This window comes from Ambystoma mexicanum, chromosome 4q (genome assembly GCF_040938575.1).
Source record: "Ambystoma mexicanum isolate Mex_15411 chromosome 4q, UKY_AmexF1_1, whole genome shotgun sequence".
Lineage (NCBI taxonomy): Eukaryota > Metazoa > Chordata > Amphibia > Caudata > Ambystomatidae > Ambystoma > Ambystoma mexicanum.
Genome location: NC_090928.1, coordinates 507,714,977 through 507,859,155, shown reverse-complemented (window position 1 = coordinate 507,859,155; position 144,179 = coordinate 507,714,977).

The following is a 144,179-nucleotide window of genomic DNA, read 5'->3' as shown; positions in this document are numbered from 1 at the left end:
AGCGGGGGGTGGGGGTAACATGAGAGAGACACGGGGCATGAGCAGGGGTGGCTGCAACAGGAGAGAGACACGGGGCATGAGCAGGGGTAACAGGGGAGAGACACGGGCATGAGCGGTGGGTGGGGGGCAACAGCAGGGAGACACGGGGCATGAGCTGGGGGTGAGGGGCACAGCAGGGAGACACAGGGCATGAGCGGGGGGGCATCAGGAGAGAGACACGGGGGATGAGCGTGGGGGTGGGGGGTAACAGGAGAGAGACACGTGCATGAGCTGGGGGTGGGTGGTAACAGGAGAGAGACACGTGGCATGAGCGAGGGGTGGGTGCAACAGCAGGGAGACACGGGGCATGACCGGGGGTGGGGGGCAACAGGAGAGTGACACAGGGCATGATAGGGGGGTGGGGGGTAACAGGAGAGAGACACGGGCATGAGAGGGGGCTGGGGGGGTAACATGAGAGAGACACGGGGCATGAGCAGGGGGTGGGGGAAACAGCAGGGAGACACGGGGCATGAGCAGAGGGTGGGGGGCATCAGCAGGGAGACACCCGGGCATGAGCGGGGGGTGGGGGGAAACACAAGGGAGACACAGGGAATGAGCGGGGGTGGGTGGTAACAGGAAAGAGACACGGGGCATGAGCGGGGGGTGGGGGCTACAGCAGGGAGACACGGGGCATGAGCGGGGGTGGGGGGAAACAGGAGAGAGACATGGCGCATGAGCGGTGAATGGGGGCAACAGCAGGGAGACACGGGGCATGAGCGGGGTGAGGGGAACACGAGGGAGACACGGGGCATAAGAGGGGGGTGGGGGGTAACAGGAGAAAGACACAGGGCATGAGCGGGGGTGGGCGGCAACAGCAGGGAGACACAGGGCATGACCGGGGGGTGGGGGGCAACAGAAGGGAGACACGGGGCATGACCGGGGGGTGGGGGGCAACAGAAGAGAGACACGGGGCATGAGAGGGGGTGTGAGTAACAGGATAGAGACACAGGGCATGAGAGGGGGTGGGGGTAACAGGAGAGAGACAGGGGGCATGAGTGGGTGGTGGGGGGCCACAGCAGGGAGACACAGGGGCATGACCAGGGGGTGGGGGGCAACAGGAGAGAGACACGGGGCATGAGAGTTGGTGGGGATAACAGGAGAGAGACACGGGCCATGAGCGGGGGTTGGGGGTAACAGGAGAGAACACGGGGCATGATGAGGGGGTGGGGGGCAACAGCAGGGAGACACAGGGCATGAGCGGGGGATGTGGGGAACAAGAGAGAGACACGGGGCATGAGCGGGGGTGGGGGGGACACGAGGGAGACACGGGGCATGAGCAGGGGGTGGGGGGCAACAAGAGGGACACAAGGGGCATGAGCGGGTGTGGGGGTAACAGGAGAGAGACACAGGGCATGAGCCGGGGGTGGAGGGCAACAGGAGGGAGACATGGGGCATGATAGGGGTGTTGGGGGGAAACAGGAGAGAGACAAGGGGCATGAGAGGGGGTTGGGGGGCAACAGCAGGGAGACACCGGGCATGAGCGGAGGCGGGGAGAACACAAGGGTGACACAGGGCAAGAGCGGGGGTGGGGGGTAACAGGAGAGAGACATGGGCATGAGCGGGGGGTGGGGGCAACAGCATGGGAGACACGGGGCATGAGCGGGGTGTGGGGGGCAACAGAAGAGAGACATGGCACATGAGCGGCGGGTGGGGGGCAACAGCAGGGAGACACGGGGCATGACCGGGGGTGGGGGGCAACAGCAGGGAGACACGGGGCATGACCGGGTGGTGGGGGGCAACAGCAGGGAGACACGGGGGATGAGAGGGGGGTGGAAGGTAACAGGAGAGAGACACAGGGCATGAGCGGGGGTTGGGGGCAACAGGAGAGAGACACGGGGCATGAGCGGGGGGTGGGGGTAACAGGAGAGAGACACGGGGCATGAGTGGGGGGCGAGGGGCAACAGCAGGGAGACACGGGGCATGAGCGGGGGGCATCAGGAGAGAGACACAGGGGATGAGCGTGGGGGGGGTAACAGGAGAGAGACGTGGGTCATGAGCTGGGGGTGGGGGTTAACAGCAGGGAGACACAGGGCATGAGCGGGAGGTGGGGGGCAACAGCAGGGAGACACGGGGCATGAGCGGAGGGTGGGGGCAACAGCAGGGAGCCACGGGACATGAGAGGGGGTCGAGGGTAACAGGAGAGATACACAGGCATGAGCGTGGGGTGGGGCAACAGGAGAGAGACACAGGTCATGAGAGGGGGTGGGGGGTAACAGGAGAGAGACACAGGGCATCAGCGGGGGTTGGGGGTAACAGGAGAGAGACACAGGGCATGAGCGGGGGGCAACAGGAGAGAGACACGGGGCATGAGCGGGGGGTGGGGGGTAACAGGAGAGAGACACGGGGCATGAGCGGAGGGTGGGGGGCAACAGCAGGGAGACACGGGGCATGAGCGGGATGTGAGGGGCAACAGCAGGGAGACACGGGGCATGAGTGGGGGGGCATCAGGAGAGAGACACGGGGAATGAGCGTGGGGTGGGGGTAACAGGAGAGAGACACGGGGCATGAGCTGGGGGTGGGGGGTAACAGGAGAGAGACACGGGGCATGAGCGAGGGGTGGGGGAAACAGCAGGGAGACACGGGGCATGATCGGGGGTGGGGGGCAACAGGAGAGAGGCATGGGGCATGATAGGGGTGTGGGGGGAAACAGGAGAGAGACAAGGGGCATGAGAGGGGGTTGGGGGGCAACAGCAGGGAGACACCGGGCATGAGCGGGGGGCGGGGAGAACACAAGGGTGACACAGGGCAAGAGCGGGGGTGGGGGGTAACAGGAGAGAGACATGGGGCATGAGCGGGGGGTGGGGGCAACAGCATGGAGACACGGGGCATGAGCGGGGTGTGGGGGGCAACAGAAGAGAGACATGGCACATGAGCGGCGGGTGGGGGGCAACAGCAGGGAGACACGGGGCATGACCGGGGGTGGGGGGCAACAGCAGGGAGACACGGGGCATGACCGGGTGGTGGGGGGCAACAGCAGGGAGACACGGGGGGCATGAGAGGGGGGTGCAAGGTAACAGGAGAGAGACACAGGGCATGAGCGGGGGTTGGGGGCAACAGGAGAGAGACACGGGGCATGAGCGGGGGGTGGGGGTAACAGGAGAGAGACACGGGGCATGAGTGGGGGGTGGGGGACAAATAGAAAGAGACACGGGGCATGAGCAGAGGGTGGGGGGCAACAGCAGGGAGACACGGGGCATGAGCCAGAGGTGAGGGGCCACAGCAGGGAGAAACGGGGCATGAGCCGGGGGGCATCAGGAGAGAGACACGGGGGATGAGCGTGGGGTGGGGGGGATCAGGAGAGAGACACGGGGCATGAGCTGGGGGTGGGGGGTAACAGGAGAGAGACACGGGGCATGAGCGAGGGGTGAGGGCAACAGCAGGGAGACACGGGGTATGACCGGGGGTGGGGGGCGACAGGAGAGAGACACGGGGCATGATAGGGGGGTGGGCGGTAACCGGAGAGAGACACGGGGCATGAGAGGGGGGTGGGGGGTAACAGGAGAGAGACACGGGGCATGAGCAGGGGGTGGGGGGCAACAGCAGGGAGACACGGGGCATGAGCAGAGGGTGGGGGGCAAGAGCAGGGAGACACCTGGCATGAGCGGGGGTGGGGGGAACACAAGGGAGACACGGGGCATGAGCGGAGGTGGGGGGTAACAGGAAAGAGACACGGGGCATGAGCGGAGGGTGGGGGGCAACAGCAGGGAGACATGGGGCATGACCGGGGTGGGGGACAACAGCAGGGAGACACGGGCATGACCGGGTGGTGGGGGGCAACAGGAGGGAGACACGGGGCATGAGCGGGGGGTGTGGGCAACAGCAGGGAGACATGGGGCATGAGCGGTGGGTGGGGGGCAACAGCAGGGAGACATGGGGCATGAGAGGGGGGTGGGGGGTAACAGGAGAGAGACACAGGGCATGAGTGGGGGGTGGGGGCAACAGGAGAGAGACACGGGGCATGAGAGGGGGGTGGGGGGTAACTGGAGAGAGAGACAGGACATGAGAGGGGGGGTGTGGGGGTAACAGGAGAGAGAACCGGGGCATGAGCAAGGGGTGGCGAGCAACAGCAGGGAGACACGGGGCAGGAGCGGAGGGTGGGGGGGAAAGGGGAGACACGGGCATGAGCAGGGGGTAGGGACAACAGCAGGGAAACACGGGGCATGACTGTGGGGTGGAGGGCAACAGGAAAGAGACACGGGGCATGGGAGTGGGTTGGGGGTAACAGGAGAGAGACACGGGGCATGGGGGGGTGGGGGGCAACAGCAGGGAGACACGGGGCATGAGCGGAGGGTGGGGGGCAACAGCAGGGAGACACAGGGCATGAGAGGGGGTAGGGGCTAACAGGAGAGAGCCACGGCGCATGAGTGGGGGGTGGGGGCAACAGGAGAGAGACACGGGGCATGAGCGGGGTTGGGGGTTAACAGGAGAGAGAAACGGGGCATGAGCGGGGGCAACAGGAGAGAGACACGGGGCATGAGCGGGGGGTGGGGGGTAACAGGAGAGAGACACGGGGCATTAGCGGGGGATGGGGGGCAACAGCAGGGAGACACGGGCATGAGCAGAGGGTGAGGGGCAACAGCAGGGAGACACAGGGCATGACCGGGGTGTGGGGGGAACAGGAGAGAGACACAGGGCATGAGCGGGGGGTGGAGGCCAACAGCAGGGAGACACGGGGCATTACCGGGGGGTGGGGGCAACAGGAGAGAGACACGGGGCATGAGCGGAGGGTGGGGGGCAACAGCAGGGAGGCACGGGCATGACCGGGAGGTGGGAAGCAACAGGAGAGAGACACGGGGCATGAGAGGGGGGTGGGGGGAAACAGGAGAGAGACACGGGGCATGAGTGGGGGGTGGGGGATAACAGCAGGGAGACACGGGGCATGACTGGGGGGTGGGGGAACAGGAGAGAGACACCGGGCATGAGCGGGGGTTGGGGGACAAGCAGGGAGACATGGGGCGTGACCGGGGGGTGGGGGGCAACAGGAGAGAGACACGGGGCAGGAGAGGGGGGTGGGGGATAACAGGAGAGAGACACAGGGTATGAGCGGGGGTTGAGGACAACAGCAGGGAGACACGGGGCATGACCCGGGGTGGGAGGCAACAGGAGAGAGACACGGGGCATGAGAGGGGGGTGGGGGGTAACAGGAGAGAGACACGGGATATGAGCGGGGGTTGGGGGGAACACGAGGGAGACACGGGGCATGAGAGGGGGTGGGGGGTAATAGGAAAGAGACACAGTGCATGAGCGGGGGCTGGGGGGCAACAGCAGGGAGACAGGGGGCATGAGCGGGGGGTCGGGGGCAACAGCAGCGGACACGGGGCATGACCGGGGTGGAGGCAACAGCAGGTAGACACGGGGCATGGGTGGGCATAACAGGAGAGAGACACGGGGCATGAGTGGGGGTTTGGGGCAACAGCAGGAAGACACGGGGCATGACCGTTGGTGGGGGGAAACAGGAAAGAGACACAGGGCATGAGAGGGGGGTGAGGGGTAACAAGAGAGAGACACAGGGCATGAGAGGGGGTGGGGGGCAACAGCAGGGAGACACAGGGCATGAGCGGGAGGTGGGGGGCAACAGCAAGGAGACACGGGGCATGAGGGGGGCATCAGGAGAGAGACACGGGGGATGAGCGTGGGGTGGGGGGCAACAGCATTGAGCCACGGGGCATGAGCGGGGGGTGGGGGGTAACAGGAGAGAGACACGGGGCATGAGCGGAGGGTGGGGGGCAACAGCAGGGAGACACAGGGCATGAGCGGGGCGTGAGGGGCAACAGCAGGGAGACACGGGGCATGAGCGGGGGGGCATCAGGAGAGAGACACGGGGGATGAGCGTGGGGTGGGGGTAACAGGAGAAAGACGTGGGTCATGAGCTGGGGGTGGGGGTAACAGGAGAGAGACACGGGGCATGAGCGAGGGGTGGGGGCAACAGCAGGGAGAAACGGGGCATGATCGGGGGTGGGGGGCAACAGGAGAGAGGCACGGGGCATGATAGGGGGGAGGGGGGTAACAGGAGAGAGACACGGGCATGAGAGGGGGTTGGGGGGGTAACAGGAGGGAGACACGGGGCATGAGCGGGGGGTGGGGGGCAACAGCAGGGAGACACGGGGCATGATCAAAGGGTGGGGGCAACAGCAGGGAGACACCGGGCATGAGCAGGGGGTGGGGGGAACACAAGGGAGACACAGGGCATGAGCGGGGGTGGGGGGTAACAGGAGAGAGACACAGGGCATGAGTGGGTGGTGGGGGCAACAGCAGGGAGACACGGGACATGAGCAGACAGGGGGGCAACAGGAGAGAGACATGGCGCATGAGCGGTGGGTGGGGAGCAACAGCAGGGAGACACGGGGCATGACCGGGGGTGGGGGCAACAGCAGGGAGACACGGGGCATGACCGGGTGGTGGGGGGCAACAGCAGGGAGACACGGGGCATGAGAGGGGGGTGGAAGGTAACAGGAGAGAGTGACATGGCATGAGCGGGGTTTGGGGGCAACAGGAGAGAGACACAGGGCATGAGCGGGGTTGGGGGTTAACAGGAGAGAGAAACGGGGCATGAGCGGGGGCAACAGGAGAGAGACACGGGGCATGAGCGGGGGGTGGGGGGTAACAGGAGAGAGACACGGGGCATTAGCGGGGGATGGGGGGCAACAGCAGGGAGACACGGGCATGAGCAGAGGGTGAGGGGCAGCAGCAGGGAGACACAGGGCATGACCGGGGTGTGGGGGGAACAGGAGAGAGACACAGGGCATGAGCGGGGGGTGGAGGGCAACAGCAGGGAGACACGGGGCATTACCGGGGGGTGGGGGCAACAGGAGAGAGACACGGGGCATGAGCGGAGGGTGGGGGGCAACAGCAGGGAGGCACGGGCATGACCGGGAGGTGGGAAGCAACAGGAGAGAGACACGGGGCATGAGAGGGGGGTGGGGGGAAACAGGAGAGAGACACGGGGCATGAGTGGGGGGTGGGGGATAACAGCAGGGAGACACGGGGCATGACTGGGGGGTGGGGGAACAGGAGAGAGACACCGGGCATGAGCGGGGGTTGGGGGACAAGCAGGGAGACATGGGGCGTGACCGGGGGGTGGGGGGCAACAGGAGAGAGACACGGGGCAGGAGAGGGGGGTGGGGGATAACAGGAGAGAGACACAGGGTATGAGCGGGGGTTGAGGACAACAGCAGGGAGACACGGGGCATGACCCGGGGTGGGAGGCAACAGGAGAGAGACACGGGGCATGAGAGGGGGTGGGGGGTAACAGGAGAGAGACACGGGACATGAGCGGGGGTTGGGGGGAACACGAGGGAGACACGGGGATGAGAGGGGGGTGGGGGGTAACAGGAAAGAGACACAGTGCATGAGCGGGGGCTGGGGGGCAACAGCAGGGAGACAGGGGGCATGAGCGGGGGGTCGGGGGCAACAGCAGCGGACACGGGGCATGACCGGGGTGGAGGCAACAGCAGGTAGACACGGGGCATGGGTGGGCATAACAGGAGAGAGACACGGGGCATGAGTGGGGGTTTGGGGCAACAGCAGGAAGACACGGGGCATGACCGTTGGTGGGGGGAAACAGGAAAGAGACACAGGGCATGAGAGGGGGGTGAGGGGTAACAAGAGAGAGACACAGGGCATGAGAGGGGGTGGGGGGCAACAGCAGGGAGACACAGGGCATGAGCGGGAGGTGGGGGGCAACAGCAAGGAGACACGGGGCATGAGGGGGGCATCAGGAGAGAGACACGGGGGATGAGCGTGGGGTGGGGGGCAACAGCATTGAGCCACGGGGCATGAGCGGGGGTGGGGGGTAACAGGAGAGAGACACGGGGCATGAGCGGAGGGTGGGGGGCAACAGCAGGGAGACACAGGGCATGAGCGGGGCGTGAGGGGCAACAGCAGGGAGACACGGGGCATGAGCGGGGGGGCATCAGGAGAGAGACACGGGGGATGAGCGTGGGGTGGGGGTAACAGGAGAAAGACGTGGGTCATGAGCTGGGGGTGGGGGGTAACAGGAGAGAGACACGGGGCATGAGCGAGGGGTGGGGGCAACAGCAGGGAGACACGGGGCATGATCGGGGGTGGGGGGCAACAGGAGAGAGGCACGGGGCATGATAGGGGGGAGGGGGGTAACAGGAGAGAGACACGGGCATGAGAGGGGGTTGGGGGGGTAACAGGAGGGAGACACGGGGCATGAGCGGGGGGTGGGGGGCAACAGCAGGGAGACACGGGGTATGATCAAAGGGTGGGGGCAACAGCAGGGAGACACCGGGCATGAGCAGGGGGTGGGGGGAACACAAGGGAGACACAGGGCATGAGCGGGGGTGGGGGGTAACAGGAGAGAGACACGGGGCATGAGTGGGTGGTGGGGGCAACAGCAGGGAGACACGGGACATGAGCAGACAGGGGGGCAACAGGAGAGAGACATGGCGCATGAGCGGTGGGTGGGGAGCAACAGCAGGGAGACACGGGGCATGACCGGGGGTGGGGGCAACAGCAGGGAGACACGGGGCATGACCGGGTGGTGGGGGGCAACAGCAGGGAGACACGGGGCATGAGAGGGGGGTGGAAGGTAACAGGAGAGAGTGACATAGCATGAGCGGGGTTTGGGGGCAACAGGAGAGAGACACAGGGCATGAGCGGGGGGTGGGGGTAACATGAGAGAGACACGGGGCATGAGCAGGGGTGGCTGCAACAGGAGAGAGACACGGGGCATGAGCAGGGGTAACAGGGGAGAGACACGGGCATGAGCGGTGGGTGGGGGGCAACAGCAGGGAGACACGGGGCATGAGCTGGGGGTGAGGGGCAACAGCAGGGAGACACAGGGCATGAGCGGGGGGGCATCAGGAGAGAGACACGGGGGATGAGCGTGGGGTGGGGGGTAACAGGAGAGAGACACGTGCATGAGCTGGGGGTGGGTGGTAACAGGAGAGAGACACGTGGCATGAGCGAGGGGTGGGTGCAACAGCAGGGAGACACGGGGCATGACCGGGGGTGGGGGGCAACAGGAGAGTGACACAGGGCATGATAGGGGGGTGGGGGGTAACAGGAGAGAGACACGGGCATGAGAGGGGGCTGGGGGGGTAACAGGAGAGAGACACGGGGCATGAGCAGGGGGTGGGGGGAAACAGCAGGGAGACACGGGGCATGAGCAGAGGGTGGGGGGCATCAGCAGGGAGACACCGGGCATGAGCGGGGGGTGGGGGGAAACACAAGGGAGACACAGGGAATGAGCGGGGGTGGGTGGTAACAGGAAAGAGACACGGGGCATGAGCGGGGGGTGGGGGCTACAGCAGGGAGACACGGGGCATGAGCGGGGGGTGGGGGGCAACAGGAGAGAGACATGGCGCATGAGCGGTGAATGGGGGCAACAGCAGGGAGACACGGGGCATGAGCGGGGTGAGGGGGAACACGAGGGAGACACGGGGCATAAGAGGGGGGTGGGGGGTAACAGGAGAAAGACACAGGGCATGAGCGGGGGTGGGCGGCAACAGCAGGGAGACACAGGGCATGACCGGGGGGTGGGGGGCAACAGAAGGGAGACACGGGGCATGACCGGGTGGTGGGGGGCAACAGAAGAGAGACACGGGGCATGAGAGGGGGGTGTGAGTAACAGGATAGAGACACAGGGCATGAGAGGGGGTGGGGGGTAACAGGAGAGAGACAGGGGGCATGAGTGGGTGGTGGGGGGCCACAGCAGGGAGACACAGGGCATGACCAGGGGGTGGGGGGCAACAGGAGAGAGACACGGGGCATGAGAGTTGGTGGGGGATAACAGGAGAGAGACACGGGCCATGAGCGGGGGTTGGGGGTAACAGGAGAGAGACACGGGGCATGATGAGGGGGTGGGGGGCAACAGCAGGGAGACACAGGGCATGAGCGGGGGATGTGGGGAACAAGAGAGAGAAACGGGGCATGAGCGGGGGTGGGGGGGGACACGAGGGAGACACGGGGCATGAGCAGGGGGTGGGGGGCAACAAGAGGGACACAAGGGGCATGAGCGGGTGTGGGGGTAACAGGAGAGAGACACAGGGCATGAGCCGGGGGTGGAGGGCAACAGGAGGGAGACATGGGGCATGAGCGGGGGGTGGGGGGAACACGAGGGAGACACAGGGCATGAGCAGGGTGTGGGGGGTAACAGCAGGGAGACACGGGGCATGAGCGGGGGGTGGGGGGAACACGAGGGAGACACGCGGCATGACCAGGTGGTGGGGGTAACAGCAGGGAGACACGGGGCATGACCGGGAGGTGGAGGGCTACAGCAGGGAGACATGGGGCATGACCCAGACAGCTGCGGTCTCCACCAACGTAATGCGTAGTGCTGAGAATACTGTCTGGACTGGCCCGCCTAATCTCGTCTGCTTGATCCGTAGAAGTATTCTCCTGCAAGTGGAGAAAGGGATTTAGACACCCGTGGATTTTAGTGATGGCCCCCTCCCATTGTTCTCGTTCTCCCCACTTGTCACATCCGATATCCCCTTTTAGTAACCTCACCTTATGTTTTTAAATGATGAGCTCTCCATCCGGTATGGCATGCAGGGGCGCGTAGATACAGTTACTTCACTGGTTTGAAGGTACTGGAGGAGTTCCGGAGGAATATTGACTCCGGGGTTTATAAAGTTCAAAGGGTTCAATATGTCCGATGTTCACTCTTGTTCCATTCCCTTGTTGAATTGCAGCTGGTTCAAAAGAATGTTGCCTGGAGGTAGCTAATGGCATTCAGGTAAGAGTCTGTATTACCCAACACTGTCCGGTAAAAGTTGCATGAGTTTAACTTGTTGTTTTCTCTCCCTTTATAGGTGTGGCATATGAAGATGAGGCGTATTAAAGGGTCATGCCTCCGGTGGTAAATCAGGTAAGCCTATGATGGTAAGAGATTGTATTTGTCGGCTCTCTTGGTTCACCTTGTTGTTTCTTTTGTTTTCCCGCAGGTGCTGGAGTTCGACGAAGAAAATGATGGAGGCAGCGCCGAGTCGGAAGATGCTGTGGACTGGTGAGTATAACGTGGCGCTGCTGCTGGCGATGCGACGCGTGCTGGAATAATGTCCTTTCCAGGCTTGGAGACGTGCTGGATCCGGAATCAGGTAAGGAATTATTATAATGTCAGTGATCTAACCTTTTCTTCCTTTTTCCCCTTTTTCTAGGAGCTCCGGATTCGAGGCGGGCGTGGCAGAAGACTGGATGCTGACTTGCAGGCACGGTGAGCGTTACGCTACAGGATGCAGAATAACCCGAAGCGTGTGCTGCTGTTCGGGCGTGGTTTAAATAGCCTCCAAAGTAGTTCCAGGTAAGAAGTTCCCCAGAACCACACCCGACTAAAAAATAGTCCCTGTAACAAAATAGTCCCATCCAGGCCTCACGTTGGCTTGGATTCATTTGCAGCATAGTCTGCATGAGGTAAGTAATGTCTATGAGCCTGGCGCCTATGGCGCCAGGACTGGTTTCTAAGATGAGCCTGGCGCCTAAGGCGCCAGGATTGAACCCAAACAGCCCCCAGCTGGGGCTGCTGGGGTTTTAACAAGTATCTGGATGCCTGCTCCCGGGGCTGATGGACTGGATCCGGATGCCCGGGGGTAGGCATCATGACAGCACTTACCCCCAAGGCCCCTCCTAAAATTTTTCTTTCCCTTGGTCCAGGCTTGTCTGGGAAGTTCCGATGGAACTTTTTCACCAATCGAGGAGCAATAACGTGGTCACTAGGTTCCCATGACCTTTCTTGTGGTCCGTAACCTTTCCAGCCGATTAACAAAAAAAGTCTTGATTTAACCCTTTTAGAGTCCAGGATGTTTTTTACCTCGAATTCTGGTTCTCCATCTATCAAGATGGGGTCAGGTGGTTTGGTTAATATTGTCCAGGGTTGAACTGGTTTTAGAAGTGAAACATGAAAGACAGGATGAATTCGCATATTAGAGGGTAATTCTAATTTGATGGCCACTGGGTTGATAATGGCCTTAATGGTGTAAGGTCCCAAATATCTAGGATTAAAAGTCTGAGTTCCGTTTAGAGGTATGTGTCTTGTAGCCAGCCAAACTTGATCTCCAGTCTGTCATGCTGGTCAAGTGGCACAGCGAGTAGAGCGCTCGCTTTGACATGCAGAGCCTGCTAACGCAGGTTTGAATCCCAGCGGGGCCAAACTCAGCCTTTCATCCTTCCGAGGTCAATAAATGAGCACCACACACCGTGGGTAATAATAAGCAGCGCTCAGATAACTGAGGGTTTGTAGCGCTATATAAATGCCAAATTATTATTATTATTTATATGGTGGAGTCTCACTTTTATGTTGATCAGCATTTTTCTTGTATTTTTCTTTTGCCTGTTTCAAATGTTCTGTTGCCTCCTTAAAGGCTTGTGTAACAGTAGAGTGCAGATGGGTCACTGCCGGCATTTCTAAGTGCTGGGGTGAATCGAGTTCTGAGGTTCGAGGATGATGTCCATATATGGTATAAAAGGGGCTTTGTCCGGTTCCTGAATGTACAGAGATATTATATGCATATTCAGAAATCCATAAAATATCCTTCCAATTACCTTCGGTTTGATGAAGCATACAACGTAGTTATTGTTATTGTTATTGTTCAAGAGTCTGGTTGGTCCTCTCCGTCTGACCATCGGTTTGGGGATGGTGACTGGTTGATAACCTTACGTCGATTTGGGCCAATTGACAACATTTCTTCCAAAATTGCAAAATAAACTGACTACCTCGGTCAGAAATTAATACGGAAGGAAATCCATGTATTCGAACAATGTTTTTGAGAAATTCCTTGGCCAAAATTGAAGCGGAAGGTAATTCTTTCAAAGCAATGAAGTGGGCATTTTTGGAAAAAAGATCCACAATAACTAGAATGGTGTTGAATCCATTACATGGCGGTAAATCTGTAATAAAGTCTAAAGACAAAGTGTGCCATGGTGTGGGTGGAATATCTAAAGGTTGTAAAAGACCAGCTGTTTTTTTCTTCTGACTTTTGTTTTGGGCGCAGATGCCACAAGACAGTACAAATGACTTTACGTCTTTCCGCCAGGTGGGCCACCAGAATTGTCTTTTAATTTTACCTTCAGTCTTTGCAATACCTGGGTACCCTTCCATCAGAGCATCATGGTAATTGGAGATGACTAGTTCTTGTAGTTCCTTCTGTGGTAGAAATAGAGGCCCTTGATAGTAAGGTAAGTCATTGATGACTGAATAATCTTGGCCCTTTTTCACCCAGTCCTGCAGGGCTGCTGAATTGAAAAGTTGGTGGATTTTTAAATGAATATCTTCTAAGGTCTGTAGAGTAGTTATGCCAAGAATTCTTTGTTCTGGAATTATAGGCACCGGTTCTGGGTTCGAATATGCTTCTCCCATCCCTATTCGGGATAAGGCATCTGCCTTACCATTCTTACAACCTGGTCGATAAGTGATCACGAAATCGAATTCGGCAAGGAATAATGTCCATCGAAGTTGACGCAATGATTGGGCCTTGGCTGTTTTTAAATACTGCAAGTTCCTGTGATCAGTGATTATAGTAATGTTGTGCCTGGCACCGAGAAGATAATGCTGCCAAGCCTTGAATGCGATTTGATGGCTAACAACTCTTTATCGGTAACCGCATAGTTTCACTCGGGGGCCGAGAACTTTCTGGACCAAAAGGCTCGTGGATGAAGTTGACCGGTTTCAGGATCCTTTTGGGACAGGACAGCCCCCATGGCTAAACTGGATGCATCGGTTTCAAAAATGTATGGGAGCTTAGGGCGTGGATACTTTAAGAGAGGTGTCAACGTGAATTTCAATTTCAGCTCTTGGAAGGCCTTTTCAGCCTCTTCGGTCCACAAGAAGCGTTTGTTTTTTCGCAAAAGTGCTGTGATGGGGTGTACAACATGTGAGAAGTCAGGAATAAATCTGCGGTAGAAATTAGCAAGTCCAAGCATGCTTTGTACCCCTTTAACTGAACTGGGTGATGGCCACTTGAGACTTGCGTCCACCTTTCGAGAGTCCATTCGGACTCCTTTTGGAGTCAGGATAAATCCAAGGAATTCAACTTCGGTATCATGAAAAACACATTTTTTGCATTAAACTTGTGCTGGCGTAGTTTCTCGAAGACTGCACGAACGTGCTTAACATGGTCTGATTCTGAGGAGGAGTACACTAGAATATCGTCTATGTATACGACAACACAGAGGTCAATGAGTTCACAAAGGACACCGTTCATAAAATACTGGAAGGCTGCTAGTGCATTGCACAACCCGAAGGGCATCACCTGATATTCAAATAATCCGTACTTGGTGCAAAAGGCAGTCTTCCATGCGTTGCCTTTCTTGACACGTACCAGATGATATGCCCCTTGGAGATCTAATTTAGTGTAGATGCAAGCGTCCTTTCCTTGGTCTAGTAATTCGGGGATCAGAGGCAATGGGTATCGCTTCTTCTCCGTGATCTGATTTAATGCGCGGTAGTCTATGCACGTTCTGAGGTCACCTTCCTTTTTAGGCACGAAGAACAAAGCTGAGGATGCAGGGGACTTGGATGGACGAATGAAGCCATTAGCAAGGTATTGGTCCAAGTATTGTCATAGGTGAAGGTTTTCGGGTTCCGTAAGGGCGTAGATCCTACTACATGGAGGTTGTGCACCGGGTATGAGGTCGATTTGACAATCGTATGATCTGTGAGGTGGTAAGGTGTTTGCCTGTTCATTTTGGAAAACATCCTGGAATTCTTGATATTCCTGAGGTAACTGCATGACTGGATTAGCGACTGTGGCCAGGCCTTTGTTCAAGGTTTTTTCCGGGTAACAGGTGTGTGCACAATCCGGGAAGGTTATTCTCTTCTCTCGTCAATCAATACAAGGATTATGTGTTTCCAACCAAGGTATCACCAGTATTATTTGAAACTGTGGGGCTTTGATTAAATCAAACACAATAGTCTCTCGATGCCCATCCTGACCCAACAGTGTCATCTCTGCAGTGGAATGAGTTACAGGCCCAGAGGCAATTTCAGTTCCATCGACTGTGGTGATGACATCTGAAGTAATCTTTATGCAGAGAGGTAGATTCACCCTAGAAGCCAATTCGTGGTCCATATAGTTTCCTACGGCCCTGCTATCAATTTATGCCCTTACTGCGTGCATACGTGATGGCTGCCTTGGATCAATAAGGACCATTGGTATGATTAGGTGCGAGGTCTGAGTATCCTTCTTCAAGCTCGGCAAGCGGACCTCTATGGTCGTTTCACGAATCAGGCTCTGTTTGATTTCTATCAGCAACTCCGACTACTTTCTTGGATGGTTTTATAGGGCAATCTCATAGAAAATGTCCTGACGCCCCACAGTACAGACACAATTGCATCTGCCGTCTCCTTTCTCTCTCCTTTTGAGTTAAGGGTCCCTTAACCCCCCCGATCTGCATCGGTTCTGATGCATCTGTTCCTCTGGGGGTAACATTGGGTTTAACCAATACCCGATTCTCGAACTTAGCTCGATCAGCCTTTCTATTCTGAAGTCGGTGGTCTAACTGGACCACTAAGTCTATATATTCTGCGCAATCCTGAGGTGGGGTCACAACTTGGGCCAAAACATCTTTGAGTTCACCCCGAATTCCACGATGAAATAATGTAATTCGTTTTACCTCTGGCCATCCGGTTTCCACCACCAACCTATTGAAGGTTGCGAAATAGGTTAGTAGATCCTGGTTACCTTGTCATAAGGATAAAAGTTTGTTATCCAGGGCCTGTCCCTGTGAATGACTGGCGAATAGTCTTTGCTCAATTGAAAACCCTGAAAATCCCGAAGAAGAGGGTCTTCCTGGTTGACCAGTGGAATTGACCAATCAGCTGCGCTGCCACTAAGGTATGATAGTACAAAGGCTACTTTGGCTTGGTCGTTTGGAAAAGCTCCAGGTCTGCATAAAAAGTGCAAGCGGCATTGGTTCATAAACACAGTGAAATTTTTCGGGTCCCCAACAAAACGTTTGGGTGGAGCTAAAGGAATGCTCCCTGGTAGAACCACTTGCACAAGATTGCTCGATGAAACGGGAGTTCGATCCCCCCCCCCCCGAGTCCAGGTAGTGGTGTTTGCCCAGCTTGGTTTTGCAGCAATTGTCTAGCAAGATCATCAGTGCGCTCCTTTGACACAATCAGTTCTCTCCTGAGGGCATTAGTTTCTTGGCGTGCGTAATGCACTTCTGCCCTAAATTCCCCTAACAATAAGGCTAGTTGGTCGGTTTCTGAGGTTTCCATTACGCCCGGGTGGGGATTTGTAGATTGGCTTCGTGTTCTGTTACGCTCACCTGGTTCCCACAGGGGCGTCGATCGGACCCAGACAGCTGCGGTCTCCGCCAACGTAATGCATATTGCCGAGATGACTGTCTGGACTGGCCGGCCTAATCTCGTCTGCTTGATCCGTAGAAGTATTCTCCTGCCAGCGGAGAAAGGGATTTAGCCACCTGTGGATTTTAGTGATGGCCCCCTCCCACTGTTCTCGTTCTCCCCACTTGTCACCTCCGATATCCCCTTTTAGTAACCTCAACTTATGTTTTTAAATGATGAGCTCTCCATCCTGCGTGGCATGCAGGGGCGCATAGATACCAGTTACTTCACTGGTTTGAAGGTACTGGAGGAGTTCCGGAGGAATATTGACTCCGGGGTTTATAACGTTCAAAGAGTTCAATATGTCCGATGTTCACTCTTGTTCCATTCCCTTGTTGAATTGCAGCTGGTTCAAAAGAATGTTGCCTGGAGGCAGCTGATGGCGTTCAGGTAAGAGTCTGTATTACCCAACACTGTCCGGTAAAAGGTGCATGAGTTTAACTTGTTGTTTTCTCTCCCTTCATAGGTGCGGCATATGAAGATGAGTCGTATTAAATGGTAATGCCTCCGGTGGTAAATCAGGTAAGCCTATGGTGGTAAGAGATTGTATTTGTCGGCTCTCTTGGCTCACCTTGTTGTTTCTTTTGTTTTCCCCCAGGTGCTGGAGTTTGATGAAAAAATGATGGAGGCAGCGCCGAATTCGAAAGATGCTGTGGACTGGTGAGTATAACGCGGCGCTGCTGCTGGCGATGCGATGCGTGCTGGAATAATGTCCTTTCCAGGCTCGGAGACGTGCTGGATCCGGAATCAGGTAAGGAATTAAAATAATGTCCGTTATCTAACCTTTTCTTCCTTTTTCCCCTTTTTCTAGGAGCTCCGGATTCGAGGCGGGCGTGGCAGAAGACTGGATGCTGACTTGCAGGCACGGTGAGTGTTACGCTGCACGATGCAGAATAACGCGAAGCGTGTGCTGCTGTTCGGGCGTGGTTTAAATAGCCTCCAAAGTAGTTCCAGGTAAGAAGTTCCCCAGAAACACACCCGAGTAAAAAATAGTCCCTGTAACAAAATAGTCCCATCCAGGCCTCACGTTGGCTTGGATTCATTTGCAGCATGTTCTGCATGAGGTATGTAATGTCAATGAGCCTGGCGCCTGTGGCGCCAGGACTGGTTTCTAAGATGAGCCTGGCGCCTAAGGCTCCAGGACTGAACCCAAACAGCTACCAGCCGGGGCTGCTGGGGTTTTAACAAGTATCTAGATGCCTGCTCCCTGGGCTGATGGACTCGATCCGGATGCCCGGGGGTAGGCATCATGACAGGTGGGGGGCAACAGGAGAGAAACACGGGGCATGAGCAGGGGGTGGGGGCAACAGCAGGGAGACACAGGGCATGAGCGGGGGTGGGGGAACACGAGGGAGACACGGGGCATGAGCGGGGGGTGGAGGGCAACAAGAGGGAGACACGGGGCATGAGCGAGGGGCGGGGGGAACACGAGGGAGACATGGGGCATGAGCAGGGGGTGGGGGGCAACAGGAGGGAGACACGGGGCATGAACGGGGGTGGGGGGAACAGGAGGGAGACACGGGGCATGAAAGGGGGATGGGGGGAACAGGGGAGACACGGGGCATGAGCAGGGGGTGGGGGAACAGGAGGGAGACACTGGGCATGAGCGGGGGTGTGGGGAAACAAGAGAGAGACACGGGCATGAGCAGGGGGTGGGGGGTACAGGAGGAAGACACGGGTAATGAGTGGGGGGTGGGGGGTACTGGAAGGAGATACGGGTAATGAGCAGGGGGTGGGGGTACAGGAGAGAGATACGGGTAATGAGCGAGGGTGGGGGGAACGGGATATCCGCTCCTCGTTCCTCTGCAGACCACCGTGTACCGATGGTGTGTCTCCTGCAAGTCTGCAGCAGCCTGGGATGTTCAGGAAGTGTAATCCACATGAACCTCACACAGCCCCATTGGAGGCCCCGCTGTCCTCTGATCTTATCGCATCGGAATTTTCGCTTGTTACGTTGTGATAATCACTGTGAAGTCTGAAGTCACTGGAGAGCTTGCCACAGATGCCAATATACGAACGATAAACTAAGATGGCGGGTGTCTCTGAAAATAAGACGCACTGCACGCTTTACTGCAGCCAATGGGAGAGCCCGTCAGATGTCTGCGGACATCACGCAAGTCGCTTGCCCAATCCCTGTCCTGTCCGCGGGGCGAACAGGGAAGTGCGTCCGCGAAGCGGACACAGATATCACTAATTTTTTTCACTTACATTTTTGTCTTTTTTAAAAAAAACTACTGGACTGATTTACACCAAATTAAAAGAAGCACTCTTTCGGGACCAAGCCGCCGCTCCTGCTGCAAATTTGGTGTAAATCCGTCCAGCGGTTTGGGCTGTAAGCGTGAGCAAAGTTTTTTCCCATTATGTCTATGGGAAAAAAAAAAGTTTTGGGACCCTCCCTATAACTTTGCCCCCCCTGGACCTAACCTCACCAAACTTTGCAGAGTGGGCCATATATTTTTTTGCAAAGTTTGGTGAGGATTCGTCCAGGGGGAGCGAAGTTATGAGCTGCCCAAAAAATTGCTCTTCCTATGGAAACAGCAACTTAACCATAACTACATGGCAACTACCGTGGCCATGTAATAACATATATATATATATATATATATATATCAGGGAGTCATTTACTTGGTGTTATTGTACAAATGAATAAAATAACAAAAATGTGTTTTATGAAATGGAAATATCATGCTATAACTGTATGTTGTTGTTGTTGTAAACTTTATAAAGATCTTCCCAGGGAAAAATGTGTGTAAAAAGTACTGAAACTATTTTTCTATCTTTTATTACAGAACAAACCTTCTTAACTTCCAGCCAGGAGGTGAGAGTGGAGTCTGGTGAGAACCCCAGGGACCTGGAAAGGAAGGAAGAAAGGGGGTGCCATGCCCTCCAGCCCAAAGATGGGAGGGGAGGCTGGAATGTCCTCTCCCAAAAGAAGGAAGAAAAGGGGTTGCCATGCCATACCTCCAACCCAGAGATGGAAGGGGAGACTGGGGTGCCCACTCCCTGATGAAGGAAATAAAGCATAATGAAACCCTACTCTGCCCTGATCTTTCCCAAAAAAGACTAATGGAAGAACAGGTGGGGCGGCAAGTGTGGTGCATTTAAAGGCCCCAAACAGAAATCCCTTTCACATGAATAGCAAGATTTTGAACACTGAAACAAAAACGGCCCGGCATTTGTTTTTGTTTTTCAAGTAAAATTAGAATGCTATGTGGAAAACCTGTCATTACCAATGGATAAGCAGCATTTTAATTTACAAAAGTAGGAGGAATCAAAGATCCCTAGCACATGGAAAACAGGATTTTTAAACATTGAAAACAAAAACGGCCTGCACATGTGTGTGCAAATAAAAACGATTTTTGAAAAAGTCAAAATGAGAAAAATATCACTGCTCACAGAAAAATGTCAGGAAAACAAAACATGATGTGTGGGTTGACAAAGAGCAATGTATATTATGTTTCACCCACAAACCTCCAGTGATATTTTAAGAGCCACTTTGTCTTCATGAAACAATGTCAGCCCAAGGCAGACCCTTTTGCTGGCTGTGGACAAAACTTCGCAAGGACTTCTCCCGCTTCCAGCCTGGATGTCACATCTCCCATCTAATGATCAACTGCAATGCAAATGTCCTGCTAATGACATCAAAATTCAGTGTTCTCCAGACTTGCTAGCTCTGAAAGCAGGGACTTCAAGAAAAGTCATCCTTGGCTAGATAACGACCAATATGTTTGAAAATGGGGGCACCCACTTCAAAGAGCAAGCTTACATCACAAAGGGGACTAATAAAAGTACAGGCTGACCCAGTGAAAACAAATGGCCAGAGCAGTACCATTTGTCCCACACGAACATTCACAATTCATTTAAAAATCCAATTATCATTTAGGCCTTTTTCTCAACAATCATAAGGTGCATGGATTTCATCTATGTACCATTTTATGTGTAATTTCCAGGCGATTTGGGGGATGTAAAATTCATCTTCCTGTGACTCTGGGACTGTAATGGGCAGTTAAACTAGGTTTCTGGCTGATCTGAACATGATCTAAATGTGAGAGTTGGTGAGCGGGTGGAAATTGGAATTGGAGATATGCTTGATAACTACATATTCATTACTGTTGTGCTTTTTATGGAGATGGCAGACAGGTGCCACATGGGCGTGCTACATGATACAGATTTGGTGATTGGCTTATCTAATTCCCCATGATTAGTGGAGACAGAAAATATGTTTAGTGTGGCAGTTGCTAGTAAAATTATGAAGTTGTGATACATGACTAGTTTTTGCCAAAAAGTTGAAAGGAGAACAAAGGATGATAACAAATGGGAATTGCCATATGTTGCTCCAAACAGTTAAACCAATCCTGACTTAGAGGCTGGGTTTGAGAGGGGAGATAAGGTTAACTGTCCAATCCTAGTGGCAGGGATTATTGCAGGGTACTTCCCCAAGATTGTAAAATTGGGGGTGTCATCACTGCTATAAAAGGGGGATTAGACTAGGACAGACACACAGAAAAAGGAGAAAGACAAAAGCAGACAGACGAGAGACAACCCATCAGGAAGGCTGCTGAAACTTACCATCTGACATCTGTACGGAGACACCAGAGGAGATTGCTGAGAGTGCTTCCGGATGGAGCTGTCTTTTTCGAGGAAGGCCTCAAAGCTGACTGGGTCCTATGCGGCAGAGCGGGAGGCAATCTTTGAGAGTGGCGTGACCAGTCCCCTGCCCTATCTTTCCAGAGTGTCCTGGAATGCTATTGGCTTTCCTGAACCTTAAACAGAGGTTTGCTTTTTAAGTAGAACGGAGCCCTGGGAAACCAAACGGTGGGGGAGTTTGCTTGCCTTGAATCCCTTCCCTTTATGGTGGGCAGGAGGGCAACTGTGTAGATCCTTAGCCCATTTAACCAGAAATATCAATTTAATTAATTCCCCATTTGGCAGAACACTAGAGGGTGAATTCTGTTAAAATTTGAAATTAACAAAGCTCACTTCGCACTGTGCGCTGAAAACTATATCCTATACATTAATTGGGTAATCCTTGTTGTCCAGCAGACCCCAACTTCTTAAGGAAGAGGGGTGTCTTTGTTCTTTAATCAATCCAACCTTTTTATCCCGCTTCCCCAACACAGGCCTTTCAGCAAGGGGGGGGTCTGAAATCCAAAATTTCCCAAAGCATTCCATTTTTTCTATCTGACTTCCCAACATAGACCAAAGCAAGGCAAGGGGAGGTCTGAAAAACAAACCGATAAATCACCCTTTGTTTATTTTAAACCAGGGGTGCACAACTGATTTTAACAGTGGGCCGAAAGTACCTTACATGATGGCTATAGTGGGCCGAAAAGTAAATGTGAGTGGGGCGGTAGGCGTGGCGGGGCTTGGCAGGAGGATTTTTTAACCCCCAATTTTTATTAGACACATGGAAAAAGAATACGTTTTTGAGGTGTAACGATTTTTATTTGTATTTCAAACTTACATTTTGCACTACATATTTTCCATTGTTATTATTTATTTCTATTTAGTCATTGCATATCATCTGTTTAATTAAATTATATATATTTTATTGACCCTTGATTGGACATTCCGTTATTTTGGACTGCTATACTTTGCTGTTTGAGTTGCCCAAGTGGAGTATGGCCTTCTTTGAGTCAGGTTTCCACAAAAAGCAAAGGATGTACATCTCCTAACTGTACCTGTTTGTGCTTTATTATTGGGTTCACTCTTGGAGTGCGACACTATGCCCCATCGCCCCTACCCCCCAACCAAACACTATGCCCCATGGCCCCCCACACCTCAAGCAAACAATATGCCCCATGGCCCCCACCCCTCAAGCAAAGAATATGACCCATGGTCCCCAGCCCCTAACCAAACACTATGCCCCAGGGCCCGCACCCCCCAACCAAACACTATACCCCATGGCCCCCAAGCTAACCAAACCCCTCAACCAAACACTATGCCCCATGACACCCACCCCCAACCAAACACTATGCCCCATGGCCCCCACCCCAACCAAACACTATGCCCCATGACACCTACCCCCTCAAGCAAACACTATGCCCCATGACACCCACCCCTCAACCAAACACTATGCCCCATGGCCCCCACCCCCAACCAAACACTATGTCCCATGGCCCCCATCCCCCAACCAAACACTATTCCCCATGGCCCCCACCCCAACCAAACACTATGCCCCATGGCACCCACCCTAACCAAACCCCTCAACCAAACACTATGCCCCATGGCCCCCACCCCCAACCAAACACTATGTCCCATGGCCCCCATCCCCCAACCAAACACTATTCCCCATGGCCCCCACCCCAACCAAACACTATGCCCCATGACACCCACCCCCAACCAATCACTATGGCCATGACACCCAACCCTAACCAAACACTAGGCCCCATGGCCCCCACCCTCCCACAAGCAAACACTATGCCCCATGGCTCCCACCCCTCAAGCAAACACTATGCCCCATGGCTCCCACCCCTCAATCAAACACTGTACCCCATCACACCCACCCCTCAACCAAACACTATGCCGATCACACCCACCCCTCAAGCAAACACTATGCCCCATGGCTCCCACCCCTCAAGCAAACACTATTTTATTTTTTATTTTATTTTACATTTATATAGCGCTCACACAGCCCGCAGGCATCGAGGCGCTGTTACAGGAATTAGTTGCGTAATTGTGGTTTTTTTTTTTTTTTTTTTTGTCTTAGTTACGTATTTATAACGCGCTTAAACACCCAGAGGTTTTTTTAAGCGCGGACCCGGGGATCGAACTTTGTTGCTTCGTGTCGTCTTGCTTCCAAGACGCGCACGCTGCCGCTGAGCTATCCTCCCGGGACATGTCCCATGGCCCCACCCCCCAACTAAACACTATGCCCCATGATACCCACCCCCAAGCAAACACTATGCCCCATGGCTCCCACCCCTCAAGCAAACACTATGCCCCATGGCTCCCACCCCTCAAGCAAACACTATGCCCGATTGATCCCACCCCTCCACCAAACACTATGCCCCATGGCTTCCACCCCTCAAGCAAACACCGTGTCCCATGGCCCACACCCCCCAATCAAACACTATGCCCCATGGCTCCCACCCCAAACAAACCCCTCAACCAAACAGTATGCCCCATGCCACCCACCCCCAACCAAACACTATGCCCCATGACACCCACCCCCCAACCAAACAATATGCCCCATGGCCCCCACTCCCCAACCAAACACTATTCCCCATGACACCCACCCCCCAAGCAAACACTATGCCCCATGGCTCCCACCCCTCAAGCAAACGCTATGCCCCATGGCTTCCACCCCTCAAGCCAACACTATGCCCCACGACACCCACCCCCCAACCAAACACTATGCCCCATGCCACCAAGCATGCACCTTGCATACATACTCATATAGACCACAACCCCCTCACCCCCACCCCTGCATACAGACTAACAAGCATACACCATGCACCCATATAAACCCGAGCCCCAAACTCAGCACACAGACTCACAAGCATACACCATGCACCCATACAGACCCAAACCTTCCACCCTCAACTCAGCACACAAACTTACACGCATACACCAATACACCATACACCCATACAGACACTATGCACCCATACACCCTTGAACCCTCCACCCCAACTCAGCACACAAACCTACAAGCATACACCAATACACCATGCACCCATACAGACCTGAAGCCCCCACCCCAACTCAGCACACAAACTCACAAGCATACTCCAATACACTATGCACCCATAAAGACCCGAACCCCTCAACCCCCAACTCAGCACACAAACTCACAAGCATACACCATGCACATACCTGAACCCCTCACCCCCAACTCAGCACACAAACTCACAAACATACACCTATACACTATGCACCCATGCAGACCCGAACCCCCCACCCCCAACTCAGCACACAAACTGACAAGCATACACCATGCACCCATACAGACCCCCACCCCCAACTCACCATACAAATTCACAAGCATACACCATGCACCCATACAGACACGAACCCCCCACCCCCCAACTCAGCACACATACTCACAAGCATACACCAATACACTATGCACCCATACAGACCCAAACCCCTCATCCCCCTACTCAGCACACAAACTCACAAGCATACACCATACATCCATACAGACCTGAACACCCCACCACCTACTCAGCACACAAACTCACAAGCATACACCAACACACTATGGACCCATACAAACCCGAACCCCCCACCCCCAACTCAGCACACAAACTGATAAGCATACATCATGTACCCATACAGAGCCCCCCAACTCACTTTACAAACTCACAAGCATACACCATGAACCCATACAGACCTGAACCCCCCAACCCCGAACTCAGCACACAAATTCACAAGCATACACCAATACACTATGCACCCATACAGAACCGAACTCCTCACCCCCAACTCAGCACACACAAGAATACACCAATACACTATGCACCCATACAGACCCGAACCCCCCACTCCCCAACTCACCAAACAAACCCAGAAGCATCCACCCATACTGACCCAGTCCCCCCACCCCCGCATCTCACCATACACTGAACATGCACACAACAACAAACGTTCAGGCAGACCCAACACCCCCCTCCCCCAGCATCTCAACATACACTGCACTTGCACACAAACACATTCAGGCAGACCCGACACACACACCACCTCTGCATCTCAACATACACTGCACTTGCACACAAACACATTCAGTAAGATCCAACACACCCCCCCCCGTCCGCATCTCAACATACACTGCACTTGCCCACAAACACATTCAGGCAGACCCGACACACACCCCACCCCTGCATCTCAACATACAATGAACGTGCACACAACAACACACATTCAGGCAGACCCGACACTCACCCCATCCCCACATCTCCACATACACTGAACTTGCACACAAAAACAAACATTCAGGCAGACCCGACACACACACCCCCCTTCTGCATCTCAAAATACACCGCACTTGCACAAAAACACATTCAGGCAGACCCGTCACACACCCCACACCCGCATCTCAACATACAAGCAGGTCAAAGACCCGACACACACACAAATTAAAATCCCCCCCCCCCCCAAAAAAAATCTGTACTTACTGGACGTGCTGGAAGGCAGGCTAGCTGGAACGCTGGCGAGGTCTGGTACTACGGCTGGCGTGGCAAGGCTGAAATGTCTTCCGGCATCAAGCCTTTTGACCACGCCAGCCATACTGCTGGCACTCCATTGGTGCAGCACACACGCACTACGTGGCTCATAGGAGCTACGGGGTGCATGTGCCCTGAGCCAATGAGGGACAGTGTTTTGTCTGGCGCGGAAGACAACAAAGACGTTTCCTAATGGAGGGCGGCCGATGCTGCTTGTGGGCGGCCCTCCATTAGGAAAGTCTTTGTTGCTGGCGGGCCGGACAAAACAGCATGGTGGGCCGCAACTGGCCCGCGGGCTGTAAGTTGTGCACCCATGTTTTAAACCAACAATGTGGGCGAAATCATCATTACCAATCTTGAAATCCTACTGCTAGCCTTTTAAGCCTGCAGGAAAATCAAAATCACACAATAGTACATAAGTGCCTTCGTTTTTGATCATTGTAATTATATGGTGAAGTGAAATTTACAGAAAGTGAATAATTGCGATTGTGTCTTTTTAACTCACTTTTGTGATTTATTTATGCTGAGAGAAGTTATTGTGTTGTGCCACGGATAAAGTGGGTTTTTTTTGTTGCATGTTCATGCTCATTTCTATTACTTTTAATTTAAATAAATACCAATATATTTCCCGTACCCCGGCCTGGTTCTGGCTCATTGTTAGCTAAGGGGAGAAGGATCCATGGGGCATGCTGTATGTCTGAGATAGGCCTAAAAAAAAGAATCTGTTAAACGGTCTGTTGCATAACTACGTGAGTGGGGAGAGAAGGAACTCCCCATGTTGAGGGTGGCTTATTAATAAACCATTACAGTTGACTTTGACAGTTCAACCACGGCTACCAATGGGTGAGACAGAGCAAACCTTTTGCATAGGTTTAGAAAGGCAACTCCTGCTCCAAACACAGGGCAGGGAGAATAATCTTTAAAATATGTTTCCTGTCTTGTACCTTTTATGTCTGGGGCACTTACAAATATGCTAGTTGTGCTTTGTCTGTGTGTGGATGGGTACCTTGAACTGTACCTACATGTGCTTTAGGTGCCATGAGAGAGAAAAGCTTCCACTGCCCCTCCCTTTGATGTGCCTCTTCTGTTGGAGTAGGAGTTCCTCTGCTGCTCTTTGTACTGTAGCTATTCATTGAAAAGGAAGCTTGCTTTGTTTCTGCCTGAGGCCTATGGGCATGTGGCGTGTAACAAGAAATAAAATAAATAACTAAATAAATGAATACTGTGGCATGACATTTTGTACTGGGCATCTATGATAAAGCACGTATGATAAGTGTTCTTATATGTCTAGACTGGCCTACATTGGAGTCAGTTTGGAAATGTTTTCTTATTGTGGCATTGTATTTTTAATGGCAGAGACAATGGGCCAGATTCACAGAGTGTTTTCCTATGGGATTGCGCCATTATAAAACACTTCTGTGACTCAGGCCCAATAGGAGCATGTTGTTATGTGGGTGTACTGGCATGTATTGGCGGAGCCAGCTTTGACGTTTTCTTATAGTATAATCTGACCTTTTTTGTTGTTTACATGCCCATCCTTCCTAGGTGTGCTTGGCAAGGCAGGTTTGCAGGCAGAATACTATTCAGAGTTTGGGTAAGGATGCAGCACTAAAATGGCAATGCAGAAGTCCCCCATTCATAAGGTTTTCAATGTTGGTATTCTGGTTTTGTAACACACTGAACTTCTACAGACCATGGGCCTCATCACGACTTTGGCGGTAACCCTTCAATCCTGCGGTAGCGCTATTACCGCCGGATTTAAGGGTCCGCCGAATCAGGGCTTCGGCGGATTTCGCCCCAGCTCTGAGCTGGGGGGAAATCCGCCGAAAATTTGCGCTATTACCGCCGGCGGGAAATCCGCCGGCGGTATTAGCGCTAAGATTCCCCATTGAGCCCAATGGAGAATGGGGCATTCCCGAATGGGCTCAGTGGGGAATGGGGACTTACATTACTGCCGAACTCGTGATCCGGCGCTATTAGCGCCGGGGAGTTCGGCGGTAGGGCTAATACCACCCGCGCTAATAGCGTTACCATTACCGCCCAAGTCGTGATGAGGTCCCATGTATGGTAGAATGTGTACATGGAAGTGAAAAAGAATTCTTAATTAAAGCTGTGGGAGAGCAATAATGGTAATGTGTAGAAACAAGAACTTGAAATGTTTGGTTGCTCTTGAGTTATGCAAGCACTTAGAAGCGATAGAGTAATATGACCAGCCGGCACTATTTGTCAAGGCGCTAATCAAACCCATTTTCAATGTAGCTCTAGGCTCTGAAGTAAATAAATATTGGAGATGTCTGGCGTTTTTTGGCAGAAATAATGTAGTCTGTGAAACAACCGCAAACAGTACAGCACAACACAACACATCCTACTGAGAGGTTAGGCTGAAGGTAGCTTGTCGAATCAGTTAAGATTGCAAAGGGCAACTTTCCAAATCATTAAATACTGCATTTTGTATACCATCGACCATAAGAGCGTATGTTCTGTGGTGACATGTTCTCCCTCTCTCCTAGCTTTCCCCTGTCCCTATAACCATTGATCTGCCTCTGTCCCCTTAGAAGCTGATTTTACTCTCTACTCATGTAGAAATAGCAGGACGGAAGCACATAAAGATGGGATTGGGGTTCGTATACTCCCTGGGGTAATATGGGCCTTGACAAACTGATAATAATGATACATATGGTGATCCATTCTTGTATGAAATGTATATCACATTACAGTGATATCATAGCCATATTTTTCTTAGCTTAGAGTACTGAGGGACAATGCTATGTGATGCCACTTCCTGTTATTTCAAGTGGAGAGAGGTCGTGTGCCATCACTTCCTGTGATGTCATTTTGGTGCGGGGGTGTCAACATTATGCTGCATTGTGTGATGTCACTTGGGGCGCGGTAAAATTACATTGCTTCCTGTGATTTCATTCGGGAAAATTACATTGCTTCCTGTGATTTCATTCGGGAGGTCAAGAGCCAGGTGATGTTACTTCTGCTACCCCTGCCATTTTGGTGAAAGGATGTACCTGCTTTCTCTTAACAAATGCTTTGTCGGTTTATTGCTATGTTTAACACTTTTTGTGTGTTTGGCTTGCTCTGCTCGCTACATTTGCTGGCACGGGATAATACAGGGCCACTTTGGACAACAAAACATGTCCAGGCCCACTTTTGGTTCCCAGTACACCAATGGAACTTTACAATACGGACAGTACACTGGTCGAAGGACACTCCTGATACCAGAATCCTTTAGCAGTGACAGGACCGTACTCTAATAGTGGGGTTGGACTGGCCTTAATGGAACTCCGGAGATTTCCCGGTGGGCCTCTGCACCCTGGGCCTCTTTTCTGTGGTATTTCCAAATTTTCTCATAGGAAAAGCATTGGGCTTGCTGAAAATGTGTCATATAGGGCCACTTTGAACTTTATTTCCAGGGCCTCTTTTGGTCCCCAGTAATTATTTCCAGGGCCCCTTTTAGTTCCCAGTAATTATTTCCAGGGCCTCTTTTAGTTCCCAGTCCAGCCCTGCTAATAGGGGGCCACAGCTAGAATTCTACAACAATGGAAGGACACCGCTGGATGAAGCACACAGATTCCTTTCACGCTGCCAGGGTATTGCTAGAGGATTCTCACCTTGCTGTAGTTATATAGCACCCACAGTGCACTGCGGGAAGGAAGTGCTCAATGCTGAAGCCCTACAAGACTGAAAGTGCACTGAGGGAAAGAAGCTCACCACTGACGTCTCACAGCAGGCAGTGCATAGCCGGAGGAAGACTGCATAATGGAAGGGAAATGTTGGTGAAGAAACACACACTTCGTGAGTCGTATAGCAGTGAGAGGACTTTACTTCCAGGTAGCACACACTGCTCGTGTTCCCGTAGCTCTGGCGTGGCAGTTCTGGAGGAAATGTGCATTGCTGCAGTCCTGTGTCAATGAGAAGTCACTGCTGGGGAATGCCTTCGTTAATACAATAGTGTAGCACAGGCAGGACGGTTCTAGGATGCAGCCACTGCTACAGTTATATGGCGCAGGCAGGGTACTGCTGGGTGAAGCTGGCACCACTGGAGCCCTATCACACTCACATTGTCGGATTGATCTATGTGGGCATGTAAGGCCACATTAGCACATGCTGTCATCGCCGCACATGTCAAGTTGTACCGATTTCTGGCACAAGAGTGGCCATTTGAGGCTAGACTTGACATAACATGGCAACACCTAGGCATGGATGGATCCACCACACCTATCTTCTGAAGCTTTACCTGACCCATGGTGGCTGTACTTGGGAGAGATGCTGCACTCCCATGTCATACATGGCAATGAGTCTTTCTAGCATGCACTAATGGTACTTGGTTTTTTGAGGCTGCACTTGGTATGTGTTGGAAGTACTTGATCACGCCATGTTTTACATTATACATGAGATTACACCTGCCATTCGATGCAGGTGCTGGCATATGATGGACATGAGACTGCACTCAGCATATTATAACAGATGTGAGCGTAAAACCTGTGTTTAGCTTATCTTCATGTGTTAACACGCATGTAAGCTGTAGGTGCCATAAATGAATCTGCCCTGGCATATCAAGCAGGGCTACTGCCTTATGATAGTTGGTATAAACACTCGAACCTTTTATATGGAATGAACATATATCACATATTTTATAATGACAACTTTTATAGTGAATTCGTTTAGGGTTGGGGTAAAGGGTTAAATATGTGTTGGAAAAGGTCGGTGTGGGTTTTTAGTGTGGGAAATGGGGGTTTGTGGGGGGAAACCCCCCCCCAAAAATGCATTCACTGTAACATTTTTTGTTATAAAATATTTGATATGTGTTCATTCTTTATAAAAGATTTTGGTATAAAGACATGTAACCACGATAGTTCTGTTATTCATTTCCATGTTACATCGTAACTGCAACCCCGACATATTAAGTCAAAACCCTACGGTATAAATGGTTGCTAACTTAAATATATGTGCTCTGCTTTTAAACTATTTATTTTATCAATAGTATACTTAATGCACTATTACTTCATGTGATGCCAAACAATTTTGAATTGGTAAATGGTTGTTGTGGGCAGTGAGGGTGCCTATCTGGTGTGTAGATAACCCCATGCAATATATGCGTTAAACGTACATCTGCTGTACATTATAAGGCTATTGAAAGTCACGGGGGTCATGGGGTTGTGGCCAAATAGCAGGTCACGAAACCCCAGGTTGACTTGCAAAACCTTTTTATGTGCAAGCCGCACATTGTCCCCTTAATAGTTGGTCTATTGTTTACCCTAATGAAAGGTATCCCCAATGTTTGGTACGTATAATCAATGGGCAATGTGTTTGAGTGACGGATAAAAAAAAGCTAAGATGCCGCCTGAATGTGCTGGAAAAAATTACTTCAGCAATTTAATGCAATGCCGTTAAAACTTGTTTGTGGTTTAAAAAAATGATAACATGAAGACAACGGGGCTGGTTCATGGAATTTGTGCGCCGAAAAACGGGGAATTGTGCGCCATTCTGCCCGCAAATCCCCATTTGTTAAATAGGGATTTGCGGGCAGAAAGGCGCACAAATCCCTGTTTTTCGCCGCACAAATTCCATGAAACAGCCCCAACATCTTCCTCTTCTGTCTTAAACTCCAGCAGTGGAAAGAGTAAGCATTCTACCATAAACTGTTCCCTGTCAATTAATGGCTGTAACAGGTCACAGAAGGTTATTTAGGAAGAAAGGAATAGTCATGGCTTTGATTATGTGCTCCAGTGCTAGCTCGGATTCTGCTCCGTGTTTGCCCAAGTAGCTGGCAATGTGACCCTGAAATTCAACTGGAAAACGTACAGGAGCAGAGAGTTGATGTGAACTTCTAGCAGTGGCCTGCCAGTGCTCTAGAGCTCCTAGAGTGGCAGCTGGCGAGATTAGTGGCTTGGCATTGCTACAGGACTCTCGCCAGCAGCACTTACAGTGAGTGGGGTGGTATTTTCATATTTTCAATGAGTATGTTGTCGATGCTATACTATATGGGAAAAAATACCCCCTGCCAAACACTATACGGATATTGCAAGTCAAATACAGGCCCAATGGCCAAGTTCCTTTACAAGATCACAGAACACCAAGGTGATTTATAATAGCCTTTTTACGGATGGTAGGAGATATTTGATTTCTCATAAGACATGCTCATGCACTGTCATCCCCTCTAATGCCTGGCCTCTTGCTTAATGTAATGCAAGCGATCTTCCAGGTGCTGATGCATATAATTAATATAGAATCTAGATAACAACAATCATCAAAAGACGAATATACAGCTTCTAATGTGTTGCAGTAAAACATTATTTAAGCAGTTTAATAAAAATGCATCTAAAAACGTTTTTGGCAAGGGCTTAAATCTATAAAATAACACGCACAAACATGCTCTCATGTTGGCATACTGCCATAAACAGTTTCTTAACAGTGAATGGCTACCAAGTGTCACAAAAAGCGACTTTAACAAGAAAGAAATTTGAAAAGCTTGTAATGGAATCAATGTAGTGCTTCATTGACGGTTCAAATTTTACTCAGTGTTGGCGCAAACAACAGGCACTGTTACATCACAACTAAGTGTAATAACTGATTACAGAGCACAGCGCAAGCAACAGGCATAGTTACATTATAATAAAGTGTAATAACTGATTACAGAGCGCTTGTGATGTCATTTTCTTATTACAGGTCCCGGGTGATGTCACAACTAGCCTGTAATACATGGGGTAATGTACCCCCTACAGTACATTAGAAGGATATTGCAAGTCACTGAGGAGTTTCCTGACCAAATAGAGGCTGATTTCCTTTATAAGGTCATGGAACTCCAAAGTGATTTGCAATATACTTTTTATGTATGGTAAGGGGTATTTTATTCCTTATAATGCATGGCCACACACTGACAGTCCCTTTAATGGTAGTCAGTCAAAATCTCGAAACCAAAATATCGAATACAAAAAGACCGAAAAAAAAAATATCGAAAAAAAAAATATCGAATTTTTTATTTATTTATTTATATATGTTTTTGGGGTCAGGTAAGTAAAAAAAAGGGGTAAAATAAAAAAAAAATGAAAAAAAAGGGGGGTTGGGGGGGGAACCCCCCCATTTAAAAAAAAACACATTGAAAAAAAAATTCGATATTTTATTTTTCGGCCTTTTGTATTCGAGATTTTGGTTTTCGAGATTTTGGTTTTCGATATTATCACTATAAACCACTGAAAAATACCACAAGGATGAAAAAAACACAGAAAGGAAGAAATGGATATTAAATCTGGAGCAGATCCCTGGAAATGATGATGAGGTAGTACTAAATAGAGGTGCGGTGCTAGAATTACTGAGCTGTGTGCCAAATCTCAGATCCATACACACGAAAGACCTGCTGATAGTGGATCCCAGCAAGTGCCAGCATAAATCCATCTCACATCTCTACGTGGCTTCAAAATCTGTGTTTCGTCTCTTGATAGCCGAGACGAAAGCACTGCTGAAACTTGGATATGACATCATAGAATCAACTAGATCAATAAGGTTTAACCGACCAAGCCCAAAACGTGATCATTCAGCTGCCCGGGAAACGAGAAGCCCCTTGTCAAAACACCGTCAGTACACAAAAAACCACCGGCACGAGACAAGAGGGGAAAAATTAAACCACAGACACGAGTCACAAATTATCACTGAGGAGAAGGCCTACAAGGAACAGGGAGGCGAGAAAGCGCCGCCAAGATTAAGCCAAGAACAAAACAACAGGAAAAGGGACCTCACGATTACAAAAACGATCTTGGCAGACCAAATACAACCACCGCAGAGGTGCAACTCGAGACTCAACCTAGTCCTGGGTCCTGAGTCGGGATTATCCAAAGCACCGACTGGTGCACCAAGGAAATAGCAATCCAAGCACCATGAGTCCGGTTCAGCCTTCACGATCGTCAAGAAAGCTGAGAGATCCTGCATCCGACTAGGCTCATGGAACACCAGGGGATACTCGCATTTAATGCGACCAGGAGACATTGAACTAAGAGATTATGATTTTCTATGTCTACAGGAAACCTGGCTCACAGAGGTCCCAACACTTGAGGGATATGAAATCATCCTCTCGCCGGCCACAAAAGGACAAACAGGACGCCCATCTTCTGGAATATTGACAGCATGTCGTCAAGGCTGTGGTTTCTCACTCGACTCCATGCTATTCAGCAGTCCTTCCATCCTGATGACCAAAGCAGTTCAGACAGAACGCGAAGCCAACCAACTACTTGAGCCACTGATCATTATAAATACGTATTGGAATCCAGCTGGGATCAGTGACACATCCTTTCTGGAACAAATGGAAAGAGCGATCGACGAGGCACTGTCGGCCCAGTTAACCCCTAACCTATTGATATGTGGAGACATCAATGCCACATGCCAGTCCTCAGACAAACTCACTTCCCGTATGGACAAGAACAGCCCGGGAGTGAAGAGAGGAGCCCAGTGGTTGAAACTGATGAACTCTCGTGAACTCCATAACCTGGACGCAGCCTTTCCAGACCCAAAACGGCTGCCGACTTGGGCAAGGCGAGAAGCGAACGCCACAATAGACCACATATTTGTCTCCACGCCGTTGCTGGCAGTGATAAGTTCTTTTGACGTGATCAAAGCGCCGGCTAGTGACCATAACTTGCTGGTGACAGTTTGGTCAACAACGCAGGTGGAAAGAGATTACACGCTGCCACAGCTCTCCATGAACAACCAACGAACAAGAGTGAAAATATCGGCTACAGCCATAAAGGAACTAGGACACAAATACCAGGCACAGGCAGAACGGGGGACAAGTGAGCAGATTGACTACTTGCCTTTACTGGTCACATACAAAGTCAAGGTCATCAACAGAGCCAATTACAACTACCCGCACCACAGATATGACAACAGCGTGGTGTCAAAACGCAAGGAGATGAGAAGGCTAAAACAACAAGCTAAAGTGAGAGGAACCACGGCAGCAATAATTGATGCAGCAGAGGGGTGCCGACAGTACAAAAACTGGCTCAAAAATTATCGCTTGACCCTATATCAACAGGATTCAGAAGCAATTCTGAAAACAATAGTATCCAACAACAATAGAGAGTTCTGGAGCCTCCTGAATTCGACAAACTCCAATGGAAAAACCGCTCTCATTTCAAACATCGGCGAAGCTACCTGGGTCAAATTCTTCAGCGCATTGTTTCAGAAGTCTGAAGAAGAGCAAATAGAGAAGCTGGCAGATCCATCACTACCATGGATCAGAGTGGACGACATCGAGGACATCACAACACAAATTAAGAGACTCAAAAACTCCCGGGCCCCAGACCCGGACGGCATCCCGAACGTCAACCTGAAGTCCTTCGAGGAAGAGTGGGCCCCTCTTCCCAGGAAAATCTTCCAAAGATGTGCTCAACTACAATCCATTCCTCCATCATGGAAAACGGCCACAGTTGTACCAATTTACAAGAAGGACGACAAAGAAGACCCAAAAAACTATAGGCCGATCGCCCTTCTGGACTGTATTGGAAAAGTGTTTGGTGCTGAGAGAATTCAACAACTGGGCCAAAACGGCAGGCTGCCATGACTATCTTCAAACAGGCTTCAAAAAAGGACTGGGCACAGCAGCCAACATACTGATGCTCAGTGCGCTCAAAGGGAGAGTGTTGGATGGTGGACCGCGACTTTATCCAATCTTCATCGACCTCACCCAGGTGTTCAATAAAGTAGAGCGCCCGTGGCTCTGGCAGAAACTCAAAACCTGGGGTTGCCCCATCCCGATCCTGGAACTGATCAAAGCACTGTATACCGGCACCACTATGCGAGTAAGATTAAACCAACATGACCTCCTGTCCCCAGCGATTCCAACCGCCAGAGGGGTGAAACAGGGGTGCCCTTTGACCCCGGCCCTATTTATCTCCTTCCTGGGGGACCTGCAAACAACGTTCCAAGATGTCCGCTGTTTCCCACCAAAGTTGGGCGTAACCCACGTGAACAGAATCCTATACGCAGACGATCTGGTCCTTCTGGACCACACTCTTGTGGCCCTGCAGCGTCAACTGAAGAAACTCTCGGAATACATGGCTGACAACAAATTGGAGATAAACGAAAAAAGTCAAAATTTATGATTCTGTCTACAAAACCAAAGAAGATGGAAAAAATCGCTCTGTTCTTGGAAAAGCAGCGGGTCGAAAAAGTCTCCGAATTTAGATACCTTGGAGTGACACTCGACTGCTCAAGAAACGAACTGGCAATGCAAGCCCACCTCAAACAAACAACGAAAAAAAAGTTGATTACACAAGCCGAAGCCATCAACAGAAAATTTGGACGCTTCTCTCTAATTCCTGTTGTAGATTTCTACAAAAAAAAAGTTATTCCTACCTTGACCTACGGCGCCAACGCCCTTCCGAATTTACCCACTACCGTGTGGTCGAGACTGGAAGCGATGTTTTGGAGAGGGACACTGGGTCTCCCTAATTCCACCTCAGTGACCGTCATAAGGAAGGAACTCAGCCTGCTATCACTCAGGGGAACAGTGAAATCTAGCATGCTCATGCTTTATCGCAAAGCCAGAATTTCGTATGGTCCATCAATTTACAATCTAATCAAGAAAGAATGTGAAAACGGCCAAAGCAACATGCTAAATCGTTGGACAAAAACAAACCAGGCTCTGTTGGCTACCACAGAGTGTGACGAAGAGACACTCGTCAGAAACCCCACAAAAATTAAAAAAAACTGAAAGAAATCAACTGGATCCAAACCAGCGAGGAAGCTCTAAAGAATAAATTGACACAGCACCTCCCGCCAAACATCAGAAGATTCAACGATTTACAACCGTACATCAAAAAGTTCCCTTCTAGACACGCTAACGAGTTAATAATAATAATAAATCTCCTGCTAACCAACGAAATCTTAGCAATCAGAGGGCTTTCTCCATCGAACGAGTGCCGATTCTGTAAAACGCCGGGAGTAACAGAGTCGATTAGGCATTTGCTCTTAGTATGTCCCTGCACAGCCAGGATCCAAACAGTCTATCTGACAAAGATCTTTTCGGAGCACATTTTAAGTGACCAGGACGTTTGTTGGTCCAGATTGATGGCCGGAGACAGACCTTCGTGGCAGCTGGCCACCTATAAAATGTTGGTCTATGTAAACACTGAACTTCTCAGTCGACTGTCCTCAGGTTGATTGGTCCGCCCAATGACCTTCGATGAGTTCCGGCCTCAATACTTCTCCCGATCTTATCATCACTGACGATTCCACTTTCTACTGTAGATTCTACTGAAAACGAAATGTTTTCTTTTCTTCTTTTGTAAAAATCTTATTGATTAAAAAAAAAAAAAAGAATATTTCCTTAAAAGAGGCAGCCACTGTGCCTCTCTTGTCGGTCTCAACTTCAAGTAATAGTTCTGAGCAGCAGATTTCACTTTCCCAACTTTGCCTTCGTTCATCTGCCAACTGTCAGACAAAAAACTTTTCCTAGAAACTTGATTCCACGTTCCTGACACTAGGACATGCTACTTCTGTAGGCTCACAGCCTTTGTTTAGGTGGTTTTCTGGCTTTACAATAACTGCATGCACAATGAATAGGGAAACAAGCTAGGCTTGGGCAATGCTTGTTCTCTCTCTCTCTCTCTCTCTCTCTCTCTCTTCAATAGTAAATACAAACATTTAAATGCTTAATTCTTTATCAGGTATTTAAATGTTCATGTGGATAAAGATGTAAAGTTCTCTCCTGCTTTGGCAAGTGAAATTAAGCACGCACGACCACTCCTTCATATAGTTTTAGAACTTCAAAGTGTTCAACAATGACTTTCGGTAGTATTTGCTTTTAATGCAAGTGTAATAAAGATGTAAAAGTTGGACTCTTTCTTTGAAAAAAGAAATCATACACATTGACCACTTCTTCATATAGTTTTACAACTTCAAAGTGTTTGACAATGGCTTTCAGTAGCGTTTGCTCTTCACGTGAGTGAAGCAAAGAAATGATCAATCACACACGAGTGTCACATTTTCATTGTTCCATTGTCAAAGGTTTCTAAAAGCAACTTCAGCTTGCTAATTTCTTATGCGTGAGTAAGGATAGGACTGGATACTGTTGCCGGCAGTGCTTGGACAAGGATTCAGAATGCCATGTTTGATTCGCCGGCTTCTATAAAACTTGCTCTGCGTTTTTCACAACTTCCATGACTTTGGGCACCATTTCTACTGCTTCTCACTTCACGGACACCCACACCCTTCCTTGTTGAAGGCGTCTCTGTCTGACAACTCGAAAAAGGAACCCCTCTTGCTCCTGAGACCCACGGCTTGCATGCAGCTCCCCAACTCGGTCTCTGACACACCTCAGGCGCGGCGATCTCCATAATCATGCTCACATGGGGAAAGGCAGTCTTCCTGCATGCCTTCTGCTGTACAGCCTCTGTACCTCAGAGTTTGGGGAACAGAACTGTCTCAGAAAAAGCAGGAGAAATCTGATGTATCAGCGTTCGGGTGTCCCTCTGTTTCTCCCACTTCTGCATAGATTGCCAACACTGTGTCATTTTCTTTCAGCTTCTCCAGCCCGCACTCTAGTCACAGTTCCAGCTCCAGCTCCTTCCCCTTTCCTGCACCCGAGGGGGCCTTCTATGACTCCCAGGTTCCTTCAGATGTAGACTGTTAGGCTTAAATGCCTGATTTCTACTGCATCATGCCTCCCCAGTCCTCTTCCTTGTCCCAATACCGATGACATTATGAGATTCATAGTCCACAACAACAAAGTTAGTTCTTTTAAATTCAGCTGTTTGGAAAACTGCCATCAAAAGTGTGGGATCAAGGGGAAAGATAAACAGGGGTTTTTCCCAGTCTTCAAGGCCTAGTTCCCCCCGATGTGATCCTCCCACAGTATACCACACACAGGGTCAGGATCAAGAAATGTCTGTCTTTCCCTGGCCACATGAGAAGGGTTCCAGGCCAGGTTTCTGGGAGGAATCATGCCTGATTTATCACACTTTGTGGCAAGCTGGGCAAAGGGTTGAAGATTGGTTCACTGTTAATTTTCAATTTATTTTGTATCGAGAAACATGTAAATAAAATGCTTTGGTTAGTTTTCTGTAAAAGTTCAGGGTAGAATAGTAGTTGTAGTTATAGATAGGGGAAGGTTTAGGAATGGAGTTAGGGTGATTGGGGAGGTTTAGTTAGAGGTTTGGGTCATATTCAGAGTCACAGCGCTGTAATTTTTGGTATTTAATAATAGCTTTTTTGGCAAACTTATTACTGGCAACATTTTCACACTTTGGACTTCTTGTCTTGAATGACTACATTTTTTTAAACAACTTTTTGCAGACTACCTTTTCATATGACTACATTTTCCTGGGGACATGTTCACATGGAACCCACGCAACTCACCAACTAATGACATTGGGACATCAGATTTATTGGAATCAGTTTGCAATCAACCTTTTAATCTGAATCAGACCAACACTGTCATGAACATGAAACGGCCAAAACGGGCAATCTCGTTTTTTATGCTAAATAGGATGTTCAAACAAAAAAAAAAGCTCCTCCCAGAGAGGAAGTGTCTTGTTGAAAGAAAAGCTTGCCTGGAAATTGCATTGTTGTTTCCATGTTTAATTTTGAAGACAGAATGTCCAGAATACAGTCAATACCAGCAGTTATTGACTTCACTCAGAGTATTCTGATCGGCTGAGGGGAGGTCAGTAATGATCTCCATTTGCTGATTTTTATTAAAAGCAAAGCGAGGATTTAAGACCCGTATGCAATTCAGATACTTCAACACATCTTACTATCTGCAGGTTGTATACATCTTGCTTGCAATAGGTCTTTTTGAAAGTTTAGTTTGAAAAATACACCTGACTGTGGAATGATGTGCAAAAAGTGGTGACTGTGTTTTGCTAATTGGAGTAATCTGGTGTTTTGCAGCAGTTTCCCCAAATGCTTTTATTTTTATGGGGTATGTATTTTTTCCATGTTTTCCAAAGCAATATGTTTTCCTAGCAATATACTTTTAATTCAGAATCTACAAATGAGAATTATATAGACAGTCAAAAAGAAGTGACACTCCATTCAATGTTTGTATCATTTGACATACAGTGAGCTACATGCCCAAAGAATATTCCCTGCTTTGACCGGATGTAGGCAAGGAGCAGACAGGGAAACTGCCCCGACTGCATGATAGCCTTATAGAGCAATAGAAGTAGAGCCTATTTACCTGTGAGGTCTTGATGCAGTTAGAGTAAGCAATTACTCAAGTCTTCAAATGTAAACAAAATCACCACAACGCAAGCCCTAAAAAACTGTGGGGGGACTCATTAACATACACACAGGAAGGTGAAATATCTTAAAGTGAAATATGCTATTTTTTTCCAATTATTATTAGTATTATTTCCTGCATATCGAAATCAAGATGCATGGCATGTGCTTTCATGACTCTTATGTGGGCTTGTGGTTAAGCGCCTGCCCTGGAAACATGGCGGCCTGGGTTCAAATCCTGGTAACCAAACTATTGGGAAAACAAGCTTTTTTTATGGCGCTCAAAAACACCCAAGGGATATGCCATCCACCTATTGAAAAAAAGCAGATCGAAGCCACCTATTGAAAAAAAAGTAGATTGAAGCCATCCACACATACCTTGTGCCCAGAAAATCCTCCTGGCCAGGACAAGGTAGAACAACGTGTCCTGTCCTTTGAGCTCTTTTCCCACATGCCTTGCCTCCTTTCCCCTCCTCGCCTCCCATGTTTGGCTTTGAACAATACTGTGTTTTACAACAACGAGGTCAAAATTGAACACCTCCTAATAAAAAACTCACACACATATACACATCCTTATAGAAATATGGTAGGGAATAAGAGTACTATTGCAGCATTCACTTCCTCCATCTTCAGTGGAAGATTACAAATACCAGAATACAATTCAGAAGAAGGCTAAAAATGTCTGTCGGTTTTGTAAAAGTATTTTTAAGACTTAAAGGTAAGATGGGTGTATTTCATTGTTTGACAAAGGCAGGGCTTCGTGCACATATGATGTGAGGAAAATGTGATCTACAAAACTATTTACGCTTTTTGGTGTGTCAAATGCAAACACATAAGGGATATTTTGTGTGTGTGACATAATTGTGTTGAATGAAGGGATACATTGGGCTAGCTAACTGGTGCTTGGTGTGTGCATTCAAAATAAAATGCCGTTTTGCAGATCTTATGAACAATTAATGGTTACTTAAATACATGAACACTTATTAATAGCTTCTATTTGAAATGATCTGCTAAAACAGTGGTTATTAGTAATGGGCCCCACAAAGGTGGATAGGCCGCTAACGAGGTCGGGTGTTTATCTCTAGAGTGTATGCTTAGCTGGGACAGGCAGAAAATGAGCTCTCTGCCTGGGGCAGGGCCGCCCCTCTTAAAAACAGGCTGTATCAAGAGGCTGTATTGCTTGATATAATCCTGGCACTGTGGCCTGCTGGGGCCCCCATGAGTGTGGGGCTCTGGCCGATAGCACAGACTGCCCTTGCATATGGCCGGCCCTGAAGCACAGGACGGGGAAGCACCTTTTTGTACTGCACCGGGCCTAGTCTGCTTTGTGCTGGGCAGTGACTTTCACAGACAGGGGATTGGCCTGCAAGAGTTATCTATGGCAGCACCCCCGCCTGGAGCCAATAAACCGGCCCATAAAATGTATTTTTTCCTTTTAAACATAGGAGTTTGTGGTTAAAGAAAAAACGTCCAAGATCCCAGGACTTCCAGATACAAATATGCCTGTCACCTTCGCCCATCTGAATCGATTTAGTCCTAGATTCTCTTACTTTGTATATTTTTTTGGTTATGACACAAACATCACAAGCTCTTCTTGTTTGCTGTGTCAAGTTATTGGCTCCCTCGTGCCAAGGCAAACTCATTAGCAGCAGAAGGCCTGCTTGATTTGAGCTGAGTCCTGCAGGGCTCCCGCGAGCGCCTGCCCCCTCCGCACCCCCGGCCATGTGCGGCGAATGTATTATTCTGTGATCCGATGTGGTTTGAATTTCCCCTCGGCTTCTTCTGTTTGGGCCGTGTTGTTTCATCGAAGACCAGTTGTGCCTCGGGTTTTGATTTAGTGTTTGGGAGTGTGTGATCTCACTCTCCGGTATGGAAAATATTAGGCCGGATCCACGATGGCGTGTGTTACAGAGATCGGCCTCGCCAGGGGTAGAGGAGGTAATGACAGAAAGAAAACCGACCGCGCCAGCGTTCAGGACCGTTCGGTGACCCAAATTCATCCGCGATGCTGCCCCGCCCCCTACGGGTTCACCCCATTACTTTATGGTCAGCTCTATACACTACAAGACTGCCGCTGAAGTAACGCTTTGCGAGAGGTCACACGTTTTCTGACAAACCAGAGCCTTTTACAAGCACATTAAAATAATTGGTTTCAAATTCGATGTTATTGGGTCCTTTGCCCAGACATCTGGATTACCCAGGCACCCATTTAGCCAGGCGCACAGCTGGGTATGCTTAAAACGGTGCTGTCCGGCACAATAAACTGGGAAAGCCAATAGCTGTGGAGTGGACGGAGCCCAAACGGTATTCTCCATTAGCATCCACGCACCGCACAACTTCTTCTTGGCTTCTATCCAAAATGTACATTATGGCTAGGGAAGAAAATATAAAATGCATAATACATGGCAGCTTGCACTATCATCAGAACACATGGCAGCCTGCAATGCCCACCTTAAAGCATGTTATTCTTATAATACATGCAAGCCTGCAATAGCTGCATAAAGGCCTGGAAATAATGTTCATAATACAGTCTAGTTGTGACATCACAAATGACCTGAAATAAGAAAATGACATCACAACTGAAGCAGTTATTACGCTTCAGTTGTGACGTCACAATGCCTCCTGCTTGAGCCAGCAGTGAGACGTTCAGCTGTCACTGCATCACTTAATTGAAGCCATGGAAAGCTGTCCAGATTCCTTGCTGGCAGAGTAGGTTTTGTGACACATTGCAGCCGGTAATTGACAAGAAAATGTTTATGCTAAAATGATTCATTTGTGCACTGCTGGAGTTTAAATCACGTGAGCAGGAATCTGAATGTCATTACTTATTTTAAAGCACACAGTGAAAGTTGTTTTCAATACATTTTATGAAAACTGCTTGAACTATTTTTCAGCCACACATTAAGAGCTGCATTTTTTCTCTTTTAAATCTGAACAGAGGTTTATAGTGATAATATCGAAAACCAAAATCTCGAAAACCAAAATCTCGAATACAAAAGGCCGAAAAATAAAATATCGAATTTTTTTTTCAATGTGTTTTTTTTTTAAATGGGGGGGTTCCCCCCCCAACCCCCCTTTTTTTCATTTTTTTTTTATTTTACCCCTTTTTTTTACTTACCTGACCCCAAAAACATATATAAATAAATAAATAAAAAATTCGATATTTTTTTTTTCGATATTTTTTTTTTCGGTCTTTTTGTATTCGATATTTTGGTTTCGAGATTTTGACTGACTACCATTTTTCAGTCTTAGAAGTGAAGTGCGGAGCTTTCTATTTCCGAGGTTCCGTGCTGGGTCGAAAGCTTATTTTGCTTGTGTGGTGCGGCTCCACAAAGGCAGTAGTGTGACGTGAAGGCTTGGAGAAATGTCGATTTTCTTTCTCGTGTGAAGGATTTGTGGACTCCTGGTTGCCCTTGCTCGCTAAACCCCTCGGGCTCTTTGCTTTCCACTGCACCCCTTTATTCAATTTCTTACAGCGGTCCTCAAGTGTTGAGAATTCTGAGCTAAATGGTTCATACTCCAGGTTGGTCCCCGTACCAATGTGTGCCTCCCTGTGGGCGTCTCTTGTTGCCACGAAAGGAGCACACCCGTTTTGTACTTGGGTTGGCTCTTCGTCCAGATGTTGACTCATGTTAATCATTGAGTCGTCTTCAAGGAAGTCTTCTGCAGTTTTGGGCGAGCTCGCCGCTGTTCCGGTTTTGGGACTCCCACTAGTGATGAACAGTTGTTGGGCTAGAGGCTTTTGTCTCATTTCTGCCCCCTGCTGTTTTTTATTTTGCTTAGTGGTAGGCTTGGCTTTCATAGCTATTGTTGGTGAGGGGGTTTCTTTCTCAATCAGATAACTGAGCAGAGTTGAGCCTTTTGCTTTTCCGACTAACTGTTTAGCTGGTTGAGTTTGTTTCTTGTGGGTTTTAATTGGAGCTTCTTGGGCTTGACTACTCTCTTTAGAGGTTATCCCACCCTGCCCCTGCGCCGGCTTATCAAAGCCTGTCTGAGGTCTCCTTAGGTGAGGTTCTTTCTCTTGGTCCTGACCGATGTCACTGGTTAGGTTTATAGTTATGTCCGTTTGCGTAGCGGTGGATACTGTATACCTCTTTGAGACTATTGTAGGTATGTTCTGTTCCGTTGTCGGGATTGGTGTACTTGTCTCGGTAGGTAGATTGGGAGAACCTTTATCTTTGGCCATGATGTAAGCCTCTAGAAATATCAGTTTGCTGTACATCGTAGCTTGTATTGTGGTGTGGTCTTTTAGGTTGTCACTCATGGCCTCGTATAGCTTCATAAAAGGCGCCAAGGCGATTGTTGTTGATGACATAATTGCCAGAATGTCTGCTTTTTTTCGAGGGTGTTTCAGCACCTATATAATTTGATGAAGTCAACGTTCTCGTTTTTGCAGGGGTTTCTAGCACTGTGTGCTGCTTTTGGGACCGTAGCCAGGTCTCGGAGCAAGGAACGTCCATTGACCTTCTATGATTTTTGTTCACTGCAGAGGCTCTTGCCGGTCCAGTATACCTGGGGCTGTTACTTGTTGAGGCTCCTGTATTTGGACTGTTCCATGTTTCCTTGCTCCCCTGATCAATTGTGTCACCGCCCCGATGCATTTGGACTCTCTCAGGTAGTGGAGCAGGCGGCCGTGGGCTCCTCGGGGTTGAGAGGCCCTCACCTTACATGGGCTCGTTTCACCTTTGGATACTGTGGCTGTCTGTCAGGCTTCTACTTGTTGGAGTGAGGGTTCACCTTTGTCTCGTTCTGCTTCCATGCCCGCGTCGGTTGACTCTGATGCAGGATCAATTTCGTGTGGCCCATAAGTATTTGGTGGGGCTTCCACCACTTCCCCGTCCATATGTGTGTCTTCCACCACTGGGCTCAGGTGCTCTCCGTTTCTCGTCTCTTCGAAAGTCTCTTCAGGGTCTAGTACGATCGCCTCTAGAGAGGAGTCCTTTCCTAGATTTTCCTCTTCGTTAGCTTGTATCTCCCAGGCCCTTCCTTTCCTATGCTTGTCTTCCTGCGTTGGCCCGGGGCCGCCAGGGTGCCCCGTCTTTCCTGAAGTCCCTTCTGAGGGGGTCTCGTATGTGCGACAAGCTGCACCTTAGTGGCCAATCTTGGTGTGTCATCTATTCTCCGGCATTTCGCCTGCGGCCAGCAATCCTGCAGTGCTTGGAGGATTTCCGTATCTGACAGTTCCACAGTGTTTCTACTTCTGTGTGCTGACGACAGCTTGAAGTAGTATTTTAGGCTGTGAGTTACTGGTGGTTTTCTTGTGGTTTTAATCTCAGGTGTCATTTGTGGAAGTTGATCCCCCTCCGCGGCCTCTTGGTTTTTGTATGGCTTCACTCAGGGCCGTCTGCGGTTACCCGTTCCTTCCTTCATCCTTGTTTTAGAGGCCCAAGAGCATACATTCTCATTTCTTTTTCTCTTGGCTTTGTTTCTAGTTGGTTTAGATATACCAACTTCCAGTTCTGTGGGGTCTGCTGTCCCATCGCCTCCGTCATGTGAGCCAGGCAGAAGGTCACTGTCAATCCATTGAGCATGGGCGTGCACCATCGCCAGCACCGACAGTGCTGGCCGCCTGTTCTCTTCGCTGCCAGCAGATGGCTCTCCCTGCTTGTCGCTCGGGCGCTCCTCAGCGGCCAGCAAGCCGACCGCATTGAAGTCTCTCCCCTCTCCTTCTCCCGCTCCCACCCCCTCCCCTGTTCGGACTTCGAGCCCGACGCCGTCCTCGGCTGGTGTGCTCGGCACACCTGACAGGTCTCCCTCATGATCCCGGACCTCTGCTGGGCTGCAGACGCTTTCCTCTCCCTTGCTCGGCCTCTCCGACGGCCGGCGTCAGCTTCCCCACTCCCGGCGAGCTCCTCCCCAGGCAACCGCCGCACCACCACGGCCTCCGCGAGGTCCAGGATCGGCGACCCAGGACCCTGAGAAGGTACTGTGCGGGGGGGTGGTCGGAAGGCGGGTTGGGGGCAGCGAGTTGGGGCTGCTGGGTGGAATATTGACTGCGACGCCCCAAGCTGGCTCATGGCTGGTGCTAGCGGCTGGGGGAGTTTTGGGAGTTTTTGGTTTGGGACACAGAGTGGTTTCCTCCCCACTCGGCAGCCCTGCGCCTCGCTCATCAGCCCCTCCATGTATACTTAAGGGGCTAGGTGTGACTTTGCTGTCTCTGTTGAAAATTCCTTTGCGCTCACCTTTTTTTGCTGTATCAGCTTTGAGGGCGAACGGATGTCCAATGAAGGCACTCTCTGTGCCAGCTCGTGGTCTCAGACTTTTCAGCCAGCCGCAGTCCTCGCCTTCTTCCTCCTGGCTATGACGTGGTGAAGACGACGTTTCACTCCTGGCGAGCCTGAACGCCCTGGCCGCCATGACTGCAGGATTGCACCTACTCGTCACCTACTCTGCTCCACTCCGCTGGGAAGTGGGGTTTTTGACTGTTCACTTTACACCACTTTGCTCCACCCACTGTAGAGACTGTAGATAGACTGCTCCAGAGTAGACTGCAGGACTGCATCTACTCGTAACCTACTCCGCTCCGCTCCGCTGGGAAGTGGGGTTTTTGACTGTTCACTTTACACCACTTTGCTCCACCCACTGTAGAGACTGTAGATAGACTGCTCCAAAGTAGACTGCAGGACTGCACCTACTCGTCACCTACTCTGGAAATATTCAGAACAAGAATGTCTTGCCTGGTGGAGGGAGTTGAAGTACCCTAACCTGTAGGATGTTTTAACCCACTAGCCTATTCCCTGCAACATCACTGTGCGCTGCTTGCATCAGAAACAACAGAGTGGCCACCAAAAAGATCTTTGCGCTAAAAATCTCTGAAAGTGAGCAGGGAAATCTGAAAAATAGGCTGCCAATCCATTTTGCCTATGTCAGTGGTAACATAGGAGACCACTGCCAAAACCTATCATTTGGCTGCCGACAGAGGAAAATGAAACTACTTGAAAAAGCAGTGCTGCATTGCAAAGGAAAACCCAGAACTGCTTTAAAAATCTGTTTTTCCTTGGCTGTGGAAAGTGCAAAAATCATGGTTCCCAAACATCACAAAAGATCCAACATCCTTGTTGGGTGTTAAACATCACTTTATTTAAAGAATTAACCAAAGCACAATGTCAGCAGAAGCATATTTTATCAGAAGAAAATCCACATTCAAAGATGGTTGCTTGGAAAAATATGTTAAAGGGCGCAGTACCACCACTCGGCTGTGTCAGAAGCCGTCATTTACCTATACTGTCATTTAAACTTGTGCCTTAAAATCAAAGTATGGAAAAGAAGAGACTTCCCATCAAAAGCAATATAGGGTGACAATTCAATCTCTATGTTTTAAAAAGTCTGGAATTAAGAGATTTGTGGCTATATTTGTAAAAATGTACATTGTATTTTAGAGAAAGACTATTTTAAACATTGTTTTAAAAGTAAGTTAAAGCCAGCCACACTGAGCTTCAAAGACATTCCACAGTTTCTCCCAAACAAAGGAATCTCCCCCCCCCCTGCCCTCTGCTGAAGAACTGACATGGAGGTGTGAAAGGAAATGGGAGGGGACTTTGGCCTGTTGCTCTCACAAGAAACAAAAGACTCCCTTGAATGAAAGGAAATGCAAATTCGGGTGTGACAGAAAACAACTGCTGGCAGGAAGAAGCCTGGGACTGCTCTGGCCCAGCCAAAACCTTGGGGGCGGAGACAGACAGTTTTGTTTATTCAGAGAGTACAGAAAATATCTTTTTGAAAAAGACTCATAGAAAACTGAACAAAATTTGCACAAATCTGTAAATATAGTGTTGTTAAATTGAAATGTCTGCTCACATTTTAAAACTACTCTGGAATCTGTGCAACATTCAGAGAATGAACCACAAAAATGTTAACTTTGTAGCAGTTGTGATAATGCTAAAAATATGGAACTTCACAGGAGCATGCCCAGATGTTATGTGCATATATCTGGAAACATTTGTACAGATCTGACACTGGGTAACCAACCAAAAGCGTGAAAAACTGTCATTTGTGAACCGAAACTCTTAAAAAGATGGGACTTTGATGGCTACGTGCCTTATTTAATCTGTAATGTAACTATGTATTATTAGCAAGTTGGTGATATTGGAAATATGTTTTATATGAAAAATAGGTTTTCTGTGTAGCAACAAAGGGGAGGTTTTTCCCTGGATTGTAAATTGCAGCATCACCATGACACATTATGACACTCTGGTTGCTTCTCATATCAGGGAAGAGGAAATTCTCTGACCAATCGGATTCCTAGGGTTTGGACTTAGTATAATCAGCCTATCCACCCGCTTGGGAAATACATAAATAGGGACTGTGGAGGACCTAGAAGACACACACATTCACCCATCAACTGATTTACTGGCAAAGCGCTCTGCAGGAAGAACCCAGACCAAGACTCCAGAACCCAGATCAAGACTCCAGAACCCTGAAAGCAGAAGGCCCAATCCAAAGCTGAACCCTTCTCAGCTGGCCTTTAAAATCTTGCAACGTGATTTTAACCCCAAAACCGCCAAAGGGCACCACCAATTCAATAGCCGGGCTGTGCTGTTTTTCTGCTTCTTGCCAAGAACTCTTGCTATAACCCAGAGATCCAAACCAGTAGAGCAATGCTGCAATCCATAATCAACCCGTCAGATCCAGTCCAAGAGGCCGTGCAGAGACAGAGTGCTGTGCTGAGAGCAGAACTAGGTGCCCTGAATCCTGTCCGGTGGTGAGCAGATTCCAGTACAAAACCCTTTACCAGATCCTGACGGGCATATTCCAAAACCATAGTTGTGAGTATTTGGCATAGAATTGTCCATAGCCAATCTCTTATCCTTAAGTAATCCTATCCAACCCATTCCAACATATCCAGACTGCATTGTAGAATCTCTTTTGTCTGTCCTGAATCCTTCTTTCATCCATATAATCCTGTGATAAGTGTAGTGATAAATCATCTTTACGCTAATATATATTTGCTGAAGAAAGGCAAGTGTCACAGCGGGCAAAGATCAGACAGAGGCGCCTCTGGACTGGTGGCTGTACCGTTGGTATCTCGCATCTTCATAGCCTCCCTTAGTGTTAAGCAACACTTGTATAATCTTCAAAAGCGCATATCTCATTTGAAATCTTGACTCTTTTTGAGAAAATTCGACCTTTACTAAAACCTTCATAACTTCTGAAACGTATATGCTAGGAATGAAATTTAATTTTGAAGCTAACATCCTCAGCTTTCAAACGAACCCAGAACCGCACTCCAACTCCTTATAGTTTTGCTGCAATCGCATGTGCCGCACGTGGAAAAAGTTGCCACGAATATGCATTTGGCTAAATTTCAACACATTTAAAACAGCTATCTCTTTGCATTCAACCTCTGAATTCATTTTCCTAACTGCCAGCCATTCAAACATCGTTGCTATGTCTACCTGGAACTATCCAAAGCAGCTCCCACTAGTTCTGAATCCACTTTAGAGAATTAAATCAATTTTAGCATTTTTCCATTCATTACAAAACCACATTCAAAGCATTTGACCTGTTTAAAATCATTCCTGTTTTTCTCTAAGCTTGCTGGGGGAACTGGGATTGAAACTGCATTTGTAGAGTGTTTATTCCTGAAACCTGTTTTCTTTTCTTCCATCTCTATATTGCATATTAGGGGGGGTTGAGGAGTATCAGGGGGAAAGAGTGATTACATTACATTTGATTGAATTCATATCAAGATTTATTTCTGTGCAACATTAATCTCATATCATTGCATTTCATTGAACCCACACAAAGTTTTATTCTATGCTACTTTATTCTTCTCATCCAGAATCCTATTGATTAAAGAGATTGTTGATTATTGTGATATCACCCATTGCTGATCTTGTATAAATATTAATAGTGTGATATTTAGATATTGTTCATATTCATAAAAGTGTGATATATATATTGTTCAATTCATCAAATAAATCTTTTAACTTTGCAAAACAACCTACTTCTTGGTTCAGTGAGACCGGCGGAGGATTCAAAGATAGGGGCATGATATAAGGGTACATCATTCAGAAATAAAAGAACTTTAGACATAAAAATATATAATTAAGTGTTCCAGCTGGGCATCTCACGCTAGACATTGACTTAGGTGGAGTGCTGGGTTGAAACCACTTACAAACCCTTGTCTAAACTAAAACCATTTTCTTTGAATTAAACAGTACCGAAGCTGTGGTGATATTTCTAAGTGTCAGTAGATGCAACACTGCATAATCCTAAATTAAGTGAAGTACTATGAGACAAGGGGAAATGTTCTCCTGATAAGCCTGAGTAGAAGTGAAGTTGTTGAAGTGGAAGCAGCAGCACTGTGAAGGCATCCTGAATATTACCCCTATTGTGAATCCTAATCTTGTGATTGATGATATATTGACTGTTAATCAAGAACTTTGTTTCACTGACATTTGGAGAAGTGGCTTTTTTCTTTTGAATTGTGGCAAACCTCTTTGAATTTCTGAAAGTGGTGGAAAAGCATTGTTGCTGGATATACCATTGATACTTCAAGGAGAAAAGAATTGTTATTGTTGAAATAGTCATCAACAAACCCTACTTTAGAAATATCAAGAACTAATTGGAGACAATTCTCTCTGCAGGGATTTCCTTGTTTCTATCTTTTGTTGAACTTTGAAATATAATTCAGATTGAGTCCTGGGGAAGGGAGCTCACCATTGTTATTGGGAGGTTATCAAGGCACTGTGTAATTTGTTGATCTTCTATTGAATTACCATATGATTGTCTTTGTATTTGATGTTTAGTGTGAGGGCCAGACATCCTGTGTTTTAGAGTCTGTCCCCTTAGTTTTGCTTAGGCAAGGATATCCTCAGCAGAGAAGGGATAGTGAGGCGTTTAATATCATTTACACTTTAATAAAATGGCATATTTTGAACAAACCTCAAACAGTTGTCCGCCTTGCATTGCTGACCTCTCACAAAAGTTCATAGCTCTTGCCTCAATCCAAACCCTTGCTCTAATACTATCCTTAGCCTTACCCTAACTGCTGCTTTACCACTTAGCCTAATGCTTACTTTACCATAACCACTAGGTTTATCCTATCCGCTATCGAACGGCAACACCACAAGCCCTCTCCAACCTCCCTATCTCTTTCTTTAACACTCACCCAAAGCATTACTATATTAGCACTAGACTTACAATACCCCCTACCCTAAAACTAACCCTGACACTTACTCAACCCTGATGACTAACCAAAACCACATTATTTACTCTAACACCTATCCTTACCTCAAACCCTATCCGAAACCTAAACCAGGCAATCACAAGCCCACTAAACCCTCTTTTGACTACTTTTTACTTGGGAACTTTTTCACTGCAGAGGTATTTTCCCCATAACCTTTTCACTAACTATGTTCTCTGGCTCTATTTCACTAGATATCATTGAGTGTTGCTTTGTGGTATTTTCATGTAAATTAGGGAGAAGATTTCCCATCGGGCTGGTGTTACAATGCATGGGTGCCTGTTGGTTGAGGTTTTGTCTGGGTTTGTGTTGATTCCATTTAAATTCAGATGTAGCCAACCTAAGTTCATCATCTTTCTTATAGTCCTAATCTGTGTGGGTTCATGCATAATCAAATAACTTGTGAAAATAGGTTCCCTTGCCTCAACGTTAATGCAAGTGCACATCTGTTGTCTGAGGCTGTAGTGCTGGTCTCATGTGTTAGTTGAGTAGCCAGTGTTTCAGCTGTTTTTAGAAGATCACCTGATCTTCCCCTGTATGCAGGTGTTCAGAGAGAGAATTTCAGAGTATGGCTGATGGGAAGGAGAAGGTGTACACTTCTAAGTGCTACCTGTTGAAGGTTAGCATATTTACTAAGGTAATTGTTTCAAGATAGATGCACTCTCAATGATTGTAGCAAGTGCATTTTCTTCTGATGGATTCTGCGTCCATGCCGTGGAAACTGTGGTTGCAAATGCACAGCGTTTTGAAGTGAATCCTCCATTTGATCAGTGAATGTGCTGGCTTTGACATCTATTGTTCAGCAATCATGGTTGATTAGAAAAAGTCCTGTTTACATGGTGTATGTCGACTATAGTCTGACATTCAACACAGTGAACTGTGCCAAGCTGTGGGGGGAATTGAACCACTGGGGGATTCCCCAGGGGCTGCTAAAGATGATCAGTCTGCTACACCATGACACACAAGATAAAGTGAGGCTTGAGAACAATGGTGGAACTACTAACTGGATTAAGACCAGAACAGGCCTGAAGCAGGGTTGTAGGTTGGCTGCAATATTGTTCAATCTGTACCTTTCCCACCTTTGGAACAATCTCAATGATTCTAGATGTAATTCCCCAAAGTTTGGTGCCAGAGCTATCCAATGGTTCGGGTATGCAGATTATATTGTCTTACTAGACCTCACTCCATCGAGCCTACAGTTTGCTCTAGAAGCATTACATGTTTTTTCTACAAATACCTCCTTGAAAATGACCACTGATAAGGGGAAGATTATGGTGTTCAAGCCATCCCGCAAACTACGGAAATCTATTTGTTGGTGCCTAAATGGAGTTAACATCAAAGTTGTCAACCAGTACACCTATCTATGAGTTGTGTTTAATGCTAACATGAAGAGCGCTGATCATGTCTCTAAATTAAAGATGCATATTGCCCAAGTACCTGGTTCTCTTTGCTCATTCACGATAAAAGGAGGTGGATTCTCTGTGGAAGCTCTTTTAAAGATATGCCTTATGAAAATGACATCCATGCTCAGTTATGGCACTGAGGTTTGAGCTCACTATGTGATAGAAGTGGTACTACAAATTGTAGTATTATCTTTAAAGAGGCTGCTTAGACTGCAAGCATTTGTTTAATCGGAAATGCCCTATTTGGAATTTGACATTCTACCGATTAATTGCTGGATAGTGTTGTCATCTCTTACCCTATATTGGAAGTTGGCTAATACTGATACAAACACACTGTTGGGAATTATATATAGGGTAGGGTTTTTGCTACTAGCTTACCTTATATGAAACATCATCATTAGGCCACATATCCCGTCTATTTGATACATGGTGCTCTTGGTCTATGAATGTTCAACTTGTCAGTCCAGAAAAACAGACACCCCTCGATCGGAAGACAATGTACTTTGTTGGCCGAAGGCCAACCGCCTCATGTGTTTAGTATTAGAAAAATGTAGCCATAAGCTTGACTGAAGTGCGGCCATTTTGAGGTGACTGAAATTGCCATTTTGTTTTCTCTAACGTTTACCTTTTGCTTCATGTCAAAACTGCTTCGCTGAAATAGTATTCTGCTCCACTGGTGCATAACGCAAGGCCGCGAGAGACATGTTGAAACATAACGCAGCAACCCAGACAGAAATGCCCGCTCTCCTCCCTCACATATCCTTGGGAAGTAAGCAGAAAGGCATTCTAATCAGTACAGCAGGTGCCAGCTAGTCTCGGAAACACAGTAGAAATGGTAGAAGTGAACATTAAATGATTTGAATTATGCTCTTCTTTGCTCTTCTTTGCGGCCCCCCTTTCCTGAGCCCTGTAGAACTCTGGGGAGCAAGTTGACTGCCAGCACACAAATAGAAACCAGGAGATAGCAAGGCCTGGAATGTGTCTCTCCCCTACGCACAGCTTGCTTGTAGAAACAGAAGCATTGTGTTCTTTAAACAAAGACTTATGTCTGTAGGTTCGCGAAATTGCAAACTGTTGCTAAATGAATGTTTGAAGATGTCATACTCGTCACCATTGTCAATCATCGTGCCCAATTCAAAGGAAATGTATTAGGGCCGGTATTGGATGTGTCAATACTGATTGTAAGATGCTTGCTTTGTATATATGTAACTGTTGTATGATTCTCGTGTCTCTGGCATCCCCCGAGGTCTGGTAGACACACGTCGCGGGGCGTGGGACCCAGTTGGCCAACTGAGACTATTTGCTTTGCAATAAACCCTACATTTTGGGAATACAACCTCGTGTCTGGCATATCAGTTTGTGTGTGGTGATTGTGCCTTGTTTCCACATGCGAGGGTCCCCTAGGGGCCCCTTCAAGATGGCACCCGAATAGGGACCCTCCCCCACTTTTTCCATTGTGTACGTTGTAAGATAAGGAAGGCGCAGTGAACGGCGAGGACTGGACGAATGAGCCGGGATCAAGAGGTGTTCGGGGCGCCCCTGCGAAAGCGATGAGAGACTCCTTTGCAGATCTGCACACAACTGATCCCTGATCGACGTGCCCGGTCAGAGAACAAGGAGGCGAGGGTCCCGAAACAAGGCAGAGTGAGCCAAGATACGCAGACATGACGTCATTGGTTGCGCCAGTATACGGACGAATTTTGTCTTGAAAAAGACAACTTGATTGATCAGGTGAGTCGTTCCCAAATTCAAAGTAATCCTGATATTGGTTGAGAGTTGATTTTGCAAAATCAAACACCCAGTGTAAGGTTGATTAGCCAAGGGTAAGGTTAAAACATGCCTGGGGTATTGTCCACCCTAGTGGGATTTTTCAGCTGTGGTAGACAATCTTTGGAAACTGGCCAGGATGCACCACCCGTGGGAACGCCGGCGTATGATGTGTGTGAAATATGGTGTGGGAGCGATAATGTTTTGTGAGATTTGGCATAAGCAAACCAGAAAACAGTGGCCGAATCATGGGAGTTTTGAAACGACGAGAATAGATCATTTGGAAAAGGTGTTGATGAAAAAGAAAACACGGCCTGCAGCATTTGATATTCTTAGGGACTGGAGAAGGGAAGCTATGCTTCGCTGGAGAAGTAGGGAGAAACATGCGCGCAGGCATAAATCGAAATCAGAGAGAGTGAGAGAAAAGGAGGAGGAGGAGTGGAATGATAGTTTGAGGAGATCAAATTGACGCGACAGTTGAGTATAGAAAAGATATACCAACAACAAGAGTTGCATTCATCAGATGAATTAATAAATAAAATATTAACTGACACAAAGCGAGGCCCAAGGGGAGGGACTAAAAAGACTGCATCAGTACCTATCGCTCAGCCCCCTCCACCTGCTCCGTCCCTCCTATTGACCAAATACCAGCACAGCCACAGACCGCACAATCAGCGCCTCCCATTAGCCAGTCAGTGCCGCAACAGTAATTTCCCGTTCCCATTGTCCCATCTGCACCTCCCTCCCCAGAGATCGTTTCTGTCCCATTTGCCCCTCCTGTGATGGAACTTGAACTTGTTGAAACAGAAGAAGGGGCCGGACAAAGTGGATGTGTGAAAGTGACCCGTAGTGCGATCAGCAAGAAAGAGTTAGCAACAGATTATTTTAACAGATTTGAGGAAGATTTTACAGACTTCAGTGGACAGGATGTAGGCACAGAAGCGGGAAAAAGACTATTTGTTGACAAATATGTGAGAGGGTTAATAATTCAAAACTTAATAATGACCATGTGCATGGCAAGCCAAAACGTTGAGTGAAGTACTACTTATGGCCCAATATTATGAGAACAGAGTGAACACAGAGAAAGAAAAAGAGGTAAAGTATAGGGCGAATTTGAAAACAAGAGCTACTCCAGCAAGTGGCGGGACACAATAGAGGAAGAGGAAGTGCACAAGGCAGATGTAATTTAAACATGCATGGAGGGCCTCTGGGATTTAATCAGTGTGCATACTGCAGAGAGGAAGGTCACTGGCGAGTACAATGTCCACATCTGCGGAATAGAAATGGGTATGGCCAAAGAAGACAGCATAGGGGGCATCCAGGAACTAATGGGCAAAATAGAAATAGCGTGCAGCAGCACCAGAATGGTCAAGGGAATGGTATCCAAATCAGAACCTAGCACAGAATCAAACTTCTACTCTGAATCAGAGTCATCAAAACATGCAAAATGGAAATAGAGATAGGGGCGGGAACATTTTTGATACACGATCGGGTGCATACTATAGTAATAGCAGCGATTACACATCGGATGATGTGTTGTTTCTCCAATAGGAAAGCCCAGGACAGGGGTCGGAACCAGTGTCTATTCCCGTGAATCACAAAGGACCCTACGGAGAAATGAAAGTCGGAATGGAGAGCATAGCTTTCTCATAGATACGGGGGCACAAAAGTGCTCAATAGATCATCACATGGTTCCAGAAATACCACTGTTAGGGCAAAGAAACATTTCAGTAGTGTTCGCAGGCACCCCAGTGATAAATCCAGTGTCCCAACAAGTAGCAGTGACATTAGGCCCATTCACTGAATATTGTCCATTTCTTTTAACAGAGAATTGTGGGGAGAACCTTTTGGGGTTAAATCTATTGAAAATATTGAAAAACCTGAGTGCAGTTATCCACTGTACACCAGATGGAGTATTTTTGACTATATCACCACAAAATGTACCGGTATCTGAATTTGTGTCCAAAGCTTTTCCAGGAGAATTGAGTGAGGTGCCAACTTGTATATGGGCAATGAATGACAATGATGTGGGATGTTTGAAGATAGAACCAGTAAAAATTGCTTTGAAAGAAGGAGTAACGTTACCGCGTATACCACAGTACAAAATCTCAGCAGAAGGAGAGAAAGGATTGAAAAGTATTGTTTCTGATTTGGTAAGATTGGGAGTGATTGAAGAGATTACAGGCAGTACTTGTAACAGTCCCATTCTTCCTGTGTATAAGAAAGGAGGTAATGAGGTACTGTATCGTTTCATAATTGATCTGCGTGCACTGAACAAGGTGGTAGATCCTCAGTTCCCATTGGTTCCAGATGTTACCACAATTTTGACAATGATACCTGTCTCGGCTGAGTACTTTAGTGTTATTGACTTGAGGAATGCGTTCTTACGCATTCTAGTACACAAGGAAAGTAGATATTTGTTCACCTTCACACTAGGAGGACGATCATTCACATTCACACGCATTCCACAAGGCTACACAGAGAGTCCGAGTATTTACAGCAGATCATTGAAAGAACAACTAGAGATGCTAGAACTACCGGCAGGTTGCGTATTGTTACTTTATATAGATGATTTATTGATCGCAGGAGACACAGAGGAGATTTGTAAAAAGAGTACAGTGTTGTTATTGATCCATTTAGCAGTGCATGGCCATAAAGCAAGCTTTATTTTCTTCCACGCTGGACCCTGTTGTGCGCGCACTATCAAGTTGTTTGCGAGCTGTTGCAGTGGCTGCTGCTTCCGTGAAACAAACCGAAGGAATGGTATTGTGGCATAACTTAATTTTGATGGTGCCACATGCCATAGACGTTCTACTAAATAGAACGCAGACACAACACCTCACCTCTGCTAGATTGACTAGATATGAAATTGTCCTTTTTGCACCACACATCCAAATTATGTGGTGTAGCGCTTTGAATCCTGCAGAATTAATGCCAATTCCCACGAAAGAACTCGGTGAGAATGATACACCTCCCCATGTTTGCTTAATGGTTACTGAGGAAGAAACAAAGGGGAGAATTGATTTAAGAGATACCCCACAAAAAGAGCCCGACGGAGAATTGTTTTGTGACGGCTCCTGTTTTAAACTACCTGATGGCACATCAACTGCTGCCTATGCTATCACCACGTTAAAGAGCATTGTAGAGAGTAAAAGAATCCCCTACAACTCTGCACAAGCAGCTTAGATAATAGCCTTGACTAGAGCCTGTGAGATTTCTGAGAATCTGAGTGTAAACATATATACTGACAGCCAATACGCCTTTGGCATGGTTCATAACTTTGGCCGACTCTGTGCTGAGAGAGGTTTCCTGATATCACATGGGGCCAGGATCCAACAAGGCCCTTTGATTGTACGATAGCTGTCTGCACTTATGTGTCCGAAGCACCTAACAATAGTGAAATGCAAAGCGCATAAAAAAGTTACATGTAAAGTGGGAGAGGGAAACGCATTTGCAGACAGAATTGTGAAGCAAACGGCCACTGACTTGAATACCAAAATGTTAACAGTACAGTCAGAGGAAGTGCCCTGCATGATAGAAAATGGAATTGCTACTGTCAAAGAAATGCAGGCAGAAGCCACTGCAGATGAAATACAAGGGTGGGCTGAGGGCTCTGCTGAATTAGATTTAGAGGGTTGTTGGGTAGACAAGAAGAGTAGAAACTGGATGTTGCCCAATTCCTATGTAACTGCAATTGTCATGATGTCCCACAGCCCTACTCATATCAGTGCCAAAAAGATAGTCCAGCATCTATCCACAGTATGGGATAACACGCACATAAAAAGAATGCCGAAAGGAGGTTCAGAACTGTATCATGTGCCTACAACACAATGTGGGGAAGGGAACGGTGACTCCAACAGGCAGTTTTGGCCCTCCCTCTATGCCTTTTGAGGTAATCCATTTTGATTTCATAGAGATAGAGGGATGCCAAAACTTGAAGTATGTCCTATTAGTTATATGTGCATTCAGTAAATGGGTGGAAGCATATCCACTAAAAGACTCTACCGCCATGAGCACTGCAAAAGTAATGTTGAAGGAGTACTTCTCCCGTTTTGGTCTGCCCCGTGTCATATGGTCAGACAACGGTCCGCATTTTGTGGGTACAGTAATATTACAGATTTGCGCAGGTCTCCAGATTGAGAAGCGATTTTATTGTTCTAGACACCCCATGAGTGCCGGTCTTATTGAACGCCACAACGGCATATTGAAGTCCAAAATAAGCAAAATATGCACAGGAAACAAGTTAAGCTGGGTAGACGCATTACCAATAGCGTTACTGTGCATGCGTACATCTGTGCAGGCAAGAACTGGGCTCTCCCCTTATGAAATCGTGATGGGGAGATCGGCGAATGTTTGGTGTGCACCGCAGTCGAAATGGTTGAGGGAACTCGAATACCCTGTGCTCAGCATTTAGTATAATCTTTTAATACAGAAATTGTGTTTGATTCATCAGCAGGTGCAGGAGGCATTACCAATAAGATACACTGGTCCAGGACATGCACTGGAATCCAAGATTGGGTTCTCATCAAGAACTTTGAGAGGAAAACATTGCTTGCACCCAGGTAGCATGGACCCTATTTGATACTCCTAACAACGCAAACGGCAATTCGTGTGGTCGGGAGGAAAGCGTGGATTCACGCGACGCACGCTGAGAAGGTCCTGTCACCATCTGATAAACTGCCTGATCGAGATGACCAGAAAGAGACAGCGGTCCCAAAGACGAAAGAGACGATTGCCAGTTCTTTGCCACAAAACTTGCCTGATCCTGAGGCAAAGCCAGAAAAGATTGCTGTAAAAGAGGAAGGGCAAAGAATGCCCCAACATTGTCCAACAGTATTTGCATCGCAGCTGACTGACACAAAACGTGTACCGCTTTGGCGCCCACCATCTATTGTTGCGCCACAGCCTGAAACGAAATTTCCATCATCACTTGGGCGCCCGCCATCATCTCTCATTGCACCACAAGCTGACTCCGAGCTTGAGTCTGGAAGTGCATCTGCACCATTCATCGATCACATGATACCAGGAGCAAGGCGGTATAATCTGCGGAACCGGAAGAAGGAGTGATCAAATCATCATTTTGTTTGATCTTTTTGTTGCCTCTGTTTCCTATCACGGATGAAGTAGGAACCGGAGGCCTAGAGGAGAGCGGCGTGAGGGTTGTGCAATCGGACAGCCCAAGAACGAGGCTCCTCGGTGCTAACATAAAATCCATGTGTCCTGACCCCGTGCGAACGAACGGGGCGCACATGGTACGAAGGCAATTGATAACTGCTATGGAATTCTTTGAGCAATGTGCAAGTGCACAGAGATCTTGGCCAACATATAAGCAATCCAGGCTGCTAAGAACTGGCTGAATAGATTGAGGACAATTACCGAATTTATTGACATCAGAACGAGTGCAGCGAGAAGAGATACTCACGACGAATTAGTTAAAGTGCATGAAAAGTTACAAAAAGGAAATTAGCGGAAAAATTGCATGCTGATCTTAACGATAATAATGTGCATAATGAGTATATTAGCACCAATTATGACAGTATTAGTATTATGGTACTTGGAAGAAATACACCCATTAGAAGTGCTTTTGCCTGTTAGAAACATTTCCACTACTGAAAGCCCGGTTCATGTGATCACTTACACCTTGTCCCCAATGGAAGAACGACACAGGAAAGGTTATGGAAATAACATATTATTGCTAATAACGAATATGACACACTCGATATTATGAAAAACTAACTGTTGGGTCTGTGCCCACTTGCCGCAGCATGGTGGTAAAGGAATTGGATGGTATGTGCAGCCCCTGCCATTGAGTTCTGCATGTTATGCTTCTTTGAGTGCATTATATTATGGGAAATGGAACAAATGCGAATCTGGTCAACTAGACCAAACAAATATGAATGAATTTGAAGAAATCATTATGAAACCAGTAGGTTGCTCCATATTCCACAAAGCACGATTGATTACACCAGTAATGATGCCACAAGATAGATTGTCTGTGCCCTATAAATCATCTGTGATCACGTTTCATATGAACCCAGAAGGAAATAAAGATGCAGTGCCCCCATCTTATACAGTAAATTATAGTCCATGTTCTGTCCCCTTTTGTTTGAGAAAGACGGGTTCCTATTCGGTGAGAACATTTACTAGATGCATGAACATAGCATTCCTTGATAAGGAGGTATAGCCAATTTATGTAGGAGATCCTGTTTATTTTATATGTGGAGAAAAAGCATATCCCTGTTTACCTACAAACTGGGGAGGTACTTGTTACTTAGGATTCTTATTCCCTGGGGTATTCCTCTCAAGAACAGCAGACATAGCCAAATTGGCCAGGTTAAGAGCCCGACGAAATAAGGAAGGAGGTTTGATTGTAGAGGATATAGCAAAATCATTCATACCGTTATGGGGTCAAGCAATAAACTCTTATAATATAAGACGACTGTCCAGAATATTAGAGGAAACAATAAATGGAACAACATATATATTGTACAATATGATATTGGATGAAAAAGGAATCAGATTAACGTCACTTCAAAATAGAATGGCTCTTGATGTAATTCTGGTTGATCGTGGTGGTGTTTGCAAAATTGTGGGATCAGCATGCTGCGTATTTGTAAGCAACTCCTCCCCTATGATTTTCGAAGCGTTAAGAAAATTGCATGTTTTAAGCTCTGACCTCTACCCTCCTCAATTCAGTTGGGAATTAAACATAAGTTCCTGGTTCTGGGAAGTATTACGATCATGGGGATGGAAATGATTTGCAATCCTAGTAGCGGTGCTAGGAATATTTATGACATGTTGCTGCTGCATACACTGCTTACCTATAATATGCACTGAAATAGGTGAGGGTTGTGTACAGATGATGGAAAGGAAAGACACTGCTAAAACAAACACTCAGGGTAAAGATGAATCAAAGACAGTAAAAGAATTCATGTCAATCGATATTGATGACAATGAAGAAGAGACCAGAAGTGTGCAAGATTCAGAATCTGATTCAGATACTTGGTCAGAGGAGGATGCAATGTTTTGATGAGGCGTTTGGCATACGGCCAAAAGGAGGGTTTGTCAGTCCAGAAAAACAGACACCCCTTGATCGGAAGGCAATGTACTTTGTTGGCCAAAGGCCAACCGCCTCATGTGTTTAGTATTAGAGAAATGTAGTCATAAGCTTGACTGAAGTGCAGCCATTTTGAGGTGATTGAAATCGCCATTTTGTTTTCTCTAACGTTTGCCTTTTGCTTCATGTCAAAACTGCTTCACTGAAATAGTATTCTGCTCCACTGGTGCACAACGCAAGGCCACAAGAGACATGTTAAAACATAACACAGTATCCCAGACAGAAATGCCCGGTCTCCTCCCTCATATATCCTTGGGAAGTAAGCAGCAAGGCATTCTAATCAGTATAGCAGGTGCCAGCTAGTCTCGGAAACACAGTAGCCTTTCTTGAGCCCTGTAGAACTATGGGGAGCAAATTGACCGCCAGCACACAAATAGAAACCAGAAGATAGCAAGGCCTGGAATGTGTCTCTCCCCTACGCACAGCTTGCTTGTAGAAACAGAAGCATTGTGTTCTTTAAACAAAGACTTATGTCTGTAGGTTTGTGAAATTGCAAACTGTTGCTAAATGAATGTTTGAAGATGTCATACTCGTCACCATTGTCAATCATCGTGCCCAATTCAAAGGAAATGTATTAGGGGAGGTATTGGATGTGTCATTACTGATTGTAAGATGCTTGCTTTGTATATATGTAACTGTTGTACGATTCTCGTCTCTCTTGCATCCCCCGAGGTCTGGTAGACATGGGGCGTGATACCCAGTTGGCCAACTGAGACTATTTGCTTTGCAATAAACCCTAGATTTTGGGAATACAACCTTGTGTCTGGCGTATCAGTTCATGTGTGGTGATTGTGCCATGTTTCCACATGCAAGGGTCCCCTAGGGGCCCCTTCAAACTGCAATGCCCTTCTTACTATATAAGTGGTATGTAAGGATTACACTTAAGGCCTACAATACAGAGTCTTTGATAGTCAATTTGGCTACTGAATCCATAGCTTTTGACTATTGTCCAGACATCCTTGAAAGATTGTCAATTCCTCGATACATTAATACATTTTTTGGCAATCATTTGTTATGGGACTACTTGAGAATTACATTCAATGCAGTTAAATCTCTGGAAATCACTGGTCGTTGGTCTCATGAGAAAAGTGTTACTAGGCTATGTAGGTTTTGTGGTGATCAGAAATTGAAATCTACTTGCCATTTATTGACTGATTGTAATGCTATGGCCTTGTTGAGATCAAAAACATTGATCTCTATGGGGTTTACTACATCAATTGGTGAACAGAAACCCTTGGGATACCCTTATGTCACCCATGGGTCAGGGACAACCCTGTACCCCTGGTGTATGTTTTTGGGCACCTGTGCATTGCCCACAGAGCAGGGTATGGGCTGGTGACAGCTCCATGCTGAATCTGACAGGTGCTCTGGTATCCTCCATTTTGGGATACCCAGGCCCTGCCATATGAATCAGTGGATTCCTGATAGAAGGCAAGAGGGCCCCTTGACACTGACATGAATGCCGTTTTGTGTGCTGAAAGGCTGGGTGCTTGCCCCAATCCACATTCCTTGTTATGGGTGTTTGGGTGGAAGTGAATAGCCTGAATGCATGTATGCCTGATTGGCTGCCTGCGTGTATGATTGCCCTTCTGTCTGATTGGCTGACTGAGCTTGGCTCAGCAGTGTGAATGAGGGACAGATGTGTACATCTGGGGATCTCTCACTTCCCAATTTATTCAGAAGCTGAAGTTGAAACTTGAAGCTGCTTATCCTTGAAGCCCAGCTGGAAGAAGAAAAAGAATTGCTGCTGCTTTCCTTTAACAAAATCCGAAGGCTGTCAAGTCTGTCAATGACTGATCCGAGAGAGGACCTGGCTAGGAGACCTCTCTCAGAGCAATGAGGAAACATTGTGCAGAAGCTGATCTTCATCAAGGCGCCCAGGAAACCAGTCCCGAAAGGCTGTTGACCGGAGACAGAGCCCACAGAAAAATCTTGAAGTAAAGCACCAGAACATCCAGGTCATCGAAGTGCACTGCAGTTGACCAGGGTTCGGAGGATTTCTGAAACCGCTGGAAGCCAGTTGAGTCAGGTTGCCCAGAAGCGTGGACAGCTCGACGCTGTGCTGCTCGACGACCAGAGCCGCAACGCTCCATCTTTGCCTAACAAAATTGAGAGATGGGCTTCCTTGCCATCACCATCGACCGCTTTGTCCCACCATCGAAAGTTGAGATTGTCGATGACCGAGGAGAATCCGCTGGTGGGTTTCACACCACCTGAAGTCCACAAAGACGCCGACAAGTGAAGATCCGAAATCCAGCCGTAGTTGAATTCCGATCATCGACGCCGACGCTGACACTCAACACCCGCTGCCAGGTCTATGTTCTTCATCGAATCTTCTTTGCAGCACCAAACTCTTTCCTTCAAGGTCTGTCAATGCTGAGGTTCACATTTCTCCGAGGACTCTCAACACCCTGTGGCTCCTGCTTTAAGCCGGTCTGATAGCACAGCGAGTAGAGCGCTCACTTTGACATCTGTGCTGATGCAGGTTCGAATCCGGTAGGGCCAACCTCAGCCTTTCATTCTTCCGAGGTCGATAAATGAGCACCACACACCGTGGGTAATAATAAGCAGCACTCAGATACCTGAGGGTTTGTAGCACTATATAAATGCTAAATTATTATTATTTAAAGGGAGTTCACTCTCGAGGGATCCGTCGACGAACCGTCGAAGACACTCTTCTAACTCGGGTAAAGTGGAGTAGTGCAACATTTTAATCAGGAAACAAGACAATTTTAACATTAATGGACTGGGCTTCTTAATAGACTTTATTACAGGTTGCCCAGGTGGGGGATCCTCACTCAGAACTGTGTCTTAGTAGCTGGAAAAGGTTTTCTGCCATTGTTTAAACTAACTTGTCTTCCTTCCTAAGTCTTATGCTGATACACATTAATGTTGAATTTGTATGCCACTAGAACTGCCAGCAGTTGATGCATTTTAAAGGAGTCAATAGCTAAGTGTGGTACCACATAGGCATTGTATATATTTGCCATATTAGATTTGCCAAAGTACAATGTGTGTTATTAAATGTGTGTATATATATTGAACCTTATTTTTATATAAAGAACTTTGTTGGCACATAACATAGTGTGTGGACATTTCTTTGTTGGGGACTTGGGGACAGCACTGTACATAAGAACCAGCCTGCATCATTTCCTGAGAGCTTAAGCCTTGATTGCTCAACCATTCTACCATATAGAGAATCTTGGCTGGGGGTTCTGTGCTTCCACTTTGCCATATAGAGGGCAGGAGTACAGATACCCCCTCTAGTCTTCCCATATAGATATATAGAAGTCATTTTATAATTATAATGAGGTTACATGAGGCCACAAGTCACAGGACGAGAGACGAAGAAAAGCAGAACTACGCTGCACAGAACAGCAGGCCGGGGTTCACAGCCAAGGCAAGAGACAACCAGCACATTCCGAAGCCAAGAGACATGGAGCCATCTGCAGGAGAGCAGAATAAATCCTCATCAATTGAAGACCAGAGAGCTCGATTTCGCAGTCCTCAACCACGTGTTGCAGCCGAGCCAGACAATGGTCACTCACCCACGGTGGGAAGATGAACGGTTCGAAGGAACACAGACATGAAGTGAAACAAGGATTATTTTACAACATTGCAATGCTGAGGGCACTGTCAGAGGCAAAAGTGGTAGCACTTACAGATACATTGGGATCACATAGACTCTCTCATCACCTTAAGAGGGTGCACTAAGAACAGAGCTGGTTCCCAGGCCTGGGGAAATCAGCTCCAGCCAATCAGACAGAAATCCAGGGGTGGATGGCAGAGGGCAAGGGCCAATAGTAATCCTGCATCTCTGCAACAATGTAATAGATAGTCTATTGGGGAAGGGGCAGGCAAGCCACCTGACATGGGAGGACCAATAACGTAATATCTATAGGTGCCATGTAGGGGCACTACCACCCCAATCAACCAATCCTGTCTTCTCATAGGCTTTTGGGGAAAAGCCCCATGTTGTGATGAAGAAATCAAACAAAATGGCTTGAGTCTGGGAGATTTCAAATGTCCTGTATGATCCCTGTCTGTTTGTGTAATAAACAGCAGTTCTAACTTGCCCTTGGCTAAGTCCTCCATCTGTGCACTTGGGGAGGGTTTGTTGGGCCCTGGGAGCTGCAACTTTGAGCTCGTAGTGTGACCCCCATTCCCTCTGTTATGCCTAAACCAACAATTCGGTAGCAGAGGGTTGGTTCACTATGCCTGCTAGGCTTAAACCGCTTCTTCCGCTGCAGTAGCTGGAGGGCTGAAGGCGCATCACAGAAATTGAGACCATCCTGTGCACCCTGGTGCTGAGACCATGAAGAGCCAGTTTGGAGAATATCCTACCCATGGTCTGCGAGGAGCCCAGCAGACCATAAGTGTGACGCGGCAGCTCTGAGGGATCCGGTAGCCAAGCAGCATTAGTGGATCACAGAGTATAAGTATTGACTCAGCCACACAGCAACTGAAGAGGATGGTAAAGTAATGTTGGGTGTGAGGTGGTGATGAGTACTGTTCAATATAATTGAAGTATTGCTGATTATCGTTTAGTAGTGTTGAGAAGTGTGAAGTATAGTAGGGATAGGAGCGGAGGTGGATGTCATTTTTGTGGTTAGCAAGCATTTGGTCTTAAGGTGAAAGGTTCTAGAGAATAATCTAGACTATTGACGTAAGGGTCCGGATGATAAAAGTTGTCTCAATATTGGATTCCCTGTGGATTGGGCATTTTAGCTCGGGTCTTGCATGATGGTATCCCTGTTAAGGGCTTAGCAAAGGGACCTAGCTTAAATTGCCGCAGGTGTTGTTCTGGTTAAGTCTTGCAGAGTCGTTTTATCTACAAGGCGATGCTGTAGGTATGGACTGAGCACAAGAAATATTGGTATCGCCTGTTAGGAGGCAGGAAGACAGCTGTGGGTATATGTCATGTTCATCAAAGATTGTGTGATGGAAAAAAAGCATTGTGAACTCTATTTGTGATTTCTATCTTCCCCTATGTAGTGAAGTGGTGACATCACCCATAGAGCTTGTGCATAGGACTAGGACAGCACAAGGAGGTACAGAATTTAGTGGTCACAATTTGCAATTGACAGAGTCACCTGTTCGGTGGGGGTGCGTGGAAGGCGAATGCGCACATTTGGTGGGAGAGGGTTATAGAGGGCAGTGTGCAGGCCACACCTGAAAGGTTGGTTGGGAGCCAGAGAGGCTCGGGAGAAGTGATAAGAACTGGTATTTGTGAAATTGAGAAAGACAGAATTAAAAATATTTTTGTGTTTGTACAATAATGGAAGAATTGAAAGCCTTGACTTGCGGTCAAGTAAGCGTAATGCAATGTATCAGGGGAAGTACGGGGGAAATGCCCCTACAGCACCCATGTAAGGTCCTTCCCTGATATAAAGACAAGATTTGTAAATATAGCACGGAATTGGCGATAAACACAGAAGTTAAATTGACTAAGCTATGGCCACAATGCAGACCTTTCTCCAAATACGTCCAACAATCAATACAGTCACACACATACAAGAGGCTTACAAGATGAAAACGCTGAGCAGTTGTATTGCGATATGTGAGCTTTGGAAGATGTTTCAGGAGGATGAGGGGAGAGAAGTGAGCCGCCAATGGATGCTGAGCAGGAAATCCCAGTCACAATGCTCTCAGCCCCCGCTACCCCACCCCCTCCTGACCATGAGAACGAAGGAGCAACCACAGAAGCACAAGGGTTATATATGGGAATTAAAAGCAGCGGAGGGGTACACAAATCCAGCATTCGTACCTCCAATTTATACCAAGGAGGACGGGCTGAAAGGGGCACGCAGTAAGACCCAGACAAGCGCCAAGTAGGGCCTGGAAGGAATAGCATCAAACGAGTGGGTAGGAGGGCAAATATTAATGAAATTAGATGGGAAGACAGGAGGAGAAAAAGGTGGGGCAAGGAAGGAAGTAGCTGGATGTAAGGGAAGCAGTGAAGCACAAGAGTCGGCAGAGATAATGGAAGAAGTAGAAAGGAAAGAGAAGGAAGAGAAGGAGGAATGTGAGAGTGTGCGAAGAGACAAGCTGTTACTCACCACGCCTATACTGCCAGAGGCAATGTCGTGTCGGAGGTAGGCAAAGCCACAAAGCCAAGATCGACAACGAGCCTGATTCGAAAATGACTTCCCAGAATACAGGCCTCCTCAACCTGAGGGAAACTCTTTTTACGATACACCCCTCTGCTGTTGTAAAGAGACAGACAGAGGAGTTGATCCCACAAAAGAGCGGGGGACACACGCACCACTTACACCAATGCTGAAAAAGAAACAACAACTGTTAATGGTCTGCACAAGTCTCATAAAATACAATCCCATTAGAGAACAGAGTAAGTACCTCGTATTATCTCGTTAAAGACAGGAAATCCCAGACCTAAGGAATAGGGAATATATTACTGGATGGATAGAAGTTCTTAATGCCACCCCCCTCTTATTCAAGAATAAGTTCTTACCAACTAATATGATGCCACAGGTAAAGTGAAATGAAAATAGGCCAACCCAAATTTGGAATCAATGGCAGGAAAAAATAACAAATATTAGGGTTAGTATGGGAACCTAACCCGGGCGGCATGAGGGATACACTGGTGACGGGATGGTGCACTGGTTCAGCAGAGCGTTCTAAGTGCACTTGAGTAATTCAAGTTTTTTGTAGTTCGGTATGGCCAGTTCTGGGAAATAACCAAATGGGTTTCAGGAAATAGGAATCTGAGAGTAAGTTGGTTTCTGGGAAATGTAGTTCAGATGCACTGGTATGAGAAAACTGGAGAGTAATTAAAGAATACAATACTGTCCCCAGAAAAACTCGGATTTGCTTACCACAGCTGGGAGAACCTGCCTCTGAATCAAGAGACGCCGAGGAGGCTAACTGGGCGATGCTGTTCTCCCGATGCCGCGTGCAGAAGGTAAGCCGATTGGAGGCAGGACCTCCTGTGGACTGCGGTAGAAGCAGTACTCGGAAGGAGTTACAGAAGAAAAGGTTTCCCGCGGAGGTAAACGCCATGACCAGAACGGTAAGCGAAAGCAGGTCAAATGTAGCCCAGGGATCGTTACCAGGTAGACCAAGTCTGTACTAATTCGGAAGGCAGGATCTGGTCGGAGGACAAAGCAGGGTCGAAAGCCGGATGATCAAACAAGGAAACGAAAGGTAGTTCGCAGGTAAAGGTCCGAGGAGTAACTTCAATTAGAAGCACTGGAAAACAGGAAGAGAACCTATTTAACTTCCTGAACTGGGCAGAGCATGAATATGAGTAAGCCGCCGTGGCGTACGTCGGGTCCTCACGTGACTCGGACAACGGGTCTTTGTTGTTATTCTCCATGGCAACCTCCATTTATTCCAGACGGAAGGATTTCTGGACAGAAACTTACCACGGGAGTGAACCCCGATCTTGGATGTTGTCCGTGGTTGTTGCACGGCCAAGGTCCTGCGCATAACACAAGCAAAGAAAAGAAGAGAAGGAGCAGGAGCAGAGAGAGATGAGCAGAAAGAGGGAGCTTGAGGAGATAGAGAGACAAAGAGAGGAAGAAGAGAAGGAAAAGCAAGCTCTGGTAAGAAGAGAAGGGAGAAAGTGGGAACTAGAGCGGCATGCAAGAGATCACAAATGCAAGGCGGAGGAGGAACACGCAGTGAGAGAAATAAGACTGAAATGGGGATTAACCGCGTCTGATGATGAAGGGGGAAGAGATAGGCAAGCGGAGCAGGATCGCAGCAAGACATATGGTAGGGCAGCCGCGCTGCTAGACAGAACTAACACAGGGTCTCACCTGAGGGGGGACAGCAGTGACCTAATGGATTTAGGAGGGGAAACAGAAAGTCTGTCCTCACTGTCTATGCAAAAAGAGGAAAGATAACGCGCAGACCAGGACGGCGCCCAACTTAACCGCAGAAACAGAGGGGCAGCAAAGTTTGCAGTGGTGCCAGGTAAGCAGATGTCACATGTATGAGGGCACACATAGATGTCTGGTCCTCACGGGTGCCTAAATGGGTCTGAGTCTATATTTGGTTTGAATAATTTGTTGGAAAATGCAATATGTTAAGACCATTGACTCTAGAAGCATAAGAACACAGAAAGAAAACAAAAACAAAAAAGGGGGTGGGTGCCCTCTTCAGCAGTCCTAGACATGTTTAAAAAACAGACATGGGGAGCCGGAAGCAAAGTGGCTATCGTCCACTACATATGAAAAACCAGGCACAAGCCATGAGGAGCAGTTACCATAATGACGGCTGCATTTTATGTTTTACAGACTCATGGAAAGCAGCACAAAGAACTGAATTCTGGAGCCGATAGATCCTAACACTAGGAGTGGTTCAGCACGAGTAACCGCAAGTGTCGGACAGGAGAAGGGACATCTGACATTGAGAAATAAGTATGTTTTCTCAAACAAATGTCTCCAAATGGCATGCCAGTGCCAGTATGAATACCAAAAATAAGTGTTATTTATGTCTCATTATATATTAAAACCAAGAAGAAATGGGATTTCCGAAGACCCGGGTAGGAACAATACAATTGGCTGCATGCTGACCAGAAGAGGCATACACCACTTGGTCAGCCATAGGAAAGGCAGTTGTCAGCAAAAGGCAATTACTGGATAATATACGAGTAGAGATCTGTGTAGTACAGGCATTAATAGATCTGCCTCTGTATCCTTGTATCCACAGGAGAGAGTACATTGTGAAAGACCAGGCCACACAGAGTTCTAGCAAAGAAGAAGCATTAGCAGTATGTGTGACTAGCTACAGGTGTGCACATTCAAGAAGAGATTAATTCATGTTAAAATTGTTGAATGTGATACAGTCATTTGAAAATAATAGAGTGCAGACAGAGACAGAAACTCAGACCTGTGTGTTTCTTTTATTTTTAGACACTTGTGAATACAAAATTAGAGTTGGAGTGGGACACCAGTTTGTTTTCTATTCTTGTCCTGAAGAAGGCCAGAGCATTAATTAGCTTAATTGGATAGCTTATTAGAACCAGCCGAAACAAGTGTTGACAGACAATCAAAGAGATATACACATTGATTAGAGTAGCCTGAGTGTTTGTGAACGGTAGATTTATGATGTTAGTTCGTAACCTTGGAAGTATGACTGAAGGTGTGATGGAAATTCAATATTAGTCGTATATTAGGGAATAAACATGTATGATTTGTGTAATATACATGTATTCAGTCGAATAATATTTGGTATCCAATGAAACAAATGTATCAAATGGAGATATGTATAATAGGAAATGGTTTTAAGGAAATAAAAAGAAAAATATATATTAATTTTGAAAAACAAATAGGAAAATAGATATAATTTATTGAGTGGTGATCACTGTCTAACACTATTAGTCTTGATCACAGTTCTTTTTTGTTATGTCCACAGGAGCATACATTAGCATACAACCCAACGTGTTCTTATGTCTATCCACACTTTTCCACCCAGACCCATTGTCTCCATACTCCCCTTTGAAAACCCTATCCCTGCAATCAACATATCTATGTGTCATTTGACAAGGGTCCTGGCCTTTCGCACTTGCTTCATCCTTCTTCCCCCCTTCCTTATCAAAAGGCAATCTCACTAGGGCCATGCATATGCAGTGCGAGTGAGTGGCTGGGCATGCACAAGGTGCTGAATACCATGTACAACTCAAATGGGTATTCCCTCTAGGGACAAATGGCCACATGAACACCTCAGACTCGGGGTTTCCATACTCCCCTTTGAAGACCCTGTCCCTGAAATCAAGCTATCTATGTTTCCTTTGACAAGGGGCATGGCCTCTTCCACACACTTCATCGTTATACACCCCCGCCCTTATCAAAGGGAAGTTTTCACTTGGGCTATGAGCTCACAATGGTGGTGGTTAGATGGCAAGTACAAGGTGACAAACACCATGTACAACTCAAAGGGGTCTTCCCTCTAGGGACTAATGGCTACATGGGTACCCCCGACCCAGTGTCTCCATACTCTCCTTTGAAGACCATGTCCCTGCAATCAACATATCTATGTTTCCTTTGACCAGGAGCATGGCCTCTTCTGCTTGCTTCATCCTTATCCAACCCCCCTTATAAAAAGACAGTTCTTACTTAGAGCAAGGAACTCGCAATATGGGTAGGTGGCTGGGCAGGTACAAGATGACGAACAACATGTACAACTAAAAGGGTTTTCCCTCTATGGACCAATAACCACATGGACACCTCAGACATGGTGTCTCCATACTGCTCTTTGGAAACCTTTTTCCTCGAATCAAGATATCCATTTGCCATTTGACAAAGGGCCTTGCTTCTTCTGCTCCCTTAACCCATATTCGCTCCCACCCTTATCAAGGGAAGTTCTCACCCAGTGCCAGTGCTCACAATGGTTGTTGGTGTGCCCACGTTCTTTCATGAAATTTGACACCCTCAATTCTTCACTTACCTCAATTTGTACACATACCCAAATATGGCTATGTCCCAATACTATATCATGCCACTAATAAAAAAAAGGCAGTCCTTCCACCCCACAAATTCCCATACACACCCACTTTTCAAAGTATTTATAAACAACTTAAAAAGTAATTAGCAATAAAACATCTCTGCTGTCTACTACAGATATTATCATAGCACGGCTTGTCATCTTCATTGCACATTCGCCAAGTACATTTTCAAAACTACAGGTAATGGAACTGGTTATTACAGTTTTCTCGTTTTCAAATAAGTCCATTTATAGCAGGTTTTAACCAATTTACAGCTACATTTTCTTTTCATATATCTCAATTATTTCTCTATTTCAGAAATAACTTGTCTATGTATTAGTATAGCTTGAAATACTATGTTACATAATAGGTTATTTTTTGACTATGTAATGTTTTGTCATTGCTCTTATCTTTTTGTGGCACTATGGAAGTTCAAAGTACCAGAAATTGTTTTGTTTGTTTGATAGCCCATTGACATATAAGTGGGTGGGTAGTCTAGTGGGTCTGACCTGCCTACAGGACAATTACCAATATATCAAAGTGCTTTGTATTTGAGAGGTTTCTATTGTTGTATACACCACTGACATACTTTAAATCATTATTTTCTTTCTGTAACATTTTTAATAGATCTTTTGGAGCATAAAACAATGCATTCATGTATTGTTTTGGGTTGCCAAAATATCAGCCATGTTAAGATTCCTGGTACAGTGATGCACATGTTTCCATAAGGATATGTCGTTGATACGATCATGGTTGCTCAACTGTGGCTTTCTAGCATCTGAGATTGACAGCAGAGCCAGGGATGTCTCGGAGGACGTGCGGGGCAATGGACTCTGAGTCTGTAGCATGCACTTCTCAATGGATATGTATGTAACCACAAAGTTCACTAAAAAAAAAAGGCTCGCCCCAGACTCACTTGTAAGTATTTTCCAATGTTGTTCCCACCGTGTTTCATCACACACACAGGTGAGTAGCATCCATGAAAATGTTTTGTATATTTAAACGTTCATCTATGTATATGTAAAGAGATCACACAATCTCTTCAACATCTATGCCTATTTCTAGGCTTCTATTTTAGTCATTTTGTTTATTATGTTTGAATTTACACGTCTTTACATTTTATACTTTGAGCTGGAATATATTTCACATTTTTAGATACACAAACATTTCACTCCAATGTGACCCTTTTTGTCACGTTAATAGTAGTTTGGCTTATTTTGTATCATCAATTGATTAACATGTCTTTAATTACATAGCCCACACTGGTGGAAGTGCACATTGTTACCTCGGAAGAAATGACAGACACTTCCACTAACCAAATGGTGAGCCTAACTGACATGCACAGAAATTGCTGTATAGTGTATTAGATTGTCTATGTTTTAGAAATAGTATATTTTTTCTGTTGACTATTGTCATGAAAATATCAATTGAATAAAGGATGAAGCATCATTATCGACAACTATTACAGAATAAACAGAAAGCTCACTTCCCTTCCAAGTGATATTTTTTAATTCTTTATTTGTATGCAAGAATACTATAGATATATCATTTCAAGTTCAACTTTTAATTTAATTGTCGATAATTATCAATATTTGTTATGCTTTGTCTTTTTGCCGATGTTTGTAATTTAATATAGTTCAACAGTTTTCCTTTTATTTTTAAGTTGGCTTTAATATTTCTATACTACTCTTTGAACATTATAATTGGAAATATACATATTTCTTATACAGGAGACTGAGTGTACTTCAGCAGCATTTTTCTCTTTATTTGGAACCGGTCAGGTGGAGGAGGTATGACATGTGATAAATAGACATTATTGAATGATATTAAGTTAAATTTCAATTACAATTAATAAAATGTATAAGAAATGAATTAAAGTTAAATTTGGCTATTTAATTCATTGAACGTTCTGCATGTTTACAATGAGTAAACGTTTTGAAAAATATGAATGCATGCAATTGTCTATGTAGAGTCATGTGCCTTCCAACACGCAACATTGACGGTAGTGCACCCATAAAGTATGTTTGAAGATCCATTTCATGGATTCTGTTATTCTCTAAATGTTCTATTGTAGGTGCCTTTCCCCGTCTTACTACGTGTGAGAGAAAAATAAATAAAATAACAGGCAAAACCGCTTATCGGGGAAAGAGGCACTGAGACCCGGCTGCAAGAGTACCAAGGATGGTTTATTTCTCCAGCTAGGAAATAACCCAAAAAACTCTCTACCTTCATTATATCAGTACCAACATTTATATTAGTTAAAGTAACTCTAACAAAAAATACTAAATGGGCCCGATTGGCCAGACGGTGTGGTGCTGTAGGTGTGGGTAGCATCTCTTCCTCCTGGTTGGCTGAGTAGCTGACGGACGTCAACATCTTGTGCTCCATGCAGGTCAGGGTCCGGTCACTGCGGTCACTACCTAAGCTAGTGTTGTTTCATACTAAATGACAAATTATTTGAAACATTTTATGCTACTTGTCACATTTCTACATAAGATACACACAATGAATATTGTCAGTACAATTGGGTCAGTCGTGGCTTTAATTGAAGGCCTTGACCTTTATTGTGCATGCAAAAGAATCAGACTATATTTTGTATTTCTTTCTAGGTTTCAAATTCATTAGTGCAAGTAAAAGCATATATAATAAAAATGGTTAAGGTTAGTAGTGAGGGTGTTGGGTGGGTTTCGCAGCACAGGCCAGGGTCTGGTACTTGAAAGAAATACCTTACAGGGGGTGCAGGGTCAGGAAGGCAATACATTGTTTTAATGGGGGTGGGTGGCTTGCACGTTTATGAGAACGAATCGAGTAGAAAGTGCTTAGCTCATCTTGGTTCACATGCCGGTTTACAGGCAAACAGTGATCTCAGAGGAAGAAAACTGTAGCATATTGATTGTTGCAACTTTCTCCAGCCTCAGCGTGAGAATGGAAGTGCAGAGCTTTTCTTCGCAGGGGGAGTGCAAGGGTGGGGGCCAGCCAGCTGCCTGCGCGCCTTGTGTGTGTGTGTGTGTGTGTCTCTGTCCTTGGCTGCTGCGGTGGAAAGGGGAGCCGAGCATTGCTGTACTATCGCAGTGAGGCCTGTTTACCCAAGATGGAGTCGAAAGGGGCACAAAAGATGGATGCCCCGTGTCCTGCTAAGATCCCATCTATGCAGCAGTCAACCGTGGTTAACTTTACATAAGGGCAAGGGGCAATACCACTACCGGAGGCAAGTGGTCCAAGAATTGTACTGAGGAGCGTACGACGCAAGTGGGCCTGAGGACCCCTCGCTCCATACATTCCCCCCTTTCGTTACATCTAAAGTAACAAACTACTTTATCTCGTTCTTTCCGTTCTCCCTTCGGTAGCGCTCAGCTTCAGCCACAGCCTCATCCCAAGCAGGTGTACCCTTTATTGGCATCCATGCTTTACACACACTTCTTAAGCTGTTACCCCTTCTTGCATATTCTTCGGGGGTGACCATTAAGTATATCCCACCATCCCCATCTAAATCTATCCATACCTCATTATACCACAGCAAGTTTTTTGGTTCTCTAATGGTAGTGTAATGTAGATTATCAACCACGTCCCCATACTGTCTATAGATGGCAGTCATCCTATACTGTGGTGTGGTGTATTCTCCTGTTTGTACTTGGGCATCTATCATGGTAGCCACCATTGTCTGTCGGCCCACTGTTACCATCATCATTGCTGAATTAGGCATATTATTTTCACAGCATCTCAGTCCCAGTTGGCACACACAGAATATCAAAAGAAGAAAGACTATGATGGGAATGAGTATCTTTGCTGCGATGTTCACCCACGAAGGTATCCAGCTGAACAGGTCGTCGAACCACGTGTTGTTATCTACTCCGCCTTCTGCTTTCATTATTTCTCCTAAATTATGCACTGCTGTTATCACATGTGACAGTGTCCCATTATCAGCATTGGAAGTTGGTACCAACGTGCAACACACCCCCCCCAATGTTTTTGCAAACACCACCGTCCATCGCTGTGATAAGATCTAAGACATATCTGTTTTGCATCGTCATCAGGTGCAGTGCACAGAGCTCTATTTTTATGATGTTGAATCCTTTTTCAGTGTCGTTGGCCAGTTGAATAAGCTCCCAGCGTGTTATCTGCAGCCATTTCGCGTTTGCCCTTGCTTGAACGCCTGGTGCTAGGAACGATGCAAAGAATGTTTCTGCAGATGAGAAAAGCTTATACTGTTGTGGGATTTCAGCAAGGAGTTATGACGATTTGTACAAAATATAATTCGATCTTTTGCTGCGTGACAACTTGGTTTTCAAAGTTTCTTCTGACAATAGTTCGTATGCTGGGGGCTCTGTGATTGTCTCATCAGGCGCTGTCGATGGTTCAGCCGATTGCCCTGCTGCCGATGTGTCAGTCGATTGGCCTGCTGTCGATGTGTCAGCCGAAGGCCTTGCTGTAAACTGGACTTGGCTCTCTGGTATCACCATTAGAGCCGAGTGAAGTGTGGCTAGGGCACAAGTGCCCCTCCAGGATGCTGGGAGATGCAGGTAAGCTCTATTGCCACAGATCCAGTATATGTCCATTAATGCAGCAGTGCCTTTTTTCATGACTGGCATTATTAAAGTCTTATTGCACTGCCGCACGGTTCCCATGTTCACCATCCCTTCTCCATGGAAGCAAAGTTTGTGCAGTATTTCCTTTTGAATCTTTATGGGTCTCTCAAGGGGTGTGACCCATGTCAGCTTGGTGATATGCTGTGTCCAGATGGGGATGCACGTTTCTTTTGCCCATTTGTATGTTTCATCTGGCAACCCTCGAAGCCCCTCAGCTTTGCATTCGATCGTTTCATCATGCCACTTGTCATCTCCATATCTTGTGCCTTTTATAACGAAAAATGGCTCCTGGAGGCAGATTAATCCTTGTCGTCTGCTGGTGCAAGTTTGTTTGTTTTCCAATTTTTCCATAGTGACTGTGTGTGCTTGAAATGTCTTTTTTATTCTACACAGCATCAGATGAATCAAACATTGGGCCTCAGACAAGGGTACTTCCTGTGGGATTAACATTTTTGGGGTTCCATTTGCGTGAGGAATAAGTGAGCAAACGTAACAACTTTCGTTACTCGCTTGCTTTGCTGCCGTGCTCATGTCTGAATGCCATTTGTTGGATTGGTCATGGTGTCGGGGGTCCTCTATTTCATCTAACCCCAAGTTATGATAAATATCGTACCTGTTTTTTCCCACCCCCCTTTTTCTCCTCCTTCTGTTTTTTAATTGAGTACCAACTAGTGAATATTGCAGCGGGAATGTTCGAGACCATACTTCATCTATGTTGTTCATTGTGACATGTGTGAATTTAGTAGTGGTTTCTGGTGCATTGTGTGTATGCATGCTTGTATTTCTGGAATCAGTTAACCAATAGTAATCATCATTTACATTCCATCCAAGCCCTATTTCCTTGGCTCCAGTATTATTCAACAATGGAATAGCAGTTTCGTTTACGTGCAATTGTAAAAGGGGCAATGTTATATTTTGATCATTCAATTCAATGCTATAAGTGTCCTTCAAAATAGCTGTTGCTTCAGTCCATGTTAGTTTAGACCCTGGTTTTGTCATATCAGTTCCGCTCCCCCCTTTGTTCATTTCATTTGCCACATATAAAACAACATTATACCAAATAAGATAAAACATCATTATTGCAAATAATATGGAAGCATATTTTATAACACATTCCAAATTATTTAATCTACTGGCCCTAGTGGCATCCCTATTTCTATCTAACATTTCAGCTTGCTCAGCCATTTCGTCGCATTGGCTCATGTTGAACCTATGTGGACGAGACAAATTCGTTAAGTCACATGGAAGAAAAATAATTGCAATTATTCATTTCTTTTTCATTTCTTTACTCAGTTAGGCATGTAACAATTCCTTTTCATTTCATCATGGAATAGATTAGGAAAAAATAGGAAAAACAACACGATTTATATGAAAAGAAAAGAAAAAAGAGAGAGAGACAAAATATATATATATATATATATATATATATATATATATATATAAAACCTTTGCTTTTCCCCTATACTTTCCCTGTTTTATGTTGCAATTGTCATCAGGTCAACCTGTGCCAGTAATGGCATCCACACAGTTAGTTTCATTTTGGGGAGGTGCAACACTGTGTGCCCTTCTTACGTCTGAGAGGTGCACCCAGTATTTTAACCCTGTGACCTTGACTGCAGTTGGGGTGCTGTACACCACTGTCTATGGACCATGAAATCTTGGTGAGTTCCACCTCCTTACGAAGCTTCTAACAAGGATTTGCTCCCTGGCATTAAAGGCCCCTCTGGGCTGTCTGCTGTCGGCACAGAGGTGTCTTTTGCTACATCTTCAGTAAATGGTGAAACAATTTGTTTTGCTATGCTGCGTACTGCGCGCATTAGCTGTGTTAGCTATTCCTTAAATTCTTCTCCCAGCACTGTGGCAGCCCTGTGCGCATCAGACGCTCTCCTAACAGGGGAGAGCGGTGTGTGCATTCTCCTTCCCGTCACGATTTCGTGCGGGCTTAAATGATGGTCCTTGCATGGTTGGTTTATGAGTTGGAACAGTGCTAGGGGCACACAATACACACAATTTTTTTTCAACGTGCTGCATAATTTCGATAAATTGCTTTTAAGCAGCCCGTTGATCCTCTCCACAACTCCATTAGCCATTGGATGATAAATTGAACATAATTTGTGTTTCACCCCCAGTAGGGAGGTCACTTCTTTGAAGAGGTCATTTACAAAGTGTGTGCCGTTGTCTGAACGGATCACGTCACAGATTCCCCACCGTGAGAATACTTCTCGTACAAGGAACTTGGCAGCACATTTTGCATCAGGATGGGGACAGGGGCCCGCTTCCACCCACTGTGAAAAAGGGCATACCACCACAATCAAGTATCTTGCTCCGTTACATCTTTCTCCCATATCGGCGTAGTCGATATGTAGTTCTCTAAATGGACCTGTAGGGCGTGGCAAAGTGCCACACAGAGTTCGCAATGCCATTCCTGAATTGTAAGTTTGGCATGTAGTACATTCAATCACAAATTTAGTCAAGTATTTGTGTAGATTAGGAACAAACCAATCCTCTTGAATATCTGAGGCAATGTGTTGTTTTGCAACGTGAGCTGGAAAATGCAGTTGTTGGAATGCTACTTCTAATAATTCTACGGGCATCACTACTTTGCCTGTCGTTTCCTGTCTCCAAATGTAATCTGTGGCTGATTGCTTACACCCTCGTTTGCCCCACAACTCCTGCTCTTCCGGTGGGGCTCTTCTCTGGAGTTCTATCAATTGTGCTATGGGCGTGTTATTGTATGCATCTGCTGGTTGTTCTGCTGTGGTTGTTTTTACAATGTACTCTGATGTTGGTGTCTTATTGAAGTACGAGGCTTCTTTCGCTGCTACGTCGGCTGCCGTGTTCCCCAATGAGACGGCATCTGTGTTATGGGTATGGGCTTGGCATTTAACCACCGCTAGTACCGATGGTTCTGCTAAAGCTTCTATTAGTTCATTTAACAATGCGGCATGTTGTACAGGGGACCCGTCTGCTCTTCTGAACCCTCTCCTTCGCCAACGTGATGGCCCTGAGTGAACTGTGGTGGTAACATAAGCTGAATCTGAATATATGGTCACAGCACAATCTTTGGCTGTGTGTAACACGCTGATTAGCGCAGTCAGTTCGGCTGCTTGTGCAGAGTAATGTGAGGGGAGGCGTTTTTGCACAATCACTTCATATGTGTCTTCTTCCATGTGCACTACCGCCATCCTCACATGTTTCTCTCCTGTCTCTGAATTTATGGATGCTGACCCGTCTATGAAATATATTTCACCTTCTGTAAGGGCATTTTCGCTTGCTTTGTGAATGTCATCGCCCTCTCCCTTGTATGTGCTACAATCGTGTTCCTGTAAATCCTCAGTTGTGCATGGCTCTGTAATAAAGGTAGCTGGGTTCACTGTTTTGCATCTGACCACATGTACATTTGGACTTGATATTATTATTTCATAAGCAGAGGCTCTCTGTGTTGTGAGGGTAGATTTTGATCTTTCCAAGATAGCAAATAACGAATGTTCCGCATATAGCGTCACTGAACATCCCATTACGATCGTGGCACTTTTCTCAAAGGCGAAGGCCGCTGCAGCAAGGGCCTGTTCGCAAGCGAAATGTCCCTGCATTACTGGGTCTAATATTCCACTGTAGTACGCTAATGGTTTGTGGCCCAGTGATGTCTTTTGTGTCAATACTGCTGTCATTAATGTTCCATTGCTGTGTGAAAACCGGAAAAATTCCCTTTCATAATCTTGATTTGCAAGGACTGAGGTGTCTGAAATAAGGTCTTTTAATCGAGAGAATTGAGCAATTGTCTCCTGTGTCCATTTTATTGGGGCTCTGTTCTTTTGTGCTTCTTCTAGTGCTTGTAGCATTGGCCGTGTATATGTCGCGTAATCGAGGATCCATGCTCGGCAATAGTTACATATGCCAAGAAATTTCTGCATGTCCTTCACTGTTTTTGGTATGATAATGTGTCAAATGGCTGCTGCTCTGTCTGGTAATATTCTTTTTCCATCTTTAGATATTTGCTGGCCAAGATACACAACGTCAGCAAGGCAGTATTGTAACTTTTCTTTGTCCACCTTGTATCCCTTGGCAGCCAAAACGTTAAGCAGTGTTATCGAGTCTTCTCTACACTCTTCTTCTGTTTTGCTGCAGATGAGTAAATCGTCTACATACTGTATTATGGTGCTCCCTACATCTATGTTGCCAATGTCTTCTCGTAGTACTCTGTTAAAAATGCTCTGGCTTTCGCAATACCCCCTTGGGAGTCTGCGATGTTCATATCTGTTGTTTCCTAATGTAAAAGCTGTAAGGTACTGTGACTCTGGTGCGAGTGGCACAGAGAAAAAGGCATTTTTCAGATCAATGACAGTGAAGCAAGTTGCCTCTTTTGGTATACTGCACAATATTGATGACGGGTTAGGCACTAAAGGGAACTCTTTTTGGATGATGTCATTGAGTGGGCGGAGGTCCTGGACCATTCTCCACGCCCCTCCTTTTGCTTTCTTAATTGGAAAAATCGCTGTGTTGCATGGGGAAGTCGATGGTACTAAGATCCTTTGGCTTAGGAGTGCATTCACTGTTTCTCTAACACCTTCCTCTGCTTCTTTGGATATTGGGTATTGTTTCACTCTGGGTGGGAGGGCACCTGGTTTCAATTTTATTTTTATGGGAGTTACCTCATGCAACAATCCTGCATCGTGTTGTCCCGTAGTCCAAATTTCAGGTGCTACCCTGGCCATGTCTTCTTCAAATATTGTCAGTGGGGCCTTTATGTTAGCCATGAGTGGGTTGTGTATTTCTCTGTATTAAATCATAATGTCACATGGTATGCTTATTTCCATTATTATTTCTCCATCCCCTTCGTAGTCAGTAAAAAATTCTTCATCATTAATATCTTTTAGCATTATTTTTGGCTCTATGCATAGCACACTTCTCCACTCGCGTCCTTGCGTGTCCAGGCCTATGACCACAATGCGTTTGTTGGAAACTTCAACTGCCTCAATGTCTATAGACATAATTGTGCCTGGCACTACATCTGTTGGTGTGATTGGGCGGAATATGAAATCGGATGGTATTCTCCACTCTTTTTGTGTTATTTCAGGCACTACTCGGGCTAATACCTGTATTCCATAGATGAACATGTCCATGTCAATAGGAATCCCTCTTACTGCAACTTCCTTTCTAATCGTACTTATTAGCAAGAGTGCCCGTACGGGGCATATCCCTGGTGTTGAGCACACTATTCCTCTTTCAGTAAAGGCATGGTCATGTTTAACTTACTGAGTAGGTCTCGTCCCATCAAATTGATTGGCGCGTCTTCGTAATACAATAAGGGTGCACGCACTGTTTTTCCCCCCACTGTTACATCAAGACCTTTTGTATAAGGAACTTTTCAAATAGCCTCAGAGAACCCCTGCGTCTCCAAATTTCTTCCCGAGAGCTGAAACCGCCCTTCTGTGAGGCATGATTTTTCTGCTCCAGAGTCTACCATAAAGATAAACTGCTTGTTTCCTATCTCTGCCGCCACTAGTGGTTCAGTTCCTCATTTGCACTTTGTGTGGTGGATAGGACTGGACACGCAAGTGCTCCCTGTGGGAAGTCCTAGTCTTGGTATCTTTGCTGACCTGGCATTGAAGAAGCGTTGTCACCCACGACCGTTATGCCGCGGTATGGTGCAGGGGCACCGTTTGCAGCTGCTGCAAAAGGGTTATTGTTTATGTTCCCTAATGGGTTTTGTCTCGCCATGGGCTGTAGTGCGTTTTTTGCTGTTGTGGCTGCTGCTGCTGCTGTTGCTGCTGTTGTGGGGCTTGCTGTCTCTGTTGCATTTGGGGGTCATAGCAGTATTGATCCTGTTGTCCCCCCCCTCCATTGGAGCTCCATAAGGGCTACCTGGGTGTGGGCAGCCCCACCCCTGTTCATTGTTCATGGGCTGTTGTTGCTGTTGAAAATACCCGGATGGTCGCATTCTACAATCTCATGAATAATGTTCCCATCTTCCACAATTCCAACACGACCCATGTTGTACTCCCCTTGGTCCTTGCCCACCATACCCTCTGTTTCCCATTCCTCCGTATCCTCCACCTTTGCCCACGGTACCCACCTCTTCCTTGGGCCGGCCTGTTCTGCCACTGCGATCCTTGGCATGGTTGTTGCTCTCCGTTCCACTGTCCTTGGTCCTCCCAAACCCACTGTGCTGCTATCCCGACGGGCCTTCCTCCTGCGTTTTCTTCTCCTTCGTTTCCTCTGTCTGCTGTTGCACTGGCAGTAATGGCGGTGACCTTCACTAATTTCGTACGTACTAATTTTGCTTCGTCAGCCAGCCTCTTTTGCGTGACCTCCTTTTCCTTCTCTTTGATCCTCCTCCAGTGGTGTACAATTATATTCTGAATTTCAGGCCACCCTTTGGCTTCGATCCCAGCTATTTTGTCCAAGGCCTTCTGCACCTCTCTCGGCAACCCCTTTTTAATGATAAAATAGAATAAAGCTGTTGATTGATTCCATGCCGTACCAGTGTCGCTTCTCCATAAATCTTGCACTCACAAAATGAATTGCGCAGGATCCTCGTTCTCCTCCATCGTACACTGCATCACTGCATGTAAATCTGAAACGTCTGGAAATGCACGCCGCAATGCATCCCACACTTGTGCTCGAACATTGTTAAATGGTGATCCATCGTGTCGGTCTCAGCTCATTGTTACTCCCGGGAACCCTGCCCTTTCCCAGATTGTATCTGCTTGGACCCCATTTGCTGAAACTAATAGACTTTTTACATCACCTATAGCTAACGGCACGCCTGCCGTGTTCTTCTCAAATACATGTATCCACTTACCTGCCCCTCCCACCAGCGGGGGGAGGAGTTTTAACAGGTTGGTTTTGTCCATTTGGGCCCACGGAATGTAATTTGGCCTACCTGCTCCTTTATGTATCAGTGGCATTTGTAGTTTTTGTTTCTTTCCCGTTCTGCTTGTCTTCCCTTTTTTCGCTTTACTTACCAATATGTTTCCTATTCTCCCTGTTCGTTGTCTTAATCTACCTTGCCATGATGGTGGCGATAGTGTGTCTGGGTAACAGTGGTTTGGCAGCGGGGATCCTTCCGCGGCAGCTACCTCTTCATATTCATCTAAATCGTCCCATATTTCTTCTATTTCTGACTCTAACTCGTTATTATCCTCCCAGTTTTCCTTGGGTTCACTTCCTGGTCTTCCACTCTGGTCTCCACTTTGTTGACTCTCTGGTGTATCTGGGCGTATCATTCTCACTGGTTTGTTATTCAATTAGAACAGGAACTGTCCTGACTGCCACTCTTGTTCTTGCCTCTGCTGCGATGACGTCCCTTGCGATACTATAGACTGTCCTGATACCGAGGCTGTTGGAGTTGCATTGCTTGCTGCCCCTATCGGGGTGTGAGATCTGCCAGTGACAGCGGGGGCACCTCCCCTCCCCTGGCAGCATTTGCCCTTTGTCACATACAGCTCTTAACCGTATTATTTCCATTTGTGCTTGTGCTAGCTGATGGTCTAAATCACCTGCTAAACGTGCTACATCCACAGGAGGTGCACTCGTGGGGCCATACAGGCCTCCTTTGTCATATGGTGGAGGTTCGGGGGCTGTTGCCCCACACTGGGCAGTGGCGGTGGGTGGTATATACAGGGGTTCACTAAACCCTACCGCTGGCCTAGTCATTAAGGGATAGATTTTTGTTACTTCGTTTTCGGTTGTAGTTGTTGAGCATTCCCCTTTTGGTGTCCCACCTACTTCTTCAGGGTTTTTCTGCTTTTCCGTCATTCTGTTTGTGCCTACCTCTGCCGTGGGGGAAACTTCCTCAAACATTCGCCATAAATCTAACACTTCTCTCCGGTTCTGTAACTGTTTCCTTTTGTATCGCGCTACCAAATAGGTTGATACTAAGTCCAACACTCTTTTGTCAAATGATCCTCCTTCTGGCCAAATTGGTGTAACCCCGTCTCCCTTTATCTCAGTGATCCACTGATCGTGATACTTTTGTATTCTGTCGCTATAAAGTGGAAGGTGCTGGCAAATATGTGCTAGTGGTGTTACTCCCCCCATGGCAATGTTTCTTTTCCTTTCTTGTGTATTCTAGTACGTTTGAATCTCTTCCCACCTCTTACTTGGTATGTCAATTACAATTTGTAGAAATAATATGTTCTTTATCAATGCTCACAATAACCATATGTCACATTAGCTTTCTGAGAGGTGTTACCTGATCACCTCTCACAGTTTATTTCTTCTGCTTTACCTTGTATCGATCACAAATTACTTGTGTTAAAATACTTTAGCATGTTCAACAAGACATATACATAAAAGCAGACCAACAAACATATAATCATGCAGCATACACATGCACTGCCTGCGCGCATTTGTTCTTTCCCTATTCCCGTTACTGACCCTGTTTCTCTTCTTCCCTATACTACCTACTATTTCGCATTCACTCCCCACCTCTTTCACCTTTGTTATGTCTCAAGATTTCTTACTTCCACGGAAAAAGAATATTCTAAAACTACTCCGAGCCTACACGAGACCCCTACTATTTTTCTCTTTATCTCTATTCTGTACTTGGTCGGGACAAATGCTACACGGTGTCGCCTTCTACCTCCTACGGGCTAGGATACCACTTCTCTTCTTCTTCTCACTTCTTACAACACCTAATGGCCATATAAAGGATAGATCAGAAAAACCTCACCGTCATTCACGCAGACCCTATTCTTGACTACCTCCCCATTGTTGCTAATTCCCTTCTTCCCGTATTTCCCCCTTACCTTCCTTTGGGGTCTTTGCAACCGGGACTCCACGTGTTCAGTCAGGTACTCCGAGGGTCGCCGCTCGCGGCCGGACCAAGCTCAGGTCCATCCCCCCACCAAGTCGTGGCCTGCCTTGGCGAGCAGCTTTTGCTCGGGTATTCGTTAACCGGGAACCCTTGACCCTTTCTTCTTGGTGTGCACAGTCTGGTCAACCGCAGAGGCGATGGTTCTGCTGGGGGGGCGCCCTGGGTCTCGCTGCCGGGTGGCGCAGGCCTCAAAGCACCTCTCTAAATCACGTCGCGGGGGTCACTAAAAATGTAGGTGCCTTTTCCGTCTTACAACGTGTGAGAGAAAAAGAAATAAAATAATAGGAAAAACCCCTTGTCGGGGAAAGAGGCACTGAGACCCGGCTGCAAGAGTTCAAAGGATGGTTTATTTCTGCAGCTAGGAAATAACCCAAAAAACTCTCTACCTTCATTATATCAGTACCAACATTTATATTAGTTAAAGTAACTCTAACAAAAAATACTAAATGGACCCGATTGGCCAGACAGTGTGGTGCTGTATGTGTGGGTAGCATCTCTTCCTCCTGGTTGGCTGAGTAGCTGACGGACGTCAACATCTTGTGCTCCATGCAGGTCAGGGTCCGGTCACTGTGGTCACTACCTAAGCTAGTACTGTTTCATACTAAATGACAAATTATTTTAAACATTTTATGCTACTTGTCACATTTCTACATAAGATACACACAATGAATATTGTCAGTACAATTGGGTCAGTCGTGGCTTTAATTGAAGGCCTTGACCTTTATTGTGCATGCAAAAGAATCAGACTATATTTCATATTTCTTTCTAGGTTTCAAATTCATTAGTGCAAGTAAAAGCATATATAATAAAAATGCTTAAGGTTAGTAGTGGGGGTGTTGGGTGGGTTTCGCAGCACAGGCGAGGGTCTGGTACTTGAAAGAAATACCTTACAGGGGGTGCAGGGTCAGGATGGCAATAAATTGTTTTAATGGGTGTGGGTGGCTTGCACGTTTATGAGAACGAATCGAGCAGAAAGTGCTTAGCTCATCTTGGTTCACATGCCGGTTTTCAGGCAAACAGTGATCTCAGAGGAAGAAAACTGTAGCATATTGATTGTTGCAACTTTCTCCAGCCTCAGTGTGAGAATGGAAGTGCAGAGCTTTCCTTCGCAGGGGCAGTGCAAGGGTGGGGGCCAGCCAGCTGCCTGCGTGCCTTGTGTGTATGTGTGTGTCTCTGTCCTTGGCTGCTGCGGTGGAAAGGGTAGCGGAGCATTGGTGTACTATCGCAGTGAGGCCTGTTTACCCAAGATGGAGTCGAACGGGGCACAAAAGATGGATGCCCCGTGTCCTGCTCAGTAGTCCCTTCTATGCAGCAGTCAACCGTGGTTAAGTTTACATAAGGGCAAGGGGCAATACCACTACCGGAGGTACGCGGTCCAAGCCTTGTACTGAGGAGCGTACGATGCGAGGGGGCCTGATGACCCCTCGCTCTCATACGCTATGTATGTTTTTATAAACTGAAGAACTAAAGAGAGAGAAATTAAAACAAACTTTATACTAATACATTTTGTATGCAAATAGTTATGTCTAATTCGGTTTAAACGTCAAACTTCAGTTGCCCATGGCACCAACGAAGCGCAACTGCTATGTTTCATAATGAATTATTTTTCCACAATTGTACATCATTATAATGGTTGACTCTCTGTATAGAAATTAAACGTTTGTTCAATGATAACAATGTGAATTGTTTTCAATATCATTACCTTATCTTTGGTCTTTGCACCACTTGATGGAAACTTGTGGAAATTGGTCACTTATGAAGCTGTAACTTCTTATCAAAAACTCTAATATTTATTATCAAATGTTTATTGCATGTGGTTTTATATCCAAGGAGTTTCCTACTGATACATTGGAGATGGAAGATACAAAAGCAACACAGCTGTAAAAAAACAGTGACAGTCAACATTTATCATCCATTGGACTTTTCCTTCAATGTGCAAGTGTTCGTCACAGTGAAATAGTGTACCTGTTATAATTGTATTTATATTTCTTGGCAGTGAAAATATATATGTTTTTTAACTTTATTTTTCACCTATGGTTACAATGCGTAATAACAGTTTGCAGCCAACAAGCTACAGAGCGATACCCATTCTCAATTTGATACATTTTCTCGGATAATGAACCTGACCTATTAAAGAGCTCACAGGTTTTGTCTCTAGTTAGACCTCTTCATGTCTGGACACCTTTACTTTTTAAAGTATTGAGTACTTGAAGCACAATTAAAAATGTATATGTGTTGATTTCATATTTGTGTTCAACTCATATCTTTTTCTTTATCATTCACAGGAGGATACATTAGTGGAATCAGTTCCATCCATTAAACATGACAGTAGTGATGGTCACCAGGTATGTAAAAGGAATTTATTTTACATTTCATCAGCAAATGTAAAGCTTTTGAAAGATAAAGCAATATGTATCTTTTCTCTTGAAATACATTGATCCTTACTTTGAGCATCTTTATTATTAGAGTTGGCTAATTAACTTAATTTGTAATATATGTTACTTTCTTTTACATTAATTCTAAAGTTAATTAGATCTTTTTGATTGATATAATTCACTGCACTAAAAGGCTAAATAGTGAATTATCAATGTCTCTGTGTATGTAGCTTTCATATATAGATCTGGAATGTTCGTAATACTCCTAATACAACAAATATTGTATTGCAAGTATTATATTAAACTTGCATGTTATCAATACAAATCAAATGATAATTACTTTGGCATTCAATATTTTTCGTACATTGGAATGTACTAGGATTTAAACACTCATGTAGTTAACTGTCAACCAACACAAGGAGGAAAGGTACAAAAAAATCAAATGACAGTACTATACAACATATTGTGAATGTTCTGTTACAAATGGCGAATGAATTTAGCACATCAGGATTGACTGTTTCAATATGCATCCGGAAAACTAGGGTAAATATGATTCTTTATTTAAAAATGTGTTCAAAATTGTTATTGGAAATGTGTTCGGTGTTATTAGATTGAAGGGTTGATATTCAGATGTTTTGTAAATGGGAAAGAAATAATGCTTATTTTTCAAATCTATTAGAGGAAGAAGAAGAAGAAGAAGAAGAAGAAGAAGAAGAAGAAGAAGAAGAAGAAGAAGAAGAAGAAGAAGAAGAAGAAGAAGAAGAAGACCACACCACTAACAATTGATGTCACTTATCAAACTGATGTCACTTTGAACCAACCTTTGCTTAAGGTTGCAAATGATCGTCCCAAGGTTCAGAATCGGGATGTCGATATTCAGTGGCCGCAATTTGAAATGGATATAACAGGCAACCTACTGAAAGTAAGGATGGATCACTTTTACAACACACAGCATCCACCACATACTGACAGACAACAAAGAAGGTGCTTCTTCATTATTTGCTGATCCTCAAACACAATCTACACATTCACAACTATCACTATCAAAGAAAGATATAATCTCCCTGTACCCCCAATACAATTTGAAAATCTAGAAATATGGGTAGTGTGGGGGAAGGAACCACCTCCATGGAATCTGAAACCACTATGTCGCAGGACATTGTCTATTGAGGGAACCACAATAAATGTTTTTTGACAGTTGTGAGTTTCAGATTATAAAAATGATTCAATGCAACTACGGGAAATGTGGGAGGATTTGTGGGCAGCCAGTTTTGAAGTTTTCTTGAGAAGTCAAAGACACCAACTTGACGATCAAGGAGTGCTGTGTGCGCGAACATACATTTTTGTGGTCCTCCCATCCCATGCTTGGAAAAGTACCAGCAGGAAAGTTACTTAGTTATTGTGCTTTGTTATTAAGCGGATCAACATTTAGTAAGATCTCACATTTCTGTACTTTTATAGGACTTGAGTTGATTGCTAAAACTGCATACTGCTAATATCAGCGAGGAGTTCTTGTTCCCTGCTATTATTCAGGCCTGTCATTTCAAACAGATATCCATTGATAATGCTCTTGCAGACAAAAGACTCAGTCTTGCTAGTGATGGACAGTCCGATAATCCTGGATTTTCAGCAAAGTACTGTGCATACCACTTACTTCAGGACATGGACAACCAGACAATAGTTAGTTCTGTCAAAGTGCAAGTGTCACAATGTACATTCTATGTTGCCTTGGAGACATGGGGCTTCATTAAATCCATTGAAGTGATGCAATCAAGGGGATTGCAGATACATGTGATGCCACAGACAGGCATGTGGTATGGCAAATGTCATATGAGAGCAGTTCCCAGACATAAAGCATCAATTTGATAAATGGCACTCTAAAGACTGGATGGGGTATCTGTATGTCTGCCCTCTATATGGCAGAGCAGAGGCACAGAGCACCCCAGCCAAGGTGCCCTATATGGTAGCTTGGATGAGCAACCAAGGCTTAAACTCTCAGGAGGTGATGTGGGCTGGGTCTTAAGGTCAGTGAGTCCCAAGCCACCACAAAGGAATGTCCACACACTATGTTATGTGCTAACACAGTTCTTTATATTAAAATAAGGTTTAGAGATATATGCACAATTAATAACACACTTTGTAGTCTGGTAAGTCTAATATAGCAAATATATAAAATGGGCCTAATTCTGACTATACCGGTTATGAAACAACGGTGCTGATAAGCTTGCCAGGACCGTTGATTCTGGACCGGCATATTACAGTTCTGCCTGCCAGAGCCACCATGCCTGACAGGTCTGACCTGCCGGGCACAGCAGCCACGGTAGGCAGACCTGTAATGGAAGCACGGACACCGTTAACAATGGTGCAGGTGGTTCTGTTTCCCCATTCCCATCTGGAAAGGGGGAACAACATTTTACCAGTGCCTTACTTTCCGGGCCGCCGGGGTCGTATTCTCCTGGTGGCACTGGGAAGTCAGGTGCCGGTAATTATTTACAGGTCTGGTGACAACCCGCTGGTAGTACTGGCACGGTTACAGCTGGACCCGAATTGAGCCCCAATTTCTATGTGGGACCACACTTAGCTTTAGATTCCTTTAAAATGCATCAAATGATGACAGATATAATGGCATACAAATCATGCAGAAATGTGTAACAGCATAGATCATAGGAAAGAAGGCTGATTAGGTTAAACAATGGCAGAATGCTTCTTTTGCTACTAAGACACAATTCTGAGTGAGGATCCCCTACCTGGCCATCCTGTAATAAAAAGTATTATCAAGCCATGTCCATTAATGTTAAATCAGTTTTGCATCCTGGTCAAAAATGTCAACTACCCCAATGTACCTGAGGTAGAAGAAATGTGGAACAATGTCATTGAGACAACAGCTTTAATTTTCGTGGTGCTCTTTGACGATTGTTCAAGATAGTCCAGAAATGAGGAGTCATGCGGTCCACCTCGATGCAAAGTACTTGGTGCCGCAAAGAAGAATCAGTGATATATGTAGGCCCAGCAGTGAGCATCAGGTGTCAGGAGATGCTTCAGCAGTCCTCTGGTCTGTTGGTGCTGCAGCCACAGCACGTACCTTCGGGATAGCTTCAATGATGGGGACTCAACCACAGGTTGGATCTCAGATATTCACTTCATCAGTGTCCTCGAGACGTCTTTGTTGGCTTCGGGTGGCGGGAAACCCACCGGCAGACTTTCCTCGGTAGTTGACAACCTCGACTTTCTCCGGTAGGACAAAGCAGTTGACGGTGATGGCATGGTGTACAGTATTGCAGCTCGGAATCAAGGTATCCCTGCTTCTGGGTGACACACTTCGACTGGCTTCCAGCGGTTACAGAAATACTCCAAACCCCGGTCGACCGCAATGGACTTCGATGGCCTTGATGTCCAGATGATTTACAACAATGTTCTTGTTGGACCCCTTCTCCGGTCAACAGCCTTTTGGGACTGGCTTCCGGGGTGCTTCGATGAAGAGCAGCTTTTTGCACAGTGGTCCCTCGTAGCTCCAGAAGAGGACTTCTTGCCAGGTCCTCTCTCGGATCAGTCCTCGACAGCTTATAGATTTCTTTGAAGGAAATGCAGCAGCAATTCTTCTTCTTCCTGCAGGGCTTCAGGGATGAGCTTCACGTTTTGACTTCAGTTTCTGAACAAATTGGGATGTAAGAGGTCCCCAGATATGCACATCTGTCCCTCATTCGCTCTGGCTGAGCCAGGCTCAGTCAGCAAATCGCACAGAAGGGTGTTAATGCAGGCAGGCAGCACATCAGGCTCACAGGCATTCAGGCCATTCACTTTCACCCAGACACCCATAATAAGGAATGTGGATTGTGGTAAGCACCCGGCCTTTCAGCACACCACACTGCATTCATTTCAGTTTCAGGCAGGGCTGTTCATTCATTGTGTCACACACACAGAAACCAGACACCCATAACATAGAATGCATATTGGCCACACATCTATTTACCCAGGTCCCACCCCAGGAGTATATCCACAGCATAAAGTCGTTTGGAAGGCTCCAGAGAGTCTGACATGGATTTCCCCACAATACCATATATGGCTCTTCCACCCAACAGCAAGTCAGGGGAAGGGACAGAGTCAGGTCTTCACAGGACTTTGGAAAACAAGGTGACAGGCAATAGAAAGCAAGAGGCCACAGGGGCCATTTTGCCTTCTATCAGGAATCTACTGATTCCTATGGCAGGACCTGGGTATCCCAAAATGGAGTGAAGTGGGAGAATGGGACAAAAGACTCCCCCCAATCCCCTCGCGCCCCTGGCCTACTGGATCACGGCCCAGACACCTGCCACGAGAGGAATTTGCCTACCTACCAGACGACCAAATACCCTGGTACAGGAACATACGGATGTGCCCACCAGCCTGCCCACCAGCCTGCCCTGCTCAAGCCGACACCTGCGGTATGGATGAACTCGACTGAACCATTCAACAATAAATAAACACATCTTTAGAGATGCCATGACGACCTAGCCAATCACACGAAGAACATATTCAGTGCTATGACGTAGGTGACGGACACACCCACTGACGCGCATCTTTATTATTTTTCACATAGGTTTTTCAAAATGCAGAAACGCAAGACGCACAAAGAACTCATCTAAAATGCTTGCTGACGCTTCTCCTAACCCATGCATTGTGATGAGAAATGCAACGAAGACATGATACTGGATATGAAGCAATATGATACCGTAACTTAAAGTGCCGTACATTGAACATCCCCACCTATGCACCAGGCCCAAGTAGGCCGCAAGCAAGAGCTTCTACGAACATTGAACGAGCAAGAGTACAATTGCTGACCCTGCAGAATGAGCCCAATGAGAACTGACAGCCAAAGGGGCAATGTTGCAACTCGCATCCCACAAGCCGAAGCCAAGGCCACACCTGCAAACTAAGCCAGAGACACAGTGGAAAATACAACATTAAATGTGCAGAATTCTGCCTCAATCACGGTCTCTCCTCACGTGACCAAGCCGAACCTGACAGGGTGCCAGCCCCACGAAGGAGAAGTCGCCTGGGTCCCACGCCTGGGACACAGGCTGCAAAAGTGAAATGACCCAATGGACACCTACAGCGGTGGGAATAGTCTGCTCTCAAGCATATGAGCTAATCCACGCATTGTCTGCATAAACACATAGTTACATATTGTTGCAAATGACAGGTACACCGCGAGCTGGGAACAACGATGGTCCCAGGCTGGGGGGCTCGCGAGTGGACCAATCAGAACATGGGGCACTCATCACTGACGCCACTAATATTAACCAATCATCAGGGGTCTTCGTGTAACAATTTTCATGTATCTAATAGAAGGGACAACCCATGTATACCACCTGAATGACCCTTAACCACTAACAATCTCCTCTATACGTGTGCTATACTAACCCTACCACTCGAGGAACCAATCCAGAGTGGCGATAGGTTTTTTGCTAACTTTCCCAGGTGACGCAAGTAGCGCGTCATACTGAGGCAAAAAGGGCCTGCGAGCCCCACGAATTTCGAGAGTCAGGTCGGACGCGTACGACCCTAGACCCATCCCTGCCGTTGTTCAATAAACAGCAGAACCACCTTGCTTCTTGTGTGCGTCTCATACTCATTTTGGGATACGCGGGAGGAGTTGGGGCCTCCCTGCCTGGAGGTCCGCGGACGGCCTAGCCGACCCCGGGAGAATTTCCCCCGACAGGAGGATACTCAGAGCACCTGTCAAATTCAGTATGTAGCTGCCACCATCCCATACACTGCTCTGTGGGAAACACACAGGTGCCCAAATCATACACTAGGGGTTCAGGGTTGTACCCCCACCCATGGGTGCCATAAGGCAATCCCAAGGATCTTTGTTCACCGGGACCAAAAAGAGGAAGAACTACACTGCTAGGAGTCTCAACTGAACTCCTGTGCAGAAGTCAACACAGAACACACATGATAAGGGAGTATAGGACATGGACATTGAGGCCCTGTCCCTCCAATGCATATCCAGCATCAGCCACCCACCCCCCAGACTGAGGTTAGGGGGGTCTAATCTCCCACAAGATTAACACCCTCATCCAGACAGTCAACATTCTTTATGGAAAGGCCATCTGCATTATCAAGACTCTTTCCTGGTCTATGCTCAATAGTGAAGTCTGGCCCTTGCAGGCTAATGGACCACCTCAGCAGTTTAGAGTGTTCACCCTTCACCTGCTTAGGCGACTTTAAGGGCTTATGGTCATTTTGGACCTTGAAGGTAGACACCATAGTGTAAGGCCTAAGACGCCTAAGGCTCCAAACTATACTGAAACATTCCTTTTCAACAATAGCACACCTAGGTTCTCTAACTTTGAGTTGCCTACTGATGAAGATGATAGGATAGTCCCTCTCTTTGTCATCTAACTGCGATAAAACAGCTCCAATTCTGGTGTTGCAGGCATCAGTGTGAACTATAAAGGGTTTTCTGTAGTCAGGCACACACAACAATAACTGCTTCTTTGTTGGTTCTAGGCGACATATCTCAGTTGGATGAACTCACCTTTGGCAAGAAAATATGGTTGCTATGCACATGCATGATCGCTAAAAAGATGATATTGAGGTCATGGAATTCAAGTAATTGTTTCAATATTGATGTCTGGGTGGAGGATCTTCTCACTATTTCAACATATGAGAAAGCCATTTACAAAAACACAGATGAGGTTGACAAGTTCTGGGAAAAAATGAGCAGCTTCATTGATGTTTATGGATAAAGCAGGAATTTAATTTGAACAAGTATGTTTCTGGCTTTGAAAAATGCTAATGGCGTATGCTCACTTATTATCTTATGCAATTGTTGTTTGATATTTTCATGAATGTTAAAAATCATTTCAAATGCTAGGTTTTAGTTCTTTGATCCGATGTTGTCTATCTTTTCCTTTTCTTCGTTCCCTTCTTCTCTTTTCTTTCTTTCACACTTTTATTCTCCTCTTTGTTTTCACTATTGCAAAATAGTTAGGGACCGATTGTTTAGTATGTTTAGACTTTAAATGATTAACTGTACATTTAATTGATTAATGCTGTTTAATGTTCTTATTTGTTGATATGGAAAATAAAAAATATTAAACCTGAAGATGATAGGATGTTCCCTGCCTTGTCACAGGCATCGGTTTGAACAATAAAGGGTTTGCTCTAATCAGGAGAACACAACACAGGTGCTCTACATGAACTTCCCTTCAAGCCAACAAAGGCCCTCTGACAGTCTTCAGTCCAATTAGCCTTCCTAGGTTATTTGGGCGATAACAGAGCTTTCAGATGGGGAGCTATGGTGCCATAGTCTGACATTAAGTTTCAGTAATACCCAGTGAGGGCCAGAAATGCTATCACCTGGGTTTGAGAAATGGGAGTCTCCCAGTCATGTACATCCTGTACATTACTGTACATTGCTGGGCAGAGGTTGGATTCAACCCCTCCTACCTCATGACCAAGGTAAGTGACTTTCCCGTATGCAATCTGGAACTTTGTGGCCTTGATAGTGAAGTTAGCCCTATTCAAGGCCTGCAACACCTTCCAATCCAAATGAGTCAAATGCTCTTCCCGGGTGGAACTGTAGACAGCAATGTCATCTAGATAGCCCACACAAAGGCCTACAGCCCACTGAGTTCATGATTGACCAACCTTTCAAAGGTGGCAGGGGCATTCTTCCACCTAAAAGGCATGACACTTAACTGGTAGAGCCCCTCAGGTGTTAAGAACACAGTTTTCTCCTGGGCCTGGTTCATCAGAGCTATTTGCCAATAGCCTGAGGAGAGGTCAAAGGTACTTACACATTTGGCAGCACCTTTGGTGTCCACAAGCTCATAGACCCTGGGCAATGGGTGAACATCAGTCTTGGTGATAGCATTGACTCCTCTGTAATCCACACACAATCCCCAATATTTGGTACTGGCCTGCTAACTTGCCATGGGGACAAGGACCGTGGGACTGGACCAGAGACTGGTTGAGGGTTCAATTACACCCAGATCCAACATCTTGGCAACCTCTGCCTAGATATGGTTCTTGACAGTGTCTGACATATGATAGCATCTGCTTTTGATAGGTAAACTGTCACCAGTGTCAATTGCATGCCTGCACCATAGGGGGAGGCTTGGTATCAGTGAGAACAGAGGGGTGTACTACTGGAGCAAAGCCCTACAGGCCCTCTGCTACTCTGGTGTCAGATCTGGAGAGAGATGTACCCCCTCCACTGAGCCATCCTGAGGGTTGCTATGCAGCAAATCAGGAAAGGGCTCATTCTCATCTTCTTCTTGGTCTGAAGTAAGCCAAAGGCAAAAGATGTCCTCTCTTCTGTGGAAAGACTTAAGCCTGGTAACGTGGAACACCTGAGGGGCTACCCCAGGCACTCACATCTCAACCAGATAGTTGACTTCACCCATATTGGAGATTATCTGGAAGGGCCCAGTCCACTTATCTGCCAGAGCTCTAGGGTTGGTAGGCTCCATTAAAAGGATATTCTGACCTGGAGTCCAATCCACTTGTGCGGCCTTAAGGTCATCCCAGTATTGTTCAATTCTTGGCTTGCCTTAAGATTCGCTGATGCTTGGCCCATCATCTGTACCATCCTCCTAACACATAGCCCCCCACTTGCTTGGCAGGAGCTGGAGCGGTGGCTTCCAAACCCTCTCTGATTAAGGCAGGGGGCCCCCTATCAGGATGTCCAAAGAGATGCTGAAAAGGGATGAAACCAACACCCTCTTGAGGCACTTCTCTATAGGCAAACAGCAGGCATGGTAGGAGGAGATCCCATTTCCTCCTTAGGGGCTCTTCCAAAGCACCCAGCATACCCATGAGAGTCTTATGAAACCTCTCAACCAGACGTATCGGTTAACCCCAATTCCTTCCACATTGCTTGCATGTAACTAGACATGAAGTTGAATCCTCTGTCAGAGACCACCTCTTTGGGAATCCAACTCTGGCAAAAAAATGCCCAGGAGAGCCCTGGCAACCACCTTGGCAGTAATGATCTGAAGGGGTATAGCCTCAGGGTACCTGGTGGCATGATCAAACAGTACCAGGATGAACCGGTGTCCACCTGATGTGGGACGGCCTAAGGGACCAACAATGTCGATGACTACCCTCTCAAATTGTGTGCCAACCACTGGCAAAGGCTGCAGTGGGGCAATGACACTGCCTCCAGCCTTGCCAGACAACTGACTAGTGGGACATGTCCAGCAGTGGGACTGTACTTCTTCTTCTCCCAATCGACCAGTAGATATGTGCAGAGAGCCTTTGCTTAGTCTTCTTAGTAACAAGATGACCAGCTAAGGGCACCTCATGTGTCAACTGCAGTCGGAAGGGCCGGTAAACCTTGGAAACCACCAACCTCTTGATGGCATTAGGTTCAGGCTTAGTTGGCTCACTACAAAGAGCTCACCCTCCCAATAAATCTTGAATGACCTAGGCACTTCACCTTGTGCCTGGGACTAGGCCTGTTTTCTCAGACCCTCGAGAGAGTGGCACTCTATGCCCCTTACAGAACTCTCCCCTAGAGGGCCCCCCCTTCAGCAAGCAGGCATTGCAGGTCCAGGTGATCCTCTGGGTTGAGCACCTCTCCCTGGGGAGGGTCTTCTGGCTCTTCTCCCTCAGGAGTTGAATCTCGGGCTACCACTGGTCCCAGCCCGCCTGGAGCCTGGATCCCAGTTGGTGTTGCTGAAACATCAGGAACAGAAGGAGCCCTCTTCACAGAGGTAGCCCTCTTGCTCTTCCATTTTGCCTTGGGTCTTCCCTTTGGCAGGAGTAACTGACTAACAGTCAGACCCTGAGTGACCTGAAACCTAGTGACTACAGTATCAGTCTGGGATATTCCATCAGAGATCAACCCCGACTCTACTAGATCATTCTCCAATAATATGTGGGCAGGCACATTGTCTCTGTCTTGTCCCCAATCGTGATGTGACTAGGGCTACAGGAGATAATTTGGGAGGCCCACCAGCTCCCAACCCCATGAGACTTATTCCCACTAGATTTTTGGGATTTTAGGAGAGGAAAGTATAGGTTTACTCGAACGTGATTGCTTATGGGACTCCTCAGATGTCTGAGATGTCCCTTTCTCTTTGCCCTCGTCATTCCAACTGGGTTCCTTAAGGGGGAACCCGGTAGGGGAACCACTTGTCAGCCAGCCTGGCCAGCTTAAAGGGATTCAAAAAGTTCTGGTGAGCAACGTACTGATGCAGCTCTTGTGAACAGGCTTCTGAAAAATGCTAAAAAAAACAAAAGGTGGGACAATTACACAAACGTTTTCACCTTGTCTCCATCAGTTCACCGTCTCATGTTCATATGTGCAGCACTTACCCAGTCAAACCAAGACATATTTTTATATTCTTTGAACCTTTTGCGGTATTGGGTAGGTGTCTTGCAAACTTTGCAATCAAAGCAGCTTTCATGCACTCATACTGGGCCATTTTCACCCACACTCAACTTCAGAATGCCGTCATAACCAGTCTGAGGTGCTCTGCTTAAAAAACACTTAGCCCAATCCTCTCAATCAACATCACTTATTTAACAAGCCATCTCAAAGGCTTCCAACCATTGGAGAACATCTGAACTCTCCACATAGACATTCACCAAATCTTTCATTAATGTACTGGCATGTGACCTGACACCACCAACTGGTCTAGCTGAAGTCTCCACCTTAGCTTTCTCTAGCTGGAATATTTGATGTGCAGTTTCTCTATCTTTGAGTGCCACTGTGCCAGCTCTACTTTCTTCAACGTTTTGTATTGAAAGGCTAACTGTTCCCTTTGTAGCTCCAATTTTAAAAGTTCAATCTTCAGAGCCTCCCACTGAAGAGCAGTGCAGAGTTTAGAAATAGAGGCAGCAGGAGAGATGACAATCCCAGAAACAGATTCAGTAATAACCCCAGGCGTAGGCTCCTCAGTGGTTTCACTACCCCTCCACCTTCGTCAAGAGCATCAAAAGCAATCTGGCAGTCCACCACAGCAGCTATAAGCTCCGCCCTAGATTTACCTTTAAAGTGTATCTGCCTGGCTGCACAAGCACTCTGGAGAGCCTCTAAGCTTATCCAGGTCTATTTGCCATTTGCAATAGATTCCATTAGACAGCTAACTCTCTCGGCCCATTCTGCAGCCCACTGTAACTTTACCCAGCAACTGTCCATCACCCCTCTGCGAAAGCCCGACCATATTACAGCACAAGTGGAGTGCTCATAACATTTGTACATGTGCCCTAAACACCTAGCATACCCAGCAACCCAATTTCTGTACACCAGACCTTGGTCCCACCTGGCTCCGGCTTCGCGCTGCTAGCACTTTAGAAACCAATCCCCTAAGGCATTAGACATACCCCAATTAGTATTTGCGCCATGCACTAACCCATTCGCCCTGTGCGCTACGGTTCTCTGTGACTCGCTGCCCAACACTACCGATATATATATACATGGCCACATCTGTCACATTTCTTCACACTGCACTCTGCTTAACATTGTGGGAAATATATTGCTCACATGTTTCTTGATTTATGTTGCTTAAATTGGCATTGCTGAAGTATATTGCTGCACATGTTTCTTGGTTCATGTTGCTTAAATTGGCATTGCCGAAGTCTACTGCTGCACATGGTTATTAGTTTAGGTTGCTCAAATTGGAATTGCCGAAGAATATTGCTGCACATGTTTCTTAGTTTATGTTGCTTAATCTAGCATGGCCGAAGTACATTGTTGCACATGTCGCACAACCTATGTAACCGAGTGTGCTAAGGCCTCTTTGGCACGCCTCTAATCTCCACCATTTTAAATATACGGCCGCAGGGGCTACATAAATTGTGCTGGCCTGCTTGCCTTAACTAGCTACGACTCCCTGTGCATCCCCAGCTAGCCTTGTACCCTAACCTACTGCCCTAGGTGTCATTTGGATTTTCTACCCCTAGTACAAATGTTCTGTGACCTAAAATTCACCCTGCTTTGAAAATGTACAACCCAGTTCTACCCCCCCTCCTCTGCCACTCCAGGCGGAACCTCGACTCACCATCTAGCAGAACAACTACCGCCCCCACCATCCAACAGAGAAATGAAAGACTCAGTAATAGGATAAATACCCCTGCCTATTCCAGGAACACACACCAGCCTAAGGAAACTAATCCCCCTGCTGAGTCGCCTTCATCTTCAAAATGAACCTGAGCATAAGAGAAACACCTAACCAAGCCTTCGCATCAGGAGAGCAGCTGTCGGCCAAAATAACGCTTTCCGCCACAGCATCCCTCGCAATCCATCTGATCTATAGGCCTCCAGGCTCCACTTCCTCCTTTGAAGAAGACATAGTCGCTTTACTAACCACAGACCTTAAATCTTCCTCCAAGGTTCTCAACCTAGAGGACGTCAACCTTGGTCTCAATGGCAGCACCGACACCCAAGCTAAAGCCCTAGCCAACACCATAGAAGCACTAGGATTTACCCTTCGCACTGCAGGCCCGACTCATGCCAAAGGCTACACATTGGACTGGCTTGCCAATCACAATTGTACCACCAATATCTCTAACAATGACCTCTGCCCATGGTCCGACCACAACACAATATTGTTCTCCATCAACACGTCCACACATTCTAACACCCCCATAATCCTAGCACCCGCAACCAAAGCTCGCAATCACAGCAACATCGCCCCAGCTAACATGCTCCCCGTACTCTCTATGCTCACGGCACATTCCGAGAACCTCACTAACCCTACATCCCAGGTGGTTACTAACAATCAGACCATGGAGGCAGCCATCAACGTAGTGGCCCCCCTTGGCACCCGCAAAGCTAAATCTAATGCCCACATCAATCACTGGTTTACCTCAGAGCTTAAAGACCTATGCAACAAAATACAAAATGCAGAAAGCAACTGGAAAAAAACCCTGAGCCACAACAAACTTCACTTCACCACCCTAGCCACAGAATACAGCGATGCCTCCCTCCAAGCTAAGAGCAATGCGTACAACACACACATCGAGAATGCTAATTCTGGCCACAAAAGCTTTTCTCTGTCCTACAGGAATTACATTCACCTTCCCAGACATCTGACCACTTCATTAAGGATCAAGCCTGGTGCAAAAGCCTTCAAAAGGCTCTGATGGACAAAATTGCATCCCTACAACTTAAGATTAATCTAAAAAAATAAAAGCTTGCTTCACCTGCCCAGAGTACTACCGCAGAATCCAACCCTCTGAAAAGACACCCTAGGTTATAATTCTTACCTATCACTATAGAGAAGACTATTAAAATCATAAAGGGCCTTAAATCGTCAAAATTTCAAGAAGACATCTGCCCTTCCATGCTTATCAAAGACTGCGCAAACGATTTAGCCCTGTTTATCACATCCTTAAGTAACAATTCATTTGCCTCCAACAAAGTACCTAAAAATCTGAAGGAAGCTTGGGAACTCCCTCTACTGAAGAAACCCACCTTTGACCTCAATGTGCCGATGAACTATCGGCCCATCACCACAGTTCCCTTCCTTCTAAAAATATTAGACATGGTGGCCTATGTACAAATCCAGAACTATCTCGAAACAGACAATCTTCTTGGCCTCTGCCAATCAAGATGCCGACCTGGCAATGGCACCGAAACAGCTCTGTTAAATCTCAAGATCCAAATGGATCAAATCAGAGACAGAGGTGACATGGTCATCCTTCTCTTACTGGACCTCTCGGCTGCCTTTGATTTAGTGAATCACAAAATCTTGTACTGCCATGTAGCTAGTGATGCCCACTTCTCTAACAACGCCATAAGTTGGATTGAATCATTTCTATCGAATTGATCCATGAGAGTCTTCTCCCCCACAGTGGCAGCGACTCCTACCCCAGTCACATCTGGAGTCCCACACGGATTTTGTGTCTCCAACACCTTGTATAATGCGTTCACAAAACCGCTCTTTGATCGGCTAGAGAAATTGGGTGTCACATACACAAATTATCCAGACGACATCCAAATACTCCTTTTAATCACGGGCGACTACAACAAAGACTCCAAATCCTTGAACTCCATCTACCTCGCTATCCAGACTTGGATGGCTCAACATGAACTCTGTTTCAATGACGATAAAACAGAATTTCTGATTGTAGGCAGCCCTTCTAGGCTTCAGAACCTCCCACCCTTTTACAAGTCATTTGACATTGATGGCAACAACATCACAGTAGCCAAAGATGTCAAAACACTAGGGGCATATCTAGAGTCAGCACTAACTCTCACCCGACAAGTCAATGCCATCAATTCAGCCTCTGCATACAGAGCTAAACCTATCACCTCTTGCAGACCCTTCTTAACGGTGGAGAACCGCATCACACTGGCCAGAGCCCCGATCTTTGACAGGATCGACTACTTCAATGCCATTTTCACAGGTTCCTCAGCAAAAAACATTAAGAAATTTCAGATAGCCCAAAACAACGCAATCAGAGTGGCACTCAGCATCCCCAAAACAGATCACATAAACACAATCAGAGGAAATATTCACAGGCTCCCAGTCAGAGATTGTATTAAATTCAAAATACTATCATTCACACACAAATGCCTGTCCAACACTGCCCCATGCTACATTTGTAACCTAATCTCCAAAATGTCAGCCATCCAGACCAACCAGATCTGCCTATCTGGGGTAGCTGACCACTCAGACATACAAAAGACAGAGATCGGGAGGGTCCAGCTTGCCTGTTATTGCAGCACACTACTGGAATGCCATGCCCTCGTAGCTAAGGACAGACACCCCACTTTGGTCCTTCCGGAGAAAACTCAAAGCCTGGCTTGTCAACCAAGATATTAAGAATCAACCCTAGCCCATCACCACCCAGCTTTAAGTACCCTCCCAGCACCGGCTTACGAGGCATGCTCAGGGGAGATAGGAAAAATATTCTGCAAATGCACAAAAGCAATGACATGGACTATGCTTTAATGTAACTGGATTTACTGATAACAATGCAGCCGAACCTGAATGTACCAACACTTAAGTTAAATGCTATCATATAGACCAAGCCTGAAATGTAACCGGATTTATTGATGACAGTGCAATTGAACTTGAATGTATCAACACTACAAGTTAAATGCTATGGTATGGACTAAGCTTGAAATGTAACTGGACGGATTAAGCTTGAAATGTAACTGGATCTACTGATGACAATGTAACTGACCACCCATGTATCTACTCTACAAGTTGATTACAACAATGTAACCACATAATCAAGATTATAATGTAACCATATTCTTAAGCACAAGCGGCCAGATGCCCCAGGGTTAGGCACTATATAAATGTACAAATAAACAAATAAATGAATTGCTTGTAATGTAGTTAGCTTAGTATGCACATCTAAAACCTAAAATTAACAAAGTGTGGACATTTTGTATGTGGCAAGGTTAAACACTGAGTCTTAAAACCATTAGCATGCCACTGCTGCCACAAGTGTAAAGAATAGAGGGTGGTATCTATACTTCTGCCCTCTATATGACAGAGCAGGAGCACAGAACACCCCGGCCAAGGTTCTCTATTGTGGTAGCAATGGACAAGGAACAAGGTTTAAGCTCTCATTAGGTGATGCTGGCTAGTTCTTAAGTACAGTGAGTCCCCAAGCCCCCACAAAGGAATGCCCACACACTATGTTATGTGCTAACACAGTTCTTTATATACAAATACATTTCAGAGATATATACACAATTAATAACACACATTGTACTCTGGTAATTATAATATGGCAAACATATACAATTTCTATGTGGTACCATACTTAGCTTTAGATTCCTTTAAAATGTGTCAAGTGCTGAATGTTATAATGGCATACAAATCATGCAGAAATGTGTAACAGCATAGATCATGGGAAGCAAGGCAGGTTAGTTTAAACACTGGCAGAATGCTTCTTTTGCTACTAAGACACAATTCTGAGTGAGGATCCCCAACCTGGGCAACCTGCAATAAAATGTATTAAAAACCCCAGTCCATTTATGTTAAATAAGTCTTGCTTCCTGATCAAAAAGTTCAACTACACCAATGTACCTGAGATAGAAGAGTTTCTTTGATGGTTCGTCGACGGGTCCCTCGAGGGTGGAGTCCCTTTAAAGCAGGAGCCTCAGGGTGCCGGGATTCCTTGAAGAAATATGGAAGACTGGCGTCAAGACAGTAGATCCATCTTCGCCCTGCTCTTCGATGATCGTTAGAGGAAGTCCTGGGAAGATTAGGCGTCCGTTCCACCTCGATGCAATGTGTTCGGTGCTGGAAAAGAAGTCTCACTGATGGATGTAGGCCCAGCAGCAGGCATCGGGTGCCGGGAGATGCTTGGGCAGTCCTCTGGCCTGTTGGTGCTGCAGCCGCAGCACGTACCTCAGGATAGCTTTGGTGATCGGGTCTCAACCACGGGCTGGACTGCGGATCTTTACTTCGTCAGTGTCCTCAGGATGTCTTTGTCGGCTTTGGTTGGTGGGAAACCCACCGGCGGACTTACCACGATTGCCGACGACATTGACACTCTCCAGTGGGACAAAACGGTCGATGGTGATGGCAAGGGAGACCTTTATTCAATGTTCTTAGGCAAGTTGGAGCATTGCGGCTCTGGTCATCGAGAGACACAGCATCAAGGTATCCCGGCTTCTGAACCACACACTTCGACTGGATTCCAGCGGTTATGGAAATCCTCTGATCCACGGTCAACGTCGATGGATTTATATGGCCTTGATGTCCAGGCACCTTACTTCAAGATTTTCAGCGGACCTCTTCTCCGGTACACAACCTTTGAGGACTGGTTTCCAGGGTGCCTTGATGAATGGCAGTTTTTTGCATGATGCTGCCTTGTAGCTCGGAGAGAGGTCTTCTAGCCAAGTCCTCCCTCAGATCAGTCCTCGGCAGACTCGACAGCTTTTAGATTTCTTTGAAGGAAATGCAGCAGCAATTCCTCTTCTTCCAGCGGGGCTTCAAGGATGAGCTTCAAGTTTCAATTTCAACTTCTGAACAAATTGGGAAGTGAGAGGTCCCCAGATATACACATCTGTAAATCATTTACTCTGGTTGAGCATGGCTCAGTCAGCTAATCACACAGAAGGGCAGTCATGCTTAGAGGCAGCCAATCAGGCTCACAGGTATTTAGGACATTCACTTGAACCCAGACAGCCATAACAAGAAATGTGGATTGGGGCAAGCACCCTGCCTTTCAGCACACCACACTGCATGCATGTCAGTTTAGGCAGGGCTGTCTCATTCAGTGTGTCACACACACAGAAACCAGACGCCCATAACATAGAATGCATACTGGTCACACATCTATTCACACATTAAGGCAGACGCTGGTTGACGCTTGTCGATGCACTCCTCCTAGCATCTTCACTGGGTTTGTTGCGTCCTTTAAGGTGGACGGCCCAAAGCTGAGGAGATTGTTGCAGGCAACAGCCTTGTCCTTGGTTTGGTTCAGAGACTCACTGGCACTTACCAACTAGGAAGCTTGCTGCAGAGCCTAGAGGGCACTCTATGTGCTGGCTGGGTACCGGTTCCGGAGCTGCCAGAGGGTTCTCTGGGTTCAGTATCTCCCTCTGTTCCATGGGAGTTGTTTAAGGGAGGGATATTGCTTCTTTCTTTGTAAATCCAGGCCTTCCTTCACTGGCGGAAGCTGTAAGGCAAACTGCACATTCAGCGAGGGTCCAAATGAGTTCTTCTTTTTACTCCTTGCAAAGTCTTCAGATGATCTGCCAAATGATAGGCTCTACCTTCTTTTAAAGCCAAATGGGGCCCAATGATTGGTGAAGGCTAAGCCTACCTTAATGTACAAATCCTGTGTCCTTAAACAATCTCCTGTATGCCTGAGGTCATAACCAGAGTGCATTGCAACAGAAAAAGTAAAGGGGTGAAAATATGTAATACTAAATTCCCCTGTATTTCTGTCTATTTTGGATAAAAGGCTCTCTCTGCTTAATTGAGCTCTCTGTGGTTCTTGGTTAAAACGGCAGGGCTCAGTTGAAGCTGTGGTGAGAACAGACTTTCTGTGTTCATCAAATCACATACTCCTACTCTCTGAATGCAATCCCCCTGCAGGGGCTGCCTATTGCAATCACATGTACCAGACATGACAGCTTACTGTCATTGATACTTGAGGGTGAGAGCTGGCTTCAGGTTTACACAGCGCATATGTAAGGGCTGTTGGGGTTTTCCTGTCCTTTGTTAGTCCTTCGACCAGGCTTCCCATGGGCCTGTTTGAATTAACTCTGATTATTATGTGAGGCTGCCACCAGCATCTAACAAAGGAAAGGGCAGATCCATGGGGCCTTTGTTAGTTTATTAGGCAGGTCATGGCAGGAACAATGTTTTGCTTTCCCCCTTCTGAGATGCCTTGATGTACTCTTGGCTGTCATATACTGACCAAATATGACAAGGGGTCAGTGCCTGTAGGCTGTGTCCCATCAGAGTAAATGGGTCTATGCTTATGTTGTGCTGTGAGCATAGGAAAATTTGAGCGGATTAGCCCCACACATTTTCTGAAGGTTGATCTACCATCATTCTATTTCATTTAAAATGTCAAAAAAGCCAAGATGAGCGCACACTCACCGTGTGGATGGTCGAATTCCTCCTAGCCCCATGTGAAGTTGGGGAAGCCCAGCAAACAGAGTACAGAAGGGTCAAGGGCCCAAAACAGTTTAAAGAAGCATGCAAATAGGGACCTAAGGCCCACAGAAGTCAGGGAAGCCCTTTGACAACATAAAGGGGTCAGGGACCCACATGAAGGAGAGAAAAGATACAGAGCAACTCTCAGAGACCCCGAGATATTGCAGATGGGTCTGGGACCCTCTCAAGAGCGAAAAATCCAAGAATTAGAGACAAAGGGTCAGGACCCATTGCTAAAAGACAATATACTCTCTGGAACGACTAGAGCTGCAGTCAAGTCTGGCAGGATACTAAACCAGATATGATGCTACACATGTGAACTTTGCTTTTTGGTGATTGTTTTGGGAAATACAACTTCTGGTGAAGATCCACAGTCAAGTCTGGCAGGACAGTGAACCATATTTGATGCGTGGATGAAAATTCCTTTTGTCTGAAACAAGAAGAGTTAAAAATCAAGTTTGGCAGGATAGTGAACCAGACTTGAGAAATACAAGTAGAGGAAGGACATGGGAAGGGACTTTCCCCTGATACTTGGGAACTGTGTTTTCTTTTTTACAATAATTGAACATTAAGAATTGAACATTTGAGTTGGAGTCCAGAATGAGGGAAGCCTCCTTCTGGATTAAGAAGACTCAATTTTACCTTAGTTAATATAGAGTGTAAGGTATGGAAATAGGGTTGGACAAAGGACAGTGGACACTTTGTTATTGTACATCCTGACAGAGTCCTTACTATTTTTGTTGACGTAGGAAAACTCCTCTTAAGAATAGGACTGGATAGGTTTTTCCATTTCTTTTGCTTTTAATACAAAATATACCACCTCTGTGTCAGACTCATACTTCCGCACTATGGTGTCAGAACTGGTATCTGACCTGGCTGACCCCAACCGGGGAGCTCTAAAGTTTACTAAACGTAGTGACAGGGCCTCCAACCCCTCAGTGGGCACTCCAGAGTTCATTGAATTTGACTTGTCCAATAGTCAGGACCTTCTTATAGAACCTGGGGGAAGTCAAATTATATCTACTGGTCTAGTCCTGTCAACTCTGAAGGTGTTATTATAGGCGGTTTATACTGAACTATTCTTCCATCACCTCCTGCCTTCCTGACAAGCTGAGAAATGCTGAACCCCAAAAACCTAAATGGGATAAAATCAACCAGGCCTGCTTTAACACCTTAAACTATATTCTTTGTAGTGAGCCTGTACTAGAGGTACCAAACATCACCAAACAGTGCATCCTTCAAACAGAAGCTTCGAAGGTTGGCCTCGGGGCTGTTGTATCCCCAGGGTGTAGTTGAATAGAGCATCCTGTATTGTATATCAGCAGAAAGACACAGACAACAGATTCAGTTTTTCTAAAATAAATTATTTATTTCTTTTTTGTCAGGATGGAGTAAGGCCTTCCTTGCCCTCTGCTAAGGGGGGGATTTCCCTACCTAAAGAAACTAAGGATAGTCTGTGTCAGTAAGGTCAACTCAAAAGTCTATCTGTGCCCAAAACCTATACTTGCCCTCACAACTAAAGATATAGAATGTGTAGGGATGTCATAAACCAGAGAATCAGTGTTAAAAATAAAGTTCTGAGCTTCTTCCTGCTCTTTGGCTTGCGTTTTAGCACCTTCCCCAAGTTCAAAACAGTTTCACACAAAACACATTGGGGTTCCCTTCCCCAAGTTCAACACAGTTCAAAAAGGTCTTGTGGTTCCCTTCCCCAAGATGGCAGCTCTTTTAGCTTCCAAACCAAAGTCAGTTCTCTTGACTTTCAATAAGTATTTGTCGCAGTTCACCGCTCCTGCAAGCAATGGAGAAGATGGAGTATACGCTATCAGTGTTCCACTATGATTTGCTAGATTGGGTGCTTCCCGTTCCAGTCTTTTTCTAAGATGGCGCCCATCCGGTCCCTATTCATTGAGGTTTGGACTCCCTTGCTTCGCATTTCAAACCCAGTTGTTTCCTCGCTCCCTTGAGTAAGACGCTCAGTTTTTGTAGCATGTCTCTTCGCTCTGCATCATTGTGCCATTGCTTTCCTGTTTCCTGCCTTCACCGCTCAACCTCCCGCTTTCACCTTACTGCAAGTTCTTCTTTTCTTTTCTCAGTGGTTTCCCGTAACTCCAGTCTCCAGCTTCTGCCACGCTCGGCTCCTCTTCCTGCAGTTCTTCTCTGTTTGCTCCTTCCATCTCCATTGACTCTCCATTCAGCTGTTTCCCTACTCATGTCTCTCTTCTTCTGAAGCTGCTCACTCCAGCCATCCTTTTCCTCCGGTCATCGGACTCTTCCACTGTCTTTTTTTGAAAGGTGGGAACCCTTCCCTTTCCATCTTACTAAAGCCATTTAAGACCTCTGCTATTGGATACCGTCAGTGCGGCTGGCAGCTCATCTACACAACAGGACACCAAAGGGTTTTTTTCCACCTTTTGGCTTTTTCTCTTCATTTGGCGAATCACGGAGGAGGGGTCTCTTGCCTTTGCTGGTTTAGCTGGCATTGTGGCTTCTTCCCGAGGTCAGCCGTACCGCCTTAAGAAGAGAAATTCATCAAAAAGAAGTTGTTTTCTACTCTGTATGAAAAGGATTCCATATTGACTTCTGAAGAAGAGTCAGTTGATGAAGATTCAGCAGACGTCGACAGTTTGCAACGCTTACAGTCCCAAGTCAAGATAGCTACAGCTGAACATGTCCAAGAGCTAATTTCTGCGGTCCATGGACTTTCATTAGAAGTTCAGGTCCTGAAGGCTGAGAATGCCGTACTTAGGAAGCTGGTGGCTGCCAGAGAGGAACAGATTTCAGATTTTCCTCCCATGGGACTTGCCTCTGGAAAATGTAATGGATCCCATGGGAATATTAAGGAATTTATAGATGCATCCATTGCTCATTTCACCATTCCACCTCCACTTACACCACTGACCAGGTCCGAGTGAGGTTTATGGTATCTAGTATGGTAGGCAATGCTTTGGCATGGGCAACTCCTTTGGTCACCTCTGCCAATCCAGTTCAGCAGGACCACCAGGCCTTTTTGATACCCTGTGATGGACGTTCGAGAAACCAAAGGTGATCTGTACGGCCTGGAAATTGCTTCTCAACATTTGCCAGGGTTCAACTGATCTTATGATTTACATCAGTAATTTCAAGCCGAAGGGCATCCAAAGCACACTGGCCTCAGAAGGCACAATATTCCATCTTCAGAAGGGGACTTCACAAAGACCTTAAGGATGAGCGGCTCTCATCGCTCGACTGGCCACTCTTGCTGACTTGATCTCATTGGTTCTTCAGATTAAGTTTTGCTTGACTGAAAGAAGGGCCGAATGTAAAAAGCATCAGAGTAAGCTCTACACTTCATCACCTTCAGTTCCCTCTCTCCACCCTCCAGGAGAGGACTCCAAGGAAGAGCCGATGCAGATAGGATTGGCTCGGGCCCTCTGTCTAGTTCAGAGAGAAAGTGAAGAAGGGATCTGGGTTTATGCATGTATTGTGGTTCATGTAACTATCTGCTCTGAGATTGTCCCGAAGTTCTGCAGAGGAGGTTGGGAAGCGAAAGACCCCAGTCCTAGAGAAGACCTCACCCTGGGAAATCAAAGCAGGTCCCCTGATAGGCACACATACTGATTCAGCCAAGCAAGGCATGCATTTACTGGTGTACATGTTCGCCTCGTGTTGCCCAACTGATCGATTGAAGCACTGGCTCTGATTGAGAGTGGAGCTGCAAGAAATTTCACGGACTTTGTCTGGGTGGATAAGGAAAGTATGGTATCACAAGTATGGCAGACACAAATAATGTAGTTCAATGGTGTTTATTGAACTATTATTGGGTTGGAAAAATGCCTATCTGAACCTAAATTCTAACGATGGGAGCAAGCTACGGACATCAAAACAAAAGAAAACACTGTCCTATTCATGTCTTTTCAAATAAAAAGGGCCTATACTAAAAAGCCTATTACCAAACCTCACCTCACCTCACCAAACAAAAAGGTGTGGGGTGTAGCAATGTAAAAAGAAAACAGTGCAAGATAAACAAAAAGGTCTATGTGGTATGAGAGTTCAGGATTGCTGAACTATAGCTTCCGCTTCCCCAGGTTTCAGCACGGGACAAGCTGGAACAATATGGCACTTGGAGCACGTTGACTTCTCTGGCAGGAGGGGGCCATCCTTAGGATACATCTGAGTCTTTCAGCATAGCCTCTCTATATACTTTATCATGTCTCTTTCTTCCACAGTGCCTGGATCAACACAACGAAAATAATAAAACTTCTTTCGTTCTCCTTCAGCCGGGCTTGGACGGTTTCTACCCTTTCTGTTTAACAATGGAATCTATCTCAGCCGGGCTTGGATTCCTTTCCTTTTTGATCACGTTAGGTTCCCCTTGATCCGGCTCAGACCTGACACTTCAACAACTTCCTTCTTTCCATATAACAGAACTGAAGACTTTCGACTGAACGAGGGATTTGACTGTCACCCTTGCCTGGCCACTTAGTTCCTTTTCATCTGATCTCAAAAGTTCAATTATATCACAAAGTTCAATCCAATCTCAAAGGTTCAGTTTGCAAGATACTTTCCAGCAGAGATCTTTTGATTGGGCTCCCATGTGGTGCGGACTACTCTGCTACTTAGTATCAAACGTTCACTTCTTAAAGGTTCAAAGAAAACATTTATTTGATTTCTCCTTTTACTCACGCCTTTCATCAAATGCCTTATGTGACACTTTGTTGCTGCCCGTATCCTTCTCTCATACGCAGCCCGGTAAACACAGTTGTCTTCAGCTCACTGGCTGTATGCAAGGTTCGACCTGCGGCTTTCATCGTGAAGTCGAGGGCTATACCATGTTGCTGCACTTCTCCCCTGGCTCGTCCAGTCGGAGATGAGGGCTCCTAGTACCTCGGAGGCACCTTACAGGATCTGAAGGCCTTTCTTCTTCGCCACATATGCGCTGTGTCCGAGTCTTCAACTGCCCTACAATCGTTTGTCAAACAGGTCAAGGGTACTTCTCTCCTTGGTTTCTCCCTTTGACTTTTCGTCTGGCTTCCTCGATTCAGCTGCGGCCTTGAATGGGTTTCTCCTTCTCTGACTCTGCTTCTATCCACACCTTGCTCGCTGCCCTGCTGCTCATAGTGTGTTCCCCTGCTCTGCCTTTTCTCCATGCAGGGAAGGGTAATGGGATCTGGTGTGAGTTGTTAAGGTTAATTGCCTGACACTGCCTGACTTTGATGTTGGGACATGCTGCATGGAAGGCTCGGTGTAAGTCTGTTTTTTCCTAGAGCGCCCAGTCCCTGTAGTCGTTTTCGTGTAGGGAAGGTGGGGGGGGAGGTAAAGTCAAATAACACATGGAATGAGTCGGGGTGAATGGATAATCGGGAAGGGATACCGAGTCTCGCCATCAGGTGTCCCACACCAACTCCCCTGGGGCCTATCATCCAGGTGATCCTCCCACACTAGTCCAACTCCAGGAACTGGATCCAAAAGTGATGGCCGTGTCCTGGCCACCTGGATGACAGACCCCAAGGGATTAGTCCATGAGACACACTTTGGTTTCTCACATACTCTTGCCCTATGCAATGTGACTGTTTTTGTTTCACTGGGGAACCGAGAAAGGAAATCCACATTTCCTTGCTCCTTTCTCTTCGGTGTTCCAGTGTGAAACAGTAAGGTTGAAGGTCTAGAAAACATTGCATAACTCTTGGGTTTGATTATTTCCTTCGGCTTGTCCAGACTACGGAGAATGGTCAGTCACTAGTCTGAATTTTCTGCCTAATAAGTAGTAGCAGAGGTGTGTAATGGCCCACTTAATGGCAAGGGCCTCAAGCTCCAGTACTGAATAGTTTTTTTTCTCTTGGAAATAGTTTCCTACTAGCAAACAGAATTGGGTGTTCGAGGCCATCACCATCTTGGGATAACACTGCTCTTAGGCCTGTTAGGGAGATATTGGTTTGCAGGATAAACTCTCTGGAGAAATCTGCTACCTTTAATATAGGGGCCTGATAGGGAGCCTGTTTTAAATTGGTGTAACAGATGTCATCTTCTTCTGTCCAATGGATCTTTTGCGGCTCTGCATTTTAAGTTTGTCTGTTAACCTGGCAGTCTTTTCTTAGAGCTTAGGGATGAATTTTCTGTAATAGCTGGTAAGGCATAAAAAATATCTCTTTAGGTTTTTGGTGTAGGAGCATCTAAGACCGCTTTCACCTTCTCACATTGTGGTTGGACACAGCCATTACCCACAAAAAGCCTAAAGGCCTCATCACGAGTTGGCCCGTAGCCATGAAATGCGGGGCTAACAGTATTACCACTGCATTTAAGGGCTGGCCCTATCATGAGTTGGTCGTTAAATGGGCTGTTTTAACTCCAGCTTTTTAATGGAGGTGAAAATCCCATTTAGTGCCCTGTTTTTGGCGGTGTTGCCGCTGGCTGTATTAGCCCACAGTATTAGCGTCGGAAATGCCCCATTGGATCCAATGGACCCAATGGGGAATGGGGATTTACCGTTAACGCCCAACCCATGATCCGGCTGTAATACTGCTGGACCGGTGGGTGCTAAGGCTATTACAGTCGGGCGGTATTACCGCCGGGATGCAGCCCAACTTGTGATGAGTCCCTTATTTTACCACTGATTGGACCAGTCAGAACTTTCTTGGATTGGCTGTGGGTCCTGCCTGTCAAAGGGCTCTCATAATGGTAGAGAGATACAATAGGTGTTCCTCGCAGGTTTGACTACAGATGACAATATCATCAATTTAGACTCTGCAAAAATGGGAATACGGTCTAAGTATGGTATCCATAAGTCTTTGAAAGGTTGCTGGGCCCCATGGAGTCCGAACGCAAGGACTTTAAATTGGAATAATCCAATAGAGGTGGAGAAAGCTGTCTTTGCTTTGTCAGGCCCATGTAGTGGAACCTGCCAGTAACCTTTCGTTAGGTCCAGAGAAGAAAAGACAGCACTACCCAGCTTGTCAATCAGATTGTTGATTCACGGCATGGGATAGGCATCAAAGGCTGAGATGGCATTCACCTGGTGAAAGTCAATACAAATCCACCAAGAGTGGTATGGTTTCATCACCAAAACATTTGGGGAGGACCAGGGACTAGAAGAGTTTTCTGTGACATTGACTTTTAACATGGTTTCTACCTCTTCAATTACTATCTTTCTCCTGGACTCAGGGAGCCGATAAGGTTTTAGATGAACTACCTTTCATTTGCGGGTCTTGATGTAATGATACGTACCCTGAACTCTCCCTGGTTTTTCACAGAATACACCCGGCAAAGATTCAACATGATCAATTAAGTCTTCCTGTGTCTCTTAAGTTATGTCTTGGGGAATAAGGTTGGTATTATTAATCTCCTCAGGTACCAAGCAAGCTAGAATAGCTGAGGTTTTAGCTGCTGGATTCTCTTTTCATTCTTTGAGGAGATTAACATGGTATAAATGAGTGTTTTGTCTCTTATTGGGTTGTGCCACTCTACACGTGTAGGTGCCTGTACGCCATAGGATTCAATAAGGGCCATGCCACTTCGAGATAAGCTTATTCTCTGAAGTGGGTAAAAGAACCAATACATTTTTGACCTACAAAGAAAGAGCAGGAATCTACCGTCTTATCATAAGCCTGTTTTTGGTGAGCTTGGGCTTTTTCCATAAGGGTTCAGACCAATGTCCTAACTAATGTCATGTGTCCTTTTAATCAAGTAGCTGTCTGGAACAGGGGTATTATTGCTTTTTCCATTTCCTCCCAAGTCTCTCAGAGCATATCCAAGACATCTTGGGGTTCTCAACCATAAAATAGTTCAAATGGGGAGAATCCCGTAGATGCCTGAGGGGGTTTCCTTACTGCAAATGGCGCCCATGGTATCATGCGGTCCGAGTCTTTTCCATCTTTGTCCACCATTTTATTTTACTATCATCTTAAGAGTCTTATTACATCTCTCCACTAACCCATCAATCTGGTGGTGGTAAAGAGAGGTTCTCGGTGTGGTGATATGCAGTAACTACTTTACTTCTCCCATTACCTTGCTCATGAAGTTTGTCCCTTGATCTTTCAGAATATAATTAGGAAAGCCTACTAGTGAGAAAAAAGGTCATAGATGTTTCAGAATTTGTTGAGGAGAACAGTTTATCATCGGGAAAGCCTCTGGGTACTGGTTGGCATAGTCCAATATTAGTAGGATGTATTTGTTGCCTAGTTTCGCTGTTGCCAAAGGACCTACAATGTCCATCCCTATTCAAGAAAAGGGGATTTCTATTATAGGTAATGGATTCAATGGAGCAGGAAGTGGAATATGGGAACTGGTCTTTTGGCAGATTTGGCAGCTTTGGATATAGTTTTTTATATCTGCATGAATGCCTGGCCAATAGACTCTCCCATTAGCATGAGCTTGAGTTTTAGCTTGCCCCAGATGTCCTCCTGTCAAATGGGTGTGTGCGATTTCTAGCACAATTCTTCTATGAGTTTTAGGTATTACCAACTGGGTTCTAATGAGGCCTTCTGCAGTTGTGTCTCTCCGATACAGAAGACCTTGCCTTTGGAAAAAGAAGGGGCTTCCTTCATCTAGCCCTTCGTTCTCAGGAATGGCCTTTAAGAAAGCCTCAGTTAGCTTGGGGTTGTTCCGCTGGCAAATGCTAAATCAGGGAGATGGGTGGTCTAGTCATCCCTAAGAGATTGGGTGTCTATTTCTTCATCTGCGTTTACAAAACCCTGGTCTCCTTTCTCAGTCTCCTCAACTTGTTTTGTTTCCTCAATGCATGGAAATACCGCCTGTTCAAGAATTTCTTGGGCTATCTTTTCCCCAGGTTTCACTTCAAAAGGGTTTTCCCCATGGTTCTGGATCAATACCTTTGTGTCACCTCTAAAATCTGGATCTATGACTCCGGCCAGAATGTCTACACCAAATTTCCAGGCTAGGCCAGATTTTCGAGCTAGCCTGATGTATAAACTGGGGCAGAGGGGTATAAGAACTAAATCGGTGGGAATTAATCCCCTCGTTCCTGGAGGGATTGTGGTCCCCCTGCTACTGCAAATGTCGAACCTGAAGGATTCCCTCGTTGCAACCGAGGGATCAGAGGCTCAACATCTAAGCTTCTGAAAGTTTAAGGTTCCCAATTTGTCTCAATAGAGTCACATCCCATGTGTAAGGAAGGAATGGTATCACAAGTATGAGAGACACAAATTATGTAGTTCAAGGGTGTTTATTGAACTATTATTGGGTTGGAAAAATGCCTGTATAAACTTACATTCTAACGATGGGAGCAAGCTACGACCATCAAAACAAGCGAAAACACTGTCCTAGTCATGCCTTGTCAAATAAAAAGGGCCTATACTAAAAAAAACTATTGCCAAACCTTGCTCTAAAGAACAAAAAGGTGTGGGGTATTGCAATGTAAAAAAAAAAACAGTGTAAGATAAACAAAAAGGTCCATGTAGTTTGGGAGTTCAGGATTGCTGAACTATAGCTTTCACTTCCCCATGATTCAGCATGGGACGAGGCGGAAACAATATGGCACTTGATCACAATAACTTCTCTGGCAGGAGGAGGCAGTCTTTAGGATACATCAGAGGCTTTTAGCATAGCGTCTCTATATACTTTGCCAAGTCTCTTTCTTCCAAAGTGCCTGGATCAACACAATGAAAATAATAAAACTAAGAGGTCTCTTCTTTCGGTCTCCCTCGGACCATTTCTTCCCTTTCTGTTTCACAGTGGAAACTCCCTCAGCCGGGCTCGGATTCCCTCCCTTTTTGATCACATTAGGTCCTCATTGATCGGACTCCGACATGACACTTCAACAACGTCCTTCATTCCATATATGTCACGACCCGTGACCCAAATCCCCACTGGCATGGTCACATGCCAGGTAGGGTTAAGGCTCAGGGTTCATTTAGGACCTCATGGGCCTTGCACTATCCTCATGGACTCTGCTGGAGTCAGTCCTGGCGCCTTAGGCGCCAGGCTCATGTTCAGATTGGGACACAGTCTTGAAGGGACTACTTTTCATTGGAGGCCTGCAGCCAACATGGAGGCACCCACACATCCTAGTTCCTAGAACCAGACTGTGCGGTGAAGTGTTTTGGTTGTGGTAGCCCAGACTACTTTACCTGGACTACTTTACTAGAGGGCTATATAAACCACACCCAAGTTACAGAACATGCTTCGCGTTATTCTGCAGCCAGCAGCGTGACGCTCATCGTGTCCAGAGACCAGAATCCGGTGATCCTTGAACAGCGGACCTGCAGAGGAGACAAAAGAACATCATTAGCAGTCTCTGCTTACCTGCAGCTTCCAATCCGTTGAGTATACGTCTTCCTGCAGCTCGCAGTCTTTCATCCAGTCGGCAGCATCACCGGGACATCCCGCACGTACCAGAACAAAGAACCTGGAGGGAGAGAGAAAGAAGGACAATGTTAAAACCGGTTACTAACAGCATTTACGGCAGTAATCACGAGAACCTCACCGGGCTGGGCATTTCTTGGCTAGCTCCGCTCCGGAAATCTTCACACGCCCAGAAAGACCATCTTGACCTGAAAAGGAATAAAGAACACAGGTTAGAAAAAGAAGACATTACCGCGCCGCACTTCGCGCTTAACCTACCATCCATCACACGCTCCTGCGTCCATCATCCGGGTAGGAGCCCGATCCAAGCTGCGCATCCACCGAACCTCCGTGCACCTAAGGGGGAATAAATAAGGAAAATACATTGATAGCAAGAAAGGAAAGCAAGGACATTTTAAGATTGCTTTAACCAGACCTACCTCCTTAAAGACACTTGAATGGTTTAGCACCAGTGAAGTTAACTCGGTCGCTCAAACCCGCAGAAACCTACGCGCCCCTGCACAGAAGGCAGGACGGAGGGCATGCCAGACATCCCAACAAGGTGAGGAATGGGCCATCAGATCGAATCCAGGTTGCAGGGGGAAGAAAACGAAATCTGTTCCTAAATCCAGTCCTCCTGTGTTTTCAGGCCCGACCTCCATAGAAGGCACCATCTGGAATCGGGAAGGGTCCAGGGTGAATCCGGCAACCAGGGCATAAGGGCGTCCCTGTGGATACCAGGTGAGCGTAATAATATAATGGAACTGAAGACTTTCAACTGAGCAAGGGATTTGACTGTTACTCTTGCCTGACCACTTTTTTCCTTTTAATTCGATCTCAAAAGTTCAATCATATCACAAAGTTCAATCCGATCTCAAAGGTTCAGTTCGCAAGGTACTTTCTGGCAGAGATCTTTCGACTGGGTTACCACGTGGTGCTGGACCACTCTGCTACTTAGTATCCAATGTTCACTTCTTAAAGGCTCAAAGAAAAAATGCATCAGCTTTCTCCTGTCACTCACGTCTTTCATCAAATGCCCATTGTGACACTTTGTTGCTGCCCGCAAACTTCTCTCATACAGAGCCTGGTTCACACAGTTGCCTTCAACTCACAGGCTGAATGCAAGGTTCGGCCTGAAGCTTTGAACCTGAAGTCGAGGGCGACACCACTGCAGCTGCACTTTCCTTCAGCTCGTCCAGTCAGTGAGAAGTGCTCCTGGTTTCTATGAGGCACCTTACAAGATTCAAATGCCTTTCTTCTTCACCACACACGCGTTGTGACTGAGTCTTCATCAGCCTAGTGATCGATTGTCAAACAGGTCAAGGGTACTTCTCTCCTTGGTTTCTCCCTCTGACTTTTCATATGGCATACTCGATTCAGCTGTGGCCTTGAATGGCTTTATCCTTCTATGGCTCGCTCCGCTCGTCTACTCTTGTGCGTCTCTCTCACACACTTCCTGCCCCCTGTGCGTATTCGTGCACTGAGTTGTGCGAGGCAGCAGGGATTGCAGCTCTTGTGAGACTCACTCACCACAGTCTGGGACCCTAAGAGAAGCAAAGACATTACAGAAGGGAGCATATGCTTGGCAGGAGAGTAAACCAAGCTATTGCAACAGATCATTGGAAGTCTAGGTCCAACACCCATATGAGAGCCAAAGAATACGAGGTTCTGGGACCATGAGAGAAACAAAGACAAACTATAAGAAGGCATACACTTGGCAGGAGAGTAAACCAAGCTATTGCGACCACCCATTGCAAATCTGGGACTGCCACACACATGAGAATTTAAAAATAAGAGGATCTGGGACCCTGAAGCAAAAGACACAGATCAGAAGAAAGCCTATGCCTGGCAAGAGAGTATAACAGGTTGCTATAATACAGAACTTCAAATCTGGGACTTCCACCCACTGGAAATTCTAAGAGTATAGTGAAGTGCATCCAAGAAGATATATGGTCTGGGACCCAAGGAGATAAAGAGAGGAAAAGTAGAACCAGGCGGAATCTTGGGGAAAGGAGCAACCCCTTATCCTTGGAGTTGAACATTGCAGAACTGTTCCTTTGTTGTTTTGATCACCAGTGACACTGGGACCTTTTCTGTTGGCAAGAACTGTCTTTACCACTTTGTTTTTTGGAAGAGAAAATTTTGCACTTTTTGTTTATGTTGTTAGTGCTAGGGTCAGAAGCACGTCCCTGTGACGTGACAATGACTGCATTTTTTTATTTCACATCTTGACAGTTTCATTCATTTTCTTTGAGGCAGTGAAACCCTTCTTAGCTTTAGGGACAGAGAGGCCATTTTTTCCAAACCCTTTTTTGGTTAATAAAGGTTTATGGACAAAACGATGCCACCTTTGTGCCTGAACCTTACTTCTGCACCCTTACACACCACTTGCACTAATCTTTCTAATCACACTTGCCACTGACACACACATTCTTACAGGAGTATTACTATCACTAACTAGCCAATACCTCACCTTTTTTGAAAATTCACCTTCACAGTCAACCACTCCTTCCTCCCTCCTGCTGATCTCCTGGTCGTTGACCTCTGCCTTGTATCGGGTAGGTAATCCGCAGTTCTTGCTATTTGTTTTTCCCTTATATTCCCATCCTTCCTCTTAGGATTGGTGCTCTTTCCCAGGGCCTTCTGGCTCTGTCTTCACCACTCAGGGTGGTGATATGGCATGTGAATTTCTGCTACACAGCCTGCCACAGAATGTCCATGGTGACCCGAGAAGGCACGTGTTCATGTTTGCCTTCTGGGGTCCTGGCCCGGATGTCCCTTTGGTAAGTTCAATGGGAGAGTATGGGCATACCTCCCCTCTTAGTCTCTGGTGGTGTTGAGGGGTTAGGGTGGGGTATGATGGAGTCCCTCAGTGGCTCCATGATGATCTCCCATTGGCTGCAAAGGGAGGCAGTATCACTACACTCTTCTCTCTTTTCATAGTATAAGTCAGTGAAGTTGTGCATGTCCGACGGTTTGTCCCGGTTTCTTTCAGTGTATCTCTTTTGGTATGTGGTTGTCGTCTGAGCCAGGAGGGTAGCAATCAGGCATCACTTTGCTCACTTGGAATATGGGCCGCTGCATCAGATCTTGTCCTTATATGTTATTTATTGACTTCCAGACTGAATGAGGTGTCTCTAAAAGAAACAGAAAGACACTGGGCCCCGTTATGGGTCTGGCAGTAGCCGTAATTTTACCAGCATCCGCAAATGGGCAATTACCGGGTCATGCCGAGGTCGGCGGACCCGGTAATTGCCCATTTGCGGGTGCCGGCAATAAGTGACTCCTCATCCCCATTCAGCCCCACAGGGCTGAAAGTGAATGGGGAAGGTGGTAGCACTGGTACCCTTACTAACGGCACCGGTGCTACAGTCCTGTTCTGCTCGCAGGTGCCGGTACAGCCACCAAGTCAGACCTGGTAGCTGCAAAGGCACCAGAGAGCAGAACTCATAGTATGGCTGTAAGGTAGCAACGGTGCTGGTAGCGCTACCGGCACCGTTGTTGGCTTACCGCCTTACTTGTAATGAGGCCCACTGAAAAGTATCTGATAATGGAGGCAAGACTTGAGATAAAGATGGTCTGTACATTAAGCACTAAACAAACACAAATTGTTATGTTTGAAAAATGTGTTGTGATAATTGACAAAGAGGTGGTGAGCCGTCGGTCTCCTTTAAGAAGGATTGTTTCTGGGGAGTGACCCCAGAATAATCATCTACTTACTTGGGGGACAAATGGGTTTTGGGGATTCACCAGAGTCAGACAAATTGGTCTCCTGAAGGAAAAATGGTACTGGAAATGTAAAAGAATGTACAACAATCAAGAACCTGTGAGGAACAAACAGAGTGGTTTAATTACTCAAGGCGAGCTCCCACAGTGAGAGACAGATCTTTCACAAAGTACCCCTAGCTTACACATGGATAGCACAGACCATCCTCAAATGGTATCTCTGCCAGGTGTACCGGGGATTAATGACCCACATGTACAATGCAATCAAGAAATTCAAAATAAAACACAGGTTCTAGAATAAATTAATGATATTAACAAAGGGAACACATTCTTCAGAAAGGATGGATTCTCTGATTCATGTAATCAGGGATGTAAAACCTGTCCCAGGGATATAAAAGGTGTCAATCAGAGGACCAACCAGTTCTGTGTTTTCGACTAAGGGTCTACAACAAGTAACTTGTAGTCAGCCCATGTTCTGATCACTCACCCAGGGAAATAGAACTGCTTAAATGTTGCAAAGGTGCATCGTATGACTTCAAACAGATGGGGAAACTGTTGACCCAAGAAAGGTTGCATTCATGCAGGGATGGAGAATATGTTATCTGCAGAAAGAAAGAAAGTCTCTGGGCATTCTCTCCAGAGACTGGCAACTTTGTCTAAAGGCAGGATGGGCATCTGAGGACTGACTCTGGGGAAGTAGAATTGGTCACATGCAGAAATGATGCTTTCCAGTGATTAAGCAGATAACACAGTTTGTAAGTCTGGGGTTTATGAACTAAGTACCATTACAATGACTAATAACAACACCTATTATAATAGGGCTTGGAGGCTCAACAGCAGGAAATGCAACATAAACACATTATCTTTGACATAGTGCCAGAGAACCCGTCAAAAAGTATAGTCCTCTAGAATTAGCACATAGGTACAGAGCTGCACATCTCTCAGACTGGATAGTCAAGTGTACTGTCAGAGTGATTAAAGCCCTCCCCCTCCAAGACAGGATGTGCTGAAGTTATCCCAGGGACACAGTGCCTTTCCCCTGAAGTACAGGATGTGTTAAGTGGATCAGAGCAGGCATACAATGTTGTTCACCTCTTATAGTGGATAGGTGCAACAAGACTGGAAGTCTGCAAATAATTTAACTAAGATAGAGAACCTCTATCTCTTAGACCAGATAGAGTCAGAGCTGTTTCCAGGAATATTGGGTCTTGGGAAATTGGCAATGGGATTAGCATCTATATCAACACCACCCCAAATTAAGAATGTTTGCAGTTGCTGGAATTACACAGGATGCCTAACTCCACACCCCTCCATTTGAAAGGTTCAAGACAGGGATCGACCGGTCATGTTCTTCATGGTCTCTTTCCGGAGGCCTCACATTGCGGTTGTTCAAATTAGCTGATCATCTGTTCTTTGGCCTCTCTCTAAATGCGTGGAATACTGAAGTGATTTTTGATGTTAAGCCAATGCAGTTCCTGACCTACTACTGGAAATACTTCTCTAGAATTTAGGATTTTTGTATTCATCCCTGTCCAGTCTTGGTCCTCTCTCTAGAGGGATCTCAAACAAAAGGAAAAGTGAACACTATTTCTTCATATACCCCTTTGCATTCTCAAGAGTGGGACATCCCCTCCACCGTCTCCGACATGTTGCCTGCACTTCTTTCTGCCCACACCTTTGCATAATCCCCTTCTATAACCCATTAGCATCAAGCACCATGCACATACCTGGTCTACTCTGTCTTAGTGTTTAGGGTCTCATAAATGCAGCACTGTTTCCCATCAGTCTTGCTTTCTGAGCTCAGCTCTTACTATGGTTGTGGACAGTATACAAACAAAAGGGGTAGAGATGCCATAGGGGAAACACATGAAAAGTGAACAACAAAAAATCATATTGACGATAAGAACATGGGTTCCTAATTCAAAGCATTCATCCCATTATTTCCCTCAATACTTACCAGGTGGGCGGGACGTTTGGCTCAGGTGATTCTTTTTAGGGATTGGAATTTTGAACGCATTTCTCTCAACTCAAGGAGGAATTGGTGTTGACTAGGATTGAGCTGCAGATGGCTTGGCTCTCTTGTGCATCACTCTAGTTCCTGACATTACCTCTCTCACTAGCTAAGTGGAATGGAACAGTGGTGATGCGCACACTTAGCGCATGGGCCAGCAGCTTGTGCATGCATGCCTGAAGATCATGATGCATGATCCTGCCTAATGCAGAAACATTTGTATCAATTTTAATTTGGCCAGGCTGTTGCAGGGTAGCCCCTGAGTCGCATGTTCTATGTTGAATAAAGTAGCAGTCTCCGGCAGCAGATGAGGCTCAAGAAATACAAGTCATAATGAGACAAATATAGGCAGAAACACATTCAAAGCAAGATGAGTAGATTTGGCCAATCTCATCATATGACTGTGTTGTTGCCAGGCCGCATTGATGTCTGCCAGTGGCACAAAATGAGGGCACCACCCTTTGAGCCCTCCTGAGATGATCTCCATGCTCCCTGAAGAGGCGCACACCATTCCAAAGACTGGCAATCCAGCCGAGGCCATCACACACATGTAATGCACATGGTGGCCATGCTGCCTCAGGGCACACCCCACGATGCGATAGGCGAAAGATGTAAGTATATTAATTAATCAAATCTTACATCTTTCACCTAATTTAGAAACAACGGGTGGTGGCTCATAACCCCTGGTGCCCAAACATATCAGCTGCCATTGGGCATGTCTAGTAACATTATCACATGTATACCAGTGGAAGATGCAACTTTGTGGGTGGGTCCACCCTGATGTGAATTGGCATTGTAAATGATTGGCATTGTAAATGATTCAATGTCACTGCCAAGAGGTGAATATTTTTTAGTGCAGGGTCATTACAACTCCCGTAAATTAGCGCGCTACTGAGAGTAGTGATAAAGACTAATTTATGGAGGCTCTCCCACTGCAACATTTTTGAAATAATATATCCAAAGGGTGCAGTTTTGCATTTAATCACCATTTTTTGGTTCTATAGCTTAACACATGATGAATGTCAGTAAAAGCTACATTAAAGAGCGGCTCTTGCAAAGAGGGATGACAAAAGAGTGATGGGAGTTAATGAAGGGAAGGGTGGTGCTTGCCCCAAACAATAAATCATGAGACCCTGCAAATATGTATTTTGGGTGACATGGCATGATCTCTAGTGGTCTTGTTGGCATCCAGTCTGCATTATGTGAATAAATCGCACCAGCTCAGTTTGTGAATAAATCACTGTTTTTAAATGTTCTTTAACTCATTGGGCCTCATTACGAGGTTGGTGCTAGTCATGGCGCTATTAGCGCCATGACTAGCACCAAAAACGGGACCGTGTCCGCCCTCGTTCAATGGGGACTTACCGGTCCAGTCCGACCTTGGCAGGGCTCAATGGGAAGGCGTCAATAACGGTACCGCAAATTGTGGTACCCTTATTGACCCCGGTATCCCTTAACGGGTCCCGTCCAAAACGCCTGGTAAAGCCAGGCGTTAGGGGAGGGACCCGGTAAGGGACCTCGGAATAGGGCGCAAAGGGATTACCGGCACCGGTGTCATTATCGGTGCCCGGTATCCCTTTGCGGCCACCTCAGAATGAGGCCCATTGCATAAACAATTTAAACAGACAGGCTCCTTTAGTTAAATGTTGTAATTGCATGCAGGGAATTCCAATGTTACGTAATGTTGGGTCCCCTGTTTCAGTCAAGCCCCAACCTTCTTTTTCTGGGGATTAATATCCTTGACTGTGATTACAGTGCATGAAGTATTTACTTCAGTTCTGCTCCACTGTGGATTTTGAGGGTATATTTTTGCATCAGCCTTTATTAGTTGGGTCAACACGTGGTAGATCTCCACCAGCCTGGGACCAGATTACAGAAACTTTGCGCCAAGGCAAGGGCAAAGTTGCACGGTATTAGCACTAGGGCAAAGTTTGCCCTTTTTTTTAAAAACAGTGGCACACACTAGAAACCAACTGCACCATGACAAGGGCAGTTTGACATATTAAAAGCACCAGGGCAAAAATTGCCCTAGCATAAAAAAAGATGCATTTCTACTGCATTTTTGCAGCAGGCAAAGTTTGCCCTAGTGCTAATACAGAATGGTATTAGCACTAGGGCAAACTTTGCCCTGATGCAAAAATGCATCAAAAATCTATCTATTTTGCACTAGGGCAATTTTTGCCCTGGTGCTTTTAATATGTCAAACTGCCCTTGTCATGGTGCAGTTGTTTTCTAGTGTGTGCCACTGTTTTAAAAAATAGGGCAAACTTTGCCCTAGTGCTAATACCGGGCAACTTTGCACTTGCACTGGTGCAAAGTTTCTGTAATCTGGCCCCAGGTGTTCTTTCACAGTATTACTTTTGAATAATAACAGTTCATCTACATTTGCCAGTTCCCCCTTTCTACAAGTTCAGGCATGGCTTTATATAGGAATATATTTAACTTGTTATCACTGTTAGTATAACTAAAAGGAGTAAGGGTTCAGATGCATTATTGCCCCCAAACATAAAGGCAAGTTTATATTGGTCTTCACGGACTACCGAGACAGTCCAATATCTAATCATTAAATTGATGGCAGTATATACTTTAGAACCTTGTGCAAGCCCCTGCTCGATATAAAGAAGAGGTCACTATGACATGTGTACTCTCTTATTTAGTTCCCTTTGGTCTGCACAGAGTGTCCATTGTTCATTGGGTTTGAATATTCCTAGTACTAAGTTTTTATGGGCACTGTGGACTGTTTGAATAATCCCACGGGATTCCAAGATTTTGATCATCTCTTTGAGTGATTCCATGGGCACTAGAATGCTTGTTCATCATCCATCACGAGACAGGTAACATCCTCCACCCCATAAGGGCAAAGGGAGTATGCCATAAAATTCCCACCTTCTCGACTATAAAGACTTTCTGGTCTGTTGCCCTCAGTATTGTAATAACAATCTTCATGTATGGCATCATTTCTGGGGTTGGCTAAATCCATTGAAACGTGTCTAACGAGAACAGCCATTCCAATGGAGGTATCTCAGGATACAATGATGCTTTGTGGATCATTATTGTCAACCAATATTCGGATTGTGTCATCTTTGATGGAGTGGGATGAAGAGAAAGGGCCTTGCTGCTGTAGAATATTAGTTAAATTAATAGACGCCTCTTCACTTAACAAGGTCTGTCCTTTTCTGATCTTTATTGGCAAAGTGTACTGTTGAGTATTTCATGGTATAAAAACTTCTGCTTTGATTTGAACTTCAGCAGCACAAGGCAGAAATTGAGCTGGCCTAAATGCCTTTTTCATTCACAGTCTATTGCCTGTGATCTAAAGTTTGTGGGAACAGAAGACTGTGTACAGAAGCCAGGCTAACAGAGCACTTATGTTTGGTGCAGGGGCTGACATGCCCACCTTTGGAGCATCCCAGAAGATGGAAGACACTGGAGCAAAGAGAAGGTAAGTGTTTGTGTACGTGTGTATGTATGTATGTATGTAAGTATGTATGTGTCTGTGTGTGTGTATGTGTATCTATATCTGTGATATGAGTGGTGGGTCTCTAAAGGGAGTTTCGGAAGGTAGAATCCCCCAATTAAAAGTAAATTCTGCTGATCAAGCAGGAGATGGGGAAATCGGTTTGGGTGTGGAACCCACGAAATGACCATTTAGCCTGTGAGGAATTCGACCATCCGCACGGTGGGTGTGCAATCACCTGGGATTTTTTGATATGTTATATGAAATTGAATGATGGTAGATCAACCTCTGGAAAATTTGTGGGGCTAATCCGCACACATTTTCCTATGCTCTGCATAACACAAGCATAGACCTGTGTGGGTCCCCCGGTCATATTTAGTTGGGATATGACAGCCAGGATTACACCTGTCACCACAGAAGGGGGAGTGCCAATCCTTCCTCCTGCCATGGCCAGCCTAATTAACTAACAAAGGCTCCATGGATTTGCCTTTTCCCTTTGTTTAGGCACTGCTGCTGGTGGCAGTGTTGCATACTAAGTAGAGTTCAATTCAAACAGGCCTACATGGGGGCTGGTTGCAGAGTTTAACAAAGGAGACAGGAAACACCAACAACCTTTGATATGCTCTGTGTCAACCTGAAGCCAGCTCCCGCCTCTCAGTATCAAGGGCAGTGACCTGCCCTGTCTGGGACTGTGTGTTTACACTAGGCAACCCCCGCAGGGGGACCCCATTGAGAAGGTACCAGAATGTGATTTTCAGGAGGCAGAAAGTCTGTTCTCACCACAGCTTCAAGGGAGACCTGCTGCTTTAATGAGGAATCACAGAGCGCTCCATCAACTAGAGAGACCATTTGATCCACAACAGACAGGAAGAAGGGTGGGACTTTTTTTTATTGATTCAGATTAATTAATCAACTTTTCAATATAAATGTATACATTTACAACATAATAAAATATAATAAAATTCATAATACACGGGTGGGACAAAAGTATTACATATTTTCACCCCTTTACCTTTTCTGTTGCAAAACTCTGGTTATGACCTCATGCATACAGGGGATTGTTGATGGGCACCCAGGATTGGTTTGTTAAGGTAGGCGTAGCCTACACCAATGACTGTGGCCCATTTGGCTTTAAAAGAGGGCTGAGACCCTCTTTTGGGCAGATCATCTGAAGACTTTGCAAGGAGTAGCATGAAGAACTCAGCATTGGACCCTGGATGAAGGTACAGTCTGCCTTACATCTTCCACCATTTAAGGAAGGCCAGGACCTCCACGAGGGAAACAGGATCACTCCCCTAAACATCTTCTAGGGAACAGAGGGTGATACTGAATCCAGAGGACCCTCCAGTAGCTCCAGAACTATTACCCAGCCAGCAGACAGCATGCCCTGCTACGCTCTGCAGCAAGCTTCCTAGTTGGGAAGCGCTAGAAAGTTTCTGAACCAAACCAAGGACAAGGCAGTTGCCTGCAACACTCTCCCCAGATTGGGGCCGTTCACCTTAAAGGATGATATGAGCCCAGTGAAGAAGCTAAGAGGAATGCATATACAAGCATCTACCGATGTCCACCTTAAAAGACATTTTCAAGCCAGTCGAGCCCCTCGAGCTGCAACCGACTGCACCGCTGACTGTTGTTACGCCGCAGTCCCTAACGCCATCTGAGATGCCTTGACTAGTGCTTCAGACCCACCGACCAGCACTGCGACAACAATTCCTGACCTCAAGCCACTCTGTAGGCCAGCCTGCTGCTGTCCGTCCAACCTTGCTTGCCGAACTGCCTGCCGCCTGATACCCGCAGCTGCCTCCCATCTTGAACTCTGTCGCAGAACCTGAAAAGCACTGTGAAACTGACTTGATCCTGTCGAACACCACAAACTTCTACAAGCACATGGTACAGTGTGGTTCTGTCCACATGGTCCTTCTCCAAAGGCCCCTATAGACATTTTACGACCCATTGCTCCCTTTGTGTTGAAACCAAGTATTCTTGAACTACTGTGATTAATTACTTTACCGACTAAACTCCTGTCAGTATCGAGAGTATATCCCTTTTCCTTCTTTGAAACTGTCTGCCCTCTGCATTCCTTTACAGTATAGGTTGTAGTTTGTAGTGTGCTAGAACTGTCCGTTGTGATAGTAATAACACAGATATTTGTATACAACCTTAACTGGACAGTCCCTTTTATAATTGGGTAATAATTGTATTTTTCCTGTGTTGTATCTAACCAGCAATCCTCAATCTTATAGAGCTGAGCCTGGCATTCCGTCCATGTTACGAAAATTCGACAAGGGGGTTTATAATTTGCTTGTGTTTTCAATCTTTTCAGATCCCCTCTGGTTTACTAGAGGTGTGGGGCTGATTGATGATTTAGAAACTGATATTCATCCCTGGACCACTGGTGCCCCATAGGTTGATTCGTCACATGGCCACCCGTTGTAGGCTGCACCACATCGACCTACTAATCAAGGCCTTTTTGGTATTCAGCCTTCAATAGGTGGCATTCAGACATAGAATTGCATTTTCATGATCCTTGGAATCCATCGTGTCTGCCCGGATTGTAGACCAGACTTTTTTTATTAATAATGTCCAAATTAATTGCGTATCGATGTAATATGTCATTACAACATAAATATCAGAAATATAATTTCTTGTGACAGAGCAATTATGATTTATCTTTTTTGTTTTTCATTTTGAACACCATCACATCAAGTCCATATTCCCATTTATCTGTCATGACTCGAGAACAACGTAGACTAAGAATACCTCCGTCCCTAAGCACCAGTCAGAGAGATAGTGTATACTCACTGACCACAGGTGACCGAAACAGGAAGCACCAGAATTCCACGTGGCTGCAAGGGAAAAGGAAGGTAATGGAATAATTCTGCAGTGGCAAAACCTAGTGATACGAGCAAGAGATATAAATATAACAATGCAGCACCTAGCCGTGGGTTGACTGATGAATGTATACCTGAGGGTAATGTGTTGTTAGATATCCCTCTTACTTGGTGCTGGCCTGTCCCCCTATGGATGGTGTAGCAGTGTGTGGAAGGACACAAGTTTAGCAGGAGTCTGTAGGCACTGCATGCAGAGTCACCCGTGGGCAGATTCCTGTACTTTGATGTTTTGGTAGTACAGAAAAGGCCTAGAGTCCTTCCTTGAAGCAAGAAATTACTCGTGAACCGGATACTGAGAGCAAATGTTTGTGGCTGAGAGAGCAAGGTAACCAATGGGAAAGGCAAAAGAAGTCAGGTCTGCAAGTGCCGAGGTCCGTATCCGTGTGAGCAAAAACAACGAGGCGTATAAATCCGACAAGGGTAATCTGAAAGAAGTCCAAAGTCTGTAAGCAAGGTTCCTGATATATCCGTGAATCAAATAAGAAGAAACACCACTCGCCGCAAACAACAGCTGAGAAGTGTTGAATGCAAGGCGAGGACGTTATTTATACAGTTGCCATGTAAGCACGTTGCCGCGGATGCGTCAGTGCCGGCGTTCTATGTGAGCGGACCCGCATCATGGATGAACGCTCTCTGATTCTCCAAGGTAAATGCCAAAACGGTCCCAGTTGCCATGACAACCGCTTGCAAACGTATCTTGGAGCACACAAGTCCTGGTGTGCCTGTTCGCTAACTTGTTTGTCCTTGTCAGTGTGCCTGAGCCTAAAATCATGATTGGGTGAGTGTGTTTGAAAGTGTTCCTGATCGTGGTGTGAAGTGTGCATATGACTAAGGCTGGTAGGCTTCGAATGCATGACAGTATCAGAATACAAATAGGAATTGTCTGATCCTTATGCAATTACCTAAGCAATCCTTTAATGATGAAGCTTCTTTCTTGAGTTCCTTACCTTCACTGAGTAGAATATGTAAGAATATGAGTTCTCCTTTCCTTTGTATAGTAGCAAAGCTACTGATTTTATCTCCTGAATTATCCACCAGTTGACTTGATCCTCAATTGAGTTCTGGAGAGCATTTCAGTCTATTTCCCACCAAAAGTGCAAAACCATTTATTATTTAGAGGAAAATGTACTCTCAAAGGTTCTGTTGGAGTCCGTTCACTCTCATTGTGTACCTTCACAGATATGACAGTGGTGTCTGAGACTTGTGTGTTCGGGAAATGAATCTTTACTTGGTCTGGATGTTTTTCAATCAATGCTATTCAGACTGAGATATTTGGCACTCCCTATGAATTTGATTGGGTGACGAGTTTAGGTCCAGAGGACAAGATTCACACAATCTATCAAAGGCAAAAGCCTTCAAAGTAAATCATTTCTCAGTAAAACAGGTGTACTCTGAGGAGCCACGACTATCACCTTGGGTGAATTTATATTACCATGTTTAATTTCAACTTCACTAACCCTATCTAGTGGGATTTCCTTTCTATTAAATGATGTAGTTCCCCAAGGAGGGATTTGAGGGTATCATAGTGCTCTACCCCTCTTCCTTGGTTCAGAGCATCAAGTTCTTCTTGTAATATCAAGGTACCCTGAGACCCTGTACTTATGAGAGCCACTAGGTCACACTGTCCCTAAACCTGTATAGGCGCAAAACACTTTATGCTTTAATCTCCAAATTAGAGAGAAAGTGTGAGTTAGTGGATAATTCCGCTTGCAATTTGTTGATGTTCAGGATTTTATGAGGCATTTGACCAGGGTCAGCCACCTCAGGGTAATTCTCATTAGGATCAAGTTCATGTGCATTGGTCATGGACTCTGTAGAAATGAAAATGCAATTTAAAATTGAAATAGGGACAGGGGCACCTCCCACCCCCTTCCATGGGTTCCAGCTGCTTTTTGGATTGTGAGAACTCGAAAAACCTGGAGAGGAAGGAAACTCATTTTGATATAACATCTCTGTCAACATTGCTATATTTCATTTTTCTTGGGTACGGGTTTCTTGGCAAGTGCATTTATTTTCTTTCATATTATTTTTCATATTCCCTTCAGGGACTTTTGGGTATGGCAAACAGAAATAGGAGCCCAATTACTTTAACAGACTATGGGCCTGATTCATGGAATTTTTTGCACAGTGCAAAGGGACTTTTCGCTGGTCGCTTTGCACTTCAAAAATACACTTTGCACTGCTCAATTACAAAGATACACGTTGCACTGCTCCATGAATTAGGGTCGAGCAGTGCAAAGTGCATTTTTGCAATGCAGAGTGACTTTAAACTGCAATAATACACCTTGCACTGCTCCATGAATCAGCATGTTTGTTGGCAGTGCAAAGTCACTTTGCACTGTGAAATGTTACTTTGCACCATGCAATACATCCTGTGAATCAAGCCCTATATTTTTATCAACACTGCAAGCGATGTTGTTGATTTTGAATTTCAACAAAATGACCCTGTGTCAATTGGTTATAGGGGAATTAATTAAATGATAACATAGACTGATAATGCACAGATCTACAAATGTACCCCACCCACAAAATAAGGTGAAGGGATTGATGCAACAGATCACCACAATACTTAGTTTAGTTGGACAGGTTTACTTGCATTGATCTTCTCGGGGTTTGTGCTCAGAAAAATACATCAAGCCTCCACGGGAAAGAACAAGGACTTGGTCAGGTCCCAACATCATTCATGGATAGCCTCCAGCCTCAATCCCTCTATTTTCCCTCTCCTGGTACGGACCCCAGCCTTTGTCTTTGTTCCTTGTTATCTCCACATATCAGACAATCTTGGTTCTCCAACAAGTACTTCTTTGGCAGGTTCTCTCCTGATGTTTTCAGACAGCTCTCCCCATTTTCATTGTGTGTCTCCTTAGGATTATTTCACCACTCCCTTAAACATGTCTAAATTATGGGATGGCTGCTCATTGGCTGTTAATTGGGATTGAACAAATATTTTCCTTCTGATTAACCCAGGCCTAGACCCTATTCTTTGTTTGGTCCCTTCAGTTACCAAGCTCAAATTCTGGGAAGGATCAGTGTGCCTACTTGAATTTACATGTCCACACATTTCTGTTTTGCACTTAAAAACTACAACGTAGCAGATGTCTCTAATTTCTAAATAAGCCTAACAATATATTATATATATATATATATTCGAATTAGTCTTATCATGCCAGATTTTATTAAATGAGTCCTGAGTCGGCATGAGGTTTCAGGTAGGTTTGAAGGACAGTTTTTAGTGAATTGTTCAAAAATGATAAAAGTCAGTATCACAAAATGTTACATCTAGTTAAATAATTCACTAAGCTACTATGTACCAAAATCTCTGCTTTGTGACATTTTCTAGGGTGCTAACCTCACAATTTAGCTTGTAACTCGTGTTCCCATTGTCAAAATGTTAGGGGAATTGTGTTATCATATGGGGCTTTTCATAAGCTTTCAGTTATATGTGTCCTATTTCGGTAATTGTCATGGTTCCAAAGATAATGGACAAAGTATGATCCACCATAGCACCTATGGTAATCTCAAGTCGTCTGCATAATATTATATCCACAGAATATAAACTTCATATGTGATTTGGCCATATACTTCCTTTGTTCACACAGTTGTTGTTATAAAGTCATTTACATTATTTCTCCCAAAGCTAATCGATCATCTTTTGCTAATCTTTAAGAGCAGAGAGGATTGCTCTACCTCCATGCTCCTGGGAATTCCCTTGGGGGCAGGTCTGCTATCATTATATCCAAGCAGAGACCACAAATTTAGATTCTATTTTCAAGGATTATTTTGACTTCAACCTATTAAGGGGTGCCTTCATTTACAGTGTTGTGGGCACCCTTTCTACCATAAATTCCTTCCCACGGACTGCCGTGGCTTCAAAGAAATGTCCAAATAAGGGGGAAGGTCTCTGTTTGAGTGTTCTGAACAGGCTGAAGCCAATTCTTCTGAACAGAAACTGGTGATTTTAAAAGCATATTTGTTTCCATGCCTTTCAATCTGTTGCATTTTCTTTACCCTTGCACAGGGTCTCGTGGCAGATCCCTTTTGTGAAAATTGCCTTTCGATGTCTCAAACCAATTGTGAAAGGTAGGCCTCTGGCGTCTGCTTTCTCCTTTGAATAAAGGGCCATTTCATGTTTATACTCTGTTGCTCTGTAACAGCATTTTGATGTGTGGCAGTTGAATATGAAATGCCGCCCTTTTTGTTTGACAGTCACATCTTGCGTTTTTGACCCTTACATGGCCAGGGCAGTTGATTGGTCTTTGGGATTGTAAAGACTGGAGGGGGGTCTGTACTTCTGCTCTCTATATGGTAGAGGAGAGGCACAAAGGACCACAGCCAAGATTCTCTATAAGGTAGCAATAGACGAGCAATCATGGCCTAGCTTCTCAGGAGGTAATGCAGGCTGGCTCTTAAGTACAGTGTGGTCCCCAAGCACCCACAAAGGAATGTCCGCACACTGTAGTAGTTAAAACACAGTCTTTATATAATTAATATTCAAGGTTATGTACAATATCATGATAACTCACTTTGTACTCGGTTATCTATAATGGCAAATATACAGTTCTACGTGGTACCACAATTACCATTAGATCTCTTTAAAGTGCATCTACTGTACGGTTAAATGTCAAACAAATCAGTTTGTAAAGGAAACAAATAGTTGGTTAGAACAATTGGCAGAATACTTGCCCCGATACCTAGACACAGTTCTGTGTGGAGACCCCCTCCACCTGGGCAACCTGTGGAATAAAGATATATCACAAGCCCAGTCCATATATTGTTCACAAGAGACTTTCCAATATTCAGCAACCCCAAAGTACCTGGTGTTCTAGAGTTCCTCATCGGGGAATCGACAGCCCTTCTTGAGTGCCCTCCTTTTAAAGCAGGAGTCACGGGTTGTCGAACGTCCGACGGAGAACAGGGTGAACTATGGTGGTGAAGTGGCAGCTTTGTTCCTAGCGGTGCTCGTTGACGGGGAAGCGGAAACATCGTGCAAGGAAGAGGCATGTGGGGCAACTCGATGTCGATAGTTCTGGATCACAAAGAATTTGAAGAACTGAGGCCCAGCAAGGGCGTCGAGACGTTGGCGTATCTGTGGTCTTTGGGTGGTGGGAAACCCACCCGCGGATGCTTCTCGGTGCGTCGACGCGAGAAGGCCTGGCCTTCTCCGGCGGGATAAAGTGGGCGGCGGTGCAGACGAGTGCGTGCGTGATTCAAATGAAGTTCTTAGGCAACGGGAGCATGGCGGCTCTGGTCGGTGACGGCGGTCGCTGACGGTGGTGGACAACAGTCCGGGCGCTTCTGTTTGGGATTCTGCGGCAGTCCCCGTCTCCGCTCAGCAGCCTGTCGTAGGTCTGTCTACCAGGGAGCTTTGGCAAAGATCAGCTGATGCAAGATGGTCCCTCTTAGCTCGGGAAGAGGGCGCCTTACCAGGTTCTCTCTGAGTGAGTCCTGGAGACACAGCAGCTTTCAGATTGATGAAGAAGGGCAACAGCAATACTTCTCTTCCAGGAGGGCTTCAAGGTCAAGCTTCAGTTTCACTCCAGTTACTCGTCGTAGTGGACTTCAGCTTCTGAACATGATTCCTAGCAGTGAGAGGTCCCCAGATATACTGTTGATATCCCATTCATTCCGCTGGGTCATACTCAAGCATCCAATCACTGCGAAGGGCATTCATGAAGGAAGGCAGCCAATCAGGTGCATAGTGCATTCAGGCCATTCACTTCTCTCCAGACACTCACAACAGGTTATGTGTTTTGGGACAAGTACCCAGCCATTCAACACTCCACACTGCATTCATACCAGTTTCGGGCAGGGCTGTCTCAGTCATTGTGTCAAACACCAGAAACTAGACACCACAACCAGAAGTGCATATTCATCACACACTCCATTCACCCAGGTGCCACCCACAGGCGTACCCACAACGTATGGTCGTTGAGAAGGCTCCAGCCAGTCTGGTCGGCACTTCACAACAACATCATATATGGAACTTCCACTCAACAGCCAGTCAGGGGAAGGGACAGAGTCAGGGCTTCCCGGGACTTCGGGAAGATCAAGGCAACAGGTGATGGAAGGCAAGAGGCCAAAGGGGTCATCTTGTCTCCATCAGGAATCTACCAATTCCAATGACAGGGTCTGGGCATCCCAAAATGGAGGACGCTCAGGGCACGAGTCAATTCAGCACGGAGCTGCCACCAGTCCATACCCTGCTCTGTGGGCCACACACAGGTGCCCAAAAAACATACACTAGGGGCACATGGTTGTACCCCCACCCATGGGTGCCATAAGGGTATCCCATGGGTCTGTTCACCAAAATCAAAAGAGAGAGCTGCACCGCTAGGAGTTCCACATGAACTCCTGTGTGGAAAACACGACAAAACACACGATAAAAAGTAGTAAAGGACAAGGATACGGAGGCCCTGTCCCTCCGATGCATTTCCAGCATCACAGTCGCCCCCCCGCAGACTGAGGTTAGGGTGCCTAATTTCCCACGAGATAGACACCCTCATCCAGACGGTCAACATACTTTCTGGAAAGGCCATCGGCATTATCGTGACTCTTCCCTGGTCTATTCTCTATGGTGAAGTCTAGCCCTTGCAGGCTAAATGACCACCTGAGCAGTTTCGGGTTCTCACCCTTCATCTGCATAAGCCACTTCAGGGGCTTATGATCTGTTTGGACCTTGAAGGTAGACCCGGTAAGGTAGGGCCTAAAATGCCTAAGGCTCCAAACTATACTGAAACACTCCTTTTCAATAGTAGCCCACCTAAGTTCTCTACCCTTGAGTTGTCTACTGATGAATATGATGGGGTGTTCCCTCCCTTAGTCATCTAACTGGGACAAGACAGCTCCAATTCTGGTGTTGCAGGCATCAGTTTGAACGATAAAGGGCTTGCTGTAATCAGGCGCACACAACACAGGTGCCTTACACAGACTTTCTTTCAAGCCATTAAAGGCCCTCTGACTGTCTTCAGTCCAATTAACCTTCCTAGGCTGTTTGGGTGAAGTCAGAGCTGTCAGTGGTGCAGCTGTTGTTCCATAGTCTGCCATGAAATTGTGATAATACCCAGTGAGGACCAAAAAGGCTCTCACCTGGGTTTGAGTAGTGGGAGCCTCCCAGTCCTGTACATCCTGTACTTTACTGGGGAGAGGTTGGATTTGACCCCCTCCTACCTCATGACCAAGATACAGGACTTTCCCCTGAGCTATCTGGCACTTGGTGGCCTTGATAGTCAGGTTAGCCCTTTTCAAGGCCTACAACACCCTATCCAGATGTGTCAAATACTCTTCCCAGGTGGAACTGTAGACGGCAATTTCGTCTAAGTAGGCCACACAAAAGGCCTCCAGCTAACTGAGCGCATGATTGACCAATCTCTGGAAGGTGTGTATGGGAGGATAGGTCTATATGACCCCCTCCCTGACATGCTCCACCTCCGTGAGGTTCAGGGCTCGTCAGCGGCCCCCCTTGCACCTGTGCTTGGGTGGCAGGGTGGCTGCTGATCGACACACAAGGCCAATAGGCTTGTACTGTAATATACCATGGACACCATTTTGAAAGCTTCAAGACTCCATTACAGATAGAAACGACCAAATACCCCAATGAAACAGCCTGCCTGCGAAAGCTGCAGCTTGGCCCCCGCTCACTGCGCGCAGGGAGCCATGCACTCCCCCTGCGCCTCCAACCCATGGCAGATCCGCTGAAGGCCCGTTCTCACGAGCAGCCAGACATGAACGAGTATCAGAACAAACACTGTATCATTTACCTTCCGCAGTACATCACTGTTCCCGAAGTGACCTGACTCGTGGTTCAAATCTGGAAAATAACAGGAACCATCCCAATTGAACAGGCCTCGACCGGGCATCTAACCCCTAACATTTGAAAATATATGGTGTCAATAACCTTACTGTGTGAACCCTTGCCCAAGTCCCCCAAATGAAGTGTTAACCGCATACCAAAGCCCAACGATTCACAGAGTTGTTTTGTAAATTATAACACGGGTATTGGGAAGGGATGAAGTTTATAACTTTGATAAAGTAAGAATAACCTCAGCCCATTGTGAGATACCAGGTGCCTTGACGAAGCAATGAAAGGGCGTGATAGAGCCCACCTAGTGCTAACGATTGCTGCTAATGTACAAAGGAAGGAGAAAAAGCATTACTAAGAATACTTGAGTGTCATACAGTGGAACACATTTAAGTGTTATAGCCAAGAATGCAAATGCATAATCACATATGAACGTATTGCTTCTATGCTCCTGAGTACACAACCCAACCTGATGCTACCTCACGTGTTATCCATTTGTTGTCTTATGAATTACCAATATGTGTTCAACTAATGTTATGTAATGCATGTGCCACTGCCAGACTCTTATAGCTACGTATGAAGAAGTACATGAATTTATAAACAACAGAAATGTGTAATCATCCTAATGTTACTAACTTTATTAACTATTCCCCTGTATGGTATATTGTGCAGCCCAGGCACAGAGAATCACGCAAAGCCACAAGGCCATCTCCCCCTCCTCCTGCCAAGGCCCGCCACGGCTCGCTGGTGCTCGAGCAGCACAGCATCACCTCCCCTCATTCTGCTGGACCCGCTTCAAGTATTCACCTCCCCCATGTCTGAGACCGCCATGGTCGGCCAAATTAATTATTTACACCCTGGTCCTAAACCCCACCGCCTCGAGGGGGCAGAGGTGTGCCCTTGTTGATCCAGTAATACTCCAGTTCACCCCAAGTTAATGGTCCTTGGAGATAAATATCCAACCCTGTACTAACATATCATAAAGTAATCCCTCACCACATCTAACAGAACAGAACAACAAGGCAGCTCACCTCGTTCCCTCTGACAAGACCCCCAGACTCATGACACCTGGTCAATAGGTCAAAAGTAATTGTGTAATAATGTATCGGTAATGTTTCACATTGCATATTGTTTCTCCTGTCTCCTAAATATTCCAAGTATAACCTATTGTAGGATTTGCAGGGCAACAAGAGTCGTTTAAGGGATGAGTATTTGTGTGTGTGGCCACAAGGGCAATGTGTTAGCGCAGTCACCAATCATCAACACAGACCGCGCCTGGCCTGGCAGCTCCACCCCAACGAGCCCAGCTGACCTGTCCACCCCACGTTGGCACCACTAGGATGTCCACCAATCCTGGAGCGGCTCATCAGTTTGCAACCTATAGCTTAGTCGACGCCACCCAATCCCCGAGACAATGTGCCTCCTATAGCTTACAGGATTTATGACGTGGTTTTGTAATAAATATGACTGTCTTTGCTTTTGTCAGACAGAGCACTCTCGGAGCTTGCAGAGTCATTTGCATGCCCTATTTTGATTATATTTTAACCCCTTTTACATCACCCGAACTTGGTCTTGGTCTCATTCCCTCCTGGGGTGTGTCCTTATTGCCTCCCATTGTGGGCAGGGTTCTGCCTTTTGTGGACGCTTGCTTTCAGTGGTGACCCCGAAGGCGTGATAGACGCTTTTATCGTCCCCTCTGGCATGAGAAATTCCGGGCGGCAGTGGTGACGCTCGGTGCGCCCGCTCAAGAGAGCTGCCCGCCTCCGGCAAATGGTACGCTTAGACGTGCGCACGCAGTAGGCCAAAGGGTACGGGTCCCGTTCCAAAAAACCCCTTAGTACCTCTCGCCGGAGCCGGGGGGCGGCCATTGACTGTGAGGCAGTGCTGTCCGGCGGACCCAGTCCGGAGAATCTTGAATCAAGACGGGCACGTGAGTATTAAGTGCGAGTGATCATAAAAGAAGAAGGGGAGGGAGCCAGATTGTACGAGGTCAGTTAATGGGTATATTCAACTATTAATGCTATTTTCTTTCTCTGCATATTTCCATTAGGACAAAAAAGGTGAAATAAGGGAAGATAAAGATGGGAACCTAGCTCTGCAAGGGGGTAGAAGGCGGCGCCGTGTAGTGCTGTCTCGACTAGTACTGTGAATATATACTGTGAATATATTGAACAGTGGAGAATAAAATAAAGGTGTCTGAGAATAGGGAGACACGGTGTATACATTAGAAACTGCTTTTTTTTTCTTCTTCATTCTGGGTACCTCAATACTGGAAAAAGTGTCATAACTTTTAAGGATGAAGGGAAAAATATTGGGCAAGGGTAGGAAGGCCTTGCTGGGAAGAAATGTGCAGGGCAAGAAAAAGGGGGGTAAAATTGTTATGTGTTGTATGTTAAAAGTCTGTTAAATGCTGATTCCATGTTGCATATGCTAAGCGCGTAGTGTTTTAGAAAATTATATTGAACAAGAAGTGATGTTAAGTTAGTGATGTTAAACAGTTCTGTGATATGGTCATTGTAAGGGTGACCCGGTAAGCTGCTAAGGTAGTACTATTGTGAACCGGTTTAAAAAAAAAAAAAGAGAGGGAAATTCAAAAACAAGAACTGTTAGAGATAAGATATACACGTACACGAGTCACATTGAGAGTTACAAGTAACACAGAAAGGTGAGCAACGAACATACAGTATGGGGGCAGAAACACCCCTGGCCCATATTTGCAAAAATGTACCTGGTTATGCAGAACACATAAATAAGTATCATGACCAGTGGGTCACGGAATTAAAAGGAGAAAGACTACCCCAGGTATGGCCACAAGAGGGATCATTTGATAGAAGTGTCTTGGATATGGTAGCCATGTGCATATTCATAAAATATAAAGGAAAATAGTTTCATAATAGAAGAGAGATATTAGATCTGTGGAGACTATTTGAAGAAGTGCCTCCACTCAAAAAGAAAGAGATAGCACCTGATCAGCCCACCACCACTAACACTCCCCTAACAGCACATGAAAATGGAGGCGAGAGTACAGGGAAAGAAGGATCGATAGAGGTACGACGATTGCACCCCCTCCTAAACAAACCAGTGCCAGCAGAAGGGTATAGCGATCCCACATATGTGCCCACCGCTGCCCCTACATCCACCCCGCGACCAACTGCACCACCACCATATGAGTGCCCCAGACAGCCTGGACAGGTAAGCACCCCAGCAGTAGATATTGAAAAGTTAACAGAGGACCTAGACTCCAGACTCTCAATGGCCAGAGATGAGTTATCTAGAATAAGAGATATATGTGAGCAGAGTGGGACAAGTGTCGCAAGAACAAAACAAATACATAGGGTACAGGCACTCGACAGGTCGTCTGAAGAAGGGTGGAAGAAGGGGGAAATACTATTTAGAATTCAGGAAGAACCAACTCCAATAATAGAACTGGGACCACAAGAATTGGAAGAAAACACAGGTGAGGAGGGAATGGCCACTGGGGGGATAGAAGAGTTGTGGTGTGATATCGAGGACGAAGAACAGGAAAGTGGGAGGTTGGATGTGGCGGCCGGAGTGAGATCAGGTCGAGTAGATTAGACACCCGTGGGAAGAAACATGGAAGAGGAGTGGACGGGAAGATAAAGGAATAGACTGGGACGAATGGCCACGTTAAGGAGGAAAGGAATGAAGGTGAGTACAGGCAAAATGACAAGGAGCAAACTACAACTCCCATTGATACATAGGGGAGGTGGTAGGCCAAATTACATACCCTGGGCCGAGATGGACAAAGCCAATTTGTTAAAGTCCTTGCCCCCGCTATCAGGAGGGGCAAGTAAGTGGATATATGTATTTGAAAAACATACCGCGGGAGTGCCATTAGCGGTAGGTGATGTTAAAAGCTTACTGGTGTCGGCAGTAGGTGACCAGGCAGATAGAGTGTGGGCAAAGGCTGGTTTCCCGGGAGTAACATTGGATTGTGATCGCCATGATGGAGCGTCCTTTAACACAGTGTGCGCAAGAGTATGGGATGCATTAAGAGAAACATTTACAGACATGCCAGACTTACAGTCAGTGATGCAATGTACCATGAATGATGGGGAGGATGCTATGGATTTCATTTTTCGGGTGCAGGAGATGTTGAGAGCCGAGACGGGTACGCCCTGGACCAGTCAACATCCCTATTTTACTTTATAATAAAGAGAGGGCTCTCAAAAGAAGTACAGAATGCACTCGACAAAATAGAAGGGATCGAAGCAAAGGGGTGGCCAGAAATTCAAAGCATAATAGTTCACCATTGCAAAAGAATAAAGGAAAGGGAGAAAGAAATTGCACAAAAAAGGTTGGCAGATGAGGTGAAGTTAATTCATACGAAACTGGTGAAGGTCGCTGCGGCTGTGGCAGCACTCCCCCAAGACAGGGAGGGGGAAGAGGAGGAGGGACTGGTAGCGATACAGCAGAGGATGGCAGAAAATTGGGCAGGCAACGGGCAGCCACAGTGGAATGGACAGGAGCAGTATGGAGGACCGCAGTGGCAAGTGTGGGCCGCCTGTGGAGGACGAGGTGGGTACAGAGGACGCAGAGGTGGTGGTCAAAGGTATGGGGGAAATGGTGGGTATGGAGGGCAGGGTCCTAGAGGGGGACAAGGGAACTGTTGGAATTGCGGTAGGTGGGGACATTTCTCACGGGAATGCAGAAGCAGACCAAATAACGTGTACCAAGACGACCAACCCTATGGTCATCCACACCCGGGAAGCCCATACGGATTACCCATGGGAGGGGCAAAAGGGCAACCAGAGCAAGGGTATGTAGAGCAACAAAGAGAACCACCTCATAATGTACAACAGCACCCACAAAGTCGCGAGCATATGCAATACACACAGGGCAACCCTTTCGCCACAACAGCTAACGGTGTGCCTGCACCGTACGGCGGAGTAGCAGTGGTATCAGGTAATGTCTTTAGTCAAGGGGGGAACACAAGACATCCAGCATAGGACAGCCCACAGGGAGCACTTGCGTGTCCTGTACTATCTGCGACCTACAATGCAGCAGAGGAACCATTGATAGGGGCACAGATAGGGAATAAACAGTTCATATTTATGGTGGACTCGGGAGCTGAAAAATCATGTTTACGTGAAGGCTGGTTCCCGTTATCTAATCGTAAATTGGAGACGCAGGGGTTCTCTGGGGCTGTTGTCGAAGTTCCTTACTCCAAAGATTTAGATGTGACCGTGGGGGGTAAGACAGTGAGGGAACCCCTACTGTACTACAAACAGTCCCCGATTGACTTACTGGGAGGGGACCTCCTCAGTAAGCTTAATATGACTATCTCCTTTACGGAGAGAGGGATAGTTTGTTCAACTCCAGGGATCTGTCCCATGCGCGTAATGCTGGTGGTGCATGCACGAGCAACAGAACCAGAAGTGTGCGGCATACCGGTAGATCCTGATGTATTCATTCAAGGGCTAAAAACATTGGCACAGGTGGTCCCAGAGTTGAAAAATCTAGACTAGCGAGTACCCGCAGAGTTCATCTTCCGACCAATAGCCCGCCCAGAGATTGTGCCCGGGACAGTGAAGTCCTTAGATTTGCATGCAGTTCAGATCTCAGCTAAAAGAATAGCCGTCATTGCAATGGACATACATGGCTGTGAGTGGCGCACGATATTGTGCATCAATGCCGACATTGCATTGCGAGACCTATCAGATGAAGACCTTTTTTCAGACTCAGAAAGTGACGGTGAGATAATCATGGAAATAGCCATACCATGTGATATCTTGATACAGGAAAGACAAGTGCCAGTACAACTAATGGCCGTGGTAGGAGCACCTCCTTCCTTTTTTGATGATGATATGAAATCAGTGCCCAGTAATTTGTGGACCACAGGCCCCCATGACGTGGGATTATTGCATGGATTCACACCAGGCAAAATAAAACTCAAACCTGGAGCTATTTTACCAAGGGTAAAACAGTACCCCCTGTCACGAGAAGCAGAAAAAGGGATAAAAGAAACAATCAGTGCATTACTAGCCCAAGGAATAATAGTGCCCTCAAATTCACCATGCAATACTTGCATTTAGCCAATCAAAAAAGCAAAAGGTGGGGCGTGGACGATGATCCAAGACCTACGCCCCCTCAATGACATCATCCAAAAAGAATTCCCTTTGGTCCCTAACCCGGCATCCATCCTGTGCAGCATCCCAAAGAATGCATCACATTTCATAGTAGTGGATTTGAAAAATGCCTTCTTCTCCATCCCACTGGCAGAAGAGTGCAGATATCTAACAGCATTCACATTGGGGGGAAAGAGATACGAGCATTGCAGGTTACCCCAGGGGTACTGTGAAAGCCCCAGCATATTTAACCGCATCCTACATGAAGATCTAGGGAACATGACAGCAGAAAGCACAATTATTCAATACGTAGATGATCTACTCATCTGCGCAAAGAATGAGGAAGAATGCAGAAAAGACTCCATTGCTCTCTTGACATTGCTGGCCCATAAAGGCTACAAGGTCGACAGAGGAAAACTGCAGTACTGTCAACGAGAAGTGTTGTATTTGGGACAACTACTCTCGCAAGATGGCAAGAAAATAATACCAGACAGAGGAGCTGCCATCACAGCTGTAAGAAGGCCAAACACAGTGAAGGAAATGCACACATTTCTTGGCATGTGTAATTACTGCCGAGCATGGATATTAGATTATGCAGCATACACGAGACCATTATTACAGGCACTTAAGGAGGCCCAACGAGAAAACACAGAAATACAATGGTCCTTAGAACTGAGTGACGCATTCACATCACTCAAGGAACTGATCTTGAGCACGCCCGTGCTCGCGAACCCAGATTACGAACGCAAGTTTTACCTGTTCTCCCACTGTAAGGGGATCCTCATGACTGCAGTACTGACACAAAAAACGTCCTTAGGACACAAGCCTCTAGCCTACTACAGTGGCACACTAGATGCAGTAATGCAAGGACACTTTGCTTGCGAGCAATCTCTCGCAGCTGCAGCGTTTGCCATTGAAAAGAGTGCAACAATAGTGATGGGATGCTCTGTAACACTATTTGTGGAGCACTCCCTGTTCGCTATCATGGAAAGATCAAAATGCACACTCACGAAACAAGGAGCAACCGCCTATGAAATAATATTATCCAGTGCAAACATCCACGTAGTTCGTTGCAAAACAGTAAATCCTGCAAGATTCATTACAGAACCATGCACATTAGAAGACATGAAGGCACACAACTGTACAACTTACAAGGGGGAGGCAGGAGAAAGCACTGTTGTAGGTGAAAATGCATTAAACGAAGGAGAGGTTTTCTTCATAGATGGGTCAGCATCAATAAACAAAGACACAGGAGAAAAACACGTGGGGGTAGCTGTTGTGAGGATGGAAGAAGGTGAGTACGAAGTGATAGTACAACATTGCCTGCCAGCCCATTACTCAGCTCAAGCAGCAGAACTCATAGCACTTACTGAAGCATTACATGCAGCGAAAAGGTGCACAGTCACCATCTACACAGATTCATCTTATATGACCACTACAGTACACGACGGATTAGCAAGGTGGGGACGGAGAGGGTCCACAGAGCGGACTGGTCACCAGTTCAGCATGCAGAACTCCTAAAATACCTCATTGAGGCTTTGATAGAGCCCACCATGGTAGCCATGGTGAAGTGCCAGGCCCATATTACTAACAGAGATGTTATCTCTTTGGGAAACGCAGCAGCAGATGCTGCAGCAAAGGAAGCCTCTTATCTAGTGAAAGAACAGAAAGGTGAGTACTTGATGCATCAACGAGTAGAGGAAGAGCTCCCAGATGGGTACAACACTATGCCTGTGTCATAAATATTAGAGTTACAAGAAGGAGCAAGTGAAGAAGAGAAAGGGCTGTGGGAAAAAAGAGGATGTAGCCAGTCAGCAACAGATCTTTTGTGGCATCAGAATAACACAGGGAAAGTGGTAATGTCAATCAAACTCCTAGAAATAGCATTCCAGCAACTACACTTCCC